Source organism: Arvicola amphibius, chromosome 8 (assembly GCF_903992535.2).
Source record: "Arvicola amphibius chromosome 8, mArvAmp1.2, whole genome shotgun sequence".
Classification (NCBI taxonomy): domain Eukaryota; kingdom Metazoa; phylum Chordata; class Mammalia; order Rodentia; family Cricetidae; genus Arvicola; species Arvicola amphibius.
This window is the reverse complement of record NC_052054.1, coordinates 111,369,646-111,513,824: the sequence shown is the minus strand read 5'-3', so window position 1 is coordinate 111,513,824 and position 144,179 is coordinate 111,369,646. Positions and strand designations below refer to the sequence as shown.

The 144,179-nt window shown below is 38.2% G+C and overlaps 1 protein-coding gene across 2 annotated transcripts; it reads right to left on the bottom strand.

Moving 5' to 3' along the window:
* Nucleotides 1-24,879: 24,879 nt before the first annotated feature.
* Nucleotides 24,880-108,600, bottom strand: Cul3 (cullin 3). 2 transcript variants are annotated; one of them, XM_038339166.2, is made up of 16 exons: nucleotides 108,446-108,600; nucleotides 85,541-85,738; nucleotides 62,788-62,901; nucleotides 51,303-51,463; nucleotides 49,726-49,840; nucleotides 48,267-48,495; nucleotides 44,844-44,989; nucleotides 43,137-43,313; nucleotides 41,975-42,145; nucleotides 41,338-41,445; nucleotides 40,153-40,277; nucleotides 39,535-39,631; nucleotides 38,185-38,319; nucleotides 31,830-32,016; nucleotides 29,585-29,730; nucleotides 24,880-26,606 (listed from the first exon to the last, which is right to left on the bottom strand). In XM_038339166.2, exons 1-16 carry the CDS (start codon nucleotides 108,509-108,511, stop codon nucleotides 26,475-26,477), a joined length of 2,307 nt encoding a protein of 768 aa, XP_038195094.1. In that variant the 5' UTR covers nucleotides 108,512-108,600; the 3' UTR covers nucleotides 24,880-26,474. The 2 variants fall into 2 exon arrangements, with proteins under 2 accessions (XP_038195094.1, XP_038195095.1); XM_038339167.2 differs by lacking the exons at nucleotides 85,541-85,738; nucleotides 108,446-108,600 and adding an exon at nucleotides 84,383-84,528.
* Between the last annotated feature and the right edge of the window lie 35,579 nt (nucleotides 108,601-144,179).

Genomic DNA, 144,179 nt, shown 5'->3' with positions numbered 1-144,179 from the left:
TTTCATGATCCTAGAGAAGCTAGATAGGAAGGTGAACCCAAAGAAAAACATGTAGTTATCCTCCTGGGTATTGGAAGTAGACAAGATTGCCAGTCAAAAATTGAGAGCTTTGGGGTGGGGGCAGGATGGGGGTAAGGGGAGATGGGGAGAGAGAAGTGAGAAGGGGAGGATGGGGAGAGCTTGGGGGAATGGGACAGTTGGGATGGAGGAAGGGTGGATATGGAATCAGGGAAGTATATATCTTAATTAAGGGAGCCATTTGAAGGTAGGCAAGAGATTGGACTCTAGAGGGCTTCCCAGGTGTCCAAGGAGATGTTCCTAGCTTGCTCCTTGAGCAGCTGAGGAGAGAGGGCCTGAACTGGCCCTTTACTATAGCCACACTGATGATTATCTTGCGTATCACCATAGAACCTTCATCTGACGTTGGATGGAGATAGAGACAAAGACCCACATTGAAGCACTGGACTAAGCTCCCAAGGTCCAAATGAGGAGCAGAAGGAGGGAGAACATGAGCAAGGATGTCAGGACCGTGAGGGGTGCGTCCATTCACCAAGACAATGGGACTGATCTAATGGGAGATCACCAAGGCCAACTGGACTGGGACTGATGGAGCATGTGATCAAACCGGACTCTCTGAACGTGGCTGATGAGGAGGGCTGATTGAGAAGCCAATGACCATGGCACTGGGTGTTGATTCTACTGTATGTACTGGCTTTGTGGGAACCTAGTCTGTTTGGATCCTCACCTTCCTAGACCTGGATGGATGGGGAGGAACTTGGACTTCCCACAGGGCAGGGAACCCTGACTGCTCCTTGGACTGGAGAGGGCGGGGGAGGGGGTTGGGAGAAGGGGAAGGGAAATGGGAGGAGGGGAGGAGGTGAAAATTTGTAAAATTATATAATTTAATAATAAAAAAAGAAAGTTGAATGCCTTGATAATCACACTTTTCTACTTTTTGCTGTGCCTGTGGTTGGTTGTTCATTTTGGTTGTTGTTATTTTGTTTTATTTTGAAACAGGGTCTCACTAGGTAGCGCCAGCCTTGTGGCTGTCCTTCTCTCCTGATCGCCCAAGTGATAGCATTTGAAGTGTGAGACACAATACCCAAATTTTCCTCTAATACTCATTTATCATTATACAGCACATAGAGCATACTCTCTGACATACATACATATACTATGTATATACATTAACTATAGTTGAGTAAAATTAAAACCCAATCCTGATATGATATTTTTATTTGAATAATAGAATAAGAGTAGACCACATTAAAAAATAACAAAAGCAGAGGTATTATGGATGAAAGGTGTATACTTCACTGATGTTTAACAAAAAATCCGCTACACTTATTAATTGTAATTGTTAAAGAACACTTTCTTAACCTCTGAGAAGCAGAAATGACTTATACTTACTTCTCCAGTTCTTTTTCTATGACATGCATGATGTCTAACTGCTATCTACTTTCGTGACTCTTTGTAAGCAGCATGCACGGAAAGAATGAGGATATTCCAGGGACACTTTGCCTCTCCCGTTGACTACCAGACTATTGAAACAAAGCAACTGAAGAAATCGGAATGTCCCAAAATTCTCATGCTAGGAAAACAAAAAAGCTGATGACTGGACCAGTAAGAGGTGAAATTTGTCTCCTTGAAAGAGATGTACAACTTGTCAGACCGTCTTGTAGAAAACACTGGATTCCAGTGGGCCCCTACCCTGACTAAGACCACTCAGCTATGTATAGCTATGCTCTCTGCTTCAACATAAATCCTGTGGGTGGTGGGTGAATTGAAGAGATAATACTCACTGGATCTCTTTGCTCCTTTTCCCAGTGTGGCAGGCCACATGAGCGAATCTTTTTTTGCTTTTTGTTACTGTTTGTTTGACTGGCCTAGTGGATACAAGTGAAGGAAGCTGGCTTATCAGGGATCCCGTGGTTCATCTTGTTAAGTCCCAGGATTCCCCCCACCCCAGTCCTGCGTCCACTCTGCACATTTAAGCATCACATGTCTATCCTATTCTGTGGTCTGAGATTCTTCTGAGCGGTTTGAAATTTTGTCTCATTATTATTGTGCTGTACTAGACCTGTTCTGAGCAAAGTAGGTTCATCCTATCTGAAAACCCACATCATCCCATCCTAACCAGAAGGAGGAGGAGAAGAACAAAGAAGAAAAAGTTCTTTGATGTTAGTTTTCCCCTTATTTTATCCCTTTTCCTGTTTTCTCTGGAATTAATGTAGGCATCCAATATCTTAGACCAACGCTCAATATTTGCTACTTTTTTTTCTCGCTTTCTAGTATGCTTTCTTGACTTTATTCTCCAGTTCTTTTGCTGACTCTTTTATTTCTGTGATGGTCTTTTTTATTCTAAAAGTGCATCTTTACTCTCTAATACTTTGGGGAAGGGGCTGTTGGGCTGTGGTTTTTTTTAATTTTTATCATGTCTTCTTGTTGGTTCATTTATACTATATATTTTTCTAAAAATTTTTAACTAGAAGCCAGAATGTAGTGGCGTACACCTTTCATCCTGGCACTCAGAAAGCAGGAGGGTATCTGTGAGTTTGAGGTCAGCCTGGTCTTTAAAGTGAGTTCCAGGACAGCCAGAACTGTTACACAAAGAAACCCTGTCTTGGGGAAAAAACAAACAAACAAACAACAAAAAAACCAAATTTATTTACTTGTGTATATACTTTGGCTCCATGTGAAAATCAGAGGACAACTTAAGGAGGTTTTTATTTATAAATAAAGCTATTTATTTATGTATTTTTTTAGAGCAAGCCGTCAAAAGTTTACATTAGAGTAATCAACTGTTCTTTGTTTTGGTTTCTCATATGAAGCTGTCAGGATCAAAATGGAGTCACTTTGTGCCAACTCTAACTGAAAGAAGTAGTAATGCCAGAAAGCTACAAAGGAAGAGAAGTTACATACGGCTACCTAAGAGCAGCAGCTATCCGGAAGACTTTTCTAGAACTACAACCTTGCACAGAAGCAACCACAACCTTACATAAAAATAATGCTGGCCGGGTGGTGGCATATGCCTGTGACATCAGCTTCTGAGGAGACTGAGGCAGGGGAAGTGGCAGTTTGAAGCCAGAATGACCAGCTTAGTAAGATTCTGCCTCAAAATTTAAAAAGGCTAGGGGCACAGCTCAATAGTAGAGCACTTGGTGAGCACCTGCAAGGCGCTGTTTGCCCAGCACTGCAAACACAAAGCAACAAGAAACTAGCTCTGAAAGGGCATGCTCCCCAACATCTACTGTTCAAAAGTGGACCAAAGAGCCAGGTGGTGGTGGCACACACCTTTAATCCGAGCACTCGGGAGGTAGAGGCAGGTGGATCTCTGTGAGTTCAAGACCAGCCTGGTCTACAGAGTAAGTTGCAAGACTACACAGAGAAACCCTGTCTTGAAAAACAAACAAATGAAAAATATGACCTTGTAATTGATCCCGGGAGCCAGAAAATACTGTGTGCATATGTAATCACCATTTTATCCTTCAAACTTTCCTCTTGCTTCATCCTCCTTGAGGATGAACATGGTTCTACCACACACGTGCCACAATTGCAGTGCTATGCTGTTCCCTGATAATACTTTAAAAATCCTTTTTCTTTACCTTATTTTTAGGTTGGTATGCATATTTACCTGTAAAAATAGAGCTCCAAACAGCAGATTGGAAGCTCTAAATGTGACATTTGCTGATCGTGACCTTAATTTTCCAAGGCTCTGGTTGGGCTATGGCTTTAGGATGTTCCTGGTGTTAAAGTTGTGTCTCTCATCTTCGGGGAAACCCATTCTTCTCACCCTGCTAGAGGGTGTCCACTGGGTGCCTGGATTCTGGGGGTGGGGGGAAGGCGGGGAGATCTGTTGGGGAACATGTTGCAAGCTTCATAGTGTGTTAACTTCTATTTATACCTTCTCCCAGCACAATAATCTGTTCTCAACTTGTTCTGGACCATTTCCCTCAGTCCAGGGTTGAAAGTAAGTCTGGGAGCCCTGGAGATGGAAGAGAATCATTTAAAAGGTCCCAAAACGTTTTCAGAGTGAGTATCAAACCATTCCCTGGCTCATGGCTTAAACTTGCCAGGAGACGATTCGCCAGGAAGCACTGACTCCAAGGGGCAGTGGGGATTAAGCAGAACCAGTATATAAAACGTCTGCCTGCCCTTTCTGGCCCTGTGAGGATCGAGGCGAGGGACTAGGGCATGAGACTTAGAAGATCAAAAGGGTGCTGCAGTTACTCCTCTTCGAGCCACGCCTAGCTGGGGAAACTAGTGTTGAAATGTTGGCGAGGACTCTGTTCCGACATAGGTCTATAAGGAGTGGGAGGTGCAGACCAACTTGGTTTAACAAAGGCGGCGCTACTGAAGCCAAGACCGGTAGTGTAGAGACACAACTAAGACTGTGGTCTCCACCCGGTTCAAATCCTAGAGGACACTGGGGCCATTGAGCTGCACTGGACTGACAAGAAGCAGGTAAAGTCAAGAGTGTAGCGTGAAAAGTGTGTCCTCCAGGCAGCTTCAGTGAAAACTGAGGAGCAGAGAGGGGCAACAAGGACCAGAGAGAGTCTGGAAAAACCAACTGTGGGTTTCTCTCTTCCAGAAGTCAGAAGCAGATATCTGCAGTATGCCCAGAGGACACACGGGACTGCCACTGTTTACCAGTTTCTGGCCAGTGGCACCCAAGGTCCAACTTGAGGCCAAGATAATTCTTTGAGAACCAAATGAGTCTCTGAGGATCTTCTGCTTTCTAGATCCGTTCTGGATAGCACGGTGGGCAGTGGAGAGCACGGTGGGCAGTGGGTAGCACGGTGGGCGGTGGAGAGCACGGTGGGCAGTGGGTAGCACGGTGGGCAGTGGGTAGCACGGTGGACGGTGGGTAGCACGGTGGACGGTGGGGAGCACGGTGGGCGGTGGAGAGCACGGTGGGCGGTGGGTAGCACGGTGGACGGTGGGTAGCACGGTGGGCGGTGGAGAGCACGGTGGGCGGTGGGTAGCACGGTGGGCGGTGGAGAGCACGGTGGGCGGTGGGTAGCACGGTGGGCAGTGGGTAGCACGGTGGGCAGTGGAGAGCATAGTAGGCAGAACAAGGAGATTATGTGACTCCTGTAGACTCATGCCCCCAACAGCAAATTAAGTCGAGCTATTGCATAAAAGATAGTTCCTAGCCAAATTGACATAAAAATCAGTTGAACTAAAATTTAAAAGTGCTTCTAGGCTTTATTATTAGAAAGCCTCACACATCTGAACCTGTCAAGTCCCACACTCTGATTCAGTCCTTCTGGCTGGGACATGGGCTTCATTTTTCTCTGTACTCGAGAGTTCTTGTTCAGGTTTTTCAAACTGAAATTAAGATCCACACTTACTTTAGGGTGGAGGACATCGAAGGAATTTATTTCGGAACATTGTATGCTCTTTTGTCTTCGGCGAGGACCCTTACATTTTCTGGTCTGAAGCTCCGGGATGTCTTGAATTCCTCGGCACTGGATGGACCACAGTGCACTCTGAATTGGGATGGCCACACTCATTCCTGTGTCAGCCCGCGTCTCCTCCCCGTGTCAGCAGCTCTTTTCACGGTGCTGCTTAGCTTGCAGAACGTGCCTTCTGTTGAGAGCGGTAAAGAGAGTGATTTCTAATTCGTTTCAACTTTTGAAACCACCCCACTGAGCATGTATGAGATGCTCTTAAACTTGGGGAGGCCTTTCAGCGTCTGCTGCTTGTTGCCTGATGTTCCTATTTCAGGAACATGGAGTTATTTTCTAAATTCTTTCTCCTCTCCAGTGTCCACCTCTCTCTCTCTCTCTCTCTCTCTCTCTCTCTCTCTCTCTCTCTCTCTCTCTCTCTCTCTCTCTCTCTCTCTCTTTCTCTCTCTCTCATTTTGGACTCTTGGAGTTCTTTAGTCTCCAAGACATTATTTCATTAAGGGGAATATACATTCCTGTTGGTATCTTTATTGAACTGAGACTATTTTGACAACTTTTTACTTTTCAAAGAATCTTTATTTCTGTAGCCAGAGCCTTTTCCCTGACAATATTGGCTTATTGTTCCAATATCCCTGAATCAGTGAGTCTGAAAGACAGTTTTTAAATACTGTGGCATTGTTCTCTGGTTTCTGTGTTAATTCTGTCCTGGAGCCATTTGCTGACTATTGAGTTTGCCATTGTTTTCTGGCTAATCCTGCTCAGGGGATTCGTATCTGTCCCCATCCCCACCTAGGATGGTAGAACATACTGTATTGTAGGAGACACAGGCTTTGGAATGTCTGTGGTGGTCAGACTGCAGCAGCCCTTGCTTTCGTTTTATGCCAGGCAAGGAAATGTGCCTTCTGCCTTTTGAGCTGAGCTGGCAGTAGTGTTTTGTTTTGTTTTGTTTTGTTTTGTTTTGTTTTGTTCTCCAGACTCTGGCTATCCTGGAATTAGCTCTGTAGACTAGGCTGGCCTTGAACTCAGAGATCTGCCTGCCTCTGCCTCCCAAATTCTGACTGCCTTATCCTTTTGTAGGCTTAGGAAGGTGGTTTTTTTTTTTTTTTTTTTTTTTATTTTCCCATGATGGCTGGAGGGAAATCACTTAGTAAGGGATCTGTCCTCTACAAAATGAGTGATAGGAACTATGTCAGCCCTATTTGTCCCATTCAAGTAGATGCTTATGACCACTGCTTGGAAGTGGAACCTAGTTCTCATTTTTCAAAATTGAAAGAAAGCTTTCTTTCCACACTGGCTGATATACAGGGCTGAAGGGCCAGGAGAGGGAGAAGCCCACATAGTAAGTCCTTAGGCTGATATATATGATATGTCATACACACACACACACACACACACACACACACACACACACACACACATATATATATATTATACACACATACATAATAAGACCACGTGAGTCCTAGGGTTGTAGCTAAGGTCATCAATCCAGTTGGCTATTATCTCTAGAACCATCTCACTGGACTTGTTAGCGCTTAGACAGGGTCTCACTTCGTAGACCAGTTTGGTCTTGAACTGACATAAATCTGCCTACCTTTTCCTCCCAAGTGTTGGGATTAAAGGCATGTGCCACCATGTCTGGCCCCTTTGTTTAATTAAATTTTTCCTTTGCTTTTATTGTAACCTCTTTTGTGGTTTTAGTTCAGAGTTAATGTATTCCTTAACATGGTTGGATAAGCCTCTTCATGTATGTAGGGGATTTTTGACAGCTATTGCTAAACCAACCTAGATATACTTCAATTCTTCTTATTGCTTTTGTCTTTTCAAATGCAAAGATAAGTTGTCATATACATTTCATGAGCACAAAAATGATAAGACATAAAAATTATACTCTAGACCTTAACATTTATTTTCTAGTGGTCAATACTTTTAGGTGGCCTTCTTTAAGTGACTTGGACAGCTACAGTAAATGGTAGCCTTCATTTTTTAATACTATAGTGTGTGTGTGTGTGTGTGTGTGTGTGTGTGTGTGCATAACTGTGAACAAGTGCCATGGCGCATGTGTAAAGGCACAAGGACTTACGGGACATAACGGAAGGGGAGCACAGACTCCTATAAGTTGTCTTCCACCTTACACACAGACAAATAGATAAAGCAAAGAACATTCCATTTGTGCACAGAATAGATTTGCAAACTGAGAGCTACAAGTCCTGTGAGAAACCAGTGGTTCCTCCTTAGATGAGTGAGGAGTCAGGACTTCTTAAGAAAAGGGGAGCAGAGTATGCTCAGCTTAGCTGATTTACTGGACAGCTGGTAAATTCCTGCTATTGGAAAGTTCGTACTAATCAGGACAGTGATAAAATTTGAAAGTGTAGATCCTGGTGACTGAACTCAGATCATTAGACGTGGTAGTAAGCATCATTATCCTCTGAAGCATCTTTCTAGTCCAAGGATGGTCTTTTAATAGGTCTTAGATAATATTCCCTGTTATACAGCAATTGGTGCATAGAAACTAATCAATGTGAAGGGAAAGAATGGAATCTACATCTCTCTTGATGTTATGCTAATCAACACATGACACATTATTAAGCAGAAGCTGTTAAATCCCTCAAGGTTCCCATTTGAAACAATGCCAAAAAAGCTTGACCTTATTTTAATGTTTATTTTCATAAGTATAAGTCACTACATAATGGCTTCCCCAGAATGCTTATATATGTCAATCCCCAGAGCATGTGGCTACTCAGCAGCTGTGACTAATTTAAATAATCCTGAGCAGGGAGAGTATCCCAAGTTACCTAGTTGGGGCTGACATACTATCCTGGGTCTCTTCAAAGAGGACACGTAGGAGTCAGAGAGAAAGGTACAACAGAAGGAGAAGGAGATGGAGGTGAAGATGTCACATGGCTGCAGGAGGAGTCTGAGGCAAGAGAGGCTGGAGACTATAGAAAAGCCAGTGGAGAAAAAGGCAAGAATCCTCTCCCTTGTGTCTCCAAATGTACAACAAAGCAAAGACAATCGATGGGGTAGTAACTTTCACGTGGGACACACTGAAAATTAGAAAAAACAATAACAAGAGGGGTTTGTGTAAGTCTAGTCCATCCAGGGACTCAGGACACTACCAAGGAGACTTGGGTTTTTATGTAGGAAGTAACTGATACTTAACTGTAGGAATAAATAAATAAATCAAATAAATTAATTATAAGTCCATATATACATATCTTTATAACTGATGTCATAAAAACGTATTTCTGCTAAAATCAAGACATGCAAATATTTATGGCTCCTTATATGTCAGAGTTTCAGCAAGAACCACTAATCAGTGAGGGAACCGGAGTGCTAAGGTGCCTGGGGGGGCTATGTTTGGAGTGGTACCCTTTAGACTTCCAAGTTCTCTTCTTTATGATGAGGATGTTTTAGCTTGTTCCTGTTGTTATGACAAAATGTCATAAACTGGCAAACTTACAAATAACAGAAATGTATTTGTTGAGGTTCTTGACGGCAGGGAGAATGAGGTGATGATGGTACAGGTGGGTGTGGCATCTGGAGAGAACTTACAGGAGGCTTCATACGGGACATTTTCTTGCCGTGTGTTTACGGATTCTGCCCTCATAATTTAATCCATTTTTCAACTGCTTCAGCAATTCAAACATCGTGGGGATCAGGCTTCCATAGGAATTTCTAGAGAAGACAAACATGGTAGGATGGCTATATCCTGTGGGCACATATTTCCTGTAAAGGAGCTATCTCTGCTAGGATGCTTCAGCTTAGCTGGAAACTAGAGACACTCATAGGACTGGAAGTAAAACAGGAAGAATAAGGGGGACAAACGCTGAGAAAATCTTCAAGTATGAAAGGAAATTCTCATGGGAGAGTTAAAGCCAAAAGTGATGGAAGTGGGAGGCTATGAAGGTCACAAAACATGAGCCACATAAGATCCAGCTTTCTAAGACAATAGAGCTCACCCTCTGCATCCCTATTATTCCACCTTCTGTCTTGTATGTCTCCCAGCCACTACTGTTTGAGTTGTCTTCTCTCTTTGTCAATTGACTCTACAAAACCTCTCCTCTTGTTTGCTATACAGTCTAGCAAAGATGCTCTTTGCCCAGAGTTTGTCCACATTTAGCTTTCAGCCTATATACCACCTCTTCCAAAAGGACTTTCTAACCATAGATGCCATTCTAATCTACTCCTGCTGCTTTTCCATGTCCTTTGCACTACTCCTTCAGAAAACATACTCTTAGGTACTTCTTGCCATGTTTGCTCTGTGTTCGCTGTGTGCTTCTCTCCATAATGGGAGTTCTTTAATGCTAAGCTCTTTCCTGTTCTACTCACTGAACTTCCAAGTTCTTAGAACAACAGTAGCATCCTAAAGACATACGAAGAAACATCAGGAGACATGTCGATATCTTAAGCTTTCTCTACTGACAATAACTGATGCTTCTAGTGAGAACTATACAAAACCCTAAAGTTTATACAACTTAATTAATGATGTTCCCAAGTTATCTATTTCTCCACATAGTAGATTTGTCCCTGGAGACCCGGAAAGCAGCATTGCTTTGGGTTGAAGGTTGGCTGACTGTCCCAACTTCCTACCAGTTAAGTGCCTCAGAGGCCTTCCCCTCGCCCTTCTCTCTTAACTCCTTGGTCAGTCTGGGTCTAATAGGAGACAGATTCCAAACAGTAAAACTATCCATGCCTAGTTGAACATGGAGAATTACTATTTAAATGATTTAACACAGGAACCTTTCAGAGACTATGGGAGAATAACCATGAAACGAGAGATCTCTGCTGGGCACTCTAGGACTTGGGCAGAGTACGTAAGGACAAACTCTCAAATACATTGGGGTTCAGCCCTCTCTGTGAAGAGGGGGTGGAAGGGGCACCTGCTTATTCCTGCTCACAGACAGGTAGGAACAGTCCTCTGGGCAGCTGGTGAGCCCAGGGTTGTGGGGAGCTGTCGAGGGGTTACATGCTAAAATGGGATCAAAGCCTCGACAGACACTGTCTGTGCTCAGAAGATCTGAACAAAGTTCCCAGCTTTGGGCCAGTGGAGGCAAGTGGTAAGTTGACAGAAGGAACTGGGCCTGAAGAAAGGGTTTGGGTATCACTGCAGATATTGCTGGAATCAGGTACTAGAGGCAGCATCCTGCTAACTTAGCGAGCTTCCACACGTGGCCTCACCCAGGTAGCTCCAAAAGTTATACTAGAGCTGCTTAAAATGCCCCCCTCTCTCTATGTCTCTCTGTCTATCTCTCTCTGTCTCTCTCTGTCTGTCTCTTTCTGTCTCTCTCTCTGTCTCTCTGTCTCTGTCTCTGTCTCTCTCTCTCTGTGTAGTATGCCAAGAAAGGGGTGGGGCAGCAGCAATTTTGTCTGGGTTGCAGCTCTACACTGGCAGTATCTGATAAGCTTCTGAACCAACATTAAGGGCTTAATACCAGAGCTAGGGCTGGAGAGATGGCTCGGCCGTTAAGAGGATGTTAAGAGGATTAGCTGCTCTTCCAGAGGACCTGGCTTCAGCCTCCAGCAACTACACAGTATAGCTAACAACCACCTGCAACTCTAGTTCCCGGGGATCTGATACAGAAATAAATATTTTCCCCTTTTATTTTTTTAAAAAGAAAAACTATCTTTTTCATTATACATACCAATCTAAGTTCCCACTTCCTCCCTTCTTCCCATTCCCTCCACATCAAACACCATCCACTCCTTAGAGAGGGTAAGGTGCATTGCTTTGGAGAAGGTCCAAGGCCCTCCCTACTATATCTAGCCTGAGCAAGGTGTACATCCAAAGAGAATGGGATCCCAAAAAGCCAGTGCTTACAGTAAGGATAAATTCTGGTGCCACTACCAGTCGCCCCTCAGTCTGCCCCAGTCATGCAACTGCCAACCACATTCAGAGGGACTAGTTTGGTCCTATGTTTGTTCCTTCCCAGTCTGGTTGGTTTTGGTAAGCTCCTTTTTAGCTCAGGTAGACTGTTTCCTTGGGTGTACCCATCATGGTCTTGACCTCTTTGCTCATATTCTCCCTCCTTCCACTCTTCAACTGGACTTTGGGAGCTCAGTCTAGTGCTCTGATGTGGGTCTCTGCTTCTGTTTCCATCATTTGCTGGATAAAGGTTCTTTGGTAATATTTAAGATATTCAGTAGTCTGACTACAGGATAAGGCAAGTTCAGGCCCCCCTCCTCTATTGCTTAGGGTCTTAGCTGGTGTCATCCTTGTGAATTCCTGGGAATTTTTCTAGATCCAGGTTTCTTGATAACCCCATAATGGCTGCCTCAACAAAGATATCTCTTTGCTCTCATCTCTGTCCTTCCTCCATCTCAACTATCCCATTCCCTCAAGTTCTCTTCACACCTTTCCTTCTCCCCTCCTCTTCCCCTTTCACCTTCCCTCCTTCCCCCAACCCCCATGCTTCCAATTTTGTCAGGCAATCTTGTCTATTTTGACTTTTCAAGTGGATCTATATGTTTTTCTTAAGGTTCACCTAATCACTTAGCTTCTCCAGGATCATGAACTATAGGTTCAATATCCTTTATTTATAGCTAGCTCACTTATGAGTGAGTACATTCCATATTCACCATTTTGGGTCTGGGTTACCTCACTCAGGATAGTGTTTTCTATCCATTTGCATGCAAAATTCAAGATGTCATTTTTTTTTTTTTACCACTGAGTAGTACTCTAATGTGTAAATGTGCCATATATTTTTCTTAATCCATTCTTTGGTTGAGGGGCTCTAGGTTGTTTCCAGGTTCTGGATATCACAAATAATGCTGCTATGAACATAGTTGAACAAATGATTTTGTAGTATGATTGAGCATTTTTGGGTATATGCCCAAGACTGGTATTGCTGGATCCTGAGGTAGATTCATACCCAATTTTCTGAGAAATTGCCATACTGATTTCTAAAGTAGTTGTACAAGTTTGCATTCCCACCAGCAATTGATGAGTGTTCCCCTTACTCCACATCCTCTCCAGCATAAGCTATCATTGGTGTTTTTGATCTTAGCCATTCTGACAAGTGTAAGATGGTATCTCAAAGTTGTTTTGATTTGCATTTCCCTGATGGCTAAGGATTTTGAACATTTCCTTAAGTATTTTTTGGCCATTTGAGATTCTTCTATTGAGAATTCTGTTTAGTTCAGTACCAGTTTTTAATTGGGTTATTAGAATTTTGATGTCGAATTCGAGTTCTTTATATATTTGGAGATCAGTTCTTTGTCTGATGTGGGGTTGTGAAGATCTTTCCCCATTCAGTAGGCTGCCTTTTTGTCTTTTTGACTGTATCCTTTGCTTTACAGAAGCTTCTCAGTTTCAGGAGTTCCATTTATTTATTGTTGCTCTTAATGTCTGTGCTACTGTGCTATTTAGGATGTTGTCTCCTGTGCCCATGCATTGAAGACTACTTCCCACTTACTCTTCTATCAGGTTCAGTGTGGTCAGATTTATATTGAGGTATTTAATCCATTTCAACGTGAGTTTTGTGCATGGTGATAGATATGAATCTATTTTCATTCTTTTACATGTTGACATCCAGTTATGCAAGCACCATTTGTTGAAGATGCTTTCTTTTTTTCTTTGTATAATTTTAGCTCCCTTGTCAAAAATCAAGTGTTCATAGATGTGTGGATAAATATCTGGGTCTTTGATTCAATTCCATTGGTCAACCTCTCTGTTTTTATGCCAGTACCAAGCTGTTTTCATTATTGTAGCTCTGTAATAGAGCTTGATGTCAGGGATGGTGATGCCTCTGGAAGTTTCTTTATTGTAAAGGATTGTTTTGCATATGCCAGTTTTTTGTTTTTCCATATGAAGTTGATTATTGTTCTTTCAAGGTCTGTGAAGAATTGTGTTGGGATTTTTATGGGGATTGCATTGAATCTATAGATTGCTTTTGGTAGGACTGCCATTTTTATTATGCTGATCCTACCTATCCAAGAGCATGGGAGATCTTTCCATATTCTGGTATCTTCTTCTATTTCTTTCTTCAAAGACTTAAAGTTCTTGTCTAATAGGTCTTTCACTTCTTTGGCTAGTGTTATTCAAGATACTTTATGCTATTTGTGGCTATTGTGAAAGGTGATGTTTCTCTGATTTCCCTCTCAGTTTCTTTAGCATTTGTGTATAGGAGGGCTACTGATTTTTTTTAGTTGATCTTGTATCCTGCCACATTACTGAAGGTATTTATCATCTATAGGAGTTCTCTGGTGGAGTTTTTGGGGTCACTTATATATACTATCATATCATCTGCAAATAATGAAAGTTTGACTTCTTCCTTTCCAATTTGAAGACCCTTGATTTTCTCTTGTTGTCTTATTGTTATAGCCAGAACTTCAAGAACTATGTTGAAGAGATATGGAGAGAGTGGGCAGCCTTGTCTTGTTCCTGATTTTAGTGATTCACTTTGAATTTCTCTCCATTTAATTTGATGTTGGCTGTCAGCTTGCTGTATATTGCTCTTATTATATTTAGATATGTTCTTGTATCCCTGATCTCTCCAAGACCTTTATCATGAAGAGGTGTTGGATTTTGTTAAATGCTTTTTCGGCATCTAATGAAATGATCATATGGTTTTTTTCTTTCAGTTTATTTATATGATGTATTAATTGACAGATTTTTGTATGTTGAACCATCCCTCCATTTCTGGGATGAAGCCAACTTGATCTTGGTGGATGATTTTTTTTTGATATGTTCTTGGAATTTGTCTGCCAGTATTTTATTATTTTTGCATCCATGTTCATGAGTGAAATTGATCTGTAATTCTCTTTCTTGGTTGAGTCTGTGTGGTTTTGGTATCAGGTAACTATAGCTTCATACAAAGAGATTGGCAATGTTCCTTCTGTTTTTATTATGTGGAACACTTTGAGGAATATCACTCTTCTTGGAAGTTCTGGTAGAATTCTGCACTAAAACCATCCAGCCCTGGGCTGATGATTTTGGGGTTTTTTTTTTCTTTGTTGTTGTTGTCTCATTGATTCTTTGTATTGTTTTCTTTGTTTCTATTTTGTTAATTTCATTATTTCCTATCTTTATTCCTCCTGGGCAAGTCTGCTTCTTTTTGTTCTAGAGCTTTCAGGTGTGCTGTTAAGTCATTAGTGTGAGATTTCTCCACTTTCTTTATGCAGGGACTCAGTGCTATGAACTTTCCTTTTGGCACTGCTTTCATAGTGTCCCATAGGTTTGGGTATGTTGTGCCTTCATTTTTGTTGAATTCTAGGAAGTCTGCAATTTCTTTATTTCTTCCTTGACCCAGGGGTGGTTTAATAGTTCACTGTTCAATTTCCATGAGGTTGTAGGCTTTCTGCAATAAGTATTGTTATTGAATTCTAACTTTCGACCATGGTGATCTGATAAGACACAGAGGGTTACTTCAATTTTTTTTTTTTGTATCTGTGGAGGCTTGCTTTGTTACCAAGTATGTGGTCAATTTTAGAGACGGTTCCATGAGGTGCTGAGGTTTTTTGTGTTTGGATGAAATGTTCTGCAGATGTCTGCTAAGTCCATTTGAGTCATGGCATCTGTTAGCTCTCTTATTAAGTTTCTGTCTGGTTGACTTGTCTATTGGCAAGAGTGGAGTGTTGAAGTCTCCTACTATAGTGTATGGGGTTTTATATGTGATTTAAGTTTATTAGTATTCTTTTAAATATGTGGCTGCTCTTGTATTAGGGCATAGATGGTCAGGATTGAGACTTCATCTTAGATGGATTGTTCCCTATGAGTATAGGTGTCCTTCTCCATGTCTTCTGATTGATTTTAGTTTGAAATCTATTTTGTTAGATATTAGGATAGCTATACCTGCATTGTTTCTAGGTCCATTTGATTGGAAAACCTTTCCCAACCCTTTACTCTGAGGTAATGTCTGTCTTTGAGGTTGAGGTGTGTATCTTATATACAGCAGAAGGGTGGATCCTGTTTTCATATCCAGTCTCTTAGCCTGTGTCTTTATAGGTGAATTGAGCCCATTGATATTAAAATATATTAATGACCAGTGGTTGTTAATTCCTGTTATTTTTTGGTAGTAGTGTTTGTGTGTTTTCCTTGAGTTTTGCTGGTGGAGGTTATCAGTTGTCTGTTTTTGTGGGTGCAGTTAGCGTCTTTGGGTCGGGGTTTTCCTTCTAGTAATTTCTGTAGGGCTGGGTTTGTGGATACATATTGTTTAAATTTGGCATTGCCATGGAATATCTTGTTTTCTCCATTGATGGTGATTCAAAGCTTTGCTGGGTATAGTAGTCTGGGCTTGCATCTGTGGTCTTTTAGTGTCTACAGCACATCTGCCCAGGACCTCCTGACTTTTATAGTTTCCATTAAGAAGTCAGGTGTAATTCTGATAGGTTTACCATTATATGTTACTTGACCTTTTTCCTTTGCAGCTCTCAATATTCTTTATTTTATTCATATATTCTGTATGTTTAGTGTTTTGATTATTATGTGGCAAGAGGACTTTTTTTGGTGGGGATCCAGTCTGTTTGGTGTTGTGTTTCTTGTATCTTTATAGGCATATACTTCTTTAGGCTGAGAAAGTTTTCTATGATTTTGTTGAATATATTTTCTGTGCCTTTTAGCTGGAGCTCTTCTCCTTCTCTGTCCCCATTATTCTATAGGTTTTGTTCTTTTCATGTGTCCTGTTCCAGATTTCCTGGAGTTTTGTCTAAGAATTTCTTAGGATTTAATGTTTTCTTGACTGATGAATCATTTCCTCTATAGTATCTTCAACCACCTGAGATAATCTGTTGGTTATGTTTGCCTCTGTAGTCCCTTTTTACCAAATTTTCCATGTCCTGAATTCCCTCGGTTTGTGTTTTCTTATTGCCTCTATTTCAGTCTTAAGTTTTTGAACGTTTGCTCACCTGTTGTTTTTTTTTTCTTGGCTTCTCTTGAGGGTTTTATTAATTTTCTTTCCCCAATTTTTATTGGTCTTTTCCTCCATTTAAGGGAGTTTTTCATTTCTTCTTTAATAGGTCTCCACATTTTCATAAAGTTACATTTAAAGTCAATTTCTTCTGGGTTAGTATGATCAAGTCTTCCTGTTGTGACCATGTTGCTTTTTAGGTTGTTGGATGAATTCTTGCACTGGTGCATACCATCTCTTCTTTAAAATGAGACTGGCAGTGTCTTTGCATCTTGGTCCAAGTCCTTGCAGTGACTGTCTGAGTCTTGGGAAATTGTCCTTGGTCTGCTCTGTACTTGTCCAATGTCTGTGTCTCGGAGAGCCACTGAAGTCTCTCTAAGCTCTGCTCTCCTGGTTTTTCTCTCTGTTCGCTCTCTTGGTTCCCTCAGTGTTGTAGCAAGCTGTGTTCAGAGTTTCACTGAGGTGTGCAGAAGGATAGGCGAGTATTGGGGGCAGGATGGGGCTAGTAGCTTGCAGGGTCTGGAAGATGGTGGTGGGTATTGGAGCAGCCTAATTTCAAGAAACTCTCCTGCTGGCTGGCTGGAGAAGCCAAGAGATTTGGGGGAGAAGCCCGGGGTTTTGTCCCACTGTAGAGGTCCTAGAGAGTGAGGTATTGGGCCGCATGGCTGTTCACTTACCTCTTAGTCCCCTCAGTATTTTAGCAGGCTGTGTTTCAGAGTTCCACTGAGGTTGGAGAAGAATAGAGTTTAGGGGTGTGATGGGGCTAGCTTTCAGGGTCCCATTGCTGGATATTCTATACAGTTTATTACCACAGGTCTGCAGTGCTCATGATGAAGGCCCCAAGTGGAGCCATGTGCCTGCTACTGTGGTTTGAATGAGGAACATCCTCCACAGGCTCAGGTGTTTGAACATGCAGCTTGGTGAAAGTGGTGCTGTTTGTGGTTTATGGACACTTACAGTGTTTCTCAATCCTCTGTAACTTTAAGCCCTTAATTCTTTTTTTTCTGCACATCACTTTCAGTCATGGTGTTTTATCACAGCAACAAAAAGTAATAGAGACAGCTAATAAAGTTAGATCTTCTTTGTTCTGTCAATGGAATGAATGGCTCCTCACAGCCAACAGACAGATGGACCACTGTAGTCAGTAACTCTAATCTAGAAATAAATCTTTAAAGGAGAAAACCCATAGCTAGAGAAAGCTACACTCTGCTGGCACCTAGTGCTGGAGGAACTGCCTGACTGAAAGGCAATGTGTGAGTCAGCAGAGCTGGAACCTGACCAGTTCTCCTTGCTTCCCTGTATGGCTTCTGTGTGCCTTCCACTAACAAAGTTGGATGTCAGGTTAGCAGGCGACAGACTGTCCTCAAGAACGCAGGTGACCAATACACTCAGAGGAAGGTAATGCATCATGGGTGTGCAATGCCTTCGTAGGTTTTTCCAGCACTTGGACTTTAAATGACACCCACACAGTGATGATTCCTATAACTGCACTTCCAGGCCATTCCCCTTTCCCAGGCCCCAGGAGCATAGTAGTCAGTGGGCTCTGACCACAGACATGGCAAGGCTCCACACTGACCTCTTGATTCCCCTCTCTCAAAATGATCAATTTTCCCATGTATTTAAAACTACTCCAAAAGAAAGTCTACTAAAAGTAAACAAGTGGGGGCTGGAGAGACGGCTCCAGTGTTTAAGAGTACTGACCTGCTCTTCCAGACACACAGGCAGCTCACAACTGTCTGTAACTCCAGTTCCAGGGGACCTGGACATAGGCATTCATGCATGCAGAAACACCAGTGCACATGGAATAAAAAAATATATTTAAAAATCAATAATACACACAAAGAGAAATAAAATCAATTAAAACCTACTAAAAAAGAACATGGCAAACTTGATTACAGCCTCTAACACCAAAAGTCTTTAAGTGACATCTTTCTTTCCCACATTCCAGGTACGGTTGGGCAAAGCCCATGGTCTCACAATAGGCACTTCTTAACCGGATCCCAGCATCGACCTGCCTTCAGCTAGAGACTGTGGAAATAGCTATGCCCCGGCAATGGTCTGTGGCACTCTGCATACAACCCCTGCCGTGGAGTAAAAGCTGCAGTCCTCCTTGTGGACTTCACAGCCTTGTACTTTGGAGTCCCTCCCTGTTGTCTGCTCATCCAGCCTCCTCCTTGTATTCTGCACCTGGGATGCCGACCTCCCCTAGTTGTCTCCAGATGAGGCATTGGCCCATCTTCTTTCACTGCCACAACTTTCTTATATCTGACCTGACTTCAAGGCTCCCCAAAGCATCACTTTTCCATTAAGACTTACTCTTGCCACCTTGTTGGAAGTGACAGCTTACCCTTTCCACCATGCAGTTCCTCCTCATTTCCTTGAGCTCTTCATTTGCCACCATAGCATGTCCACAAAACTCTACCCATGTCACTCATTCTTCTCAGCATGCTCTTCTTGTTCAATTTTTTTTTGGTCTATTTTGTTCCCTGTTGAGTTCCAGTTCCTAAATTCTATCTAATACAGAGAGTGCCAAAGTGCCAAATTGGGTAAAATGAATTCTATGGAAAACAAAATGTCAGTGATTTATATTCCATTACACTCACATCCTTTAAAATTAGGCTATGTAAAACACACATATCAAATAACAGATTGGAGATATTTGTTTTACAGCATCCCAGTTACACCACACTATCATACCACCACAGAGGCAACTTCCAAAAAAGTTTTTGTATGCACTTTTGTCTTGAACAAGTAAAGCATGAACTAGAACTTGATGAGAATCACCTGCACTGTGTCTTCTTTTGACTTCACTCCTTTTTACAGTCCCTTTTAAATCTAGACTGAACTTTAAAAGTTAGATTCAACCCTAGTGCGACTATTTAGTTACATAGTTGTCTAAAAGTGGGATATCAGAAATTATGACAGGACTATAAGTCATATCAACCTCTGCTTGCAATGGATAAATAGAACACTTTTTGTAAAGATGAAGATATCTTATATTCATGCATTTGTAGTACACTTTTAAAGCAAAGGGAGGCATACAAATAACGAGGGAAATTAACTTACATAATTCCTTAGTAAGTTTACTGTAGATTTCCAGGTATGTGGATTTGTATGTTTGTACACATTTGGGGGAGGGGAGACTAGTAGAATTCATTGGTATTTCATAATGGTTTCTTAGGAAGTAAAGAAAAAAACTAGGGTTTAAGGTCATTTTATTAGTCTGATATCCAATCAACTGTATATATGTAATACGACATAGCAAAAAAAAAAATCCTTTGCCCATCAGTTATCTATACCTTTTAAGATCTGTCCTCTAATCAAGCATATATAAATACACCCAGACCCATTTACCCCAGTACATAGACATGCATGTTCAAAAGCACTGACACAAAACTGGTATAGTTTTATAACTATTTTAATACCTCATAATTTGGTGATTGTACAAAGCAGGGAAAAAGGAAGTTACACTAGCTTAAAAATAAAGGGCACTTTAATCTTTAGTTAATAATTTCTAAGTGAATAGGTCAGTTGATCAGAGTATTATATAGTGATGTTAATGAGTTTAGGCTCAGACGCAGGGTTACTAGCTTTACAGAAGTGGGGGCACCCAACCTATTTCATCATCATCATTATCATCATCATCACTTATGCCTGGCAATGCTTAGGCATGCATGGGCAGCCTGTTTATGGTAGTTCTCCAGCTGGAGAAAGTAGGATGGGTAGGAAGTGAGCAGTTACTGCAAACTTATAGGGGGGTACCATACTAAGAACTGTTTCAGTGAGAGCATGCCACCTGCTCCTCAGGAAATGAAAGCTTCAATCTTCTAACCAAGGTCACAGATGAAAAATAACCTCCCATGAGAATTGCAATGTACTTGCCCTCAACTGCCACTGGATCCTGAGGCTAGAGAATGGAGTCTTGAGTAAATCAATAACAGGCTGTTTCCATGTAGACTGAAAACATCACCGTCTACTGAGTAGTCTATAAAGGACAGGCACATCTTGACAACAGTAGGGGCTGGAAGGTGGTGTTAGAGCTAGGGGAGTCTCTGATTCTTTAACCTTGAAAACTGATTTTAAAAACTTGTAGGTTTTAAATACTTAAATTATGCAATATATGGTGCCAACTTGATGAGGGAGCTAATACCTATTTAACTTTTTACTGCATAATTCTATGAATGCTCATTACTGAAAAATAACCCAAAACTTACACTGGGGAATTAGGGAATCAAGAGTATGACATTCTTCTGGAAGTTATGTTAGATTATGTAGACACTCTTCAAACCAAAGGCTAAAAATAGAATCCTTTCAAGTCATCTTGATTGTTAATGGCCAGGTCAATGGTTTATACTTATGATCATAATTCACAAAATCGACTATACACATTTCAATTTCTGCTACCCAGACTAGGTCAACTATATAACCCATGGTTCTAGTAGAACAAATTCCAAGCCCATTCAGTAAGCACTTTTTACTTAGCCATCTAACACTGCTACCTAAATTTGGACTAGTTGAAGTCACTAAGCTGAGTTTCTAAGCTCACTCTTAGCAACAGTCCTTAATTCAGACACCATAGTTCTCTCTCTACTGTAGAGGTGCCATGACTGACACTACTCTCCCAATGAGGACTAGGCTGTGACAAATGTGACGTGACGACCCTATTTTGTTATGAAATTCCTTGAGAAACACGCTGTTTTAACCAATTGAAGTCTAGTAAATACAAGGATATGAAAGGGTCTTGGAACTTTGCTCATCACATGGATATTATTACCCGATTAGTGAAACTGGTAGTTTAACACAAGTAACCTAAACAATGGTTCCCAAACAGCTGTCCCAGGGCCTCACCTTGCACCTAGAAGTGCATTGTCTTCAGATGGGCAACTCCCCCACCCCAAGCTTCCTTTGGATGCCGGTGAGCAATTTGGGTAAAATTTTAGGCCTGGCTACTCTTCTTGAGTTTTTAGTTCTTGGAAGTCTTCTCCAACCTTGGTAACAACCAATAAACCTTCACTCCCTTGAAATGGACTGTTCCTTTAATGGGCTCAATTCAGCTGAATATGGACACCTTCTAACAAACAATACTTTTTTTTTTTTTGCTTAAAAATTGCTTTTCTTAGGAATATTGCAAAAACATTTCGTGGGCAACATCTGAAACTGGACCAAGATCTTCACCAGGCTCTCCAGCACCCCTTTCATTTAAACATCACAGTTGCAATGTCTTCTTGTTTTATTACACACATGCTGTGCCGTTTGCTGCATCAGAACACACTGAAATTGTCTTTACCTCACTCCATACAATGCTTTTTAGCTAAACTCACTCTTGTTTCATTTCAATCTTTAAAACATCAGGTCAGTAGTTACTTCACAAATCTAGGCTAATGTATAGAAAATTAACTCCATAGGTATTGAGATCTGACATTGAGCTTTTTTTTTGCAAACAATAGTAAAGAGTATACGCCAAGATGCACATTACAATTTTATATGCATGCTGTTTCAGTATCAAAGCACTATGTCAACACAAACTTTTACCACAATATATGACAAGAAAAATCTGTGAAATCCAAATTCAACTTGTACATATCACGGATTCCTGGAGATGGAAGATGAACAATTATTAAAAACACAGGCTTTAGAATGAACACAGGCTTTAGAGCGAGACTTGTGTCCAAATTCTAGCAGCACACTTAGTGGGATTTTGCACACATCTCTTTTTTTCCAGATTCTCTCGTTTTTCTGGTTTTAAAATCAGCAAAAGAAACTGGGTCCTAGAAGTTGCAGTGATGTTAAGCATCAACAAATTTGTGCATTCATCTTTTAACATGTAAATCCCCACATGGTTGGCACACTTCTGCACCATACACGCTAATTGTAGTAAGATTATTTACCCTATTCCCAGGAAGGGGGACTACTTCAGAAGAAATTTTCACTGAAACTAAAACAAACTTCATTAAGTAGATTATGACAAGACTATCCATGATATGAAAATAACATTTAGCATCAATTTACAGCCATGCATTTCGATTTTTTTAAAAAGTATTATATTCTACCTTCAGATGGTCATCAGAATTAAAACACAATGAAGATGAAAGAAGAATGAGGGTCTGAGCTAGGAAGTAATGAAAATGGTATACTGAATAGAATCTTAGAGCCAACAAGGTCTCTATACTGTTCACTTACACAAGAGCAGACTGGGTAATTACCAGTTGTATTAAATGTACCAAATAAAGCTCCTAAATTGGTACTTGAAGGCGCAACCTTAAGTTTTCCAGGTAAACTGTCTACATGCTTTTGTTGATGCCGGAGCGAATTTTGCTGCACAAATTTTAATTTAGGAAGCTCAATGCTTCTACGACCTGCCACATTTGGGGCTTAGAGTGCCATATCCCCCACACCAGATCCTCCTAAAGCACTCATTCAGAAATCACAACAGGGAAAAAAAATTGGAGAATCACAATCTTGGCACTGCAAGAACTATGCATATTAAAGTTTTATGCTATGTGAGTTGTAAACTTTATTAGAATGTTGAAACTTGATTTCATTAACTAGAAACACCGCACACAATACTAGGAGCTTCTGGTGTACTTTAAGTCTAACACCTCAAGGCATTTCAGCATGGCACACTCAGGAACAAGTTAGATGCAACTATCAAGAATGAAATTACTTACGTCAAGTTACAAATGTGCCATTTAAATATTTTGTTCAAGTTCTCCCAAGAGCTAGCTTCATAACCAGTTATTACATTGTCATTTTGTGTCCTATACCTTCTGGATTTGGTATTAAAAAAACCATGCAATAAGGAGCTTGTAAAATATACTTACCTTGTAACCCCACACACTAATTCTTGTAACTAAGAATTTTAGAGTTTATTTTCCTTTAAATGGACATTTTCCAAAATAGTAGCCATCTTATCCTTGCTTCTGGTCTGATGTTGGCATCAGCAAATATTGGCCAACAAAAACATGCAGAATTCTGAGATACATTTCCATGTTACATTCATTGCTTCATGCAAATGAAGTACACAGTGACAGATTTAAAATGGAAATCTACATCTATTTCATGGGACATAAACAAGCTCCAGTCTTAGCTTAGAATTAAACTAAGGTCCAAATTTTGGCTTAGGTATTTTTTAGCAGTTACCTTGAACAACACTGGTATAATGGTTAGGTCAAATGCTATGATAACTAAATGAACAACAAACTGTTCCCACAAGTCACCTGCTCTTGTGACTAGAAATGATTTATAATTTCATTTACACTGCCCCCTTTCTTACATTTTCCATTATCAATAGGACACAAAAATAGTTACCTAATAAAGTGCCACCACACGGTGTAACATTTTACAAATGTTACAAATAATACACAGAGGATTTCCTTCCAAGATTGCAAGAACCTTATGTTGTGTAAAACATAACAAATCATTTTTAGGCTTTCAAAGGATAGTAGAGAGACAAGGGCAAAATCTTGTATTATTTGTTTAAAGTGAATACTCAAAATTAAACCCAAAGAAGTACCGTATAGACTTAACAAAAACCATTAATATCCAAGTAGCAGAATTAGGTATTCAGAAGCCTAAGATGTCAGTCAGGATACTAGTATTGGGAAACATACACATTATTTATAAGAGCACTGGTTCTTAGCTAAGCCTCCCCATCCATCCAGCATATTGAGAAAACAGAAATCAACAATGCTTCACTGTTCAAGATTTCCAGGTTTTGAAATGGTGCCTCCCTGCCCAGTACTTACAATGCCCCATAAATACATCCGTTCAATTCCCTGGTTAAATTCACTGACATAAAGAATCCTTGCAATCATAACCATTTTCTTTTTATTTTGTGAGGCTGTATCCTAATTGTAATAAATTTTCAATTTTTTAAATTGACAATTTAAAAATAAATTGCTGTCCTCATGAAAAACGACAGCAAAGAATTACAACACAACATTTAATGAACAGAGGTGACATCATTTTTGTAGCTGGAAAAATTATCCATGTTCCCTAAAATTCGAGTCACAAAAAAATTTAGTCACATTATTTTTTCAAAACATTAAAAGTAGATAAAAATGTCAATGACCTATTGCTGAGGAAAAACATCAAAATGCATCACAAGAATTTGGTAAGGTAGCAGAAGCAGCATTCCCCAGCAAATCTACATTCCCCAGAAGCAAGCATCTAGAAGCACAAGTATCAAATCTTTATGTCCCTACACATATGCTAGACCTGATCTGTACAGCCATACTGAAGATGACATCAATGAAATTTTAATGGTTTGAGCTAGTACTTTTTAATGTCTGACTTAGGAGACTTCATAATGGAAGCTTTCATAGCTTCTTCAATTGCTGACAATCAGAACTGTCCTCACTTCCAAAGTGTTAAAGAGCAGCTTCCTTAGTGAAAATTCCAACTATAACAGAAAGCAACTCTTCACCGTCCTGTGGTACCTGTGCAAGCACAGCAATGTCCATATTGATAACATCTTCACTGTCTCATGTAAAGGTGGGAAGGAAACATGTAGAAACCAAGATCATAAGGCTTAAATTGTACAGCAGAGATAAAAGCAATTTAAATGAAATAAAAACATATTTGCAGGCCTAAAAGGGAAATTATAATACAAGACGCATGGGGAAAATATTTATGTGGAGTTTTTAATCCATATTAGAATTCAGTTACTGTAACTTCACCATCAACGTAAACAGAAATTATCTTCTGAGACATACATTCTAATAAGCATAGCAACAGTATTGATGTTCAATGGGGAGTTGTCATTTTTCTGACAGAACTCTACAGTGGTTTCCCCCAATTACATATCTAAAACATTACCTTGTAAGAGAAGAAAAAGAACAAAATTAAATAAAATGCAGGATAAAAATGCTCTGACGTTAAAGCAAACTATAATCCTTGGCAGATCATTTGGGTAGGAAACAAATTCAGTGATGGTTGGAAGCACAGAGCAATGGACACAAATCTCCAGCACAAAGCACATCTTAGAAAACATGAAAATGACTCTTTAGAGGACAACGGAGAGCTAAATACCCAAGAATCATCACATTTGAAAAATATTGCTCAATCACTTTCCAAAACACAGCTGCAAGAACTGAAGACTTCCTTCAAACTACCAAGTTAATCTATTTATTGCATATTTAGATAGCATTTTGAAATAATTAATGGTGTACCAGTTTCACCAAAATATATATTTGAACTGTGTGTGTGTGTGTGTGTGTGTGTGTGTGTGTGTGAGCAAGAGAGAGAGAGCGAGCGAGCGAGATATGGGGGCTAAGTTATTTATAAACAAAGGGTAGAATGCATGTGCTTTTCAAAGGGACTGAATTAAATATAACCAGCTGCCACCTTTGTGCTCTGACATACTTGAGTTAGTGTGTACGTGAATACTAAATTCGTTTATTTTTTTGTCTACAATAAATGAAATAAAACACCACCCTATACAATCCACTATTAGCAGTAAGTACAACAGCAAAAAATTATTGTACAATTTATACATACTAAAATATTTTCTTTCTCTAGAAATAACTCAGAGCAAAACCTAGTCATCTTAGAACTTAATTTGGAAAACCTCAAATTACAATAGGGACGAAACAACTCAAGGTGTATACTCATGTCCAAACAAAGGTTCTTGGTCATAAGGCTGGACGATTAATAAGTGCAAGTGGTAGGATAAAGCATGCGCCAATTGTATGCCTGGGTCTTTGTATATTTATCAAACCTTTAAACAATACCAGCTAAGGAAATGTCACAAGCAGAGCAAGAAAACTGGGAACTTTGTATGTCTTTTGCCATTTTTGCTACCCAACTTACACAATGCGCAAAGTACTAATAAGCAACACTACAGAAACACATTTACATCAACACTGAAGACCTGGGGAAATGAAATCCAACAATTTTATTTTAATGAGCTGTGTTTTCTAAATTTGTTTTATTTTTTTTCCTGTTTTCATACAATATTGAAAACAAAACGCGGCACATTCACATTTTCCCGAGGAACTGTAAAGATAATCTCTACAGGGATAACGTTGGAAAGCCTGAAGCTCAATCAACTGATGTTGAAAACTCTCAGAGGGAGGAGAGGCTTGATCTGAGTGGTCTATAACATGTACTGCAATTTAACAGAAGAGATGGTCGTCTTAATAGTAATGATTTAAAAGAACTTCCCAGTCCATGCGAAGAGTACAGTCCAAGAATAAATCAAATTTCTGAATGCATTTTATGCTACGTATGTGTATACTTTGCGATCCTCAGGGGTTCGTGCCAAATATTCTCTCTCAATAAGTCCTTCAATACGTTTCTTAATAACAACTGGACTTGGTAAGAATCGAGCCTTCAACTGTTGAGTTACCTAAAAAGAGAAGGTACAAATCTAATTTTGAACTAAAACACTTCTACATAAACACATAAAACCCCTCTTTTACTAGAGCTGACATGCCACTTTAAAGCTAAGATCAAGATTTAGTGACTGTACAACTAAATCAGAAAACATAGATGCACCAGGCATGGTGACTAACATCTAGAATCACAGCAGTAGGGAACATAAGGTAAGAGTACTCTTCTGCATCAACTTAACAGACAGATACAATGACTGAAACAGAAAAAGAGCACAAGGAAAAACTGTAAGGCCTTTACTTGAAAATGTCATAGATGGTTAGAACACACTGCCATGTGTCAAAATGTGAACGATAAAGATTAGTTGGATTTCACTAATCTGACAATATACCAGCACAAAGTGTAATCATTTTGATGATGGTATTACTAACTTCTGGGTTATTTTCCCAGCTTATAGAACCTGGGTAGCACAGTATGTGGTTTACAAGCACAAGCTCCGGATCCAAGTTGCCTGGGTTCAAATTCCTGATTCATATTCATCCAGCTCTGGGATCTCAGAGATGAGTTAACGGATAAAATAACTTACAGCAATGGCTGCCAATACTACGAACAACTGTCGTCATTTGCTCCAGCTGCAGTCAGATCCTAAGCATGGTGCTTCCAGTAATAAATTAACTGTAGCAGCCGGTGTATTGCTATCAGTCATTGTGTGTGTGTATTTGTGTGCAAAGTAAATAAATATACTTGTCTAATGCTTTTAACTACAATGTAGGCTGTTTCATTTTATAAAGGAAAATAAGAAGTTGGTATTAACAATTAGTACCAAAACCAGAGAGAATCTAAACCTCTTTGTCCTCAAAGCTTATGAACATTTCAATAATAAACCCTGATTCATCCAGCCAGTCGTAATCCAGGTTTTCTTTAACTCTTGTTGATTAAGGTTATTTTCCCACAAGAATCAGTTATTAGAAATTCTGGGATGTGAAATTTCAGCACTCCACTATGCAGCTACTATCTATCCTCCTTCCACAATTACCATTGTAGCATTAGAAGCCTTGCACTTGGCAGATAGTTCTCCTTTTCCAACCTTAGCCTCTCTGCATCCTCACAGTGCATTTAATACACCTGCTAATTAAAAAAAAGTAAGTAACAAAAACAAAAATCTTGCTACCATCCACTTGAAATTGTCTATCCTTAAATATCTTTCAAACTGTGACTAGCTACTCTGGACACAGCCTCCTTCCTTACAGGGCCTAGACTGTATTCAAGACTACTTCAACTCTCAAAAGCATTTTTGACTCTGTTTTCTTTGGTCCTATTTTATAAGCATTGTATGATGAAATTGTTATCAGTATAAACTAGGAGTCATCAGTTGCATTCACAGGTCAAATACCACCTAATACTTGTTTTTATGATATAAATCACTTATATCTAGTCACACTTGTATGTGCTGCTTCTAGCTGCCCTCAGGCTAAAACTGGCTTTTTAGAAAGGTTTGGAAATCCTACTACAATTTATAATGAAAATCACCGCTCTGCTGTAGACAGAACTGCTAATTTCAATGTGTTCCTTCTTTTCCAACCTTGGTGCTACAATAACGCAGAACCACTATCCTGTTTTACACAGGGACAAGAAAGAAGCCATCTCATTTTAGTTTAATTTGATACTCATCTTCCTGCCTTACAGTGTTTATCTACTTCATCACTGCTTGGTCAGCACAGGCTGTGTGCCCTACTGTGTTCTCAGGAAAAGGCATATTTTGTTACTGCCCACTATTCCTACTACCATCCACCAATATTCACCCTTCCTTTCCCAGATTTTACTACCTCCTTGTCCTACCCAACCACAATATACGCACCATCAACAATCTCCATTTAGAAGTAAAGGGCAAATTATAGAACTCCTAATCCTACCACTTAAGTCTTCTAGAGTTCTTTCTGCCTATTACCAGGATCCATGGTCTCAAAGTACAAACTCTTGGTGGTTTCCACCCCCACTTACTTCCCCGGTGTGGCATCAACTATCTGCTCTTACTAGACCAGTGAAAATATATGGCAAAATTAATTAATCACGTTTGCCGATACAGTCATTCATCTAAGCTTTATGGTTTCTACAATTATTGACCACCCACCTGTGGTCATTCCTCTGCTGTGTAAAACCATATAATTAGTTTGTTGTTCTCTTTGGAAGGGCATGATATTTGAACACACGTCATAATCACCTACGTAGAGCCTGTTAAAGGCCAGATAACTGACCCAAGAATTTCTGATTCAGTAGGTCTGGGTAGACTGGGAATCTCTATTTCTAAGACTGGTTCAGAAGGAAAAAAAAAAAAACCTTTAAAACCAGTGCTCACGGGCTTCTTCTCAGTGTCATTAGGCACTCTCATTGCTCCTGAATGTGGTACTGTAGAACTCTTTCTTCCAGTGTTTTTCTTCTGTTATTTTCCATGTTAAGCCTGAGCAATTTATAATATAAATCCAGTTTTGACTATATGCCTACATAATGTGAATTCATAATTTAACGTCTAGCCTTCACGTTTAACTGACTTTCAATGCTCTAATGGACTCCCAGCCCCACAAACTCCAACAAAGACAAATGTGCAAACCATTACAACTAAGATACAGATCACAGAAGTACACCACTCTTTCTCACTATAGTGTTAAGGGGCTCAACCTCTGTTTATTCACTCAAGCCAGAAAACCAGGAAGCCAAACTCTTCCTTCTCATTTCTCGGTTAATAAACTGTCGGACCTACTTGTCTAAATCCTTAAACAAAGCTTTTATTATCCGACTATGTTAATGACCCCTCATGGGTCTTAGTTTCCTAATTTGTGAAGAGGTTCTCAAAAAATGCTAACATTACTAATGTTCAAATATACAGGTGATTTGTTTAAAAAGGTACACTGGTGTGCAGGTATTTCATTATGCAGTGTCTTGCTCGTAGTAAGCAGTGTTGTGTGAAAATGCCAATCTGGCTCCAAGCATCCTTACCTCTGCTACTAAAACATTGTGCTGCATCTTCTTCCTAGACTTCATTATTCGCACTATAGCAGCTTCTATCTCATGCTTTCTGTCATCATCTACTTTCTGTCTTGTTTCTTTCCTCTCTGGGTCGGATTCACCTTGTTTGGCTGCAACTAAAATAAAAAATAAAGGTATTTGTCAGAAGAAATATATTAAGAATTTGGCTTATAAGAAAATGTAATATAATTTACTATTATTCAGAGAAAAATCCATCTAATTTAGAGTACGCATACAAGTTAACACACAATAAAAGCATTCACACTCACCTCAATTATAAACTTTTTTTGTATAATTAGAAGATAGTTTTAAATAGGAAAATAAAGCCAAAAAATATTTTTTAAGAGGGTCTCACTATATAGCCCTGCTTGGCTAGAACTCATTATTTAGACCAGGATGTCCTCAAACTCACAGACATTCATCTGCTTTGGCCTCCTGACTTCTGCTATTAAATTTGTATTCCACTCATGCCTGGCTGAAAGTCAATTATTCATAGACCAGAATAATTTCTATCCTGGAAGAAAAAAGGTAGTAAATATCTCCAGTGGCAAAATTAACAGTACACAATTTGTAAATTGTTCATGGCTTTCAGACCTCAACTCTTTCTTTTCCATCATGGCTTCAAGTATTATTTCAACAAAAACCTTTCAGATAGATAGTCAAGTATTTGCTCTACGTCATAAGACATCACAGGAGAGGGAAGAGGAGGTGTTGTCAAGATTCCAACAGTTAAAACAATTAAAATGCACTACTGAGGTATCAGCAAAAAAAATTCTATAGCAATGAAATACTTTTTTCCCCAATTCCTTGGATTCTATTACCTAATAAAATTCTTTTCATGATTCTCATCATACATTTACTCTGTATTCCAACCTTTGGGATAGTCTCACTCTGCCCTTCTTATAGTATTCAAAATAACCAGCGAGGGGCAAAATAAAGACCTAATATATAACTATGCCATAATTGATGTAGCAAAAACAAGACCCATCTGTTGTGTTATCAAGCCCTTAAAAGGAGGTAAGCATGAAACTTTGAACTCAAACTAGAAAACCTCACAGAGGCAAATGGCTGTCTTATGCACAAACATTATATAGCATATTTATAATTTATGTTATTCTGGTAAACATAAACATTTAGATACTTGTAGGAAAAGTTCCTTGATAAGAATACTGCTTTCTGCAGGGGACATGGCTCAGTGTTAAAAAGCATGTAGCCTAGTGTATGTGAGGTCCTGTATTACATACAGCCTGGTATCTTATCTAATCTAATCTCAACTATCCCTCTATCCTATCTAATATAATCAAACCATGTATCTATTTTCACCCAAACACACATAAGAAGACACGGAAAAGAGAAAACTGCATTCAATAGCATTTAGTAAAAAAAAAAAGTAAAGCAATTAAAAATAATCTACACAAAGAATTACCCCCTTATGAGGTCAATGGGAGGGGGGTATGGGTTTAGATTATTTAGATTAAGAGAAATAAAAGAAATATAGTAAGTAGTAATATGGATATCCTGAAAGAATCCTAGTTCCAAAAAGAACCTTTGAGACAAAAGAGAATACACAATAGACATGTATAGAATGATGGAGGAAAATATTTTGCTTCAAGTAGATATGTGTGCTGAGGTATGTCTGTGTACTAATATTAACCTTGAAACCAGGAAGCAGGATGCTTTAATTCTAAACATTGGAAAGGAAGGATTGGCTTTTTGCCATTTACAAACAGAAAATAAAAACCTAACACAGATTATATATACTGAAGAGTATTTTCAGTATCAGCATAGAAGGCAGTACTAAAAATTGTTCACAATGGTGTTATTTATGCTTTTAGATTAAAGGTAATACTGGCTTTACAATTCTAAAACCTAGAGAAAGTACCTAAAGAACAATCCTTTAGGTAACAACCAATTTTAAAAATCTGTAAAACAGCCTTAAAAGACTTCTGACTACCAGTCAGAAACTATTGCCCCATCAATGCTAAGCAGTCTGTAGGGCTGTGTCTCATTTGCATTTGGGTTCAGCATTTTGCTATGCTCGGGTATCCACACACCCTACTTCCCTTCTCAGAACCAAGCACAATTGTACCACAGGCATTATTTTTGTTAACAATGAAACTATTACTCTTTAAAAGGAAGAAACCCAATAGATGAGGAATATTTTTTCTATGTAATAACACATGATTTTTAAGAGGAAAACTTGAATTCCAGGTACCTGTTTGAATCTTGACTCTGTGTAGTTTGGATGTGAACTGATCATTAACTGTAAATATGTGGCCACTTTCTATCTCCTTTGACTTGGGTTCTTTTGTGAGGACCCGCTGTGTTGGTTTACCACAGGCGAGGGACTGGAGGGCTCTAACAAGTTCTCTTTCAGGGATATCTGTCTCTTGTTGAATTTCCTGAAATTTCATTAGATTTGACATAATTAGATTCCCCCCCAAAGATTAAAAGTACATTAATCAGCAAATAAATAGACCAAGCAGTGGCAAGTGAAAGGTAATTCCATTAAAGAATTAATTTACAATAAAAAAAATCTCCTGAATATTATGGCTTGCTACTAAAATCTCATTATTTGAACAAACTATATAAACTGTTAAAGGCAAGGGCATTTCTACTTCAGAAGTACAATGTGTTCTCTAAAAATGCCATCTGCAGGCACCACCAGGAACTTGACAGCATTCAGGTAATACTGCTACAATAGTCAGTCTCAGGAATATTTACTATATTCCTTCCAAAATCACTTTGTTCAAGCTTTCATTATGAAAACAAACATTAGAACCTGAAGTAAACCATATTTACTGCCTCTGGAATCAAAGTAAGATTTGACAGCTGGAAATTAACAAACACAAAAATCATAAGACAACTATTCTGAGGTCTAGGCAATTACTAAAATACAATTTTATAATGAGAAAAATAAAAACGCTTGGGGAAAGAGTTGTGAGTAATTTTTAACCCACCGTGCTCTGTCAGTAGGATAACTGAGAGAACTGCACACTCACATGACTTACTACATATACATCTATGGAACATGAAGTATGTAAGGTCAAGATTCTGTGAAATGTTATCTCACACATACATATCTCTGTTTCAAATAATGTTTATTACTATTGTAGACATTACAAACAATATATGAATTAACAGAAAGCTAAATAGGTCTTATTATTAGACTATAGATGGCTAGTTCTAACAAAAGTGATACTGAAAGATTTGAAAATACTATATTAGGTGATATCTTTATGTTCACATATCAACTTTCAAATATATGCATTTACCTAGAATCTATCTTCATATAAGATGTGATATAAAGGTAGTAAAGTCCCTTGACTATCCTCTAATACCTCCAAAAATATTCAGACTGACTTAAAATGATAAATTTACCGTATCTGAAGTATTAAAAAATATAAACCAATTTGTTTCTGGGTTCTTATTTTTTTCAAACAAGTTCTTCATCTATGACTTTTATCATAATACCAGCACTTGGGAGACACAGGCAGGAGGTCATGAATTTAGACACCTGTCTGGGCTATATGATAACTCATCTTGAAGGAATATATTTAAAACAGAAAATAATTTTATGCTTTGTTATTAAGACTCCCCAGCACCAATCCAAGATCCATTTCCTTCCAGTAATGTTTTGTTTATAGGCTGGGCAGTAGTGGTGCACACCTTTAATTCCAGCACTTGGGAGCCAAATGTAGGAGAATCCCTAAGTTTGAGGCCAGCCTGCTCTAAAGAGTGAGTTCTAAGACAGCCAGAGTCACACAAGAAACTCTGTCTTGAAAAATCAAGAAAGAAAAAAAAAGAAAAACAAAAGTTTTGTTTAGTCTTGTGCACTTTCTTATTCACATAAATCCTGGGATCGGTTTATCAAGTTCATAAAAAAGAAATGTTTTAAATTTCTTTGAACTTATAGGTGACTTAAAAAAATTGACTATATAATATGTAGCCCTCCGATTTTAAAACCTTCCATAATTTTTCCTTTTAAAAGCAAAATTGATATAAATCCTGGTATAAATCCTCTATTTCTTGCTGCAATGACTATATTATGGTTATGATTCTTGATAATTCTTTTCTTCATGTCATAAGCTATGAAAAGCTTGCTTACAGAAACTGCCATTTTTCCACACCACTATTCTGAGAACGTTTTCTTGTGATCGTCACATACTATTAAGCTCACAATCAAATAATATCCATAAATGTAAATGTTTATTATTTCACATTTATCACTTTCACTTTTTTCTTTTGTTAGTAATTCAAGAACCTGCAGAGGAATTGTGGTAGCAAAGGTAGGCATAGCACCAATCCTCAATGGTGCTGTCCTGTTGTGATGTTTAGAACTCTCTTTATGACAACAAGAAAACTTTCATCCTATTTAGATGGCTAAGAGGCCTACATTTCAGCAGTGAATATGAAGACTGACTTTAAGCAAATATTTTCAATATATCTGTTGAAAGCACCAATTGCTTTTTGCCTTAAAATGGTGTGTGGCAACTAAACATTTGTGTAATATCCTATGATTACAATTTAACTGTCTTAACACATTATTCTCATGCAGATCCTTCTCTGTATTCCAAGAAGAGTACAACATAGACACATACATCATTTTTCAACATGCATCTGTAACAGAGCTCACATCTTTTTCCTTTTTCAGCTTTGGTAACACAGTTGTGTCATGTAGAGATTTATTTCAAGAATTCAATGTCTACTCTGCTGTGTCTAAATTCTTTATACAGTTTCAACTGTACCTTGTTATATTATATAATCTTCTATATCCCCTTTAATTATTTTACTAGTTGATAAATATTTAGGGACTAAGATTACGCACATCTATTTTTCTATCAATATGTTAAAATATTTCCTTCTAGCTTGTGGCATTACACTTACCACCACTGATGACTGCTATCCATTTCAGATGAACTACACCCTTTCCCATGGAGCTTCTCTGTGTAGCCCTGGCTCCCCTTGAACTCAAGAGATCTGCCTGTCTCTGCCTTTCTTGTGCTGTAAAGGTGTGTCATCACCACACCCAGCACTGGATGTTTATTGCCTTTCCACTTCAATTATATTTGACATTAGGGTTCAAATTAGCTCTTATAATTGAGAATCAGAAAAAAATTTTAAAAAGCATACTATAGAGCCTTAATATGAGAATTACTACTCATGTTGCTTTCAAACCAAATATTAGTTACTAAAACTAAGGATATAAGCTACTATTCTATGATCCTAGTAACTATTTTAGATTACAATGATCTTTATTAAAAAACACATAAGAAACCTCAACAACTTTATTACTATGGATTAAATGTGACACTATAAAATTATCTCTCTTGTAAGTCAGTTCTCAAGACAGCTTATAATAATCTTGGTAGTGCTGTTTTTAAACATTTTTGTTACATTATGCATTTGCTGGGTTTGTTGTGTGTGTGCGTGCTACAACTCATTTGTAGAAGGTTAAGTTAGTTCTTAACTTATACTATGTGGGTCCCAAGGATCAAATTCAGGTCAGCAGGCTTGGTGGCAAGCACATTTATCTGCAAGCACGTTAGCCCTCTGTGACATTTCATCAGACCAAACTGACTTGAGTGACCAAACAAGAAAGGGAGGGCCAAAATGTTTGAGTTCCAAGGCTCTATCAACAAAGACAGTGAGGCTTCTTCTTAGGGCTCTAGGAATGCAACTAAGGCACTATACTATGTTAAAAAGACCAAAAGATCACAAACAAAGGCCTACATGGAAAGAAACTACAAACTATAGACTTTTACCAATAGCCAAAACAAATCTGCCACCATGAAAAAAACACCTTGGAAGTGTAAAATCCCAGTCAAATAACTGGATTTCTAAGTTCAATCTGACCATTAAATACAATCTTGCCAAGGACCTTAAGCTAAAAGGGCATAAGCCACATTTACAACAAGTGACCTCCAGCTACACCTTAACTCAAGGAAACCAAGAGCTAGCAGACTATTAGTGGGTGTTCTAAGGCACGTCGATTGGGATTTCTTATGTGGCTAACCACCTTTCTGAATTCAAAGACGTATAAAGTATAAATTTTAAAAGCTTCCTTTTTAAAATTATGAAGTACTTAGATCTCCTCTAATTTCTGTGAAAGGATTGGCTCATAGAATTGAAGGGACAGATGTAACACACAGTGTACAACCCGAGTTAAGTGTCATATATCTTCTCACAATGCCTTAGTTAGACCCAAAGGCTTTTGAGGCCCATTATACTCATGGAATTCTACACAGAAAATTCAGTGTGTATGAAATTAGATCAATGGCAATGTTAGAGCAATTTTTCTCTCTACTTAACTTCTACCTAAAACAAGCTTGTTAGCATCAATGGATCCCAAGTTGGTTGAAAAAGAAAAGCTACCTTCAATCATTACAGTTAATACAGCAATTCCATAATAGTTCTAGAAAATAAATTTGGAATGTTCTTATTTTACCATATTTCTTAGTTCTTTAATAAATTAGAGCTCTCAAAATCAACCTTAGTATTTATCAGGTACAACATACTCTTCATAAAATATTCATGAAAAACTTCAATTAAAGAACATCTACTAGAGCTAGGCAGCAGTGAGTGGGGTACACCTTTAACCTAGGAGGCAGAAGTCTACAGAGCAAGTTCCAGGACAGCAAGAGTTAGCCAGAGCTACAATAAGAGAGCAACCCTGTCTCAATTATGCCCTGCCAAACAAACAAAAACCTAATCACCTTTTGGAACCAGGAATATAGTTCAGTTGGCAGAACACTTGCCTAGCATACAGGATGCCCCAGGTTTGATCCCCAGCACCACATAAAGCTTGATGTGGTAACTCACACCTACAATCCCAGCATATCTAAAAATTAACTTGAAAATTACCATATTTAAATATAAAAACTAAAATTATAAACTACTTCTGAGAGCTAGAAGTAAATCTCTACAAATGTCATGATAGGAAATCATTTCTTTAGACCTCAAAGTAATAAACTATAATGAGCCAGGCACAGTGGCACATGCCTTCAATCTCAGCAGAGGCATGTAGATCTCTGAGTTCTTGGCCAGGCTGGTCTACAGAGTGAATTCTAGGAGCAACACAGGTGGTACATACACAGAGAAACCCTGTCTCAAAAAGCCAAAAAAGAAAAAATAAAGCCATTTTAACTGAACTTTAAATATTAGTAAGTTCTCTTCTCAGAAAAAGCAGCAATAGATTAAAAAATATTGTGTATAAACAAATGTGGTTTTTTAAATGACAACGACCCCACAGCTCCTATGTCTGAATACTTTGTTCTCAGTTCATGAACTGTTTGGAAAGGATTAGGAAGTATGGTATTGTGGAGGAAGGCTTTTCCAAGGGATGTATCTTTGGGGTTTCAAGAAACTAGTACTTTCTGTCTACTTGTGGATCTGGAGTTCAGCTATTCCTGACACAAACACCTTTGCTCTCCCTTTACTGACTCTTAATTTGCTGATGAACTTAAGTCCAATTAAATGTTTTCTTTTACAAGTTTCCTTGGTCCTGGTGTTTTGTCACAAAAATAAAAAAGTTAAGACAATGTGATAAAGCATTTGTATCTGCAATTGTGTGTGTGTGTGTGTATAGATATACCTATGTAGCTTACAAACACATAAAACATGTGCAACATCATTAAAGAAAGATTAAGTTCATGATACAAATGAACATAAACTAAACTGACTAAAACTACAGACTGCAGAATATATGGAACAATTTAGGGCAGCTGCTTAAAAGTTAAACATTCTCTCTCTCTCTCTCTCTCTCTCTCTCTCTCTCTCTCTCTCTCTCTCTCTCTCTCTCTCTCTCTCACACACACACACACACACACAAGACAATCTTAGATGTAGTTTCTGAGGAGGCAGTCACCTTTCTCTCTCTACCTCCCTCTCAAAGGTCTCTCACAGGCCTGGGGCCCATCTCCCCAGTTCTGGAATTATATTTAAGTGCCACCATGCCTAGCTTTTTTTTTTTTTAAACATGGTACTGGTTCAGGTGATGAAACGTAGACAACTCAACAAGTGAACTGATTAAAAAAATGTAGCAAATACACAGGCAGTAAAAAGAACCAACTACTGATACTATATAACAGAGATGAATTTAAAAACAATGAACCATGAAATCTCAACAGAAACAACACATACCATATAATATTTACATAGAGTTCTATAAAAGGCAAACAACCCACAGAAATAAAATATTAGTTATTAGTTATTTGGCACCAAGAGTGATTGGAGGGAATTGGCTGTAAGTAGATACAAAGAAATATAGGAGGTAGCACTCATGACTGTGATAATGGATACAACACCTACTTTTAAAACTTAGCAAGCTATGTATGTATGTATTCATATAATATAAAAACTATATCTAAATACTGTCAATTTAAAATAACAAAAACAAAACACACCCCAGTAATAAATGATGATCACAAAGTTTAATGGATGAATTTTATGCAGTCTCTCCTAATTGTATTCAAAGAGTGTCTCTTAAGTTAACTCCACTAAGAAAGGCTCAAGTAACAATAGTTAGAAACAATACCACTGGTCAAAATGTTTATTACTATAAGCCATACCTCAAATGTGTATTTCTCTCTATTATTAAACAGCATTAATATGGTCATCTGGAAAGTGGAGACTTGCAGTATGTGCTTCCGAGTATTAGAACCAGTTACTTGTGCACCACCAACACCAACTTCAGATCCATCTTCCTGTTGTATTTTTTCAAAAAACAAAGAAGACATTATCTCCTATCAACTTTAATCATAATTTCAGAAATAAATTCCATATTCTCCTCCCATTCAATAAATATTATAACCCGTTTCTATATAATAGAAAGCCTGCTTAACATTCATGTACATGTACTGTGTGTGCATGTACACACACACACACACACACACACACACACACACACACACACACACACACGTTTAGTAAGGGACTGTCCCCATTTTCTAGCAAATGAACACTTCAATGTAGTCAAGAAGTGTTTATATACTTGAAGAGATAACAGTGCCAAATATTTTTTTAATTACAGAAATTATAGAGTACTGCATCTATGTTAATTACATATAAAAACAACAATATTTAAACATGCATTTAACAAAACTAAAAATGCTTTGGTGTCATACTGACTCAATACATGAACAAGTCTAGGTTACAATCTAGATTAAAACTTCTTGATGCCTAAATTGACTAATTTTCAACTTTAAGGCTTGATTCAAACCAAGTAGTAAGAATAAATTATCAGTCTAGACCTCAAAATTTTTAAAGATTACTTTTTGAAAAGAAACAAATTACTTGTACTTTCTTTCTTTCTTTCTTGCATGCATGCATGTTATTTATTTATTTATTTATTTGGTTTTTTCGGGACAGGGTTTCCCTGTAGTTTCTAGAGCCTGTCCTGGAACTAGCTCTTGTAGACCAGGCTGGCCTCGAACTCAGAGATCTGTCTGCCTCTGCCTCCCGAGTGCTGGGATTAAAGGCGGGTGCCACCACCGCCCGGCTTTGTACTTGATTTAAAAAATGACTCTACAAATATTTGCATGTCTTGTAAGTATCAAATGCCAATCTCCTGGTACTAATTTACTGGAAGAACTAAAAGACAGTATTTTAAAAAGGGGTACTTTGCTTTGTATGCTCTTAAAAATCAACTTACATATTTGGCCACAGGGTCTCTGTCTTAATCTTATAAAATCTGCAATTTTCCTATTATTTTATTTTTTAAATTGAGAAGACATAATCTTCACATTTTCAAATGCAGTTAGCAAACAAAAAGAATACAAATAATAAACAGAAACAGAGATTTTAAGTTTTCCAACTTACGAGATGGAAGTGACAGCTATCCTCACATCAACCTAAATCACACAGAAGCTCTGTCCACAAATTTTTAAGTTACTCTGAATACTCCAAGAGTCAACACTTACCTTTTTAACTGGACCATAAAAGGTGGCATTGAGATCTGCAGAACCCATGTGATGCTGGAGTGTGAGCTGTCGACCACTGTGTTTGGCTAAGTAGAACCTGTGACAAAGCAAACTCAGTTTTAAAAAATTATACAATTTACACATCTGAAATTACAAACTGTGAGACAACAACCGTTTGCAAACATATAGATAAGAGACATTAAAAGATGGAGGAGGCCTTTGGGTTCTGTTCCCGTTTTTTTACCAGAAGAGGAAAGTGAAAACAGAGTAGACTGTTGTAAGATCAATGCAACTTAATTAGGTACCAACACACTCAATCATTCCTCTTGCACACTTTGACAAGGCCAGCTGTTCAGAGGACTTTCTCCAGTCTATCCTAAGCCAGTGACCAACATAAACAGTGCAAAACATAACAATTAACATATACTAATGCCAAAGGAAGGACACTGACACTCTTGTGAAGTTCTTTTTAAGCTGTTCTTACAGGCTAAAAGTTACTAATATAAATTCTTCTGAATATGAAGTTTAAAGTAGAATATATTTACCATTGATAAGAAATATGACTAATGTGAAAGCAAAATTCAAATTTAGTTATTTATAGAGATTTTTAGGTGTTACCTTCTAAATATCTCAAAAGCATGTCTTGGTGCTGGTGGGATGTTGCACTTTGGTGTGGCTGACTGAGTGGGCCAATATCCCGTTGTGAGAACCCGGACTGTGAGATCAACGCCACCTAAAGATACCTATACAAATAGAAAGAGATGAACTACAACAGACTAGATTCATTACCTACCCATACAGTCTCTACTGTAATTAGCAAAGTAGTTTCAAAGTAGATATCTTCACGTCTAGAATCTAATAAAGAAAAGAGATCTTAATAATTGATCTGTTTAATTAGTTTTCCAAGTAATTATAATCATTGTCTAAGCTGTTAACTTAAAATAATAAAGACGATTCTTAGATGTGAGTAGAATCATTTTAGACCGAACTTTATTTTCATCTATGCTTTGAACATTTTTACCTCATTAGATAACTAACATTAGCTGTAGATCCAGTGTTATGTATCTGTTTTCAATAAACACCTATCTATATGATAGATGCCAACTTCAATGAAATACATACTAGCATTACTCTTACCGTTAGGCTTTCTGCCCTCTTAAAAAGAAACAGGAAAAAATGAACAAACACTTGTGATTTCCTATAATACTACAAGTAATCACATGTATTCTATTTTTATTTTAGAGCAAAATATTTGTTGTATGACTCCTGAAAGTAAATAAAAGGACCACTGTGTTGAATAGATTTCAACAAGCCCAAACCCTCAGAAGAGTTGTATTCAGCTTGAAGATCCACAACATTCTAATAGAATTCAAAGACTTCGGGATGCTCACAGTTGCTTTGCTGATTCTGATGCTGTCCATCAAATGCTTCCAACACAGGGAAAAGCTTAGGAGATTTAAAGTAAACTTTAAAGGTCTGCAGCATAAACAATTACATTTAAAGATTTCCTAAGTTAATAGTTTTAATTATGTTTATATGTATGTCTGTATGAGTTTGTGCACATGAGTGCAGTTGTCCTCATGATACAGGAGGGTGTCAGAGCCCTTGGAGGTAGTAGTTAGTTGCGAGGTGCCTAACAGGCTGGGACCCAATAAAAGCTCTTAATCTCTTTGTTATCTGTCCAGCCCCAATATTATTTTTAATTGTATGTCTAGAGTAGCTTCAAAGTATATGGACTATATATAGACTTTCTATATACAAAAGAAAAGATTCAACATTTGAGAAACTAATGCAGTCTCTTACCCCTGTTGCCTGTAGATGTTGCCTGAACTCATCCATAGTTGTGTTTGAGATGCTCATATCCCTAAACATTCCTTCCAGTTTTGATGTGAACTGACACCCACACTCAGTCTATGGAGAAAGAACACAAATACATACAAATAAATAGTGGACTTTTCTAAGAAAAGATATAGAAACAAAGACTTTCATGTTATTGCATCCCTGATTATCTCCCCTCAAAGTCTTTCCACTTCACTCTATGTGTGTGGCTATTAAACTTTAAGGTGTTTAAGAATAACTTCAGGATTTAGTTTTAAGTATCATTATCAGGCTCTTTCAGAAATTCGAATATACTCCATGGAAAGTAGGGCCTGAACTCTGACATTTTCTACAAACATCTCAAATGATTCTGGTACAGGTTAGTTCAGAAACCGCTCTATGCGACAGAACTTGAGAACTTTGATGTTCTATACTTTGAGCAAGTGAAAGCAAAGCACCCTCCGCCCCCACCCCACATTCAAACCAGCCTACCCTGAATAAGTCTGGAAGTAAACATTCAAAATCAAACAATTTCTAACTATATGTTGATGTTGCTGTGTTCAACCAACCACACAATTAACATTAGATAGGCATACTACATTCATTTTAAAATAAAGCTTACCTTTAATTTAGAAATCATATTTTTTTCAGAATCATCAGAAACACTTTTATTCGTGAGCAGTCTCCTTGCCAGGTGCTGTTTATAATAACGTTCAAATACATCTTTTTCTTGCATAAACCTAAAAAGGACCATAGCCTTATCCAATATCGTTTCTACTTCTTGTTCTGTTAGCTGCAAAAGTAATCAAAAGACAATTTAGTTTAAAAACTACCAAAATAGTTAAGAGAAAGGACATGATTTGAGAATGTGCTCTACTTCATTCATTCCTGTACTCTCTAATGTATTTAAAGAGTGGAGACTACTCAGATGGGACATTAATTATTAAAAGGCTGGACTAAGAACAGATGAAATTTCATTAACAAAGGATACATTAAAACTTCCTGCAGAAATTTACATGGCCATATGAGATTTTTTTTTAAGACTTCATTAAAAACCTCAAAATTGGTAGACATATGGGTAAATAAGTAGTGGGTTGTATTATGCTTGTGATTTTAGAAAAGAGATTAGAATGAATGTGAATTCTTTGCAGACTGTTAAGTTTGTTTTCTAATTTAGCAGTAGCCCCCCTCAATCTTTAGCCATTTGCTGCCTTTTTCCTTTGTCTCAGAATTTCAAAGATGAGGTTTAAAAAGACCACATGTGATCAAAATAGCTTAATTTGATTTTTTATGGTTCCAAGTGAGTTCCCAAGGTCCCAGAGATGAAACTTAAAATTATGCTTCAGTATGTGGAACTTTCAATATATTTCAGTCTTCCAAGTACACCTTCAAATTCCTCAAAAACCAAGCCCTGCTTGATATCCTACACCCAGAACCAGATAAAAGCAAGCAACAATCTACAACTGCTGTCAAGTTTTCCAGTTTTGTCATCCCTCACGCAACTAGTTTCTTAGCTACAAAGGCAATTATTTTAAAATTACTGTGATATTTGTGATTTTACTTTTAGGGGAATTTTTAACAAGAAAAACTATATGAGATGTGTATGTGAAATGGCAAGCAACTTTTAATATGTGTAAGACTTTAAACAGAACTGTCTAGTAGACCACAGCATATAAGCACAGTAAAGAGCCATGCTTCATTTTTATCTGTAAAACTTCTTAATTTTATTTCTGAACTTTAGATTAGGAAGTAAAACCTGCATTTTCCAATATATTACTACTTACCCCTTTGACTCCCTTTTTCAGCTTATCATCAATAAATAATGAGAGGTATTCAGGAGACCTGGAGTTGAGGTTTAGGAAATACTCAAAGTCCCCAGCAATAGTCTGTTTAAAGAGCCGGTCATTATTGAAGGATTCTTGGAGGAAGCGATCAAACCTACTCTTCAGATCCAATAAGCCCTTACAAATAAAAACAAATTTATGAAATATTATAAAAATGTTCTAAGTAAAATAACTTTGTTGGTAATTATGAGTTCAATGTTAATTTTATAGATTATTATTTTCCAGTTAGTTTCTAAGTTCTAATGTTAGTGATGATAAGCATTCTACCTTTCATATACGTGTAATATTTCAAAATCAAACAGGGTCCAAAGATGGCTCAGCAGGTAAATGTACTTGTTGGACAAAGAGGATAGGAGAGAAACGACTCTGTCCTCTGACTTCTACAAGGCACACACATGTATATGCATCTCCTGCCCCCTCCACACAAAAATAAATGAAATATAAACATTTTACAACCAACAAAAAACCACTACTACTGTTTCTCCTCACCCTCTTATCTGAACTAAATGGGGTAGCCGAAGAGTATTAGTTTTAAAAAACACTGATTATTCATATTAAAACAACTTAGAGTACAATTTAGTCAAAGTACTGTTTAAAAACATTTTGGAGATTTAAGCATTTAAAACACAACTTGTTATTGCTGGGTCTTGAGGAAAATTGATTATAATTTTCTGAGAAACCGCTATACTGATTTCCGAAGTGGCTATACAAGTTTGCACTCCCACCAGCAATGGAGGAGTGTTCCTCTTCCTCTGCATCCTCTCCAACATAAGCTATCGTTGGTGTTTTTGATCTTGGCCATTCTGACCAGTGTAAGATAGTTATCTCAGAGTAGTTTTGATTTGCACTTCCCTAATGACTAAGGATGGTGAGCAATTCTTTAAAGCACAAGGACATTTGCTCAACTATGCTCATAGCAGCATTATTTGTCATAGCCAGAACCTGGAAACAACCTAGATGCCCCTCAACCAAAGAATGGATAAGGAAAATGTGCTACATTTACACAATAGAGTACTACTTAGCAGTAAAAAATAATGACATCTTGAAATTTGCAGGCAAATGGACAGAACTAGAAAAAAAAACATACTGAGTGAGGTAACCCAGACCCAGAAAGACAAATATAATATGTACTCACTCATAAGCAGATATTAGACATAAAGCAAAGGATAACCAGCCTACAGTCCACAACCCCAGAGAACCTAGACAACAAAAAGGACCCTAAGAGAGACATACATGGATCCATTTAGGAAGGAGAAAAAGACAAGATCTCCTGAGTAAATTGGGAGCGTGGGGGGCAGGGGTGAGGGTGGAAGGGGAGAGGGGAGGAAGGAAAGAAGGGGAGTGGGGAAAACGTGTACCTTAATAAAAACAGTTAGAAAAGAAATAGAAAAAAAAACATAACGTCTTTTCTTGTATTTCAACACTAACACACAAAAATAGTATACTTTCTGTTATTCAGATTAAACAAATCTTGACTAGGTTACTAAAAAACAAAAAACAGTAGCTGAGTCCAGTTCCCTTAAATATGTAATGAACACCTTGAAATATTTAAAAATACTGAGTTCGGTATATAATACATACACTTAGCAAAAGTGATCCATAAAGTACTTGCTAAATGCTTATCATGAATGCAAAACTTTTATCTACCTGGATATAGTCAACAGGATTCTTCCCTTCGCCTTCCTCGGAAACAAGGGCTTTTCCTTGTTCCCTCAAATAAGAACTCATACATTCACACATTGTCTTCAAACCATTTGGCACACGACTAAATAATTTGTACATGCAAGCAAGATCTAGAATTAGAAAATAAACAGACTGGTCACATTAAAGATTAAGGTAAAAACGTGGATCTGTTCAAAAAAGTTATCAATTATCATTTGCTGCCCACACAACTAATAAAAGATGCTGGTTAGTTGAAAGCTACAATTTTGTGAGCTACAGTGCTTGACTAGATATGATGAAAGCACCAATAAAAGTATCTTGGCATATTTACTCTAATACAGAAGGAACTCAAACAACAGATATTTGAACTTGTACATAATTCATCCTGTTACTCTACTGTAGAAAAACAGATGCCGCAAATGTCTGCTAAAAGCTGTAACTAGAAGTCACTAGGAAGAAATCTAAAACCAATTAATGAACTGACAACCATTACGTAAATAAAATGTTATTAAAATAAGACTTAGTAGTGCACTGTATCTCATAGTAAATTTTTCATAAAACTTAAAATCTACATATTCATTTTTTAAAAATATTCTTACCCCGAGTAATTCTGGGCAATTATTAGTTATTTTCCAATGACACTGTCTATATTTCTATTTTAAATAATGGGTATACCACACTGCACTGTTTAATTTTAGACTCTGGTCTTCACCCACTTTTTTAATAGCATTTTTAACACCACCAAATGCAGATCTTAAATAAGTTTCTTCCATATGCCCTGTGTTGCTCCAAAGAGCCGCTTATGGGGAGACTGTAATGTCAGAAATTTATGATAATAGACATTTACTGTCAGAAACTTTTGGAAATTGTGTCAGAATGGCAATTTTTAGGTCAATGCTGGCCTACCATCTTCTATTGAGCACTAGACAATACATATTTTAGGCTAAGAGGTCATAAGATACTAGACACAAAATCAGTTTTGTCATCACAGTAAGCAAGCATTCAGAGAAAAACATGAATGATTGTTCAAATAAAGCTTCATAAATATTGAAAATTTGTATGAATCCTAGCATATTATTCTCATTCTGCTATTTAATTTTAAAAACCTGTTAAGAGGTCAGACTTGACAAACCTTAATTGTCTACCTTGGGCCTTATTTATAAACCAATTAGCACCTAAAATTAAAGTTGGTGTCTCTTACATAGGTCACTAATATTTGACTCACTGACTTAATCTCAACATATATTAACACATGTTCTTATTTGTAATACATTCCCAGGGTAACCTATATATGGCAAATCATGTTTGTTTAATAGATTATAACCAAAGTTTTCCATAGTCATTATAATGTATAATAATTTACAAACTACATCAAGCTCTGCATGCCAAATACCTGTAACAAACTCTTTCTAAAGTCTATTTTGTTCCTATGTTTTAAACTTTACTTATTTGTACATTTAAGCTGTATATTAATCAATATAATCTTACTACATTGCTTGATTCAGTGTAATTAAATATATGGGCTATTAGACAATGTGAACAAGTAATTGAAAGTTTGACATTCAAAAATTATGTGTCATTTCTCTACACTTAATTAAAAATAAGTAAATAATACCATTTGAATTTTCATACTGCCGTATGTATCTAATCATTAATGATCATTTATTTTCCACTCACAATAAGCGAACTATTCTTTCACTCTTTGATTTATGAGAATAATGAAATTGTGTCTGACAACAACTGCTGATGAGCAAGGCCCACCACAATTAAAATTCTGATTAAGCTTCTAGTGGTAGAGCAGGGAAGTTAAAGACAAATTTAAAATCACAGGTTAGCTACCTGCTAACAACACTAAGAACTAAACAGAGACAAACCAAAATAGCTATTCCACTATTTAGAGTGCTTGCCAGAATTCACAACATGTCTCCATGAAGCTTAAAGAAATACCGTCATTCAAGCATGTCCAGAAATATAAAACACTTCCCAGGCCCTAAACTCAATTTCCATAAATGTAGCTTATACAAACAGCCAGGATTTTTTCTTTGGTTTCATTGTCAGTGGTTACCTTTTCAAAGTAGCAGCACATCGACTTCCGCACATGTATATATACACACAACAAATAAATTCAGTAGAACTGTTTTTGAAAAAATGTTATCATCTGACTTAGACAAGTATCTAAGAGTGCTATATTTTAGAATCTAGACACAGCAAATAAACTAGACAACTGGTTTTCTCAAAAAAGATTTATGAGAAAAAAAGAAAGCACCCTTGTTAATAAAAGTAACTTTGGGGTCTGGAGAGATGGCTCAGAGGTTAAGCGCATTTCCTGCTCTTCCAAAGGTCCTGAGTTCAATTCCCAGCAACCACATGGTGGCTCACAACCATCTGTAATGGGGTTTGGTGCCCTCTTCTGGCCTCCAGGCATACACACAGACAGAATACTGTATACATAATAAATAAATAAAGATAAAAATAAATAAAAACAACTTTGTATGTAGGTTTTTCTTTTAATCTACCACATATTTAACACTATAAATGAAAACATAAGCCAAGGATTCCATTAGAGATTAAGAGGATAAATCCTCTTTTTCTGCCAGTATTTCTCTAACCCCATCCCTTCTAGGTCTTATCTTTTGATAATTGTTTTTAAAAAGCAAAACAATAAACTTTTCCCTTTCCTTATTTAGTTCATACAAACAGGTAGTATGACTTCTTTTATTAATAGTAAGCAGCTAAAATGCTGTGATTTTTTTTTTTAATCACAGAAGCAGGAAAACATTGACGGCTATTAAAAAATCACCACTCTCATGTAAAATACAAGCTTCAAAGCAAAGCACCAGAACCAAAAACTTCTTGCACAACATCATTTTCATAACCTTTCAAGGCAAATACGGCATATTAAAATTAACAATGACTGGTATAGTTAATGTATTACGTCAGAAAATGCTAACATTTTTTACTTGCCTACTAGGGTTTTCTAAATATTCTAATGCAGAACCACAAGGACACACAAACACAGATGAAGGCAGGCAGATGGACAAAAACAGACACAACCACCTTGTATGAACGTCTGCGAGACTAGAAAGCACTCACATTAACTGGCATTTAGGAAAATACATATATGAAGAAGGAAGCCACTGGCCTGTAGTTAAATATTACACTTCTTAATCTTTTGTACTAGAGAAAAGGAAATGAGGAAACAAACTACAAAAAGCATAGGAAAATGCCACTGAATTCAGGAAATTCATGTATAACACAATGTAAAGCTCTATCATTAACCCCACCCTAGTGCTAAATGGGGTAAATTATTACTATAAAACATAGCTTTTTTGAAAACTGACATTCATAAGTTAGAATTAAAAGACTGATGGGAAAGAATAAAGATTTATTTTAACTGATGACACTTACCTTCTGTCTTTCCGTTTTTCAACATATGTACTAGCCCAGAATTCTCCATTTCTACAATAGTCTTCATGTGCTTGGAAATGAGTTCCCTCTCAACCACCTTGACAATGGGCTCTTCGGTAGATTTGTCAAGGCAGTGCATCACCCGCTCTATTTCCTCATTGATCCTAGCTTCTACTTTCTTTATATACACCGAAGCACTATTTTCGGCTAAAAATTTCTGGCTTTCCATCTGCAATTAAGAATTTTAAAAAGCATAACAGAAAAAAGTTGTTTTATTTGAACAGGGTTTCTATAGTATTTATAGTAGATCATACCAAGTAGTGTAACAGCTGAAGACATTTCATTCAGTTTCTTACTAAATTAGGCTTTAAAGCATTTATTTACATAAAATTAAATTAACACATTATCTGTAAACATTGTTTTAAAGATCTGCTCATGTACTCCATACAAATTGAAGCATCTGACCCAAGTCAGCAGCTGAACTTCTTCCATTATTACTGTAAGCTGTAACTACAAAGATTTGTGTCATAGGCTTTGCTGACACACCACTGTAACTGAAGTCCTCCTGCCACCCCACTCCCAAGCTTAAAGTACATATATATGCGATTTGAAGACAAGAACAGTTAAATAACTAAATTCTGTCTATCAAACACTAATCTTACTGATTTCAGAGTCAGTAGTGTCATCCCAAGATTTTAATGTACCTGATAATAACACTGACTGATACATCTAAGAATTACATAGTAAGACATGCTGATATATGCTATACAAAGAATTTCTAACATTCTCTACCTAGCAAAAATAGTTTTAGTCTTTAATATCAAGTTCCTAAGAACAGACTTTAATATACTTAACAAAAACCTTGGTGAGACCATCTTCAATCATAATAAACAGTGCACGTGTGCTTTTAAGCAAGCTTGTAATACACACATATGCATGGCACTTCAGCATATTTTGGAGATGATATGGTGTATGTGGATTTACAGTACTTAAATAAATACAATAAAATCTTAAGGGTATTTCTAAGCTCAGTTTTGATTTTTGTATTTTTTAAAATTTATTTCTTTACCATGTATATAATATTCTGTCTACATGTATGCCTGCAGGCCAGAAGAGGGCACCAGATCTCGTTACAGATGGCTGTGAGCCATCATGTGGTTGCTGGGAATTCAACTCTGGACCTCTGAAAGAGTAGCCAGTGCTCTTAACCTTGGAGTCATCTCTCCAGCCCTTACATTTAGGGTTTTTTTAACCATACAATGTTAAAGTGGAAATTTTTTTATTATTATTAATAAGCAGTTCGCTGATGCACAGAAACATGAAGTAGGGGTTCTAAAGAGGTTTCTAGTTTTGTATCATTCCCCACAATGGATTCTAGCAACACAAATCAAAATGTTCAGACTAATTAACTTCATTGAACAATGTTATGATCATCATAAGAGATCTAGCTATTGATTACCTGAAAAAATTCTGCAGACATTTCCAAAAAAGGAGCTTCAAAATCTTCCTCATAGACTGATCTTCCTTCAAGACCTAAAATCATTAACATCTGGCAAGCATTTCTTATTGCTCCTCTGTCAAAAGAAGTTTAATTAATTGATAATCAAATATATTAAAGACATGTAAAATACATAAAAGTTGAGAAATACCTTTATACACAGTTTATAGTTTTTTATCCAAAGGGGAAACAGTTTTGTCCAGAGGAGAGAAAACTCATTTATGAAGAAATAGGTATGGAAGCCCTCGGATGGTGGTGTGGCCCACACCTTTATATATCCCAGCACTCAGGACGGCCCAGATGGAAGGCGGGATCTCTCTGAGTTCGAGGCCAGGGCCCTCAGGCCCGGGCTACAAGAATGAGTTCCCGGACAGGCACGGCTCTCTACTAAAGGCTATAGGAAACTCTGGCCTAGAAAAAAACAAACAACAAACAACACACAAAAAAGGAGGAATAGATATGTTGAAATAACTTTAGTCACAAAGTCCCATCTTGATATGAAGCTTTTTATCAAATTTATTCTCCCCCCACCAAAATGTTTTAGCAAAATATGCTTAATGACAAAAATTCTAATTTACTAAAAATACAGGGGTAGTTTAATGGGATACAACTGGAAAGGAAAAGGTAAACAGGTTAAGTTATTAAGCCAGATAGCCGGACAACCTACACCTAAAATCATGACAACACATTTTTTTTTTAATAAATTGCTTTTAGGCAATCCTGATTAAACACCAAGTTCAATCAGTAAGAACTTTACTAGCTCACTCCTCCTCTGAAACCAAAGAGAGAAGGAATCCCAGATGTTTCAAACTCCAGCAGCACTGTCACAAAAATGGTAATATCAAGAAAAGTGATAGTGGAAGACATGGAAATGGTTCTGGGATGTTTTAGGCTACACGCAGTATTTTTCTTTAAAAAAAAAAAAAAGAAAGAAAAGAGTCAAAAGCCTATCAACGCACAATGCATGTGCTTACAGGTTAGGCTTCTGGGGAGCCTGGAGAGGAAACACCTGTGTTGAAAAGTTCACTACTGATCTGTGTCCACAATAAGACCACACTACTGACGGGTTAGGCTACAGATGCAGCATTGGCATGAGTGAGGTCCTGGGATCAATTCCCAGGAATGCAAAGAAAACGAAGTGTGTGTGTGTGTGTGTGTGTGTGTGTGTGTGTGTCTGTACACATATATAAATAAAGAGGAAGGAGAAAAAAATTTAAAGAGTCCTTAAAGAATAAAAACCAATCTAAGAGACTAAAAGTGTATTACATAGCAAAGAAAAAAACAAAACAGCCCCCCCCCCCATCCACAAATGATGGTTTGTTTCTTCCAATATGGGAAATCAACTTATTTAAAAAAAATAAAAATTAAAAAAAGCTTAAGATGGTAGCCTTAGATTCTAGGTAACTTAAAACAGTGAAAGTCTTTGAAGCTTTTAATAAGTACTGAAAATTGAAGTTTTTAATTGTTTCAGTGAAATTATGACAATCAGCTTTAAGATATAAACACTAAAAAACCAAAAGTAAAGATATATGGTATACCTGTCTACAACTTCTCCTTTCCGTTCTCTGGCAATCATATCCAATAAAGTTTGCCGAAGATGATCCCTAATACACCCATAACGTACAACTTGATCTCGAAAAATTATTAATCCCAAATTGTAGACATTTTCTACATTATTTTGTTGTACATACACACGGTCCTGTAGTAAAAATAAAAACAAAATAATGTTAAGCAAAATTGGTGCGAATAATCATAAGAACCTACAACAAAAATTATTTCAAGTACTTTTTAATTTCTAGTATCTCAAGTTACGTAACAGTAAATCTTTACAATTCATGATTATTAAAACAAATTTAAAATAACTTTTTTCTACTATACAGCTAAAATGGGCAAAATGGAAAGTCCTTTTAATTACAACAAATCTTTTGTTTCAGCTAAATTATAAGCCTGTGGAGTATTAAACAATTATAAGGAGACATGCCAGAGAGCCAATGAAACTATAAAGAATACCCCAGAAGCTTAAGCATAGATATGTAAAATTAATATTCATTTATAGCAAAAGGTTGATGTGTTAAATAATTATTGTTAAGACAAAAGTTGCAATTTGTAACATGTATCAAAGATATACATGTGTTAAACTAGTTTACTAGATCTTCAAGTAAAAGAGAAGACAATAAGATAAGACACACTGAAATCTTTGCTGAGTGGCAATACCAAGTGTTTTCTTTACTGCTTTATTCCTGAGAAGGAATTCAGCCCGGGGGTGGGCAAGAACGTTTTCACAACTTATTCCAAGAAGAATCTCCCTTTGTTACTACACTGTTGATTTTATGTAATACAGTAATAATGTAGTTCTAATCATTTAAATCCCTCCAAGAGTTCTTTGTTTTTGCAGATGTTTCCATGTAATTTCAAAAAACTGGTTATAATTAAAAGGGGCCAGGACTTAAAAAAAAAAAAAAAACATTTCCAAAAGACATATAATACATTAAGGACTAATTTTAAATGCTGTAAACTGAGGATTAGACAGTTATGTTTAAGCCCAACATTGGTAAATATAGACTGCAAAAAATGTAAACAAAATTAACAAAATTGCTGCTTTTAACTGGTCTTTCAAAATCCAAAACCCAGACATTTTAAATAAAAAATATTCTGAAAGGTATCTTAAAAAGTTCCATAAGTAAAGCATTTCATTAGCACAGGGATAAACGGCATTTTAAATCTATTTGTAGTTCTCCTCTAGAAGTTACTCCTAGCCTAAGCAGTCTATAGTAGACATGAACCTTCCCAGTCTTGGGAGGCAGACCATAGGGGCAAAAGGGAGAATAAAACAATGGGTACCATCCCATGTCTGTTCTTTCACAGAGCTGGGTAGGAAGTCAGATCCTGTTACTGATTTTACTCATAGTTCACTTTATAAACCAAACTGTAAACACACCACCTATAATACAATATCTTAGAATAGTTTTTCAGACCTTGCTAAGAACAACTATAAAGACTGGCTAACAGTTTTTAAGAAAGCACTACTTGTTTAAAAATACCAATTATGATAGGCAGATCTGTAGGAGTTAGGTAGAGAGATGCAGTCTATCTATATCTTTAGCCAGGTGATCTTCATGCTAAATTCCTCCCTCCAATAACTAATTAAGGTTGAGGGGTCCCTATTATTTCCAACAGGAGATACTTAGCTCTATCCACAGATATTAAAGCTTCTACCATTTTAGCAAAATTCATCCTTTTCCTCCTGATGCCTCAAATGCACCAAAGACACCTGTTCTACTAGGATATGAAAGATCAAACTCAGAATACAAAAGCATGTCTAGAGGTGCCAAAACACACTATGCTAAAGTAGTTTTTAAGATAGCGACCCTGTTACAGAGTCAAGGAATACCTCTGGTACATGGTCCAAATAGTTTTATTATTCAAGAAATGGTATTAAAAGCCATGCTACAGAAAAGCAAGTTAGAGTAAGTGGCTACAGGTTCATGAAGTAATAATCACTGTGCAAAAGGAGGGAATTTTCAGTTCTAATATTCCCATCTAGTGTTCATTTTAAACAATGTTTGCTTTTAAAGATTAAACAGGTCATGGGGGTGGTGGCATACACCCATAAACCGAGGCTAAGGAAGAATTTAATGTTCTAGGTCAGTCTGGCCTATACAAAGAGAAGCTAGCCATCTTAAAACAAAAGGTGGGGTCCTGGAGTTAGCTCAGTCTGTAAACTTGCTTGCTGCCAAGACTAATGCCCAGAGTTCCACTCCCAGGACAACACGCGTAAGGAGGAAAAAGAGACCCCAGCCCTCCAAGTTTTCCTCTGACCTCTGTATATACATAAAATAAGTACATGTTTAAAAATTTTTTTAAAGTGCCAAATAAAAGAATTCAGTAGAATATTTAGGACACAAATTCTAACGAACTTTGGGTTATATGCATATGGGAAAACTCAGTTTTGTACATGGTTAAGTCTTTATGAAACATCTGACTTCTTAAAGAGCAATAGTTCCACACCTTTCACAACTTAACAACACGCTAAAGAGCCAGAGTAGTCATGTGTTACTCACCTATACCTTCCTGGCTGACCTCATTTATGGCCAAAGTTACAAACGCTCTAAATATCTGTGAAAGTTGATGTGGTCAAGCAGGTTAATTAAACTCAGTTTCTCACATGAGCATCTCTAACACTGTTTTCATTCATTTCTTACAAGAGAAAAAAACTTTACAAATACTAAATATTTATTCTGCTAGTAAACAAACACTTCAAATCACACTTTCAAAATACCCCCAAACTAAGTACTCAATAACCAGTCTGTCAGAACATGTTTGAAGAAGCCTCATAGCTTAATCAGAAGGAAATCTGACAAAAAGTAATAGAAGTTATTTTCTAACAAGGGTCCTTTCAAGCCATGAAATAGAGAGGTTAAAAAGGCCTAACACAATGAAGACAGAAACAACAGTAAAAAAGCAGAACACAGAAAAGTTTCTTCTACAGGATCAGAGAAAGGGGTCTAATTAGCTAATAGATTACAAAATGAACCAAGTATTTCATTTTGTACAAAGGTGAAGTGTAAAATAGTAAGCCGTACACTTCCGTGTGAACACTAATAAACTTAGTAGAAAAGCACAAGATGTTTCATTAAACCACTGAGGATAGGCTCAAAATCTTTCACAAGAATGTGAAAAAATTTAAATAAATAACATTCTAGTTGTTAAGAGAAAAAAATCTTGTAATTTTCATTCAGGAATTGTCTACCAAAATATAAAATAAATGAAAACCATGTTTGTGTAAAGCTGTAAAATTGTGCCAAATCATAGTAAAATGCATTATTCTCTACTGTAAAATTTTATAATCCATGAGTAGGAGGAAAAAAAGTAAAACACTAGGAAATAATCTCCATGTGAGTTCAGAAGACAAGAGACATAATTCGGTGTTAAGAACCAGGGAGATGGTTCAGTGGTTAACAGCACTGGCTGCTTTCCAGAGAATCCAGTTCAATCCCAACCACCCACATGGTGGCTCACAATGGTCTGTAACTCTACTCCTGGGGATCTGATACCCTCTTCTGACCTTGGCAGACACTATATAAATGTAAGGCACAGACATCCTTGAAGGCAAAAAGGAGCATGGATTCAAGGAGCACAAAGCACTTCCTTCAATCAGTCCTGTTTCTGCCACTTAATAAATTATGACCTTTACAATCTGTTTTATCCATAGATTTACCCTCAAATGGCAACCATTTGCAATACTGACAATAGAAAGAACTGGTAAAGCTACCATTTTTGCCTTCAAATTTAAAATAAAAAACCTCTAATAAAATAAAACTAAGCCGGGTTTTGGTGGCACACACCTTGAATCCCAACGCTCAGGAGGCAGAGGCAGGCAGATCTCTTGAGTTTAAGGTCAGCTTTTAAATTCTAGGACAGCCAGGGCTATAGAGAGAAATTCTATTCCCAAAAACCAAATGAATGGATGAATGAATGGATGGATGGGTGACTGAATGAATGAGAACTCAGCAGAACAAACAAGAGCAACAAGTAAATAACAAAACATTAAGTGGTGGTCAGGATGCAGTAGAAAATAGTATCAGTATCTGTCAAAAGATTAAAACCAGAGTTAGCTGATGATGAGCAATTGTGTTTTGTACACACTTTGTACACACCCAAAATACAGAAAGCAGGGTCCTAGAGGGGTGTGTGCATTCCAATGTTCACAGCAGCAATTTCCAATTCATAATTTAAATGACCATTGATGACTGGATGGGACAAACAAAATGTGGTGCATATATAAAATAAAGTATTATTCATACTTTTGGGGTGGGGGATCCCACAGCATGTAGGAGCAGGTACTGAGTCGGAAAAAAAAAAAAGCCCACAAAACCAAATACTGTATTGCTCCACTTACACATGGTACACACAGCAATCAAATTCACTAATGCAAAGATCAGAATGGGGATTGGAAAGGTTATTAACAGGTAAAGAGTTCTAGTTTTGCAAGAATTTGACAAGATGGTGTTTGCCAGGTATATAAAGTAAAGGCTGAGGAGCTGTGTAGTAAGAGATGTTTACCGTCATATACCCAGGCAAGTATTTTATTTTTATTGTTTAACTACTTTTAATGCTATGACTACTTAAAAACAATAATAAAACATACATTGTGAAGGCTAAATCATAGTGCTTAAAATGGTGCCTGGCCCACACTATGGACTATGAAAGTGTTGTCAGCTATCATTAAATAGATTACTTATCTACTTATCACTGAGTAATGTTGTTACACAAGGCTGCTATCTCCTTTAGAATCCCTAAAGAAATGTGATCCACTTAATACAAATCTATCCATGCTCCTGTTTTCTTCCCTTTTCCCCATTTCCCAGATATAAATCTTGCTGTTCACCTTTCGATATTAAAATAGTTCCAAGTTTACAGTTAAAAAAAAACCCTGAATTTTAATGATCTAACCAACACATTCTTAAATAGATTCTACAGATGGCTTCGCGCCCCCTACCATAAAAAAAAAAAAGTCTTGTGTGGTAGGTACATAAACACACATATGTCTATTTTAGGAGGAAGGATCCAGGAATTCCAGCCATTTGCACTAAGAACTCTCTGGTTCCCAAAAAGCACCAGGGGTCTTATACAATAAATCTGGTTCATAGATGTGGAAAAACAGCTCACCAGAGGGTTAAATAAATAAATTAATGACCAAAGCAGAAACCAAAGCCAAGACTCTCTTAATTCATCATTAAGCACTCACTGTTTCAAACTTCTCGCATAATTGGCAACACTCCACTCCAAGAACGCTCTATTCCACATGCTTCATCAAGGAAATTGTGCTATAAGGACAAAACCCCTCACAGAGCTTCAAACCAGACAAAATCCCAGTACTGAACTGAGAAGGGTACACACAAAGTGCCACCTCTAGCCAAAGCTATTTCCCAATTGATATCTGCTAGGAAAAGGGGAAAATCAGTTTTTTCCAATGGAGGTTACTGGGTACATCAACCACACTCCAGGGGAAAGGCCCATGCCCAGGAGTAGTTGGCCATTCCAGTCATTAGTTTTCCAGGTAATTCAAACTGAAAATGAAATGCCCCCAATAGCCCCCGGTATCTTGTATCTTCTAAGGTACACATAAGGAAACAATGACTGTGGAGCTGGAGTGTAAGTTCAGCATGAAAGTGTGCCTGCTCATAGCAACTCTAACTCCGCTACAGGTTACCTGATACTTTCTTTGATCTCCAAGAGCAGCAGGTACAAATATATATATGCAAGCGAATGCACACAGAAAAAAAAATAAATCTAAAACAAGCAAAAAAAAAAAAAACCCCAACAAACAAGAAGCAAATTTAAACTAAAGCAGTTACAAACTCTAATGTCTTCACCTGCTAAATAGGCAGTACAAATCTCACTTCTCCCTGTAAAGGCTGAAGGACCTATGTGAAAGAGGAGGTGGAAAGATTTTAACAGTCAAAGGTGGCAGATGACTTCAAGGAAACTGGTTTCCAGAGACAACAAAGATGGATGTCAAATGTGACAATATGCACAAGACTTGAAAAAGCTAAAACCAGAAGAGAGGAAGGAAGGAAGGAAGGAAGGAAGGAAGGAAGGAAGGAAGGAAGGAAGGAAGGAAGGAAAAAAGGAAGAAAGGAAGAAAAAGAAAATTCTCAGCTCAGAGAAGAGGATCAAATCCCATCCTAACTGGGGAGCTCTGGTATTTGATGTCTGCTAGGAGAGGAAAACTCAAGTCATCCTTAGTACTATCTATGGACTCACAAACAACTATCTATGGACTCACAAACACCTGGTATATTCACAACTACTCACACCCAGGAGTACTTGGCCAACACAGAACAAACTTGATACATAACGAGAACATGAAGTTGGGAGGGTAGGGAAGTGGGGGAGAATCTAATATGATCAAAATATATTGTACAAAATTCTCAAAAATAAAAATATAAAATAATACATGTTAAAATTACTTCATTTCAACACAAATACATTTTTTTTTTTTTTAGTCTAAAAATGTCATTTCAGAGCCAGGCAGTAGTGGCACACAAACAAACAAAACTCGGTATATTTTAGCTAAAACCAGAACAGTGCATATATTTAAAAAAACATGAAACAGGAAAATGAAGGACATAAAGATAAAACGAAAATCTGGCTATGGAATGAAGCTAATTGTTTCTGAATCTAAAGTAAAACTTTAATAAACATTTTGAAAAGGCAGTCAGTTGGAAAAGAGCATACAGTATACACTGCTGGTGCGTGTCCAGTCTGCACAAGGAGCTTGCACTAGGTTATGACACAAGGCTACACAGGCATCCACGTCCCTGACCTCAGTGCAGCCTCGTAGATAAGCCATACAACACTGTTAGGACAATAGTCCGCCTTTTCTGAAGATTTGCTTTCAGTGGCTTCCAATAAATGTAAAATTTTAGAAATAAATAATTCCTAAGTTTAAAATAATACAGCGTTTCCGTACATGAAACCTCACTGTCTAACTCTGACCTACCAGACCCAATCAATGCTGTCTATAATTTCAATACTGCATTAGTCAGTATCCACAACCTCCACTTATGAACTCAGTTTTCAGGTCAACAAGTAATTCTTTTATTCAAATAGTTCTTATACTAAATAACAGCTCCAAATTTCAGTAAGTGATGGGATGGGGTATACACCATGACTACTATGAATGTTGCTAAACAACAGTTCTGAGTACAAAGAGAACATACTTTCAACCAACAGGCATAACCTATCAGAGACCACTAAGAGAACTGGCCATTTTGCTTGAGACAGGGTCTCATATAGCTTAGGTTGGCTTCTAACAAATTTTGTAGGATAAGATAACCTTTAACTTCTGATCCTCTTGACTTTGCCTTCCAAAGGCAAGTATTATAGGTGGGTCACCACTAATTCCACACCAGCTTTGACAAGAAATTTCAAAACTTTAAGTCAGAACAAAGACAAGGTCAGACTTTTTCAAAACAGAGGATTATGAGAATTCTCAGAGAACTTAAGTGATATGATTTTTGTGCTATGGAGAAAACAACAAAAACAAAACAAACTGAGCAAACATACAACAAAAGAACATCTGTGGGTTCCTTTATACATATAATAGTGCCTAGTGGATGCTTTAAGACTAGTACGTACGTATGTACGTATGTGCGCGCGCACACACACACACACACACACACACACACACACGTACTTCTAAGACTAGTTACACCAATTTTAAGAAAGAAATGAAGACGATTGTTTGCCAATAGATAGGAGCCCTAAGAAGAAATCAGATTCTAGCAATGGGAGACATAGGGAGAAGAGATTAAAGAAGTGTCAGGTTTCTATATGGGCAACTAGAATGACAAATATGAGTTCATTTGGAGATGCCAAGTTTGAATGTCTTGTAGACGATGAAGGGTGCCATCAACTAAACAGACAACATAAGCCAAACCTCTGAGAGTAGTGTTATACATACAATTTGGGAATCATGTATATTACAAAAAGCTGTAAGAGTGACTAGTGCAGCATGAGAAGAAAAACCAAAAGCCCAAAGATCCCTTGATTTAGAGAGGAAAAGGAGGATGTGCAGGAGGGGCAGTAGCCGAGAAGGACAAGGCAGAAGGTAGGAGACACACAGTGCTATGTCACAGATCCAGGGCCTAATATAGTAAAAGAAAAGTGCAGTTAGCTGTGCCAAGTGTTGCTAAAAAGTAACAAAGGAGAATGTGCAGTGCTCTCTGTATTCAGAGATGTATAGCTCCTCCCTCCATGATGATCCCAGCAAAGACAAAATAGAACAAAAACTGAGGTAGATTCTTAACTGGGATGTGTTTAGAGTGGGCATTAAAAAAAAAAGAGCAAATTTCCACATTTGCTAATGAGACATCTACCTGAGAGATGGGTAAAAGCTGGGGAGATGATGTTCCATCAGAAAAATCTAGTTGAATCTTATCTTGAGCATGAATGGTTTGAACATGCCCAGTGCTGATAAGACCAATTAAAAACAAAAATATTAAAACTCCCAAACACTTAAGGGTACAGACCAATTAGTAAGGAATATGGTCCGTAACACGGGTTAAAAACAAACAAACAAAAAACAAACAAAAAACCTGACCTATGATGAAAGTAAATGTCTTTCTGCATTAACGCAGGTTGGGGGGGGGGGGGAAGAAGCACACACAAGTCCTACTGCTACTTCTGCTTTTCTTAGATGGAGATAGTTAAATCCTTTACTAGGAGGGAAGTCAGGGGGCTGAGCAAGAAAAAAGAAGGGCTATAGCCAGGAGAGCACTTTCACCAGACAAGAGTCTAAAACCCAGACAGTGAAAAGGGCTACCAGAAGGTCTGTGACAGTGAACAAATCCTGACACTGACCCACCCAGTATGAAGTTTCCTCCAGCAGAACACAGGGAAGGGTAAGGTATGTTACTAGATCTATCCCGTCACTGTGCTACCTACCATATGGGTTAACAAAAACATTAAGGTATTGGAAATACTAATACTAGCTAATTTTTACTGCACTTATATTACTATGGCCATGCTTTACATAAATGGTTCATATAAGCTCTATCACTACCTAGTCGAAGATTTTTCATTTTAGACATGAATGTGACAAGAAGTAATAAACTGTTTGACATGGTCATGTGGAAACAGAAATGAAACTGTTTTAAAATGAGTACACATATATTTTCAAATAGTAACAAAATGTCAATTCCAAGTGACTTTATAATGATTAGCAGCTGGTATAGAATTTAAAGGCTCAGCCCTGTTAAAACTGCAAAGAGAACAAGAGTAGCAAGCTTCCTTTATACTTGTACATGAGATATTTGTTTTACGTGTTATCTCATTTATTCTAAAACTGTTAATACAAGGTAGATCCATAACCTGACAAAGAAACAATGCGCAGAAAGCGGATACTTTGGTAGACCTCTTATTCCATCCCAGGAAAATTAGGTGGCCTCTCCCTCATACTTTTGCCACTAGACACTCAAAAAACCAGGGGTAAAGGCTTGTTTGAATTCACTCAGCAGAAAAGGCTCTAGTTGCTTGTTCTCATTGTACTTTCCGAACGTCGTTTTATTCCATTAAGTAAAGGAAACTACAACAAGCTTTTGTTACCATACTGCAACTAAGGAACTGAAAACTGAAGAGTTAAGTAAAAGGTTGAACTAAAATCACTATGTCCAGTTCTCCAACATAAACACTGATACAGGGCTGGAAAGATAACTCAGTAGTTAAGAGCACTGGCTGCTCTTCAAAGGACCTAATTTAATTCCCAGCACTCACACTGTGGTTAACAACTGTAATTCCTGTTCCACAGGATTCAATGCTCTTTTCTGGTTTCCACAGACACTGCATGTACATGGTGTACAGACATGCACGCAGGCAAAATACTCATGCACGTAAGCAAAGAACAAAAGAAACAGATAACAAGTCATTAAGACTTAATAACTTTGCAGTGATGCAACAAATTAAACTGAAATAATTTAGATTCATCCAAGCTTACATGTTTTGTTTTGTGTTTTTTAGTTTTTTGAGACGGTTTCTCTGTAGCTTTAGAGCCTGTCCTGGAACTAGCTCTTGTAGACCAGGCTGACCTCAAACTCACAGAGATCCGCCTGCCTCTGCCTCCTGAGTGTTGGGATTAAAGGTGTGTGCCGCCACCACTTGGCTACAAGTATTTTTTTTTTTTTAATTGAGAGTAAAATCAGAAGCCAGATGCATGGCTTTAATGTAAGTACTTGGGAGGCTAAGTTTGATGTCAACCTGGTCTACACAGTGAGTTCCAGGACAGCCAGTGCTACAAAGAAAAACCCTATCTCAAAAACCAAACTAAAACATTATCAAACCAAATCAAAAACTGAATGGAAGAGGCGGGAGAGAGCAAGAGAATAAAATTCAAGTTAAAGCCATCTCACTAAACATCTTGTTCTTGACTGGTAAAAATTGAAAAACAGCAATATCAAGTGAAACAGTTTATATATCCAATGAAGCTCATATCCTAAAACAAGACCGACTGCAGTAATACAATGGCAAGAATTTACAGAAGAGATGAATGGCAGTTATGAAGAATATAACTATGAGAAACTGTATTAATAAAACATTTTCGTTGCTGAAAATATTTACAGTTAGGTTTCATAAGCTTAGAAATTCAGCTTTTAACTCATGCTGTAACTACCTTTACCTCGGAAAGACATATTAAATAAGGGGTTTTAATATTTTTTTTTTTATTTTGAAGCATAAGCACTAAATGCTTGGTTTAATTTTTCTTCTTTTCTTATGCATGCTACTACTTGTGAATGCAGGGGCATATGACTTCCTCCTCATTCTTCTGGAGGCAGAGTCTTTCAACCAAACCCAGAATTTGCCAATACAGATAGCACAGCTAGTCTAGCGAGTCAGATTACTCTGGGGACTCTTAACTCCACCTTTCAAGGCTGAAAATACAGATGAGCACTAGGTATAGGTTCTGGAGATCCTAACCCCAGCTCTTTTGCTTGCTTGGCAAGTTGTTTTACCACTGAGCTGTTTCATCTCTCTAGCCCATTAAAATAATTTTTAAAATCATGTCTTTTCAGCCTTTTATTCTAGTATTAAATGAATGTGAATGATCTACACACACTTCATTTACATAGGTTGAGGGTGACTTTTACAAAGAAAGTATTTTTACTTAAGAAACTAAACCTGGGTCTGGAGAGATGACTTAATGTAAAGACCACTTGCTGTTCTTGCAGATGAACTGAGTTCAGTTCATATTATCCACACGGTGGTTCACAGCTACCTGTGACTCTAGTTACTGGGGATACAATGTCCTTCCTCCTCTGACCTCTAAAAGGCACTGCGGCAAGTGGTGCTCATACAAGCATGCAGGCAAGACACTCATCCATAAAATAATCTTTTTAAAAAACAAAAGAAACAGAACAAAAACAATCTACAAAGATGTAGCCAGTATCCAACTAAAATTGACAGAAAGTCGTTTTTTGAAATGTTGATTTCTTTTTAAAGGAAACACAAAAAAACTGTACTTACCATATACATTAGTATATCTCTAATCATCACCATGGCTGTTTGATGATCATTCCAAGCTTGATTTAATGTTTGAAGAAAGTTGTTATTCAATGAATTTAGTACATCTTCTCGCACCTATTAATAGAACAATTCATTAGTTTATGCACATAAATACTCATACATATACATGCATGTATTATTTGTTCAATAAAGTAATCAAGTAGAATCCTTAGCTTTAAAATCAAAAAAATAAGTTACAGGCCAGGCAGAAGTTAATCTATAACAAACAGCAGACTACCAAATATGCTCATAAAATCCAGATTTCTCTCTTGAATTCTAGAATCAAAAGCAACCTCCTAGGTATTTCAAAGTACCCAGTGGCTTAACAATGTAAAATAAAATCCCAAATCCTTACAGTGAATAAGGCTTTGTTCTTGGCTCCAGGCTACCAGGCCCAATGTCCTTGTACATATTCCCCAGGGATAAAGCTGAAGACCACGGATATGGAGGATAGCTGCCTGAGTGCACGCCTTTGGAAAAGTTATTTCACCTACAATACTTGATTTCCTGACATATAAAATAGTATCTCTTGCAGGCCTGAAAGGACATCTCAAGTACAGAGAACAGTGCCATAATTCTCTAAACACAACAAATGCAAACCTCCAGCAGCAACCATGTCTGGCTATTGTGCTGCTCACTCAAATCCCACTCAAATCACTTCAATTTCTTCTACTTAAATTTCACCCCCAGTCTTCCTTGACCTCTTCTTCTCTCTCTCTCCCCACCTACACTATTTCAAATCTCTCTATAGATACATACTCTATTTCTATCTCTGTATATATACATTCTATTTCCAGCTCTCTACTTCTTTACCTTCTGCTTACATTTTTCTTCCTACTATTCATTGCTATCTGACTATATTACATATATTTATTTATTGTTTCTTCCACTAAAATCTAAATGCCTCCACAGTGGAGAATGTCTCTTTTTAGCTGTTCCTCCATCAAAATAGTACAGTGCCTGGTATAGAAAAGATCCTATCAACTGTGAGTCACTTTCAACAAGTTAAACATTTTCATGACGTTTCCTCATGTCTGATATGCCTTCTTAATCCAATCCCAAAAGACCACTTAACCTTACAAAGTCTTTCCTATCTACAAGCTTGTTACCACCTACCCTAAGTTTCCTGTTGTGCTCTCAGCCCAATGGAAAGATTATTTGCCTAGAAGACAGACTTTTTTTTCATGTAATTCTTTGAAATTACAATTGGACTTTCATATCTATGTGTTCCACATCCACATATTCAATCAACAATCAATCAAAATTTTTGGGAGAAAAAGCCTGTTTCCTACTGAAAATAAATACACCTTTTGCTCTTGTCATCATCTCCAAGCAAACAGCATAAAACCCTTTTTAGAACATTTGTACTATATTTGCTATATGTAATTCAGAGATGAGTGATGGAGGACTCTCATTGGTTAATAAAGAAACTGCCTTGGCTTTCTGATAGGGCAGGATTTAGATAGGTGTAGTAGACAGAACAGAATGCTAGGAAGAAAGGAAGTTAGTCAGATGCCTCAAGCAGTCGCCATGACTCTCCTCTCCAAGATGGATGCAGGGTAGAATCTTCCCGGTAAGCCACCCCTCGAGGTGCTACATAGATTATTAGATATGTGAGAATTAGTCATTAAGAGGCTAGAACTAATGGGCCAGGCAGTGTTTAAATGAATAGAGTTTGTGTGTTTATTTCGGGGCATAAGCTAGCCAGGCGGCTGGGAGCTGGGCGGGAAAGCAGGCCTGCTGCCCCTCACTACATATGAGTTCAAGTACAGGCCTATGAGCTGGACAGAAGTACATGCAGATTTTACACACAAGAACTAACTGAACACTTATGGAGTCTGGTTGCTACGGGTACCTGGAACCAATCCTAGAGGACAAGAAATGAGTATTATGTTGCACACCTCTACAAATATTCAGACTTGGGGACTGAAGAGATGGCTCAGAGGTTAAGAGCGTTGCCTGCTCTTACAAAGGTCCTGAGTTCAATTGCTGGCAACCACATGGTGGTATACAATGTTCTGTCTGTGTGTACATCTGCAGGCCAGAAGAGGGCACCAAACCCCATTACAGATGGTTGTGAGCCACCATGTGGTTGCCAGGAATTGAACTCAGGACCTTTGGAAGAGTAGGCAATGCTCTTAACCTCTGAGCCATCTCTCCAGCCCATAAATAAATATTTTTTTTTTTAAAAAAAAAACAAATATTCAGACTCAAAAGTCTTCCACGGTCCAACTCAATTCTCATTAATTCCAACCTAACCAAGTCTATAACAACAAACACACGTCAAGCCTTGTTAAGTTAGGGAGAATCTTAGCCCTGGTACACTTTTGAAACACACTAATTAATGAATCAAGATATACATATCTATAAAACTGATTTGTGAATGTATGTAAATAAAATGTCATTCTATGGGAAATCAATTATTAAGTCAGTCAAAGTAAAGATAAAAAAATAGAATGCCTTTAACATACAACACACTAGTTAAAACCAAGAGAACTGTGCCTGATTTTTTTTTACTTTTGAAGTAACATTTATTTATTTTGTGTATGTTTACATGCATGCACATGCATGCATGCATAGATGTGTCTATATGTATGGGAGTGTGAATTACACCCTGTCCATGTAAAAGCCACAGAATATTCTGTGAAAATTGGCTCTATATAAGTAGGTCCTGGATACTGAACTCAGACTGGCTTGACAGAAAGTACTATGCCATTTTCTTAAATGCTGGAGAAATGTAAGTTATTAAGATTTTAATTGTGAGATCATACATATAACCTACCCTATGAGTAGTATGAAAACTAATTGCCTATATCATAAACACAGAATATGATATATTTTGGCTTTTAAGATTGAGCACCTTAATTTTAAGGTAAAGCCTCTGGAGTTGTTTCATTAAGTACATTGACTATACCAAAAGATACACACACACATACACACACACACACACACACACACACACACACACACACTAGCTGATAGAGCTGTTAATCAAATACTCTTACATAAAGTTGATATAACTGTAAAATTATACTAATGGGTAGATATTTAATTTCAATCTACATATTGAAGTATTAAGTGTAAGACTTGCCAGTTGCAAATATTAAGGTACAGAACACACATGCAGAGGTTGAAACATTCCCATTTACAAATGCTTTCTGTAAGCTCCATATACTTCACTGGACCACTAAGTTTTGAGAATTAAATGAGAACATGACAATGCAGGGCAGGTGTGGTAGTAAACAACTGGGACCCAAGCACTGGGAGGAGACAGAGACATAGAATCCTAAATTCCAAAGACAGCTTTGGGTTATACCCCAAGACTCTATCAAAAATAAAGTGCTTAGATAATCTACACATGAAAGTCTTGTATTCCAAATACTAAAACATCTAGCCAATTATATTAAGAACTGAACTTTCATGACTACTACAAAACTGAGTTAATGTGAACTATATGAAATCACTCCAGTTTGAGAATACATTTCAAATCAGAAAATTATTTCTAAATATACTCAATACATTTGTTGAATGAATGACAAAACTGACCAATCAAATAAGTTAATATTACAAACAAAATGTTCTCTAAAATGTACTAATTTATATACTTTAATATATCAACAAATATTTCACATAATATAATGTTTACAATTTATATCAGTGTGTTGGTGATGTCCTCCATACTTCTTGGGCATTTGAATACTTGGTCCTTAGTTGGTGGCTGTAAAAGGAGGAGGTGTGTCCTTGCTGAGGAAGAGTATGCTGCAGGGAACACCTGTGAGAATTCAAAAGCCATGTGTAGTTTCTTGTGAGTTCTTTCAAAGCTTCCTGTTTTGGGTCTGAGATATAAGCTCTCAGTTATCCCTGCCTCTGTGTCTGCTGCCTGCTGCCATACCGTCCCATCTTTATAGACTCTAAACCTCTGGAACTGTAAGTCACAAATAAACCCTTCCTTCTATGTGTTGTTTGGGTCATGATGTTTTATTACAGTTAACAGAAAACTATGACAACCAGCCTCTGTGCAAAACTAAAAACACATTAACCAGCACACATTGCAAATGATGCTATTTGCATCATTTTTCAAAGAACTATGCTATCAGTTAATAGTGAACTTTTGTGAGGTAACCCACACCCAGTAAGACAGACACCGTACACACTCACTCATAAGTGCATATTAGACATAAAGAAAAAGATAAACAGGCTATACAATCCACAACTCCTGAGAAGCTAGGTAACAAGAACCCTAAGACAGACATGCACGGATGCCCCTGGGAGGCGAAATAGATAAGATCTCCTGGGGGAGGGGGAGATAAAACATGAGGAAACAGAATGGTTGAGTTGAGGGAGAGACAAACAGGGGAAGCAATGAAAGAGATATCTTGATAGAAGGAGCCATTATGGGATTAGGGAGAAACCTGGTGCTAGGGAATACCCAGGAATCCACAAGGATGACCCCAGCCAAGACTCTAAGCAACAGTTAAAAGAGTGCCCGAACTAGCCTTCCCCTGTAATCAGATTGATGACCACCCTAATTGTCATCATAGAACCTTCAGTCAGTAAGTAAGTAGGTACACAGCTAAGCACTGGATGGCGCTCCCAGAGTCCAGTTGAAAAGAGGGAGGAGAGGTTCTATGAGCAAAGGGGTCAAGATCACAGACTCTGGGAAAATCCAGAGAGACAGTTGACCTGAGCTAGTGGAAGCTGACTCTAAACTGATAGCTGGGAAACTAACACAGGACCAAACTAGGCCCTCTGAATGTGGGTTCTGTGGCTTGAACAGTTTGTGGGGCCACTGGGCAGTGGAACCAGGATTTATCCCTAGTGCATCAACTGGTTTTTTGGAGCCCATTCCCTATGGAGGGATTCCTTGCTCTGGTGGGGAGTGACTTGGTCCTGCCTCTACTTGGTATGCCAGACTTTGTTGACTCCCCATGGGAGGTCTTATTCTTTCTGAGGAGTGTATGAGGGGTTGAGTGGGAGAGAAGGAGGGGAATCTGTTGTTGGTTATGCAAAATAAAAATTAATTTTTTAAAATAAAAAATAGCTAGCTTTAACCAGGTACAAAAAAAATAAGACTAAAAGTTGTTTTGATTGTTTTATTTGTTAAAGACTTATTTATATGTATGAATAGTTGTGTGCATGTATATATGTGCTTTATGCACATGCAGTTCCCATGGGGTCAAAAGAGGGAGTTCGAACCCGAGAATCCTAGAACTTCATTGTGAGTCTCCTGTTGTGCGTTACGGGAAACAAACCAAGCCCTCTGCAGGAGCAGCAAGTGCTATTAACTCCTGATCTTTCTCCCAAGGCCTATGATTTTTAAAAAGCTGGGCACACACACAAAACCTAACCAAAATAAAGTATCTTAGAACTGTTATACTATTCTTTTTTATCTCTATACTATGAGAAAATTCTTTTAACAATTTCCTACAGAAATCTTTCTACCCTTAATAAAAGACATTTATTCAGACATGCAATAAAAAGTAAAAACAAGATGAAAATTCCACCTTTATAAAAAATTAACAATTTCTTATAAAAGGATAAGTTGGCACAGAAACTAAAATGTACGTTAATAATAACTGACCTATTTTTTTAAATTAACACAAAAATTGAGACTAGTATAGCAATGTGTGTATCTGTGCAGTAACATTGTTAATCATTACTTATTTTATTTTTCCACCAGCAGGGCAATGGCCAGAGTCTGTTGTAGGGGCAGTACTAGAATAAAGGACTGCACACAGCAAGCACTGAAAGAAAACTCACTAAGTTCATGCCATGAAGAAGAGTAACATGGTACCACCTGTGATGAGAAGGGTATACAGTAGAGGACTAATGTGTGTGTTGTACCTGGACTTGCAAAACTGAGAAAGTCTGACACAACAGTCTGCAGATATACTGACAGCAAATAACTGTTCAAAAAATGTTCAACACAAGCCACTATGGATCTGAAAACTGAAACAATGTGCCTATTAGGATGGCTAAAACACAGACAAAACCCAATGTTGATAAATATGTGTAACAGAGAACCTCTTAGTCACTGCTGAAAGGAATGCAAACAAGCAGTTATTATTTAAAAAAAAAAGGAAAAAGAAAACTCTTTCCCTTCACTACAAAAATCAACAAATTGGCAAGTGAAAACAGTGAGATACTACTAAGCACTAAAAGGAAATATGAAACCAGGCTGTGAAGTAGAGAAAACTTAAATGCATCACTCAAGCATAGTCAATGAGAGCAGGCTACATGCTGTACTATTCCAATTGCATGATACTCTAGGAAAGGCAAAACTAAGAAATCAGTGAAATACTGGGTTGTCAGTTGGGGGAAGGATGAATAGGCAGAACACAGAAGGACTTTTAAGGACAGTCAAAGTATTCAGCAGATGATAATGGTTACATACATGCCCAAAATTATACCTTTAATGCCACAGAATCAACTCACACTAAAGGCTTATGTAAGCTATGGGCTCTGGTTGGTAATGAGGTATCAACCGTATGGGTTAACAAACAAATGTTCAACTCCTTGTTGGTCAAAAGGGAGGCAGTGGGAGAGCCAGTACATGGGAAATTGTAGTACTATTCCATTTTGCTAGAAATCTAAAATTTTCTCTGAAAAACAAAGGATATTTAAACAAATTTTAGGGTCACCCAAAATCCAAAGGCAGACAATTGGTATAAAAGTAAAATAAAATGCTACATGGGCATTTCTGCTATAAGGAGACCACTGGCTTAAAGAGCCAGCTATGCCAGCCAGCCTTTCTAGCTTTTACACCACTTCAACTGCTATAAAAGTATTTACACAATTTTGACTCCTGATATTTAAGACACTGATTAATATTTCACATTAACCTTTACTAAAAAAAAAAAAATCCATGGTTGTATCTGCAAAGCATCAAAGAAAGGGGTTTTATTATAATAAAAATGTATCGTTCGAGAATTTAAAGTAACTGTCACCCTTATATGTCTTAAAAAAGAAAAAAAACTGGACTCCATAAGAAAAATTTGAACTTTTGTTATTTAGATGCTGTTAAAATGAGAAAAAGCTAAAGATTGCAGGAAAAAAAATCAAAGAAAGCAAAATACAAACAAAAAAATTCACACAAGTCAGTAAAGAAAGCATAGAATTTTTTAAATTCTTGAACATCACTTCACAAAAGAAAAGCAAAAGCCAAATTTTCAAGAATGTAAACTAAAACAATGATGAGAAATTACTAACCATGTAGAATTGCTAAAGGAAACTGACAGGATCAAGCGCTGACAAAGATTTGTAGCAAATGGAAGTAAATTCGTACAGCCATATAGGAAGTTAAGCATTTTTATAAAGTTATTTAAATATATACCTATAATATGCCCCAGCAATCTCACTTCTAAATATTTTTAAATGTTTGTTTGTTTATTATGCAGTATTGTGTCTGCTTGTATGCCTGCAGGCCAGAAGAGGGCACCAGACCTCATTACAGATGGTTGCTGGGAATTGAACTCAGGACCTTTGGATGAGCAGGCAATGCTCTTAACCACTGAGCCATCTCTCCAGCCCTCACTTCTAAATATTTATACCAGAAAAATTAAAATTTATTCATGCAAAGCTTGAATACGTATATTTATAAACTTTATTCACAATCTCAAAAAGCTGTATACAATAATCATCTTTCATTAAGCACACAGGTAATCGATGAGCAAATGGTGATACTCTTGGCACAACAAAGCAAAAGGAACCAACTGCTGTTACTTTCAACTTGAGTCAGTAGAAACAATTATGCTCAAAGAAGCCAGTCACCAAAGTTAAGTTACAGAACATTGTTGAAAATACAAAACTATAGTGAAAAGAGAACTGACCTGTAGTGGTATGTTTGTATTTTAATAAATAACTAAAGCTTGCCTGAAGATCAGAGTGTAAATCTATGCCACTAGAGGCCAGGGAGTGATGGCATACACCTTGAAACCCAGGACTTGGGAGACAGAGGCAGACTGAATTAAAGTCTACCCTGGGCTACACAAGTCGGATCCAGAAAGAGATCCAGGTGGTAGGTGCTCACACCCTTAATCCAAATATCACACACCATTAATCCTAGCACTAGGGAGGTGTAGACAGGAGTAATATGGCTGGGCAAAGAAAGGAATATACAGTATGGAGTGTGGAGTCTGAGGTTTGGTGGAGACACAAGTTCTAGGCAGTCTAAGAATCATCACTTCAGTCTGAGCACTGAGAAGTAGAAAGGTCTCTCTTGTGGCTTATTGGTTGTTTCTCTGATGTTCAGCATTAACCCTTATATCTATCTGTCTCTGGGTTTTTAGTATTTGTGCTACACGGATCAGTAGCTGCTACAGATGAGAGGACAAGAAGGGCATAACTATGAAGGGGGTATCACAGACTTTTCGAGAGTAAAAAGAACCATTCCACATTGAAGGTATTAGTGGTTGCATCAATATGTATATATCCTAAGAATCAAAGAACTTTGCATGGGAATAAAGGCCAATTTTAATATAATCATTAAAAATTGGCAATAAAATTCTCAAGTCGGACCTGTTTATCATAAACTACAATTCCACAAACATTGTTAAAATAACTTAAATGTGCTGGAGTTAAATAATGTCAATATAGTAAACTAATACCATAAAAAACCAAGTTGAGTGCTATTTATTTCTGTGAATACAATATTTTACACCTTAAAAATGTCAACTTTAGCTAAGATTAAAGTAAAAAGATATAAATACTTATATATTGTATATACACACATGTATTATATATGATATACACATATATGCTTGGCATTAAATTATACTGGAAAATAAAAGCTTGAGCCACGAATTATGTGGAATACATGCTAACTATACCAAGAACATTGAAAAATACAATAGAGGCATAACTCTGGGCATCTTGTCCTTCTAGAAATCTGTGGTATTTAAATCTTCACCAAGAAACCCAAATAACCAAAACCATCATTTTCAGACAACTAGGCAGGGTCTCTGACCAAGTCACTTAACTGGTCTGATTTGCAGCCTCATTCTTACACCAAGTTGACTGTGACTGACCACACCTATGACTTCACATGCCTTACTAATCAGATTTCCCCTTACCAGATAGGAGGCTTTTTTTTATTGTTTAAAGGGGGTTGCCTAGAATTTTTGAATAACAGACAGTAGATGCCTGCTGAAAACTTTTCTGATTCTAAACCCTAAGACATGTTGATCATTTCATCTGATGATACCAGTGTAATAAATATAAGTCTAAAATTTACATGACCTATAAACATTTGTTTCTACCTAGCACACTTAAAATGAGTCTTGAACCACATACAACCATATGTGGTAGGTAGATTTAAATATAGATTCCTTGTTCATTTCCCAGTCACCCAGATCCAAAAAAAAAAAAAAAAATACAGAAACTATATTAATTACAACACTGCTTGGTGAATAGCTTAGGCATATTTCTAGCTAGCTCTTAATCTTGAATTACTCCATTTCGATTAATCTGTGTATCGCCACGAGGCTGTGACTTATCGGGTAAGGTTCTGGTGTCTTTCTCTTTTGGCAGCTACATGGCGTTCTTCTCTTTGGGCAGCTACATGGCGTTTCCCTGACTCTGCCTTCTCTCTCTCTCTCTGTTCAGATTTCCCACCTAGCTTTACTCTGCTAAGCCATTGGTCAAAACAGCTTTATTCATCAAACAATAAAAACAACACATACAGAAGGACATCCCACATCAGGTAGGGTCCTTGTAAGATTACACATTTCTCCAAATATGTAGATCTTATTTTTCCAAGGAATGCTATTAAGCATACAGCTGTATACCGTATTTTTACATATTGAAAAATGTCAGGTGCTGCTACCCTTCCCTCTAAGGAACAGAAATGTTAACATTAGTTTTCATGTGGAGTTAATAAACAACGCCAAACTCCAATTGCTTGCATCGTCAACATAAATTTGGTGAATAGATGTTGCTATTGTTCACTTACCTTCTTCAGAGTTCTTATTTCAAACCAAACAGCTATCTCTTAGCCTTGACTAAGAGAATAAATGTACATTATGGAGGTATTTTAAGCCTTTCAAAACTCCATGAGTGAGCTTCCTAACCATCTATCATAAAACTCACTGATTATTAGCTAGGTCACAATATTATTCTAATTACTTTTAATTAACTGTTAAGAATAAACGTAGAAATCAAAGACACCACAATAACTTAAAAAAAAAAACTGTATTAACTACAGAAATTTTCTTCCTCCAGATTGATGCCAGATTTCTCTAGAAAATTTTATTTTTAGAGAATTTTACACAGCTAATGATACAGCTTTAAGGACTTCAAAGACCACACAAACTTTGAATTTCAAATCAAATATTCCAAACCCCAGTTGTCTGAAAGTTTCCAAAGAAATAAAGTCATGGCTATGGCCATACCACCCTGAACGCACCCGGATCTCATCTGATCTCGGAAGTTAAGCGGGGTCGGGCCTGGTTAGTACTTGGATGGGAGAAGTAAAGTCATAATATCAGATATCAAGTATGGTTCAAAAGACTATACCAAAAAACCCCTCCTTTTACTGATAGACTTATGATGGCTGCCATTAGGCAAACCAAGATGTTACAACACTATAATGGAATACAAAATGCATCCAATCACTTTATAATCCCTACAGAGGAAAAAAAAAGTTTAATATTAGGATCAATTTGAGATTCAAAATAGATACAGAAAGGTTTGATAGTATAGTTTAATAATTTCACACATTAAGATAATTTGTTGTATGTTAGGGCAAAGAGAAAACCATGTAAACTTGGTAATTCTTTAGAAGCATTTTTATTTTTTTATTTTTTATTTTTTTTGGTTTTTCGAGACAGGGTTTCTCTGTGGCTTTGGAGACTGTCCTGGAACTAGCTCTTGTAGACCAGGCTGGTCTCGAACTCACAGAGATCCGCCTGCCTCTGCCTCCCGAGTGCTGGGATTAAAGGCGTGCGCCACCACCGCCCGGCTAGAAGCATTTTTAAAAAAATTAAATTTATTGTGTGCATGGGACAGTCAGAGAACAACTTGCTGGAGCTAGTTTTCCTTCCACCCTACGGTCTCAGGGACTGTATTTAGGCTATCAGGCTTGGCAGCTGTATACCTTTACTGGAAAAGCCAGCCTGTCCAGTCTAAAGTCTTCTTTTTTAATTTTTCATTTCTTCACTTTTTGTTTCGCTTGTATGTATGTTTGTGCATCACATGTGTGCAGTGTATGCAGAAGCCAGAAGATGGTGTGAGATGCCTTGGGATTGGAGTTAGAGTTTTCAGCCACCATATGCGTGCTCTTAATGTGGAGCAAATCTCTCTAACCCTCTAAAAAGCATTCTTATTTTCAAATATTCTTTCAACTCTGGGGATACAAGTCAGTGTGGAGCATTTGCCTAGCATGTATGAGAGAGATTTCAATACCCAGTACTGCAAATACTTCTTTAAACCTGTGCTAACCCACATTAGAGAATCACAAGTTCAAAGTATATTACAGTACCATGAAAGAAAAGGAAGCTCTGGGGGTGGGGTGGTGGTTAAAAAAAATACAGAAGGCCTATAAGATGGTTCCAGTGGATAAAGACACCTAATGCCAAGGTGATGTGAGTTCAATCCCAGGGACCAATATGAAAGGAAGAGAACTGATTCAATGACTTCCATATGCATGCCTTCATACAAATGGACCCCATATACATACCTACACACACACACACACACACACACACACACACACACACGCAGAAACAACTTATTTTCAAAAGGATGCAGAGCAAAAAATCTCCCCCAGAGGGACGCCACTAAAATCTAACATTTTAAAAGCAATCATTTCCAATGGCTAAGGTGTCAAGAGAATTTAAAAGCTATCACATCACAAATATTCAACTAAACTATGAACACTGTAATTGTCAGGTAATAATATGGTTCCTAGAAGATACATTCAAATCTCAGAACAAAAAAAATAACTGAAAAGCTGAGGGAGGAAATGCCCCCAAATCATATGATGCACTTAAATGGTTATTTAGTAATAATCTGAGATTATTATTATTTAGTAATAATCTGAGATAGAGATGTAAGCCCAATCACATAAGGAATTTGTGGCTATAAAAACATGGTTGTTTCCACTTTGCCGATTCCTTTCAACAGACCACTGAATGCAAACTACATACACAGAGCAAGAGTCAGAAATGATCAAAAGGTTTTTAACATATCTACCATTATTTATTCATTCAAAAGGTTACTCATTCATATACCTATTATTGAAAGACCACCACCACAAACTGTAACAGAAACGAGAGAAAGGCTGTGCTGCAGTTTACTTAAGTTATGCAACAGCTGATGGGTACTACAGAGGAAATGTTAAGTATCATTCTAAACCTGGCTCTCTGACAGCTCTTTTCCGAATCCTTCAAGGCAATAGCTATTCAGCTTCTTATGTGTCTCATATCTTACAGTTACTCTATACTCAATTCCCTAATAATCCCTTTTCCTTACCCTAGCTCCAATCACCACTTTAAGGTTTCCTTTTTGTGTTCAGGTTACTATCACCATGCAATTGATCAAGAGATTTTACTTCCTAGCAGACAGCCTTTTTTTCTCTTTCTCTCTGACTCCTATTATTGCCTTATGCAACTTCCGTATCAAACAAAGTAGGTTCTCGTTTCTCCCAAAAACTTTAAGTTAGAGAAAAGTATTAAGAATTTAAGGTAAATGTCAATGAAAAAGCACTAAAATAGGCTTGACACTAAGCATTTACTACTGTCAGTTCCATCTGAAGTCAACTTCTTTTAAAAACTTAATAAATGGCTCCTTCCGGGAAAACTTAAGACCCAATGTTCTTACAGTACTTTTCAGAGTCCAATCCACATCCTCATCGCTACAGATGTCTCTGAAGACCTTTCCTACTCCAGTCGCCTATGCGTTAAGCAAAAATGCCTACCTGATTTCTTTCACATGGAGTATTTTCCTACTTAGAATCTGAACTAAAACTAATGAAAATGAGATAATAAATTTAGAGATCAGCTAGTGGAAATCTTTCCCCCATTGTTCCTACCAGTGGTCCTCTTAAGAGTTGCTTCCACTGTATTTTAATCACAAATGCAATTAAATTTTTATCCACATTGCTTTACATTTGCCTAAAAACGAGGACTTAAAACATTTTAATATAAAAGTCTTTTCAACGAACTGATCACCAAAACAGTTCAAAGCTTAAAAGTGATCAACTTAATTTCTACTAGTACTCTTACATAAAAATACCCTAAATCATCTATAGATGACATTTAATTCAGTACTTCTCTGGTGTAGGAGGTTCTTCGGTTCTTCTGTTTGTGTGTTGCTTTCATTGGCTGAATAGACTGCCTTTGACTTTTGATAGGGCAGCCCTTAGGTGGGCGGAGCAGACAGAACAGAACACTGGGAAGAAGGGAAGTGTGGCAGAAGCCATGATTCCACTTCCCGAGACTGACGCTGGTTAGACTCATGCCAGTAAGCCACCATCTCGTGGTGACATACAGATTAATAGAAATGGGTTAGATCGGTGGTGGCGCACGCCTTTAATCCCAGCACTCCGGAGGCAGAGGCAGAGGCAGGCGGATCTCTGAGTTCGAGGCCAGCCTGGTCTACAAGAGCTAGTTCCAGGACAGGCTCTAGAAACTACAGGGAAACCCTGTCTCCAAAAAAAAAAAAAAAAAAAAAAAGAAATGGGTTAGATCAAGATGTGAGAGTTATCCAGTAAGAGGCTAGAGTCAATAGGCCAGGGAGTAATTTAATTAACACAATTTCTGTGTAATTATTTTGGGGCTAAACTAGCTGGGCGGCGGGACACAGCCTGCTTCTTTTTACTACAGAGTGGCGCTCCAATGTGCTCTACTAACTCCACATAAAACCTGAGGGGGTTTTAGAAGGAATTCTAGACACAAATATAGAGTTTAACAGCCCTTTTGCCATGTGCTGGCGGGGTGCCGCATAGAAATTTTCCCCGACTCAGCAATAGCTGCAGGGGAAAAAAGCTGCGCCATTTTAAAACAAGGTTTCCTGGGCCCTGCCGCTGGTGCAAACTCCGGTTATGGAGCATTTGTGGGCCCAGATGTTTGTGTGCCTACTCGGGGCCGGGAACAAAGTACTCTGAGACCATGCCAATGGCTTGGCACTCCCCGCCTGGGCAGGAGGCAGGATCAGATCTACTAGGAATGCACAGGCAGGAGAGCATGGCGGATTCCTGCAGCCATACACAGACATATTTCCAGATTGTGCAGTGCTCTGCGTGGCAGATTTGGCTGTAACTCAGAAAGAAAGAGTTTATGTGCTGCACGTTCAATCTCAGAGTTAAAGAGCTGAGTGCGGCTCCTACCTGGCGGCCCCAGAGCTAGCAGAAATGGTATGCCCACGATTTTGAAATTGGAGAGTGATGGAGCCAACATCCAGAGCAGCTGCAACCAAGCTGCTTAACATTTTAAGAGCTCTTCAAGACAGTAGAGAATTAAAGACAATGCAATAGGACAGATTCAGACACAAAAGACCTCTAAATGCGTCATAGTGTTATAGACATATGTAGGCTTGGGAGAGAGAAAGAAAAAAAGAAAAAGAGTATTAAAAAGTCATAAAATAAAGTAAATGCTTTTAAAAAAAAGAGGGTAAGATCTTTAAAAAGACAGAATAAAGTAATAGAGTAAAAATAAGCCACGTAAAAGTAAAAACTTCACAGAGATCTGGATTGTATGTATTATTGTGTTTTCTTTGAATTTTTTGACTGCGAAGGAGCTAAATACAGAGATATTTCATTATGTGGTCTGCTAAGCTAATCCAACATGTATATTATAAAGCTATTTTGACTTCAGAATTTGGGTCTAAGGATATGATGCTTTGGAAAAGAGGTTCTTCTTTTGTTTTTACAGAAGATGAGACCCTGTGGATTGCTTCTAGACCAATATGGTATGATAGACCACGCCCTCCTGAAAGGTTGCTGTGAACACCCTCAAAAAACTTACTTTGCTCAACTGCTGACTGAGATGAGCCTAACACATAGGCTACACCATGAAAGACCCGATTAACAGTGCCCCCATACAGCAGGAAGAAGATTGGAGAGAAATAACTACACCCAAATTCCCAAATATTGTTTATAAATGCTCTTTTACATTTAAAGGGGGATATAATATAGATATGAATAATTTACACTGGTATAAATTTTGCTTTGTTGATATAAATTTAAGGTCAATTTTGTTATATGTATATGTATTTCTGATCTTAAGGTATTGTGATCATGTAGCTCATTTAAAAATGATTAGGAAATATAGGTTGTTAATGGATAATCAACAGTCAAGCTTGTAGTCCTGTTCGATTTTCTAGATATATAGAGAGATATTTTGGTTAGATAGGCATTCTTCATATCTTTCAATGACTACAGAATATGGCATTTAATGTTTTAATAACTTAGGGTTTTTTTATGGCAATGAGACACATCTGCTCCTGGCAGCACCAATCTACTTCAAGAGAAAGATGGGCATCGAAGAGGCTCCTAATGGAGTTGGTTAGCCATCTGGGCAAGAAACTGCTTTTGCCTGGACTGTTTCACTGGACGCAAAGAAACAATCCTTCCAGGTTCCTTATTCATGAAAGAGTCTGCGAGACATTCTGCAGGACACAGAAGAAAGTGACTAAACTGTCTTTGAAACTTCCTGGATACTATGGGCCTGTAGGCTGAAGATGGATGCCCCAACGGTACAAAAGAACTTTGGGTGACTGTCCAGGCAGTGAGATGTTTCTGACATTTCTAGAGTTTTGGAAGTTGCTTACTTCTTGTTTACTTAGGTAATATTATATCCTTCTGGAGTCTTTGATGGAGTTGAAGGATGGATAGTTATAATTATAGTTTTCCTTTGTTATGATAAAAGATAAAATAGATAAATATTGTAAGTGTAATTCTTGCTTGATAACTGTTTTGTTATATGTAATTTTACTATGTTAAAGTGAAAGCCTTTCTTTTTTGTTTAAACAGAAAAAGGGGAAATGGTGTAGGAGGTTCTTCTGTTTGTGTGTTGCTTTCATTGGTTGAATAAAGAGACTGCCTTGGCCTTGGCCTGCTCCTTCTTACTATAAAATTAGTTTACATAAATACAATACTTTACCATACAGAATAACAAATTTTAAAAAATGGAAATAAGCTATTTGTCCTACAAGTAAGACTTTGCATTTACAAAGCAATTCAAAAAAGAAAGCCACCTAAAATTTTAAACTATGCCCTCTTCATGGTACCAATTTTCCTATCTGTAAGCTACAGCATCATGAAGTTCAGATTTACGACCCACCAATTCAAGTATGTGAATCTAGAACCTCTATTGCACACAAAGGCAGTGAGCTTTGCATGACAGACTACAACTGCCTGAACCAAGACTTAGAAGACATGAGGTCCTCAATAAGCAGTTCTCTGAATGATGAAAAGTGAGCAGGATGAATCTCCTCATTCTCCCTTCTTCCCATTCAATCAAAGTAAAATAGTATTCAAAGAACAAGATGCTTGAACAAAGACTTTGAAACCCCACTAAAGTATGTGCTCTATATAACAGTAAAAATCTTCTACATTTTAAAAGTTAACACCTTTTTCTTCAGCTATACCCAATCCAAAGCTTCCATACGTTCATTCATAAAATATTACATCATTTAATTAATACTATAGGGTATTAATGAAAATATTAGTACCAATAAAAAAAATCAAACCTAAGAAACATGTTGATTATTAAAAACAGACAATAATAAAGTCACATCAAACTAGTCTCTTCTTGGACTTACTGGAAAAAATTTTATTCCAAACACATGGTTTAGATATGAGTAGTAAGCATCACAAATTGTGTTTCCAAGCCTTAATAACCTAAATGTGCCAAATATGGTGGCTCATGTCTACTGTCCTAATATGGGAGGCTTAGGATAGCCAGTCTGAGGCCAACCTGAGTTATATAGGTCAACTCTATGTCAAGCAAAGAATCAGCCAGGCATGTCGATGCAGAACCTTTAATCCCAGAATTAAAAATCCCAGGCAAGGAAGAGGAAGAAATGGAGCTAGAGGCAGGTAGATCTCTATGGGTTTAAGGGCAATCTGTTCTACACAGCGAGTTCTCAAGCCAGCCAGGGTTATACAGTCAAACCCTGTCTCAAATAAATTATTAAAATGGTAAAGCTTTTAAAGAAAAATTTAAACTAGACAAAGAAACAAACCCTAGATTTATCATATATCCTTATTTAACTGAACAATTAAGAAAGTATGAATTCTAACCTCAGCTTCATTTGTTCAAGATGACTAGCAGAAGAATTAGGTTGTAAGTGCAGTTGTCATTTCTACTTAGTACTTTCCCAATGCAGCTACATCTAAGTACTTTTTCAACAGACGCTCAGAAGGCAGAAGGATAATTTCCTTATTGCAGGATAACCCTAGAGACTTGTCAGTTACATTTAACATCCCAAATAGGAAGCATCAAAGGAAACTGGCTTCATCCTTACCCTATCTACAACCAGAGAAACTAATGATCACTATTTCTAAACACAAAGCAAAGCTGACTTTCAACATTTCTAAGGTCCTTATACACCAACCATCAGCAAGTAATAATCCCTCTACATGTGAGATACTGTGTGTCTGACAACTGTGTTCTGTAACACTTACTGTGTTACTGTATATTATTACATTCACTGGTATAAATCATCAACTTCTGGATTACTTTGTTCTAGTCCTCTACATTTCAACTCTTAAGCCCTCTTAATTCTTCAAACAACACAAGTAGGATAATAACTTATACAACAGCATTTCACCATTTGCTTAAACCACAATTGGCTCTAACATACAATTATAAACCAAGCATTCTGCCACAGCTTCAAGGCCTGGCATGGTGGCTTCTGACTCTTCTTTCCAACTTCATCTTGTCCTGTTCCCAGCAACTACGATCTCTTAGACTTCTCCATTCACAGCAGATTGTCAGTATCTTTACTTTAGGAATTGATAAAGGATGTCTTGCTGCCTATTAGAACGAAGTCTCATTGGAATTTTGCCATAAGCATTTGCTACTTATGGTTATCTGTTGCTTTGTGCTTTATGAGTTTGCTAAGGAGTATGACAGAGACTGACTCAGAAAAACAAGACATTTGGCATTCTCTTTGCTCAGAATCCTCTCTTCTTTTGAGGGCATGCTCATTCTTTAAGTCCCAATTTAAACATCACCACTTCCTCAAATAAGCCTAACTTGACTCATACAGCTACTCTCATTATTCTTCCTCTATCATGCTTTTATTGTATTTTTTTTTTTAACTAAGCATGCTTATTCCATGAGTGGAGATCAGACATGTTCTCTTTACCAACATATTTTCCTTACAACCAACTCAGAGTCTGGCAAATAAATACCTGGTTTGTTGAATTCTGTCATGTCAAACTATAAGAAAACTTCTGAGGCACTCACAAACTGGTTTATAAAACTTCTTAACTACAGAAAGCATCAATACTTTTTCAGCCACGCTTTCAAAATTATTTTCTTTAAAAAAGACAGGCAAGAACAAACCTGTGAGAAACTAAAGTTTTCACACTTACTAAAATAGGACAGTATTTTTCTTATGGGAAGGCACATATGTTCTGCTATGTTCTCAAACATTTCACTAATATTTTTGGGTCTCAGTTTCCTACCAGGAAATATTCTAGACACAATACACTATCAGCACTAGATGAGAGATAGCACCTGGATTATTTGGACTTTCTTCAATTTTGAAAACTTGTTTCTTAAATTAATAATCAGCTACTTTCATCCTGTACCTTCCCTACAACATCTTGTTATCTACAATAAGTTTAAACAAATGTCCAAGGCTCATTATTTTCATCTCCAAATCAAGGTACTAAAAACTACATCAAAAAACAATACTGACTCCATATAAAGATTTAATTTTCTTTATATTCTTCAATCTGAAAAGATAGGCCTTCGTTACTTATACAACGATACTAAAAGTTTATCTATCTTACTGATATGCTATGCAGATAGTTCAGGTAACTATAGGCAACAAAAAAATGAAATGCAATGCAATAATAGGTAAGGGTTTCTATGCAGAATATAATGGTATACTATACCATGTTTAGCATTGCTGAAAAACATATTTACTGAACTAGCTAATACTTCCTAAACTCAGAGACAAACATTTTGAGCTACTCTATATACTGACTCCTAGTAGTGGCTCATTTGTATAGTAACACTATTTGCAGCTATTATTTTTTTTTTACCTAAGAATAAAAATGAGTATGAATAGAAAAACAAAAATGAAAAGAGAGCAAAGATACTAGCTAGCAGAGGCTCAAAACCTAATTCATTTGACATACAGAACAACAGATGTGCACAGTCAGTGTACTTCCTCATTAGAAACAGCTGGTGGAGGAACCTGTAACATTTCAGATTCTGTAGACATTAAAGATGATGTATAAAAAGAAAATCAGAAGAGTGTATATGCCTTAAAGTTTTAAATTTACAATTTAGAATAACCAACATGAATGCAGGCCCTTAAGAACATACTGAGGGTAGAGCGCTCATGAACATGATTCATAGTGTCTCTGCCACGTGAAGATACATCAAGGAAGAAGTTATGTGCAAACCAGGCAAACAGTCCTCTCCAGGAAACAAATCTATGGGTATCTTAGTCTTGGACTATATGACATCCAGAGCTGTGAAAAGTTGTTGTTTAAGCCATCTGGGCCATGATATTTGTGGTGGCAGTCCAAGCTGAGACAAGTTATGGGACTACAGTAAGCCGAAAATGTCTTAACATTTCTCATGGCAGGAATATTCTAATCGCTTCATTATGTACTTAATCATGGTTCAGATTCCAAAAATTATTCACTTAACAGCGACTTCATACTCTCACGTTTCTCCTTACTTTTTCCAAGAACTGATTTTCATCAACACATGATTGCAGTTTTTCTGAGTCTGTGCCCATGTTACAAATAATAGTAAAGCTTACAATAACAGTAATGCTACAAATTACACTTTTTAACAAACTCCTACTAATAAATAAAACCCATTGTCAATTCTTTAGTATTGTCTTTACAAGGACCATGTCAAGTATCTTTTCTCATTTAGCCCTGCCCACTAGGGCTGGGCCTAACGTACAGTAAATGGGGGGAAACAAAGGTTATGATCATTATTGTCATTACTCCCTAACAAATGTGAACAAAACTTTAATTTATTTCTCCATCATTCTTGATCCCACATCTAAGAACTCAAGTATTCCAATCCTTCATCCTTCAGTAACTTTAAGCAAACACTCATCTTTCCTCTTTTTGATGTCTAACTCTTGAATTAATCTTCCTTATTTCTGACAACTATCAGTTTCCTCCTCAACATTCATCCCTTGACTCTTGTCACTTCATTCTCTGAAACCCAATGCTTATTCCTCAATACACACTACCACATACCCAATCTCCAGGACTAGTTCTAAATTTTCAAGTGTATCTAAAAACATGTATTTTTATTTGAGGAAATTATGTTTCACATGTAAAATGACCTCTAAGGTATTTTCCAACAATAAAAACTGCCAACATAACCTAATAAAACTTACCCCCTCCTTTATCCGCTGCTACTCATTTCTAGACTGCATCGCTGTACTCCTGTTAGATGCACCACAATTTGAGAAAACTAATTTTGCCTGCCATATTTCCGAAACTCTGACATCATTCACTCTTTTCTAGTCTACCCTTTTACTCAGTTTTCAAGACTTTTTGACTGTAATAAACACCCGCCCAATTCTACATTTCATCTCCTTCTCCTATTAGTAATCTCCAAATATTGTTATACTGTCACCCACTTGTACCTTTTAAACCCTTCCACTATTTAATTTAAATTCTTTAGTGAGGCAATCAAACTTTCTTAATCTTTTCCTATGCTCTGATACATAATAATTCAATAATCCCATAATTATTATGCTCATCCATTAACATCCCTTTCGCTGTAAGGGTAACCAGTTGTTCTTTTTTTTAATACCATATACTATTTGCTATACTGGAGTGTCTCCCACAGTGTTTGGATACATCCCTCAATCTTTGTTTTAAAACCGATTTAATATCCTCCTTTCTCATGAAATCTTATAGCTCAAGTTAACTTTTCCTTCACATAGTCCTTAAGCTATTATCACCTACACAACTCATTTGCTACTTAATGTATGGGGTTCCATTCTATTACTAAAAGTGCACCATCTCTCATTCAAAGTAAAAACAACCCAGAAAAGGGACAATACACACTATCTGTGTATCTACTGCAGTTTTTCATTAAAAAGAAAGCACAGGTATTTAACAAAAATCTGACTGCATGATGAATACAATGCTTTTAATGACCTGAAATACTAAACTACCTAGCTCATGTAATCTCTCCACCCCACCTTCAAGAAAAAGAAAGTCTAGAAGACTGATAGGAAGGGAAAGCCTTTTTTGCAAACCTACAATGATGACTCATCAAAGAACCATCAATGAACACTGAAACCACCACACAGAAGTTTCTACAAGAATAGGACATTCATATAGTATCAAAATATCACTGAACAGATTACTTAGGAATTACAAAGGGAAAAATGGTACCTTTACAATGAAGAAATCTGGCGGACACCAAGTGATCAAAGTTAACATCACCAATAATGGGATAAACTGACAGCATGTGCCTCCTGATGTGATGCACTGAGGACACAACATCACTTATGTAATATTCCTGCCAAAAATGCACAACCTGAAACTAGTCATGAGGAAACAATCAGACAAACCAAAAACTGAGGGACAATCTATAAAACAACTGACCTATAACCTTCAAAATTGCCAAAGGGCAGGCAGACAAAAGTCTGAGGAACTCAGTAAGTGATCCTGGATCAGATCACGGATCAGAAAAAGATTACTATAGACGACATCGCTGCTACATAGGACAACCAGTAAAATCTGGATATGGATGGTAGCATGTGACTACACTAATGTTAAACAGTAAGGTCTTCTTCATACCTCTTTGGTAAAAGTAAGAGAACTTCCTTATTTACAGGAGAAATGTTACCAAATAATTTAAACAAAATGTAAACCTTATTCTCTAATAGTTCAGTAACAATTACAATAAATAAAAAGTAGTAATAGAACGACTTGCAAAAAATGTGGCAAAACATAGGTTAGAAATATGAGTTCATTTTACTACTCAAAACATTTCTGGCTTGCTCCCCAAAAATATTTAAATGTATCATATAAAAATCTGTGATACGTCACATTGTATTTGACAATCTTAAAGCAAGACACTGTAGTAAGGATATCTCATAAATGAAATTAGTTCTTTTGCACTCTGTTCAATGAAAACATTTTACATTAACCACTAATTTATCTTTAAAGATTTCACATTTACCATAAAACTTTGCTAAGATGAGTAAATGTCTTAGAGACTATTTTTAAGTAATATAGTTTTCTTATTTTCAAATATACAGAAGAGAAAGCTGAAAAGGCTAGTTGAAATACCCATAATTAACATTTAATAAGCATTTGTAATTCATTCATGTTTTTTCAATAATTATGATTATATATTCATCACAGACCACAAACTTCCTCTCTATCATAAATTGTGATTTAGCCATTATAGGTTTTCAGTAAGGTTTTACAATAGTGACATGTTAAACATAGGCTTCCTGTAGCCGTGAAAAGAATGTTCTGGTCAAAATAAAAGAGGGTATAAGTATTCTCTATAGTTTAGCAACAGTCCTTTAAATCGGGTACCTTATTTATGAGATGTTCAGTAACAACTTCTCTTAGTCCAGTGTAGAGCTTTTCTCCATGTTTATGCAAAACCATTGTATATGCATTTCTATAGAGCTCCTCAAAACTAAGACCACTGTTATTCTTACGCTGGATTTCTTGAATAGCATTTTTCAGAAGGTCCCAAATGCTGTTTACATATTTTTCATCCATGGTCATCTGCAATATTGAAAAGAGAGAAGAAAAAAAAAGTTGAGAATATTTCTAGATTTGTTCGTACTTAAATATTTTGACTATGACTACCTATATGATTTATAGACATTAACAACTATTTTATTTTAGCAAAATAAGAGATATAGCTGAAATTGCTTGAGCTAATAGAAACATTCTTATTCACTCCTTTATAATCTCCTCTATTTCTAAGTATACCAGAACACTATTTTAAAAAATCACGATTTCTGTACCCACAAGTCACGTAACCCTTTTTTGTTCACTGATATTTGCCATGTTAAATTCAAACAGCCCCTTAGAAAATGTTCAACATCCTTAGTCAGAGAAATGCAAATCAAAACAACTCAAGATTCCATCTTACACCTGTAAGAATGGTCAAGATCAAAAGCACTGATGACAACTTATGCTGGAGAGGTTGTGGGGAAAAGGGAACACTTCTGCATTGCTGGTGGGCATGCAAGCTGCTACAGACCCTTTGAATGTCAGTGTGGTGATTTCTCAGAAAATTAGGAAACAACCTTCCTCAAGACCCAGTAATAACACTTTTGGGTATATATCTAAAGAATGCTCAATCGTGACACAAGGACATGTGCTCAACTATGTTCATAGCAGCTTTGTCATAGACAGAACCTGGAAACAACCTAAATGCCCCTCGATCGAAGAATGGATAAAGAAAATGTGGTACATTTACACAATGGAGTACTTACACAGCAGAAAAAAATAACGACATCTTGAATTTTACAGGAAAATGGATGGAGCTAGAAAACATTATTTTGAGTGAGGTAATCCAGACACAGAAAGACAACTATCACATGTTCTCACTCATAGGTGGTTTTTAAACATAAAGCAAAGAAAGCCAGCCTACAAACCACATTCGCAGAGAACTTAGACAACAATGAGGACACTAAGAGAGACTTACATAGATCTAATCTACATGAGAAGTAGAAAGTAGAAAAAGACAAAATCTCCTGAGTAAATTGGGAGCACGGGAACCTTGGGGGAGGTTTGAAGGGGAGAGTGGAGAGGCAGGGAGGGGAGCAGAGAAAAATGTAAAGCTCAGTAAATATCAATAAAAAAATGAAAATAAAAAATTCCAACAGCCAAGCCATTCCTTCACATGAACTCATGTAGTTAAAACCAGTAACGCATTATTTACATATGACCTGTTTAAATTCTTATCAACTAACTCGAAGTGTCATTTTCCTGCAACCCTATAAATCCAATTTTCTAGTCTACTGATTATACTTTTCTCGATAATTTTTCCGCCATATCCTCACTCAAATGCTTCCTGTTACACTGAAAACAGAAACAACTGGGAGGCATTATACAAACTGACCATACCCAATAACATTTTTGGTTCTATACCAATATAATCCATTAATTCTTAAAAGTACAGGCAGAAATCAGAAGTAAACACCACAAATGCAGAATATCAGACCCCAATCCAGGTCTATTGAAGCAACCTACATTTTAACAGGAAGTCTAAGCAAAATGTATCCAGAATGACGTTTTTTATGCCAGTCACATCCTAAACTATCTCTTTTTTGATAAACACCTTTCTCACCATCATTGATTTTTTCCCTCTCTACTAAATCATTCCTGTTTACATCCAAAATTATCAGTTTTCTACCTTAAAAACAAAACCTTGTAACCCTTTCTTAACTTCTTTCCATTTTTAATAAAATAAATACAGTGGTCCTTTACATTCAGTATCTCCAAGTACCATTTACCCATTATTTAATTTACAACAATTTAACTTTCAGCCCTACCATTTCACTAAAACTGTCAAAGTCACCAGTGACTTCTACATTCATAAATCTAAAGATCAAAGTTCAGATCTCATTTTACTAGACTTATCCAGCAGTATTTTGAAAGAGCTCACCAATTCTACTATTTAAAACAAAATTTCACTTACCTTCCAAGCACTACAGCTACTTACTTTTCTTCCCATTTCACCAGTTTCTACTTGTTTACTTCTGGTTCTTACCACCATCTCCAATCCAAGACTCATGTTCTAGAGATCTCACCTATTTCTAGGTCACTCTCAAATTTCCTATATCCTATCTGGCCCTGTCTCTCTTGCATATTAATGGTTTCCGCTGCCCACTCAATGTTCCTACTGAGCATCTGAACTCCTCAAGATTCAAAGACAAGTCCTAATCTTTTCCCCCACATTCCACTTGCCCTGCAGTCTTTTCCAACTGAACAAATGTCTACTTCTTTCTTCCTGGTGCTAAGGGCAAAATCATCATCTTTAGCTATTCCCTCACTTCAATTCCAAACTAAAATACAAATCTTGTTTATCTTCAAAACACACAACCCCTTCATAATATTTCCATTAATATAATCATAGTCGTATAGTTCTAACAGCTTCTTCATAATTCTTGGCCTGCCTCCAGAAAGTAATCTCCTGAAAACAGAAATCAAATCATGTCACTTATCTGTTTACAACCCTCAAATGACTTTTCATTTCCCCTGGAGTTAAAGTCAAAAGCTTGTAAGGTTCTCCCACAAAGCCTCATTTGATCTCATTCATCTCTCAACTTCATCTTTTCTCCCTTGTTCACTCTGCTCTGTGCACACCTACTTCCCAACTGTTCTTTAGAATTCATAAAATTTGTTTTAGCTTTTGTGTTTCTTACCCTCTCTGTCTGGAATGTTTTTCCCTCAGACATATCTGAATGTCTCAAACCTGCTAGCTACCAATGAACAGTTAAGTGCCCATCCTATTTACAATAGCAGCCTCCATTCATTACTGACCCCCTCCCATCTACTCCTATTATTTTTATTTTTCATGTTAGCTTCATGAAGGCAGAAAAATTTTAATAGCCCCTAAATAAACTTGGTACATAACAGGTATTTGTAGTTGCTGACTAAGTGATCCTTCTGCTAACCCCTGACCAAGGAACCTCTTTTGTATTACTTTGTATTACTTAGGTCTACTCAGCTCAGTATTTACCATCTGGAAAACACTAGTCAGTCAACTACCCTAACTGGTTTAGAATTACTGAGTTAGTAGAATTTTTTCCAATCCATTATTTATATATAAAAGTGTGAAGAAAAAGGAGCCTAGAAACTAATTATTTCACTTAACCTAACTGTAAAATGATGGTTCAACCGAATCAAAAGGATCCTTAAACGATGACTCAAGCTCAGTCTAACAATTTGGGATAAGCTTCAAAATGTAAAATGCTAATATAATACTTCCATCCATCCACCAAATCCTCCTCACATCTGAGGTCTACTAGTGACTTTAAGAGAATCTACTTCTATGCCTAAACTGCTAATTTTTATCAGACATCCTGACAGTCAAAATGGCATGTCTGGAAAATGTAAAGGTGTGGTTATATGTAACTTTTCACATCCAAAATAATAATAATAATAATAATAATAATAATAATAATAATGGTACATACAAATCAACACAGAAAATAACAGCCTCAAATATTTCACTCACTTGCAATTAGGTTTTAGTCTATTAATACCTATCAATACTGTAGTAAACCAAAAGCATCTCACAGCATTAAAAAACAAATATACAAAGCAGAATATAAAGAAAAATTTCAGTGAAAGGGAAAAATGAACTTATTAACTCTAGAAATACTTCTATCACAAAATATTTGTAAAGGATCTCCTCAGGCTCCTTATTATCTAATATAAGCTAGAGAAAGCACAAGGACAGATCTACACAGCACAACTTACTAAAGAAGCTTCTAAGATTACCTAAACACTCACATGCTATTATAATAAACTACTTTTAAAATTTATGTATTTGGCTAGGCGGTAGTGGTGCATGCCTTGAATCCCAGCACTCAGAAGCCAGAGGCAGGAAGATCTCTGTGAGCTCAAGGCCAGCCTTGCCTACAGAACAAGTTTCAGGACAGGCTTCAAAGCTACAACAGAGAAATCTTGTCTCGAAACACAACCCCAAAGTTAAATATATATGTATATTTTATAATACAATAAGTATATATTTATTATATTTTAAATAATAAATATTATATTTATAATTAATTTATATATTCTAATATTTATGTTATTTATAGTTTATATTTACGGTTAAAATAATAAATTATATATATGGTGTTTCTCAATATTCTAAGTAGAATTTTGTCATGCCTTGTAAGTAGAGCAATGGTTAGGTTCAGAGGACAAACATGTTACTTCTGGTAAGCAATACTAAGCACAAAGAAATTACATAGTGTACCACAAAGCACCAAATACTACAATATTCAAACCACTGGACTCACTTCACATTTCACATGTAGAGTGTATCAGACTGATTATCTTGAGAAACACAATATGCTACACTAGTAAAGAACATACGTTTTGATGGGAAGGGCTTGATTTCTACCACGGCTTTCTCACTGTCAAACCACAGGACATTAAACAAATCATTTAACTCTTGATTTTCTCATTTCAAAAACAGGTCTAATAACATGACTTATCTCAAAGACTGTCACAAAGAGTAAATGAGAATGTCAGTAAATTTAGCATGATTCATCCTTGGGCACAGTATAAGCCCACAGTATATAAGTATAAACACAGAAGAGTGTTTGCAGATAGAATCTCTTCAAAGTCTCATGTGTTCTGCAAACAAAATTCAGAAAGTTTTCAAACTGCATATAAACAGGTAAGAGCTAAGACTTAGGGGCATAACTATGAAAAATAGCTATCACTGTTAAGCAAATTTACTTCAAAGCATTATTTCTCTGTATGTTTGTCTCTCAATAATATCAGCCATGTAAATAATTTCCATCCCCATCACTCTCTTTGGCTCTCATCACTCTCCATCATGGGTCCCTTATGCATCTTTACTCATTATTAAGGTTACAATTACTATCCACTGTTTGCAAGAAGTCCAAAGTTTCCCAAACTGTATAGAGTATTTTGCAAATATAGCTTGTATGTACTTCTTTTCTAAAGGGCAAGTACCTAGTTTTTAATCAGAATTCTCAACCTGGGCTTATTTTTGTCTCACATGATTGTTAATATTTTTAACTTAATAAAATCACAAGAAGGATACATGATAGGCTTTTGTGGCTCCCTAGCCCATATTGCTAGCTCAAATTTTACCCAAAAGCCTAAAGCTCCTATACTCATATTCCCAACCAATTCCAGAAACAGATCTAACCATGTGTACATTCCAAGTAAATTCACCACTACACACATGCCCAAATCTTCTCTGTATTCTTCTTTTGTTTAGTCATAGCATTGTAAGTCACTTAATTTTACAAACCAGAAGCATAATCTTACAATCCTTCCTATCAAAACCCTTCTCTGGGGTAAGATGGAGAAGGAATGAATACCTTTTCAAGGGAAAAACACATCCTTCAAGGTGCAGTTAAGGGTTCTTAAGTGTGTTTCTAGTTACAGAACCCCACTCCGTCCACCTTTTAGCCAGTGGTTTTGGTTTGTTTATATTTTGCTTATTTTGTTTATGTGTGCATGTCTGGAGAGTAGGGATGAACGTATGTGTAATCAGTGGAGAACTTGCAGGAATCAGTATCTCCTACCATGTGGGTCCTAGGGACTGAACTCGGGTCATGATGGTTGGTAGCAGGAGCCTTTTAACCACTGAGCCATCTCACCAGCCCTACTCCCCCTTTCTTAATCTGATTCTTACATGATTCTGAACCCAGTTCAGGTACCATATTCTCCTGGATTTTTTTCCCTGGCCACACCAAAGTCAACATTCTTCTTCAGATCTTCCCATTCAGGAGTCTTTTGCAACCAGGGCTTTAGGGTGACAATGTATAGGTTTACACACACACACACACACACACACACACACACACACACACACACAGAGAGAGAGAGCAAAATTTCACTTAATGTCTGCTATGTAATTATAAATATATCATGTCCTTCCCCAAGAAGTTCAAGCTACAAAAAATAAATTCCTTCAACAAGAAAAGCTTCTTTTTAAAGGAAAAATATTAATTATTCTTAAATACTTTGTAAATCCCTCATTAGGCAATAGCAATAAAAATTTCTGTTTTTAAAAAACTATAATGCTCATCTATACTATTTTAAATGGCATATCTCCCAAAAACCTGAATTTGAAAAGATGTCTATTACATATTTATACAACTTGAAGGTGCTGTAATTATTAAAACCTTGGGTAGAATACACCATATTTTTGCATCCACTATGTATAAAGTACAAGAAGTTTTCAGTCTCTTGCGAATACCAGAAGTATGCAACAGGGCAGAGGGTTGTGTGTGTGTGTGTGCGCGCGCGCGCGCTAATGTATATATAAATAAACAAGGAAAATTGTTTAAGCTTAGTTGAAGCTTCAGCCTCAACAAAGTTTCCTTGGTATACTTTTCTGAGGAGAAATCACAGTATTCTTAACATTTACGACAGAAGCACTAATTACTAAGAAATCTCCCACTTAGACTACACTTCTGCCCAGTAGTCTCTCCTTTGTTAATGCATGCCCCATTATTTATAAATGTGTTATGCATATATACATTCATACACACACACACACACACACACACACACACATATATACATGGCATGATGACTAGTGACATTAGCTAATGATGATAAAGGATCTTATTTGATGACAGGGTTCAATGGCATACAATATCATCAATAACCTCATTTTTCTAGCACTAATCTCTTAAATAATGTCAACCATCAGAAACAAAGTCAAAGATCCAAGCTTTGAGGCAGAGCATAGGGTAAAGACATTGAGTAAACAAGTTATTAAAATTTCCAAACTTGGCTTTCCTCATCTGTTTGTGGTGAAGAAAAGAGAGATGGTATACTGAATGGCAATTAAGAACATTTATGAAAGCACATAGAATATAGCATTTGCTTAATAAACACAAATTTGCTTCTTCCTTTACTGAACAAGAAAGCATTGCCTAGTGACTTTGAGTATAAAATCATTTATGCTTGCTTAAATGCTTTCTTTTTAAAATAGGGACCATTTGGGAATAAAAGTCTGCCAAGTCAAAAATAACAAAACAACAAAGGAAAATCACCTCAATAATTTATGTCATGAGGGGGAAAAGCTATCAATTAGAGCACAGCAGCCTGGGACAATTTCACAAAAGCACTAAATAAGAGTATCTACACCAAATTGGCCTCACTTATAAGACAGCTACTTTTAGGAGGTTCAATTATGCTCAGATTTCAATCTTCAACACATGAATAGGATGCTCAGGTATCATGCCAAACATCTGGAAAATTTGGAACTTACTTTTCAAAAACAAGATTAAGTTTCTAGATTGGTCTATCAAAGCCCATTTGTTTATAGATCTTACTAGTATTAACAATTCTACTTCAATTATTTTTGAATGATTTTTATAGATGAGAAACATTTCATAATCCAACATGCAATCATTTAAGTACATCTGTCCCTAGCATCTGTGGAAAGCTGATTCAGGAAACCTTAGATATACCAAATTTTGAGAATGTTCAAGCCTCTTATCTAAAATTGGGTACATAAATCCTCCCAGTACTGTTAAGTCACTTCTAGACTACTTGTAATACTAATGCAATATAAATGGTAGGTGAATAGACTGCCTCCCACTGAAGCACAAAGCTGGACAGTATCTCACCAACAGTCTTGTTTTCATAGTTTCAGAAAAGACAGAATCTTAAAGTAGTTGTTTGAAAAGAAAATACATGAATGCATGACTTAAATTTATACTTCTATAATCTAAAGTTAGTTGTTTTAATAACTATAACATTATCATTTTCCCCTTTAGCTGAAATCACTAGCTTTTTAAATAATTAAGAGTTTTTCCTAAATAAAACTTCTACCAAACGTAAGACAACACCGAATAGTAGCTACACTGGAGAATCAATTACATGTAAGCAAAGGGAGAAACAAATGAAAGTGTAATTTGCCACTACTATTAACTGGGTTTTTGAATGGACCTAATTGTAATCAGTTATGACAGAAGACCCACCACATACATACATTTCTTACAAAGATATGCTGTGGAATCCGCTTAACCTTACTAAAACGGTCAGGTCACAAAAGGACACATGCAGGAAATTAGCTAATTTCTCACTGCTTCATATGAGAACTTAACCACCACCAGTGGAATACAGCATTCCCACTTGAGAAAAATCCTCTGAAAGGCTAAATAATACCTGTCACATGAGACAAAATGTTTTACACAAATTCCAAGATTAGACAAGCATTATTTTCTAGATTTACATAGAAAAAGAAGTAGAATGTGCCTAAGGTTAACCCCAAATTAAAACCTCTGCATTTTATAAAATACAAAACAGAATATGTGGCATATCAAAGACCACAAAACTACTAAGAGCAATGAAGGTGCCCAAGGGTCCCTCTATTGTATCACGTCAACTCAAATGATTAAGCCTCTCCATACTGAGAAATTCAAAATGAAGGCCTGTATTAACAACAAATCATTATGGCTACATACTTACTTCAGTCTGGTCCACAGAAACAAGTGTTTAATTTAAAAAAAAAAATCAGGTGTTAGTAGTTCTTCCACAAATCAAGGTGCAAATTCCTACGTGAAATCTCCTTGTCTGGTCTCCAAATTCCCCATCTGTTAAATTAATAACCAATTTTCTCTAAAGTCCCTGTTATGGTTTGAGTATTTGTGTCTGCTCCAAAGCTCTTAAGTCGATGAATAAACCAATACTAAGAACTGAGTCCTACATGATAAAGATTATAGGGGTGGATCCTTCATGGGTAAAATTGGGTAACCTTATAAAAGTGCTTGATGGAGGGAGTTAACCCATCTTGGCCCTTTGCTTTTGGTCAAAAGAGGAAATAGCATTCCTTTCCTCTGGAGTATGTGGCATCCAAGTGTCATCTTGGGAAAAATGAACAGCCTGTCAGAAAACTCAATTTGGGAATATCATGATCACGGACTTTCCAGCCTCTAGAAATATGAGAAAATAAGTATTTGTTCTTTTTAAAGTTGTTCATGTATGGACTGCTGTTACAGTTACTAAGACAGTCCTCCCAAGCTTTTTAAAATCAGGAGCTAAGGAGATGGCGCAGACCACAAAATGCATGAGGACCAAGTCTGGATTCCCACCACCCATGTAAAAGGCTGGGTGTGGTGATGCATACCTGTAACCCCCAGTGCTAAGAAGGTAGAGACAAAAGTATCTCTGGAGCTCTCTAGCCAGTCAACACAGCTTTATCGGTGAGCTCCAGGTTCAGTGAGAGTGCCTGTATATTGGCTATTTTTTTAAAGTCAATTTGACATAAGCTAGAGTCAGAGAGGAGGGAGCCTCAGTTGAGAAAATGCCTCCATAAAGTTGGGCTGTATGTAGGTGGGTCTGTAGAGGATTTCATTAATTAGTGATTAATAATTGTTGGGGGAGCGCCCAGCCCACTATGGGTGCCATCCCTAGGCTGGTGGTTCTGGGTTCTGTAAGAAACAGGCTGAGCAAATCATGATGAGCAAAACCTCTGGCTTCCAAGCTCAAGCTCTGCCCTGTTTGAGTTCCTACCCTGACTTCTTCTGATGATGAAAAGTGATAAGAAAGTGTAGGTAAATAAACTCTTTCCTCCCCCAATTGCTAGGGCTATGCTGTCTCATCACAGCAATAGCAACCCTAACTAAAACAACCTATCTCAAAAAATAAAGTAGAAGCCAGGCGGCAGTGGGAGATGCCTTTAATCAGGAGGATCTCTGTGAGTTCCAGGACAGCCAGAGCTGTAACATAGAGAAACCTTGTCTTGAAAAACCAAAAATAAATAAATAAACAAATAAACAAACAAATAAATAAATAAAGTGGAAAAGAGACTAAAGGCACCAAACTTGTATCTTGGCATTACACAAGAATGCACACACACATGCACATGTTCATAACAAACACCACAAAATACTTTAGGAGAAAATAGTTAAATCTGGCCAATTTAATTCATTTAAAAACTATACTTCGTGTCTAGGCTGAGCAAGGTATCTCTCCATAGAGAGTGGGCTCCATAAAGTAAGTTCATGCATTAGGGTCAGATCACAGTCCGGCTGCCAGTGGCTCCGCATACTTCCCAAGTCACATCACTGTCACAAGTATTCAGAGGGCCTATGCCTAGGAAGGGCAGGGAGCGGGGTTGGTCTTGCCTCAATGAGGTGAGATGATGGGACAGACTTAGTTGACTTCCCAGGAGAGGTCTTACCCTCTCTGAGGAGCAGATGGGGGGTGGGCTGGAGGAAGGTGGGGGTAATGGGAGGAGAGGTGGTAGTAGGAACTGGGATTAGTATGGTAAAAAAACAATCATCTGAGAAGATGTAACTTCTCAGCCATGCTGCAGGGAAAAAAAAAAAACAAAACAACAAAAAACTATACTTCACGTTTCATTCACAAATACTAAGAGAAGTACTAACTGAATTCTCTAATCCTTGTGCTTTAAACTCATTTCACTGTTTACTACTTATACTCTAAATTTTTTCAAAGTATTTTATCAATGCAAGTAATAGTATTTCTAAGTACACACTTAAGATAAACTGCACTGTGCTGTATACACTGGATAAGCCCCAGGACTCCTAGACATGTCACCAGTCAATATTTTTTTTCAAGATAGGGTTTCTCTGTGTACCCCTTGCTGTCCTGGAACTTGTTTTGTAGATTAGGCTAGACTGGAATTTACAGAGATCCACATGCCTTTGCCTCCCGGGTGCTGGGATTAAAGGCATGCACCACCACCACCACCCAGCTATCAGTCAATAATTTAAACCAACTTGGAATTATTTTTCCAGTATATTTCTTTTGAGAAAGCATATTATTCCAGAATCTAGAAAACACTTAACATAAATATGTAGTAAAGAATGAAAAAATCAACCCGTGTCCCATGGGCTGCATGCATGCATGCTACGACAGCTATGAATATGACCCAATACTTCTACAGATGAGAATGTCATGTAGTGATGTCCAAAGGTTGGACAGCCCTGGTAGTCTAAAGGAAAACGACATTCTTTTTGAGTCAGACACTTGGATATGAATTCTGCCTCTATCCTTTCTGCGTATATATAATATTACATACGTTTGTGGTTCTCTCAGAATTCCCAACTGGATTTAAAACAAGAGGAAAAATGTCAACTAAAGCTTGTCTTTAGGATTTGAGATCAGCCAAAAATAATTAAAACAAAATCCAGAATCAAGTAGGTGTTCAACACTTAGCAGTTTACTAATCGTATGAAATGACTTCTCTCTGTTGGAGATGGAGAGTACCTGGACATAAAGAGGAAAACAATGTTCATTACTTGGAGAGGATATATCAATAGAGCTACTTTAGAGAATAAACTGCAAGCAGTGTATTAAGGATCCCTCTTAGTGTGCTGCCTTGCTGTTTTAGAGTATCTCCAAGAAGTCTTATATTTTCCAAAGAAGGCAGACTCTCCTTTGACGATTTTGTTCTCTTGCTCAGCACTTCTCACTTAAAAAAAAAAAAAAAATTCTTTTTTCCTCTAGACTCTCTTAAATATATAAAAGTTAAATCAACAAATTTTACTTAATCACTTCAGAATTTCAGTTGGCATTAAAACATTAAAAGGAATGCTTTCCAATAGCAAAAGCTTTGGGCTAGTCAGACAAGTAGAAGACTAGTTATCCATTTCCTATCACTACCTAGCTGGGCAAGCAGGGATCAGTTAGGCAGGCTGGTGATTAGTGATGTTAAGGCAATGACTAAGCTTTTTTAGTGCACTCTTTTACAGAATCCACTACTAATGACAATAAGAAGCAGCTCTAAATGACCATGAAGGACAACTCTGAGGATACCTTCTACTATAAACCCTCTGCAATCTGTGTCCGACTGTGACAACCCTATAGGAAAGACTAGACATATTAAAATGGAAATTCTGACTTTAAAATTAGCAACTCTTTCTTTAAAATCTCCCAGTTACACTGTTATTAGAAAGTAATTTTTATACTATCTCATTTACTCCTCATAATTAGAATCTGTGAAAAGCTGTCCTGTGGTGTGCCATTTTATGTTAAGAAATGAGTGCATTATTTCATTTACTGAATACTATCTACTCTATGTTGTGTATTATTATAACTAGACTGAGGAAAATCAATACAAAAAGACTTGATACTTCCTCTAAACGAAAATCATACTGCTAAATATACAGACCATTCTATCAGGACTTTGGCTATAAAAACAAATGAAATTGGTAATGAGGACAAGAAAAAGCGTTTCTTTCTACTCAGACAAAAGGGAAATAGTTGAGTAATGATACATGTTCAAAAATATTAAATATAAAGATTGCTGAAGAACTTTCATCTCCTGACACAGGTTTTCCTAGTGTGTGTGTGGGGAGGGGGGGGATAGTTGTTAGATTTTTTTTGAAGCGGGGTAAGAGAATTCTGTGGGGAGGGGGGTTCGGGACAGGGTTTCGCTGAGTATTTTTTCCTTGGGTTTTTGAGAGAGAGGATTTCTTTATATAACAGCCCTGGCTGTTCTGGAACTCATTCTGTACACCAGGCCTGCCTCTCTCCTAAGTGTTGGGACTAAAGGCATGTGCCACCATCGCCTGGCAGAATTCTTAATAAGCAGTTTTAAGTACAGTGATTAAAATTTTGAAGCTGTAGAGATGGCTCAGTGTAGGTGATATTTGCATTTTAATAAATAAAGCTTGCCTGAAGTTCAGAGAGTAAAAGCAGCTGCAGTGATCAGTCTTACAGACCATGCAGTGCAGTGGTGACACACACCTTTAATCAGTAGCCACACTAGTTTGTCATAGAAATCAGGTGGTAGTGGTATACATCTTTAATCCCAGCAGTAGAGAGGAATATAAGATGGGAGGGCACAGCTCTCAGTCACAGTCTCATTCTGAGATTCCTGGAGGCAGGATCGTCATTTCAGACTGAGACAGAGGTAATAACCAGTAGTTGGCTGTTTTGCTTTTCTGACCTTCAGGCTGAATCCCAATGTCTGTCTCTGGGTTTTTATTAATTGTGCTACAGCTCGGGAGTTAAGAAGACTGGCTGCTCTTTCAGAAAGAGGACCTGGGTTCAATTCCCAGCACCAACATGTCAGCTCACAACTGTCTGTACTCCAGTTCCAGGGGATTCAACACTCTCATATATGCAGGCAAAACACCAATGCATATAACATAAAAAGTAACAGCTGAGCAGGAAAGGTGAAAGAGGACGTACTAGCTAGGTACACACACAAAATGCTTCAAGTCACTGAGCGCCTGTCTACATTAGTGACTACTGTCTTTCAATTTTCTTCTGTTCATCACAGCCTAGAAAACATGAGCAATGAAGGCAAATAGGTGGTATCATCCAAGATGGGTTTTGCTAATCCTTTTGTCTTTGTTCTGCAGAAGAAGGGAATAATGGGACAACTGGTAGCAGAGGAGATAATGACAATGCCATAGTTTGGTCTCCTTGAGGTCATGAATACAATGTGAGAAGCAACCAACCAAAAAATAGAACAAAATAATGAAATAGCAACCGCTTATATCTGTTTATAATGTTTATTTATCCTCCAGTACAATTCTAAAAATTCTGTGTATGAACTTGGTATGAAGGATAGAAAAAAGGCCCAACAGTTTATAGTACTTGCTGTTCAACACTCAGGACTGGAATTTGCATCCCAGCACCCATGCCAAGTAGGTCACAAACACCTAAAATTCTAGTTCCAGGGGATCTAACATCCTCTTCTGATCTCCATGGTTTTACACATGTGCACAGAAAATAAAATCTGTATAAAAATATCTTATGATATGTTATTATTTTCTAAAAGTCCTGTATCTAATAAGTGGCAGTCATGACACGTTAGGTGTTTTAAGATTTCTAATAGCCAATATTGCCCAAGAGAGTATGAAGTTTACTGTAATGCACAAGCGGCCAAGATCAGAGTTATTACCGTAGATCCATTATCTGATTCATATCAGTACACATAAGCATTTTAATTTAAACAAATAAACATTCTGACATGTAATGGATAAAATTAAGACTTGAACTAGCTGGGTGGTGGTGGCGCATGTCTTTAAAGTGGTGCCAGCACTTGGGAGGCAGAGGAGTGCAGATCTCTGATGAGTTCGAGGCCAGCCTGGTTTACCAGAGCTAGCTACAAGACAGGCTCCAAACCTTGTCTCAAAAAAAAAAAAAAAAAAAAAAAAAAAAAGAGAGAGAGAGAGAGAGAGAGAGAGAGAGAGAGAGAGAGAGAGAGAGAGAGACTTGAACTAGAAATAATTTATGTCTATGAAGGAGACACTAAGTTACTCAAAGTCTGAGTGAGCATTAATAAAAAGATGGTCAGAAAGGAAAGTAATAGTTCTCAAGAATCTGAGCCTAAAAAGATGATAGCTGTGGCGCAGTAACTGCATTCTGGGCCCAGAACGAGCATAAGTTCAAGGTAAATCTATCCCCTCAGAGCAAAGCTATGCTTCTGCTTCAGACAATAAGAAAACAAGAAAATCCTGAGGAAGTACAGAGGTTAGTTCATCTACTGTCGCTCAGACTGTACAATGAAGTGAGCTGAGATGGAGAGGACATGCAAGCGTGTCCTGACAGAGGTACTCTGGTGTAGTGTGGAGTTCAGCTAGGATATAGGAAATACTGTACCTAGACAGGCGGTGGTGGAGCTCACCTTTAATCCCAAGACTCAGGAGGCAGAGGCAGGCAGATTTCTGTGAGTTCGAGGCCAGCCTGCTCTACAAGAGCTTGTTGCAGGACAGGCTTCAAAGCTACAGAGAAACCCTGTCTCGAAAAACCAACCAACCAACCAACCAAACAAACAAACACCTGTACCAAAGACTAGGACTTCTAGAATCTAAAAACCTTGGTAACCCATCACACCACTTACTTTCAAGTAATTTCTGTTCTAAACACTAAGGAGATTGATTACCCTTCTAAGAAAAATGATACAGGATCATTAATGATCTATGACTTCACTTACACACCCAAACATTTCAAATCACCACTTGTACTAAATTAATCAATAACAATTGTTTGGCTTAAAGAACCAGTTTCTCATTTATCAATCACCCACTACCCATGCACATTTTGTGGTTCAAAAAGCTGTCTAGTATAAGCACTGTGCAAACCCATAATCTAATTAGGGAGCAATACCAAAAAAGGGAGTAGAAAGAAGTAACACTTAAAAAACGGTGGTGTTTTAAACCTGTGGTTCTCAACCTTACTAAGGCTAATTAATACAGCTGCTCATGTTGTGGTGACCCACAACCAGAAAATTATTTTCACTGCTACTTCATAACTGTAATTTTGCTACTGTTATGAATGATAATGTAAATCTGATATGCAGATAGCCTTAGACAAACCCCTGTAAAAGGTTGCTTGACCTTCAAAGGGGTCAAGACCCACAGGTTGAGAACTGCTGGTAATTCTCCAAGAACCAGTAGCATTCTGTGCAGAACCCCAGAGGTACCAACCCTATATCCTTTAGATTGCATTCTTGGGTGGTTTGCAAATTGGTTTTACAGACTTTCAGAAATGCTAAGCTAGAGTTTGTATAAAATACGGAGGGAGGATACATCACTAATTAAGTATGCAGAATTTCAATCTACCTACAAAAACATTATAATTTTAATATTCAGATTATGGCAAAATCATGACTCAATAGTGACATAATTATAGTTAACTGTGCACTAGTTAAATTCTAAGCTTTACTTTATCACACAAGAAGATGGTAAGGCACGTCCTTTCAGTATTCTCATTTTATAGAGAAAACTGAGGCTAATTTAGAAGCCAGCACAACTATAAAGAAGTGGACCTGTTGTTCAAATCACAGCATAACAGAGCCCACATTCGTAACTGTTGTTTTCTCAGCCTCTTTTGAGACAGGGTTTCTCTGTAGCTTTGGAGCCTGTCCTGGTACTAGCTCTTGTAGACCAGGCTAGCCTCAAGCTCACAGAGATCCGCCTGCCTCTGCCTCCTGAGTGCTGGGATTAAAGATATGCGCTACCACCGCCCTGGCAGCCTCTTTACTCTTTAGCCATACAACTAACACATATATCAAATGCTTCAAAACTAAAAGTTCCCCAGGGTTTACCCATAGTTTTCACCCTTACTAATAATAGTGAAAAGCAAGAGACGTACACATACATACAAAAAGGCTCAAGTAGTTTTTTTTAACCTATTAAATAAAAAAGGATGTATCTGGCCAAGATTCAAAGATGTCAAACAATCTTGAAGTGTATGCTTCCTAGTAACATTAAACAGAACCAGTTATAACCTGGTTCTCATATTTACAGACTAACCTCAAGCACACTAAATTCTCAAGCCCTCGCACGTAAAACAGATAAAATTAAGATAGCATAGAACATTGGTTCTCAACCTTCCTAATGCTGTGACTCCTTAAAACAGTTCCTTGTGTTGTGGTGACTCCAATCATAAAATTATTTTCTATACTACTTCCTAACTGTAATTTTGCTACTATTATGAATACTGTTATGAGAACCTTTTTTTGTTTTGCATTGTTTTTTGGTTTGGGTTTTGGTTTTTCAAGACAAGGTTTTGCTGCAGGCTGGCCTCAAACTCAAGAGATCCACCTGCCTCTGCCTCCTAAGTGCTGGGATTAAAGGCGAGCACCACCAACACCCAGCCTGTTATAAATCTTAATGTAAATATCTGATATGCATATGGTCTTAGGCAAACCTCAGTGAAAGGGTTGTTTGATCCCTAAAGAGGTCACAACCACCACAGGTTGAAAACCAATGGTATAGAGCTTCAAGAATCAAGTTTAGACTGCCCAGTACATGGGAAAGCTTTCAACTAAGTTTTAGCATTCTACCTTTCTGGATACTCATTATGTAATATACTTAAACTCTATTCAGCTCAGTAATTCTAGAATCATAAATAGATTATGCAGAGTTCAAGCTGCATTCTGTACAGAGAAAATAGGAACTTCCTAGAGTCAATCAAATACCTTACAGAAGGTGAATGATTAAAATTAAAACCAATGACTAAAAATGTTTCAAAAATATAATCATATGTACTGAAGGATTCATTATTAAAAAAGGAATACAGGGAGTTCAAGACTTAGTGGTTATGAGTACTGGTGAAAGACCTGTGTTCAATTCCCACCTCCTTAGGCACCAAGAACACATGTGGTGCACAGCTGCACATGCAGGCAAAGCACTAATACACACAAAATAAAAAAATAAAAATAATTTTAAAAAAGAAATACACAGAGGGGGATATAAAAGCTCAGTGTTAAGAGCGCTTATTTAGCGTATCTGTGGCCCTGGGTTCAAACTCCACCACACAGAAAGAAACAAAACCACAAAAATGTAATATACAAAATAAAACTGAATTCGACTAAGTAATCACACAGTGGTATGAAGCATTAAAAAGAGAAACATCAAAATGCTAATATTCTTTATTTCCAAGTGGTAGGACCATTGGAACTGTCATATTTTCTATCATTAGCTTCTTATCATTTTCATGATTAGAAAGTCTACTAAATTGTCAACCATAATAACTCTATTAATTACATATATTTTATCTCAATGACTCTTACTATTAATATATTTTACAACAGGCAAACAAGAATTTATTATTTTATTAACATATTTTAAAATAAATTATCCAGTAACATATTAAGTCTATCTACTAAAGACCCTTCTGAGAACCCTGAATGAAAGTTAACAAAAAAATCTATTCTAAGTTCTCCACATTTATAATACGAAGAAAAGTGTAGTATTTCTAGTCATAATTGTGTACTCTTTCTGAACTGGACAAATGTTATTACTAACACCACTAAGTTACATTTAATGAAAGAATGATCTTCAAACAAATGACTATTTTATGTGAATGATTTAACTTCCTAATTAATGTATTATATACACAACAGGTAAATTTTCTCATTTCTAGACTATGCTACTACTGTGCAAATAGGCTTTAAAATTCACGGGTTGGAGAGATAAGATGGCTCAGGGGGCAAGAGTGTTTGCTATGTAAGGATCTGAACTCAGAATCTAGTACCCATGTAAAAAGCTCAGCACAGGATGTATGAGAATCTGTAACCTCAGCTCTATGGAAGGGTGGGGACAGGAGGATCACTGAGACTTACTTGTGGGCTACCAGCCCATCTTGAGGTTCAGCGAGAGAACATATCATAAGGGAGTAAGGTAATATAGACAAGTACATCCAAAGTCCTCTGGCCTCAAACATACCCACAGACACATGTGCCCACACCACAGACACATTACACACACAATAACAGGTACCAATTCTCTCTCTTACACACAAACAAAATTCAGCCTGCACACTGATTTTCCCAACTCTTCTGAATGCCTCAGGAGTTACAGAGTATACATGCTTTTTCAGAAGATCCCAGCTTGGTTCCCAACACCCAAGCCCCTTGGTTCTCAACTTCCCCTAACTCCAATTCCAGGGGTCCAACACCTTCTTTTGCCTCCATGGGAACCTGCACTCATGGGCACAAGTATACACATAATTAAAAACCAAAGTAAGAGGCCCAGAGAGATGACTCAATGGTTAAAAGCACTTGCTACTACTGCAGAGGATGCAAGGTTCAGTTTCCAGAATCCATATGGTGCTCTGCCACCATCTACAACTTCAGTTCCAGAGGATGATGTCTTCTTCTGACCTCTGAGAGCAACAGGCACAAAAGTGGTACAGACATACAAGCACAACAAAAATTAAAACAAAAAGGAAAACATTACGCTTTTTATCTTCTCTTATTTTAAGCAAAGCTGCACTAACTCCAAACTATAAATGTTATACATAAGCTACTAAGTCCGTAAGCATAAATGTAAGCAATACGTTTCCCCATAATTTCAAGGGTCTGGAGAGATGGCTCTGGGGTTAAGAGCACTTACAGGTCTTCCAGAGGAACCGGGTTCAATGGTGACTTAAAACTGTTACCAGTTGTAACTCCAGCTGTAAGGGGACCTGGAACTCTCACACAGACAAAAGTACAGGCAAAAATGCCAATGCACATAAAATAAATATAAGGAAAAATAAAAGAAAAAAAAACACAGAATGAAAACAGTTTACTCCTGGGTTTGTGTTAAGACTGTTATTTAGCTTTCTTACAGATACAGTACAAACAGTTCTAACAAGTACCTCCTCTAGGAAACAAACCTATTGTAAAGTTCAAAGATGTTCTTTAATTCTGACAAATATTACTGTAACTAGAAATAGAAAAAAAAAAAGACATTATCTATCCCCAAGTTCTTATCTTATTTCTCCATGCTCTAACATTTGTCATGAATGATCTTTCTGTCAATCACTTTGTGGACATCATCCGCTGCCCATGCTGCAAAGGTAAAACTCATCTACAATCACAGAACAGATTACATCCAGAGTTGTCCCTGTTATGATTTATGATTATGTTATGATTTCATAAACTATTAACTGAAGTTACTTTCAGGACCCATGGAAGCTTTCTAAACAGACAGGTCACATCACAGGAGTGACTTTCACTGTCTCCTAATCTTCTAAGTGATGCCAAGAATGGTAAATGACAGAGGACAGTATTTTCATTCAAGAATCACACCTCCAATTCCAGCCATGCCTGTTAAAGCCCATGTGAACAAACTTCTGGACCATACAGAGAGGAACAGTTTTTCACAGAAAAGTTACCCCAGGAAGAATATGCAGGAGACAGAACAGGAATGAAAACACATGCTAACAGCAAGGAAAGAATCTCTTCCATAGGAATTACTTGGCCTGAACCCATATGTAATGGCCCTTCTTAATAATAATCAAGTTCTGTAGCCCCAATTGATATTTTGTGTACACTTTTTACAAAATATTATCAACAGGAGCCAGATCAGTGGCTCAGTGGTTCAAAGTGCCCACTGCTCTTTCAGAGGACCAGAACCCAGCACTGGAATAGGTCAGGATGACTCCAAGGTGGTATCTGACTCCTCTGCCTTCTTCAGGAACCTACACTTATATGTACAAACCCATCCCCCACACACACAATTGGTTTTTTTTTTTTAATTACCAACAAAAGATTTAAAATAATCTATATTCTATATAATGAAGAAAGTCTACAAATTAGGTCAACATTTTTTCTGTCAACTGTCAAGAGTTCACAGAAATTTGTAATCTTAAATTTCGTATGTTTAAAGCCGGGCGGTGGTGGCGCATGCCTTTAATCCCAGCACTCGGGAGGCAGAGGCAGGTGGATCTCTGTGAGTTCAAGGCCAGCCTGGTCTACAAGAGCTAGTTTCAGGACAGGCTCCAAAGCCACAGAGAAACCCTGTCTCAAAAAAAAAAAAAAATTTCGTATGTTTACTTATAAATGTAAATGGAGGGGAGCAGAAAAAAATTTAAACTGTGCATTAAGCTGGTGTGGTGTAACTTTCACTATGCTGAATAATGTGAAGGCAAATTTAAAATACACACTAAAAATACTAGCATACCTGTCTGATCTGGTAAAATTGTATCTGAAGTCCTCTCATGTATATACGAACTATTTCATAAAGTAACTGACCACTACTGCACAGTGAAAACCAATCAAATCCAAACTTACTCATTCCTTTTATACATCAATTTTTTTTTGGAAAAAAAAAAAAAACCAACCAACTTGAAATGAGCAACTGAAACTTTTTAACCTACAGTCTGCCCTAAGTTATAGCTAACATATATCTCCACATGGTGTTAACATACACCAGTGGTAGGAATATACACATATACATAAGCATAAATGGTATTTATTTACGTATGTATGAAATACTATTTACAACTTCTGACTAGCAGTTCATGTGGGCTGTTGTTATACACAAGAGCACTAATCTCTATGAAAGGAACTCTGACAGTCTAAGGACTCGATTCCCAGAAGTCAATGAAATATCACTGGACCATTATCTGTCCCCAACAACAGCCGATTATTTTCAATGGGAACTACCTGTGACTGTTATTTGCTTATTAACTAGGAAAAAAAACCAAACCAAAATAAAAATCTCAGTTCCAGTACTATGTATTATCACACACTATTACCTTCAGCTAATGGAATAAAATTCTCTCCTGCTTTTACTCCCTAACACTAGCTCCAGAAAACAAAGATCTTTGCCTTTCCACATCTACTGATGAATTCTCAAGCCCTACTGACAAACAGTGCCTGCATAGCACTCAGCATATCTCTGACCAATGAAGGAATGGGAGAGGAAAACAGGTTCCAGCAGGGAAATAGAGAGGTCAGAGAGGTGCGAACACTGATAAAGATAGAACTGGTTATTCTGAAAAATATTAACTTGTCAGATAAAAGCCTCAACATTTTACTAAACAACAAAGCCTTCAAAACCGAACAGCACCAAGAGCAAACATTTCCTAGAAAACCCGTGTCACTGTTGATTTAAAAAAAAACAAAACAAAAACCTAAAAAAGAAGCAGGGGGAAGGGAGATAAAAAAGATTTGACAGTCACTTGGATGGTTGATTCAGTAAGAAAACTATTATTACTCAAATTCATAAACCCGGTTCACAGCCCAACTACAAAGGAAAACACACTAGTGAACTTTTTATTAGTGCTGTGGTCCCAGTATTTCTCACTTTCTGGTGTAATCTTTTATTTAAAAAAAGTCATTCATAATCCAATTATTATGAAGATAATTCATTCTCCTGATTGTACCCTCCCTGTTCACAAAGACCCCATTTATTTACAGAAATTCTACGCACTGACAATGCGTTCCTTGCAAATTCGCAATTCTGGATCAGATATGTACTTTTCTTTTTGATATTAAGAATTCAGAGGCCCTAAAGTTCTCCAGGACATACTTACTCAACTCGGACAACACTGTCATCTTTCCCTTCCTCACTGCAAAGGGTACTTCAAGAAAAGCCTGCTTAAAAAATGATGACAAAGTCCCCCTTCCCTCCCACAGGACAGAATGCTATGACCCTTAGGAAAGAAAAGCACATACAACTTCCCTTGGTTTTACTTTAAAAAATCTGCTCGCCTGCCGGTGTGTCTACTTGACTTTTACCTGTTACTGTGGCGACATGAGCAAGTACGTCCAGTTTCCCTGTTACAACAGGACGTTTTAATTGCCTGCCACAGGCTGTCTGATCAAGGCATGGCATCCAAAGTTACACTCCATCTACTAAACACCGCAAGCCTATGACTCAACGTAACGCCAAGAGAAAAAAAGTTTCTGAGAAAACGTCTGCTGTCGCTAAGATCCTACAAGGTAAAACAAGCCTGCGTGGCGACTGTTGAGGACTTCCTTGGCTAAGACATGGAAAACCAAGAGCCCAGTTCGTTCCGTGCCTCCCCTCCCAGAAGCGGAGGGAGGATACTGAACAGGAGTGGGTGAAGTGCTCAGGAGGTTTTGCAGAACCAGAGATGCTCTATATAAACACTACTATGCTCGGTGCTGGTGGTGGCATTTGTCACCGAGCGGGGCAGGCGGATAGCGAGACGGCTCCCGACTGAGGAAGAGGCAGAGGCGGACAATCTCCCCTCACCACCGTCCAAGTCAAGCCGGGTCCTTCGGGAAACCACAAGCCAAAAGTTACACACACGCCCCACGCGAGAGCGGCGGGGGCAACGCGCGTCCCTTCTGGGCCGCGGCACCGAGACAGAGGCCGTCGCGAAGGAGGCCCCGGGGCGGCCCGGGAGGCGAGCGCGCCGGCCCGCGCCGCCCCGTTGCCGGGAAGGCTCGCGCCCCGCCACCGGCGGCCGTGGGGGAGGGGAGGCGGGCTGCGGCCTGTTGGCGGAGTTCAGCCCCGGCCTCGCGTGCGGCTCCCGGCCGCGGCTCCGGGTCCCGGGCGCCGAGGACCGACTCACCGGAAAGGCCCGGATCCGCATCTTGGTGTCCTTCCGGCTGCCCGTGCCTTTGCTCAGATTCGACATGGTGCTCGGCCCCTCCCCGGTGGCGGCGGCGGCGGCGGCTGCTGCGGCTCGCACTCCGAGGCGCCGGTGTCACATTGAAGGCGGGGAGGGCGGCCGCGGGGCTCGGCGGGGGGCGGCGGCGCGGCCCCCGGGCTGGGCTGGGCGGCGGGCCGGCCCCTGGGCGGCCGCGGCAGCGGGGGCGGCGGCTCGGGCTCGGGCGGCTCGGGCTCGGGCTGCGTTGGCGCAGCGGCTCCGCGGGCTTCCCCTCGCGCCGGGCTCGGCTGCCTTTATCGCGCTTCTCCGCGATGGCGGCGGCGGCGGCGACGGACAAACATCTCACTGCGCAGGCCGAACGTCCTCCTCCTCCTTCTCCTCCTCCGCCTCAGCGAGACGAGATCCGGCCCAGAGGGTGGAGGGGGGAGGAGGGAGGGAGGAGAGCGGAGAGTGGAGAGATGGGGGAGGGAGCAGGAGGACGGGAGGGGAGGCGGGAGGCCGCGGCGCGCACGTCAGATCTCGCGAGATCAGGGCGGGCGCCGGCCCGGGCGGGGCGGGGCGAAGCCCGGGAAGGGTGGGCGCCCGGAGAAGGGCTGAGGGAGGGGGTGGGCGTGGTCAGCGGCCTGGAGGCGGGGAAAGGGGCGGGGACTGTGATCGGAGGCGTAGGCTGCGTTTTCAAAAGAGAAGCGACGGAGACCCCGGTAGGCGGAGGTGGCCGCTGATTGGTGGAGAGCGAGGATGATGCGTCACGTGGGCAGGAGGAGGGGGAAGTTCCGGGAGCAAAGCTGAGAGGGTTCTGCCGTAGGCTGGCCCGGCCGAGCTTGGCTGGCGAGTGTTGCTGGTAGTCTTGGGAAAGGGCGTGGGTTGCGAGTGGGCTGGGTCTGCGTCCTAGTCTGTTCTGTGTTTTTCTAGGGCACGTGGCCTAGGGATGGGTACTTGAGCCCCAGCCAGAAACTCGAAAGGAGGGTTCGTGCCTGAGTTACCTGCGGAGTAAGAAGCTGCTGGGTGTTTCGCTGGGTGTTGTAACGCCTCAGAACTAAGGCCACCAGGCTTGCTTACACGGTGCAAGCTCCTGCGTTTGTTGGTTAATCGATATTTTCTGGAGGATCAAAAGCTAACTAATATCAAAATCCGGTTTTTATTTATATTGAAATAAAACAAGTGCCTAATGTAGTACCGTATTTTAATTATTTGTTAAACATAATGATAGACACCTGCCAAACAAATCTTTTGTACAAGATTACAAGAGCAGTATAAATCATTAAAACAAAAATCTACATGAAATTAAGTTTGCTGGAGGTTTTGAAGCATTTTTTCTTTGTTTGTTCGAGGACTCATCATCCTACAGTTGAAATGTCCAGTTCGACTACCTCTTGCTTTTAAATTAGTATGAATCCTACTTCCTAATTTCCCTACTCGGTCAATTGCTGTTTCCAGCTCTTCAGGAAAATATGAGTTTCTCCCGAAGTTTTTGATCTTCACATTTTAAGTGAACTGTTATCCGGGTGTACATCTACATTTGAAATCTGAGCTCTAAATACTTTTTTGTCGTTTTTTTGTTTGTTTGTTTGTTTTAAAATAGAAAATTCAACAAAGCTTGTTTATGGTCAGATTAGCCCTAAATTGTTTGTAATATCTAAACTTACAGTGCTATGCCCTCCTTGGTTGAAAATTGCTCATTGAAAAAATATTAAATAAATTTATCGCCTGTCGTGGTGGCGCACGCCTTTAATCCCAGCACTCGGGAAGCAGAGGCAGGCGGATCTCTGTGAGTTCGAGACCAGCCTGGTCTACAGAGTGAGTTCCAGGACAGGCTCCAAAAGCCACAGAGAAACCCTGTTTCGAAAAAAACCAAAAAAAAAAAAAAAAGAATGGATTAAGTAAAACCAGGAAGGGCTCTGACAAATATAATAAGTGTTGCATAGGAGTTTATAATTTATGTGCTAATTGATCTATATTTCCATAATTATCAGAATATAAAACTTTTCTGTTGGCTGTCCTGTCACATAACTCCATTTGTTAGTAAAATTTAATAGATGTTCTGGAGCCATTGGTTTGAATCCAAGCTCTGCTGCTTTATTAACTGTCTAAAAAATGTCTTTGTGGGCAAAGACTTGACTTTTTTGCCTGGAGGGCTTCATCTGCGAAATGGAGACACAGCATTTCCTCCCAAACTGCAATCAAATTTGAATGGATGAATACATTTAAAAGCCATCAAAGGGTCTATGAGGTGGTAGAAGCAGATGTGCTTGCCCTACTCAAGTCTGATGAATTTAAAGTGTCCCTGGTGCCTACCTAGAGGTTAAAAAAGGAACTACCCTCGAAAGTTTTTTTTCTGACCACACACACAAACACAGAGAAGATATATCAACATCTACATAGTCACATATGCAACAATAATAAAATTTTAAAAATTTGAAAGCAATCACAGCAGTCATGCAATACCTGCTGGCTATCATTATGTTATTCATTAAAGCCTAAGTTATACTACTTCCTAAAAAATAGGTAAATACTGGTATGCTTTTATAAAATGGATCATATCTGAAGGCCAGTCTGCAGCTCAGATGCCACAAATCGGGAAAACACTTTGCAGAAAGCTGGAGAGCCCTTATAAGGTTATCAGTTTTATTTTATCAAATAAAAAGGAACAACCAGATGAGCGAGATGGCTAGACAGATACCCACTGAGGACTTGAGTGGTCTCTAGTGCCTATAGATGGAAAGGGGGAACCTACTCAGAAGTTGTTCTCTGACTTACACACACATAATTGATTAATTAAAGTTTTATTATTTTACTACCCCGCTTGAAAAGTGAAGTTAAATTTGTAGAAAATTAGATGGGCTTAGAATGTATAAGTGGGGTCACACAACCTCAGAAAGAAACTGCATGTTCCCTCTCATAAGGAGAACCTAACCACTAATATATGTACAATGTAGACAAATGTACTCATGGGTATGAAGAAAGAGAACAAGAAGGCTGAATATCGGGGCTGGAGAGATGGCTCAGAGGTTAAGAGCCCAGGCTGCTCTTCCAGAGGTCCTGAGTTCAATTCCCAGCACCCACATGGTGACTCATAACCATCTGTTATGAGATCAGGTGCCCTCTTCTGGCCCACTGGAAATGCAATATACATACTATATACTTTAAATAAATAAACATTTTTAAAAAGGCTGAATATCTCAGGTCTGCTCTACTTGGTAGAGGCAAGCAAGTGCTCTCATCTAAGAGAGGCTTCCTGACTCAGCCTTAGCTGCAAAAGCCTGCAACTCTTTTAAGAGGTCCTGCCACAAAACTCTTAAATGGTGTTGATGAAAAGCTGAATGCATGCTTTTCAGTTTTCAGCCATAGCAGGAAAAAAATCTGCGTCTTTTTAAAATGCCGGCTTTCTGGGCCATCCTGCCAGGGCAAACTCTTGACTCTTTCAAGCAGGCAGTCCTGACTATGGAGCTTTTTGAGTGCTGTTTAATACTGTCACAGCTTGCTTGCTGGCAAGGACCTTGAAATGCCATAGAGTTGTGGCAATAAAAATGACCTCTGCCATGAGACTGGGAAGTTAAGGAATGGGCTGGATCCAGCCATCAAAGCCACAGCTTTAATCTTCTCCATAAAGACTCATGTGGTCAGAAAAAGAGAGATACACAGTAAAGAAAGATTCAAAGACAAAGAAAACTTCTAAATGGTTTACTGTGTGTTAAAAATATATGCAGGCTTACTGTGTGTTAAAAAGATATGCAGGCTAAAGGTTAAAGTTCTTAAAAGTAAAAAAGAAAAAAGGGAGTCAGAGGTAGATTGACCTCTGTGTCTTCAAGGGGTAGAGGAAGATTAACCTCTGTGACTTCAAGGTGTGGGAGGACACACTTTTAATCCCAATGCCTGGGAAGCAAAGACAGACGGATCTCTAAAAGTTCAAGGACAGCCTGGTCTACAGAGTTATTCCAGGACAAAGATATACAGAGAACCTGTCTCAAAAATAAGAGTAAAAATAAACGAAATAGAGGTTAAAATAAAGCCACACAAAGATGGCAAATACACAGAGAATCTTGATACTGTAAGCTATTATGCTCTCTTTGAATTGTTTGAATGCTGAGGAAGGACCAACAGCTGCTAAAAGATATTTGTTTATAAATGCTGCTGAACTAATCCAAGATGGATATTTTGAAAATACCTTCACTTCAAAATTTGGATCTAAGGTTATGATGCTTTGGAAAAGTTCTTTTGTTTTTACAGAGGATGAGACCCTGTGGATTGCTTCTATCCCAATATGGTATGATAGACCACACCCTCCTGAAAGGTTGCTGTGAACACCCTCAAAAACTTACTTTGCTCAACTGCCGACTGAGATGAACCTAGCAGACAGGTTATACCATGAAAAACCTAAATAACAGCACCCCCATTCAGCACGAAGCAGTTTGGAGAGAAATAACTGCACCCATATTCCCAAATATTGTTTATAAACATTCTTTTACATGTAAAGGGGGATATGATATAAATATGAATAATTTGCATTGGTATGGATTTTAAGGTCAATTTTGTTATATGTATTTCTGATCTTGATTAAAGTATTGTGATTGTGTAGTTCATTTAAAAATGTAATGTATAATTAAGAAATATAGGCTAATAGATAATCATTTATAATAGTCAAGTTTGTAGTCTTGTTAGATTTTCTGGATATATAGAGATCTATTTCAGTTAGATAGACATTTTTCATATCTTTCAAAGACTACAGAATATGGCATTTAATGTTTTAATAACTTAGGGTTTTTTATGACAATGAGACACATCTGCTCTTGGCAGCACCAATCTACTTCAAGAGGAAGATGGGCATCGAAGAGGCTCCTTATGGAGTTGGTTAGCCATTTGGGCAAGAAACTGCTCTTGCCTGGACTGTTGCATAAACTGGACATAAGGAACCTGCAGAGAGAGGACTGCTAAACTTGCATAAAGGTGAGATGATCCTTTGGGGTTCCTGATTCATGAAAGAGTCTGCGAGACGTTCTGCAGGACACAGCAGAAAGTGACTGAACTGTCTTCAAAATTTCCTGCTTCGTGGAAGAGTCTGCTGGATACTATGGGCCTGAAGGCTGAAGACAGATGCCCCAACGGTTCAGAGGAACTTGGGTGACTGTCCAGGCAGTGAGATGTCTCTGTCATTTCTAGAGTTTTAGAAGTTGCTTACTTGTTGTTTAATTAGGTAATATTATATCCTTCTGGAGTCTTTGATGGAGTTGAAGAATGGATAGTCATAGCTTTAGTTTTCCTTAGTTATGATAAAAGATAAAATAGATATAAATAGTGTAACTGTAATTCTTGCTTGACAACTTTTGTTATATGTAATTTTACTATATTAAAATTAAAGCCTTTTTTTGTTTAAACAGAAAAAGGGGAAGTGATGGAGGAGGGTCATCTGCCTATGTGTTACTTTCATTGGTTAATAAAGAAACTGCCTTGGCCCTTTGATAAGACAGAAAATTAGGTATGTGAAGTAAACAGAACAGGATGATGGGAAGAAGGCAATGAGGCAGACGCCATGATTCTTCAACCCGAGATGGATGTAGGCTAGAATCTTTCCCGGTAAGCCACCACCTTGTGGTATTACACACATTATTAGAAATGGGTTAATCAAGATGTGAGAATTATCCAATAATAAGAAGAAACTAATGGGCCAAGCAGTGTTTAAAAGAATACAATTTGTGTGTTGTTATTTCGGGGCATAAGCTAGTCAGGCAGCCGGGAGCCAGGCGGCAGGAACGCAACCCACTGCTCCTTCTACAACAAACTCAGGCGGGCAGTGGTGGCACATGTTTTTAATCCTAGCACTCGGGAGGCAGAGGCAGGTGGATCTCTGTGAGTTCGAGGCCAGCCTGGTCTACAGAGTGAGTTCCAGGACAGGCACCAAAGCTACACAGAGAAACTCTGTCTGAAAAACAAACAAACAAAACAAACAAAAAGAATTTTGCCAGGTGGTGGTGGCACACACCTTTAATCCCAGCACTTGGGACGCAGAAGCAGGTGGATCTCTGTGAGTTTGAGGCCAGCCTGGTCTACAAGAGCTAGTTCCAGGGCAGGCTCCAAAGCTAAGAGAAACCCTGTCTCGAAAAACCAAAAATAGAAAGGAAGGAAGGAAGGAAGGAAGGAAGGAAGGAAGGAAAGAACCACAAACTCAAGTTGAAATGAGCAATAGCTTCCTGTATATTCCAGTCCAGAAATTAGAGATTTTTTTTTCTTTTTAGGGAAGCACCATCCTCAAAGTGTATATGAAAAACCTTCTAAGCCTCAGTAGACTATTCTATGCCTCCTGGTGGTCCCTGACTTGCAAATAAAAGATGACCTTTCAGGATATTATCTTTTGTGCAAGCAGCCACCTTACCAACAGAGCAAGCACACTGCAAAGTAGAACACACTAGATCTTGTGTGCCTGACAGTTATTATTCCTATGCCTGCTGACAGTGTCCTGACACAGGGAAACAGTGGCCCCGTTTCCATTATCCACATGGAGGATGTGCAATCTGACAGGTCAGGCCAGGCAGCTGGGTGGGCCAGCCCCTCTTCTAAGTCCCAGACTGTAAAAAGCACCACAAGGTGTGAAGAGCCTGTAAAAGAGAATAATATAGCCTCTTCTTGGCCATGAGTTGCTAGGTATCCAGGACACCTAGCCACTGTAATCACCACCGCAGACACACATGTTTGATTGTAAAGATACTGGTTATTAAATCAGCTCACAGCCCACCAATTCAATTAGAATGGAATGGTTTTGAACAGACCAAGACCACGGTAAGGGAAGTTGTATGCTTTCCAGATTAGAAGACAGATATATATATATAGAGAGAGTCCCAGCTCCTTGCATGAAAGGGCTAGGTCTTCTTTCTTCTTTGTCTCTCTAACAAGTATTACAGCTCATAAGACATTATTAGCAGCATCTGTACCTGCACTGTACGATGCCATGTGACTAAAGGGAAATGACAGTAGGCTGACCATCGTCAAACTAACCACTTAAACTTGAATGTGTAAGAACCATACATCTTTGTCCTGTGCTTTTTCTCCTTATGTCCTGAGACAAGAAGTGTCTGGGACCTACAAGTATGCGAGACACAGTTACAGCTTGAACAAAAGAAAACTTCTCCATGCCGGATTATTTCATAAAAACACATCTCCATTTTCATCCACAGTCATGATAAATATCATCTTGCAGACAGTTCTAGAAACTTTGCCACTGACTTAGACAGTGTTGTTTATTTTTATCCAGTGAGTATTTTATAAATTATATATACACATATTATACATTATATATACGTTATATAATATATTATATATTATATATACATATCATATATGATATATGTTATATATTATATATTATATATGTTATATGATATGTATTATATAACTTATATATTATATATGTGTTATATAATATATATTATATATATAATCTTTGCAGAATATAAATTTGCAATTAAAAATCACAGGCATTGCAGCCATATGGTTTTTAAAAACTTAATTATTAGCATATGGGGAGGGGGAAGGAAATGTACCATAGTGTATGTGTGGAGTCAGTTCTCTCCTACACCTTTCTGTGGATTCGGGGGTTCGAACTCAGGTCACCAGGCATGTGTAGCAGGTGTTCTTTTATCTGTTGAACCGTTGTGCTAGCTTCCACATGATTTCGAAGGAAAATAATTTCCTCGTACCGAGAGCATTTGAACAGTAACCATCCCAAGAAGCCTCCAGGGGACAATTACATTGTGCACTGCTTTCATTCGTGACAGCTAAAGTATATGTTGAAATTTATAATTCATCAGCTCATTCTTCATAAGGTAATTTTGGAGTTGAGGTATAGCATGGTGCCAGAGAGCAATAAAAAACAAATCATATAAATTTTATTCCACGTTTAGTCATTGTATAAACTAGCCCACCAATAAGTGTAATAAAACAGCATTATCTTTAAACCTCTTCAATAAGCTCTTGTCTGTATTGTTCAGAGTGGAACCGTATGCTTAATTCTTCTACCTAGACCTGGTAGAAATCCTAAAGTGAGTGAATTAAAGCATCCCTGGCAGGACAGAGTTAACAATAACTGACGAACAGACATCAACAGAGCCACGTCTAGGCCTGGTTAGTATAATGAAACAATTTCTAGAGAAAAGTTGATTCATGACACCACACTCTGGACCCTCTCATTCTTTCATGATGGTTTGTTTTTGTTTTGTGTTTTTCCTTTGAGTAAAGGGTCCACCAAATGGGATATTCAGAGATGATGGCAACATAGACATCTTTTTAAGATGAATCAGACTTTATGTTTCACTGAGTTAAAAAAAATACAAGAATTTTTATGTATAAGCCTATTCGGGGTGGCTGAAATTCTCGTTGAAAGGTATCTATCGCTGCATGAACTTCCAGGCTCTTAGAACAACACTTCAGATGCTTGGATTGTTAAGGTGGCTACACATTTGGCTAAGTTAGTTAATTATGACAGTGATGATGGTGTTTTCCTTGAGGGGAGGGCATGCTTCTTATGAGCTTCCCGATCTTGTTCTAAGGAAGATTTCTGACTCGGATGGTCTTAGTGGAGAGCGGTTATCGCTTCCAACCATGTTAGCCCTTGTGGCTTGACTGGTTCTTTGCATTGGGATGTGTACAGATGGTTCAGGTAATGAGATCCATTCACAAAAACACAAGTAGATGACTGAGGACCCAGGCAGTCCAACCCTCAGGGGCAGTGACTGTGAATAAGCTAGGCTCTGCCACGAGGGTGACTTTCATTGACACCTACTCCTCAGCTTCGTGAGTTTTCATGCTTGCCCTGCAAGTGCTCTTACCCACTGAGCCATCTCTCTGGCGCCCTGAGTACTTTTCATCTCTATCGTGTAGAAGACAGCTCATCTTATAATTGTGTCCAGACCAACCCAACCTGTCTTCCTCCCTCCCTCTCTTCCTTCCACCCTTCCTCCCTCTCTTTCTCCCTTCCTTTCTTTCCTTCCTTCTTTTTGTTTGAGCAACTTATTCACCGCTGTTTTAGATGAATTTCCACGGCTGCCACTTCATGTTAAGTCACCATGGATAGCTATAGAAAAGTTTCAAAAATAAAACAAGCCCACCAACGCTTTTGTATATCAATAACTGATGTTTCTGTGAACACAAAGAAAATTAGCTATTATTATATGGTTATATGACAGCTATAGAGTAGATGAGTACCCATAGAAAATATATGAAATTAGATGATTGTTAATTACTAATATTGTCTGTGAAAAGCATGATATGTCTGAATCAGCTAAACTGCTTTCCATAGCAAGATAGAAAACCCATCTCTGTCTCATAGAAAAATATCAGATCATTTTCTTGCATAACAAGAACAAGAAGCCCAGAGTCAACCTGCAAAGCAGATTTAGTACATTTAGTTTCTAGGCCAAGTTTGTGGCAGTTTTGGGAGCCCTAGCCTCCTTCCTTGGTTAGTGGCAGCTATAATCACAACATGTATTATTTATAGGCTAGAGTATAATATGTTTCATTTAAGGCTAGAACAGTGGTTCTCAACCTGTGGGTCACAACCCCTTTGGGTATCACATATGACATATCCTGCATATCAGATATTTACATTACTATTCATAATAGTAGCAAAATAACAGTGATGACATAGCAACAAAATAATGTTATGGTAGGGGATGACCATAACATGAGGAATGGTATTAAAAGGTTGCAGCTTTAGGAAGATTGAAAACCACTGGGCTAAAAGGGATAATAAAGACAAACTCTTAGAGGTGCTCTGAGCAGGGAATGGTTCTCAGAGGCAGACCTTGGAGATACTGCCCTGGCTCATTGGCCAAGAATAGGTACACACCTAATCTATCTCGTTAGGTGGCAGGGGGAATAAGCATGGCTAATTCTAGTCATTGGGGAAGAATAGGTCTTAAAAGTAGATGTACAGCACACATTTATATTTATCTGTTTATGAAGAGATTTCACATGGCAACCAATACACTGAAGGGTTATGGAGAAGAGGGGTGTGTGTGTGTGTGTGTGTGTGTGTGTGTGTGTGTAAGTGGTTAGCTAGTGAAAATGCATGATCTCAGGCCCAATTACACTGGAAGGAGAACTGTCATACAGAAATGATAAGACCAAAAGGAAACACAGGACAGCCACAGACCCACAGAAAGGTGAAACACAGCATAGAGGTGATGTAGGTATCCATGTTTTTACAGACACCTTTGATCTCTGGGCTTCTCTTTTAGAGGCACTTAGCAAAATCTTATTCCCTGTTTCCTTTTGCCACATGGCCTATAGACTAGACTAGCCAGAGGCAAAAGGAAATAGAGTAGTTGCCCACACACAGGACTTGGAAGATGATGAAGAGGCCCCTTTGCCTTCTTCTTCTTTTTAAAAAATCAGTTTGTTTTAAATAAGTTGAAAGTTAAAAATCAAGCAACCATGCAGTTAGGTTAATGAAGCCACTCAAGCCCAGAGACGGAAAGTCTATACATCTCAATGAACTTGTCTACAGTTACAGTAGCTATTTTGAAATATTTAGACTTGACTATCCAAAAATGTGTGCCATTTACTCCAAAAACCATTCAGATTCTTGAAGGGGTCCTACTTTTATGCTTTCCAAAGATGTGAAGAATTGGCTATACTCAACCAACTGTCCTTTGGACATATGTTAATATTACAGATCAGTTATAATCTCCATTTGTTGCTTCTTGGAGGAGATTAACTTGCTTCCCAAAGGTAAACCAACACCTAACACAGTCTCTGGTGCTCTTGTTTGGGTAGATTTTTATGAGGAAAGGCGGGGCTGTCGTTGGATGAACATGTAATTCATGCCATTTTCTTGCTCACAACCACTGCAGTTGAGAATTCTTATCCTGGTAGGGAAGAGTGCGGGGTTCAGTTGGTTGAATGATTCTGAGTGCTCTGGAATAAAGAGGGACAATAACAGCACATGAGAGTAACAGCCACGAGAATTAATTGGTATAAAGAAATGTGATGTGCTCTCATTCAGCACCCTGAAGATAATAAGCGCTTGGCCAAGTTGGCGTCCTGCTTCATAGTGAACCTCATTTTATAGGAAAGAAAGTCATCTCAGAGAGGCAACATAACTTGCCATATCTGATGGAAGTTAAGTATCTTACTTAAGGACTCCACATAAGTAAGTCACAGCAGAAGGATTCAATTCCTTTTAACTAAATTTCAGGTCTGCACAATTCTAGAGTCTGTTTCTCATTGTGTTGGTTTTCTGTAAGGTCCTCTATTTGGACCTATGGTCCAATGCCATAGGGTTGATGGAATAAAATGCTTAACATTTAAATGGGGATCGAAAAAAATGAGGGGTTACCTCAAGCTCTCTGTGCCTACCAGCCACACTCTAGATGTTGCTTCATAAACAGAAGAGGAGGATGAGGCGGCACTGGCAGAAGCAGCGGCAGTAGCGCTGTGGCAGCTGCTATATCTCAGACACTGGCGGAGTGAATCCTTTCTTACACTTTTGAGCGGTGGGTTCAAAATGTCACAATAGACATAGCTCACCAAAGTAAAGGAGTTTACCCAGGCTTACACAACAAGCAGGTGGTTTGGACCCCAGCAGGAAGCGTGCAAGGCCTGCACCAAGCTCTTGGCCTCACTAATAGATCATCCCCTTGCTCTGAAGAATATACTTTGTGATCCAGAGTAAACTTAGCATTGATACATGATATGGCTGAATCTCAAATGTCTGGAACCTCAGAAACAGGATAAGCTTATCTGGTGAGATAAATGTCATGATTGTGAATGGCTAAAGTCAATGAGATAACACTGCAGATGAAATCAACATGCTATCAGTTAAAGGAAGCACTCCTGTGGCCCTGGTTTGGGTCTGGGGTGTGTTTTCTGCAGCCAGTCCGTTTTCATGCTATTTGCATCCTTGTGTATTTCCATTCATACATTGGGATCTTGATTCACAAAGACCATCTCTGTGTTCTGAAAAGTATGAATGAAGGGGTGACAACGTAGTTTTGTTGAATATATTCTTCTCAGCATATTAGAGAGAAGTAAGTTTTCAAGTTTTGGAGTAAGATGAATTTAATTTGTCAGAAAAAGTAGGTACATCTGAATAAGCTATATATGTTTAATTGATGTTTTTCTCACTAGCTACAGTGGTGCTTCTTTTTACTGAAGAGTGTGCATTTTATGGATTCGGATAAACTGCATATGCCCCAATGGGTAAAGTACAAAAGATAATCTTTTGTTTGGTTGGTTGGTTTTGGTTTTGGTTTTTTGAGAAGGGTTTCTCTGTGTTATCCTGGAATTCGCTCGGTAGACCAAGCTCTGACTTCTAACTCACTGAGATCCGCCTTCCTCTGCCTCCCAAGTGCTGGGATTAAAGGTGTGCGCCACCACTCAGCACAAAGGAGAATCTTGATGTGGGTCAACTAACCTGTGAGAGTGAGCTTCAGTATCAGAATTCTCTCTCTCTCTCTCTCTCTCTCTCTCTCTCTCTCTCCTCCCTCCCTCCCTCCCTCCCTCCCTCCTTCCCCCCCTCTGCTGTGTGTGTGTGTGTGTGTGTGTGTGTGTGTGTGTGTACGCACATACACATTTGTGTGAGTGCGGGGATATACATGTCACAGTAAGTGTATTGAGGACAGAGGACAACCTGAAGTTAGCAGTCCTCACTTTACAGTTTGTTTGAGTCATGGTCTTGTTGGCTGCTGTATATGCCAGACTACATGGTACATGGTCTGTAGGCTTCTGTTGCCTTCAGTTACTATATCCAGTAGGATCCTTGGGTTACAGATGTACATTACCCAGTCTGGGTTTATGTGGGTTTCAGGAATCTGAACTCAGGTCCTCGTGCTTTGTAGCAGTCACAATGTCCGCTGAACCGTCTCTCCAGTTCAACACTGACATTTTAAGCATATTCTGATATATAGTGTAGTCAATATATTTTGGAATTATTAAATAACTAACTTCAAAATACAAAAATAAATACATAATTTTTATGTTAAATTTATCTTTAAAGGAATAAAAGGAACCACAATAAATTATAAAATCTTTTTAACAAATGCAAGCCAAAAAACATCCTTAATGTCCAATGCTGTTAAGCACTGTGTTCTGGAAGGGGGACATTTCTTCATGCTTTATTGCAAATGTCACACATAATCCATTATCACTAAAATCCCAGAGTTTCTAGAAAGTCTCTGATCAGGACTTTCCCCACTCATGGGCATTTATTTAAGTGCAGCTTTGTTGTTTCTCCCCAAGTGGGTTTCCTTTAGGGTTTCTTAACACAAATTTACAATGTACTTTCACTATAATTTCCTGTAGTAGAACCCAGTCTATATCTTTTCTCAGGGATAAACTACGCCATAAACAGAGCCATCCTGATGCTATTCACAGTATGTCTGAAAGTATAACATTAGCTCAAGCTTTCAAATGTGCTCAAAGTATGCATATTTCTCTACTGGAAAATGTATGACATTCTGAAATAAATATATATTGCCCCATGTGAGTGAAAATGCTATAACCCTATAATTCTCAGAGGCACACTTGAAATCTGAATTCTTAGACCATGGCTTTCCTTTGTTTTCAGCTTCAACAGTGACTGATTTACATCATGCATCTACCCTGAGAAGACAGGAAAGGGGAAATTGAACATTAAAAAAAAATGAGTGGTGTATTTCCAAGGTATTCTCCTGAATTAGAAAGGCCTAACCTTTATTGAAGTTAGTAACAGGTTTATTGTGAGCATTAAAGAAAAGAAAATTCTGTTTTTTTAAAAAATGAAAATCATAAAACCTAAGCACCATAAACGTTCTTAAAGGGTTTCAATTGGTTTCCCATTTCCATCAAGCACGGTATATGACTTTACTTTGTAAGAAAATCCTGAACTTACTTCTTGATTTTGGTGTTGATGGACAAATTTCTACAAGTCTGGATATTGCCTTGCACTCCTTTCTTTCTTCTTTCCGTCCCTCCCTCCTCCCTTCTGCCTTCCTTTCCCCTCCTCTTCTTCCTTCCTTTCTTTGTGACAGTGTTTCATGTACCCAAGGCTTTCTTTGTTTTCTTTTGTTGCCAAAGATATTTTTGTTTTTGGAGACAGGGTTTCTTTGTGTATCCCTGGCTGTCCTGGAAATAGCTTTGTAGACCAGGCTGGCCTTGAACTCACAATGCACAGAGACCTGCCTACCTCTGCCTCCAGTGTGCCTGGATTAAAGGCATGTGTGTCACTCTGTGAACTGAGTTATATCACCAGCTCATGCCCATCTGTCAAGTAAAATTACTGACTGCTTTTATTACAGACGGTCTTTGTAAGGATTTTTGAATAAGAGCCTTGAAAAACAATGTCTCTCTAGAGCTAAGAACAGATACACCTGTTGTCCATATGGGGTGGTTGGAATGAGAAAGGCTCTCATAGGCACATATGTTTGAATGTTTGGTACCCAGTTAGTAGATTAGTGGAACTATTTGGGAAGGATTAGGAGCTGTGGCCTTCTTAGATACGAACTGTCACTAGGAGTGGGCTTTGAGATCTGGTTTCAAAAGCCCAGTCTCCCTCTGCCTGTAGCTTGAAGATCAGTTCCAACCTCTCAGCTATTTTTCCAGTACCATGCCTGCCTGCCTGTTGCCATGCTACCAACCATGATGGTCATGTACTAACTCCCCGAAACTGTAAGCAAGGTCCTAATAAATGCTTTCTCTTATAAATTGTCTCGACCATCATATCTCTTCCCAGCCATAGAACAGTCACCGATATGCTATATCAAAAAGTTAGGTTCCTTAGCTTAGGATTTCTTCTCTATTTCACAACACGACATATTCAGCTGTCTACACTCATTTGCAATACCCCACATTACCCTCTTGGAAGTAGGTGTTAGTGTGCCAATGCAAACACTCACCCTACCTATAGAGTAAGATAAACCCCTCTACCCCTTACCAGGGAGCCTCCTGTTGTCTAACAGCCTTCACTGAATTGTGGCATGCTAATTCATTAGCCAGTGTTTATATTCACATTAAACTGACCGGATTTAGAGTCCTTTGTGAAACAAACCTCTAGGCATATCTGTAAGCTTCTAGTCAATGAAGTTTAATAGAGGAGGAAGGGCTCACCCTGAATGTGAGTGGCACCGCGGCACAGGCTGAGATTCCAGGATGAATGACAAGTTAAGGCCGAGACATAGTGACATGGCTCAGAGGGTAAAGGCACTCCCCCCAAGTCTGACAACATTACTTAGATCCTTGGGACCCACAGATGGAAGAGAATGGACTCTCACAAATTGCCCTCTGACCTCCACTTATATGCCCGTAGGTATATGTACACACACACACGAATAAATAAATATTTAAGGAAGGAAAAAGATAGGGGTAGAGAGATTGCTCACAGGTTAAGAGCACCAGAATTCAAGTTCATTTTCCAATACCCATGATGGGTAGCTCATAGCAGCCCATAACTCTAGCTCTAGGAATATGAAACCGTCTTCTGGCCTCACACATGTGCCACACACACAAACACACAAATAGGAAATGATAGAAATAAATCTAAAAAAATAATAAAAAAGAGAAAATGTAAGTGGCGCGCCAGTGTTCATCACTCTCTGTTTCCTGACTGCAGATCCAATGTGATCTGCCCCCAACACTCCCGATGCTGTGCCTCCCCCGCCAAGATGGACTGTACCCTTGAACTGCAAGTTCAAATAAACCCATTCTTCCTCGGGTTATCTTTGTAGGGCATTTTGTCCAGCATGAAGAAAAATAATCAATATAGACAATGAGGAGCCAAAGTTCATATAGTTCATGGGTTTTCACAAGAAGTTGCATGTCATGTTTGAACAAAGATTCTTCTTCCTATCATTTCTTGAGAGATTTTTTGCAACATAGATACTAGACATTGGGAAATAGCATATCACAATGATAAAGAACACAGACTCTGCAGTTGGACTGTCTTAGTTTAATCCTGGTGAGGGCTCTTTTTATATTTCTGTTCTTCCAGAAATTGAGACAATGACTGGCAATCTCAGAAATCACTGCTACATACTGAGAAAGTAAGAAGGAGAATAGAGATCGGACAGATGGCCCAGTGGCTAGGAACACTGTCTGCTCTTACAGAGAACCCTGGTTCGGTCCCCAGTACCCACACATAGTAGCTCACAACCTCCTGTAATTCCAATTCCAGGGCTTCTGATGCCCTCTTCTAGCCTCCACGGGCACTAGCTCCACACATATGGTACACACACATGCAAAAACTCCCATACTGATAAATAAATAAATCTGTAAGAAAAAAAAGTTGAATAGATGGAAGTGAACAAATGATGAATTACCAAGGAAGTTATGATGATGGATAGTCAGCTTAATTCTGCTCAAGAACTCTTGGTGGTCAGTATAGTTTGAGAACTTCAATGCTATCCTACCAGAGGGGTGAAGAAACTGGGAAATGGAAAAGTTCCCCACTTGACCTTTGTGCAGGGCTCCAGAGATGGATAGGTTTTGATTCTAGTCCTGACCAGTCTTGCATATCACAAAGATGGTTGCAACAGGTCTTGGCAGTTAGGAGTGAAAACTGGGAGTTTATCACATGGATAAAGCATGAAGAAATATAGAAGGCACACTTGTGGACTTGGATACGTATTTCCGCTAGTGGTTTATGCCTAGGATTTTCTTCAAGGCTGTTTAATGTTTCTACTTCCTCATGAATGGAAATAATAGAATCATTACATGAGGTTGGTAAAAGAATGAAACATTGTAATAATGGAAAGCACTTAAAACAGGTCACAGAGTTTAATAAGAACTTAGTAAATGTTGGCCATTATTACAGAAGAGCACAGCATTTATTCCTACTTGATATTTCTGTGTACTATTCTCTGACAGGAGCGTTTGCCTTTTTTTTTCCTTAACATCATGACATTTTATTTTGCTAAATGTCTGTGATGAACTCTTGGAAACTCAAGGTGTATTTATGTTTGACATGTGTCAAGGGGCAACTTTGTCTGCCACCAGGGAAGCTCCAGGAATGATGTATTTAAAGCTTATTCCTATTTAAATTTCCTCAGAGAATTTATGGGGCTAAGCACTCCTGAACTCTCTAATTTAAAGATTTACTGCTCTGTCAGAGAAACTAATTAAAACTTATTTGAAGTGTTAGTAACACAGTAGCATTGAGCTCCATTTTTTTCTTCTAAAATGTGAACAAGAATATAAAAGGGAAGTGTGTTTATTTACTTATTAAAATTGTATGTTTATGGGTGCCTTGCCAATATGTATGTCTGTGCACCAAGTGTCTACAGAGGCCAGAAACAAGTGTCTGATCCACTGGGACTGGAGTCAGAGGTGGTTGCAAGACACCCTGTGGGTGAAATTGAACCTAGATCCTCTGAAGGAGCAATCAGTGCTCTTAATTCCTGAGCCATCTCTCCAGCCCTTGAGAAACATGTTTTGTTTTGTTTTTGTTGTTTTTTGAGAAGCAATTTTCTAGCATTATATATTATCTTTGTCAGAGTCCTGTGAATCTACATGATATTAACTACGGAATTCGCCAGAATGCTCAGGACTTTAAAGAAGGCTACTTAACTGTAGATTAGAATAAATTTGTACTATTAGCCAGACAGCACTGGTAGGAAATCACCAAACTTTTGTAAATTATGCATAATTTACACATTTTTTATCACATTTAAATATTTCAAATGTCCTTTTAATGTATATGTGTGATTATTAAAATAATATAATAGCAACAACAGATGTTTTAAAATAGTCTTTTAGAGAACATAAGTGATTATTAAAAATAATGTAACAGAGGTAAGGGGTTTGAGTTCTGTGTCTTCGTCCCTTCTCAGTTCCCCCTGGAGAGACTAGCCTGAGCAATCTCAGGAACCAGGAGTCTCCAGTAACTTTGAAGACCACTGCCTCAAATCAGGCTAGGAAACCGGTACAGCCAGGGACAGTGGCACATCTCAGTGTCCATCAGCAGAATCGAGCAGGCATATCCCTTCCCTCCTACATACCCAGGGTTGGTGCTCACACCCTAACTACACCATGTCCCATGAAATCTCATCTCTTCTGGACCCACTCCAAAACAAAACAAATCCTATCTTTCAACAAAAATCACTCTTCTTTTATTCCATTCTCAAAGGTCCTCTTGTTTCTTCTCGGTGAAATATAACTTTGAAAGCATCAATTTCTGCCAAATGATTAATGGTGATAATGAATCCAGCACAGTATCTGTTGCACAAATGTTTTGGAGAATATAAAGCATCTGGTGATCTTGGTGGGACATACACACACACACACGCACACACACACACACACACATATTCTAGCAAGGATAACTTGGATATGCTTCTTAAAGCAGAGAGTGACACTAGACTTTAAAGATGCCACCCTAGGATAGAGACGTGTTTGGGAGCGTGTTACCCATTTATAATTAATTTTCAATCAATGACTTTAAAGAGGTAGGTATTATTTTACATATGTATGAGTGTTGTATATGTATGTATGTTTATGTATTACATGTGTGTCGGGTGCCAGCAGATACCAAAAGAGAGCACTGAATGCCCTAGAATTGCAGTTATAAACAGTTAAAAGCTGTGGTGTGGATGCTGGGGATTGAACCCAGTTCTCCCGGAAGAGCAGCCAATACTCTTAGCTACTGTCAACTCTCTCGCCCCCTTCTTTGCACCCTCTTATCTTCATGTGATAAGATGCCTGTGGATTAGTGGACGCAGTCTCATGGGGCAAATCTGATGTTCTATGAGTTTCCTGGAGTCCAAGCCACCGGTAATTCAAGGCTTGTCAAAGATCTTGACTGTTTCTGGGCATCAGTACAAGCCCTAAGAAGAAAGATCAGTTACATGTTTTCTTTAGTAACAACATGCGTTGAATAATGTACCCTCAGATTAAATGTGTCACCTATTCAACAGTTCTTCCTTTGATGCTTTTATGGGAAGTATGAAAACTGGGGAATGTTAACAGCTGCCAAGCTGCCGAATGTTATGTTTGCCCATTTTACATGCTGAGCAAGCATGGCACTCCATTTGTCTGACCTAACTGTACTCCCTTCTTGAGAACTCGCTTCCATTGTTTCCAGTAAGTGGGCAGCAAACCGCATGACGATACACCGCTGGCAAGAGCGAACTGGCGGAGACACGATAGACAGACAAAGGCAGGAGAAAATAGGCCAAATAGAACCAGGCAAGGGGGTGAGGGGATGGAGCTTCAAAGAGGGAGAGTTCAGTCTGTGAAAAGTTTGCTATACAAGCATGAGAACCCAACATCTGTCTCCAGGATCCTTGTAGAAAGCCAAGTATAATGGTACCTTCCTGTAATCTCAGCACTGGAAAGGCAAAGACGGAAAATGGGCCCGCACAGCCTAAGCAACAAGCCCCAGGCCAGGAGACCCTTACTCAAAAAGCAAGGTGAATGGTAGATGAGGAAGAGTGATTTCTGAACTTGCCTGCGGTCCTCCCTAATAGTCCCAGTCCCGTGGACACGCTCACCAGGCCACGCCCCCGTGCTCACCCACAAAAATAGGTAGCCAGACAGTGATCTTGTATGTGGCTCCGGTGAGTGGAGAAGGAATAACACACAACGTGTTTTGTTTGGGAAAGCTTTGTGTAGAACAGATTGCCCTGGAGCTTGCCGCCCCCATATAGAGCGCTAGGATTACAGACGTAGACTGTCTCGCTATACAGCTTGACTCTAGAGAGCGTTACAATTCCTTCTAGTTTGAGAGAGGCCCAAATGTGTTTCCTGCCTGTACAATAGATAAATAGGTAATCTCTCTAACATAGAAAGCTGATTCCCACAAGAGCATGGTCCAAAAAAAAGATAACGTGTGAACCACTTAGGTAATTGTTCTTTTTTCCGAGACTGAGGTTTCTCTGTAGCTTTGGAGCCTGGAACTCTTTTAGACCAGGCTAGCCTCAAACTCACAAAGATCCGCCCATCTCTGCTTCCTGAATGCTGGGATTAAAGGTGTGCAACATCACTGCCTGGAGTAAATTGTATTTTTAAACAAGATCTAGTCAGGTGGTGGTGGCACACGCCTTTAATTTCAACACTAGGGAGGCAGAGGCAAGCTGATCTCTGTAAGTTCAATGCCAGCCTGGTCACATAGACTAATTCCAGGACAGGCTCCAAAACTAAGAGAAACCCTGTCTCGAAAAACCAAACCAAACCAAACCAACCAAACAAGCAAACAAAAAAGATAAGATCTAACTATGTAGTTTGGCTGCTTAGGAAGTCACAGAAATCAGCCTCCTGAGTGTTGGGATTAAAGCCACAATATCTAGTTTTCCTATATAGCATAACGTTTTCTAGAAGCCATATTAAAAAAGAAAAAGATGAAAAAATTTAAATAATATAATTTATCTCAGTATATCAACAATGTTATCCCAATATGCAACTTAAAATTGTATTTGCATTTTCATTTCTAACATAATCCTCAAGTTTGATATGTATTTTACAGTACAGCATATCTCAATTTTAAACCACATTTCACATGCTCAATTGCTCCCTGTAGTTGGTAACCACCTTACTGTAAGAAATCAGGTATGCTAGCCGGAAGTACATTTCCTGGTTGTCTTGTATCTAACATGGCCATGCGTGTTAATCAGATTTTCACCGCTATAACAAATACTTGAGAAAACTTACAAAGAGGAAAGAGACTTACTTTGATTCATGGTTCCAGTCCATTACTTCATGCCTGAGGGGGCACATGAAGATGCAGTCACATGGCACAACAGAGTTGCTCACTTTATGACAGTCAGGTAACACAGAAGGAGACAGAGAAGGGCCTAGGGTAACATATACCCACAACTGCTGTGGATGATCCTTCTGTATGCTGTGAATATGTATTTCTCCAGTTGGTTAATAATAGAAGATGTTTGGTGTGTGGCAAGGCAAGATAAGGTTAGGTGGAACAAGCAAACTGAGGGCTCAGATGAAGAGGGTCAGAGTCGAGGGAGATGCAAACCAGCTGCCTAAAAAGCAAGATGCCAGAGGACCAGTAAAGCCATGACCATGTGGCAATAATAGAAATGGGTTAATTTTCTCTTGACTATAACAAATTAAAAAAAGGAAATGGGTTAATTTAAATATAAGAGCTAGTTAGTAATAAGCCTGAACAATCAGGCAAACATTCTGTAATTAATATAAATGTTTGTGTCTTTATTTGGGACTCGGCAGTTGTGACAAAGAAAAGCTCCATCTCCATTTGCATGCAACAGTGTGCCCCTTGTGACCCCCATGCTCCAAATAGGCCCTTACCTCTGAAAGGTTCATAACTTCCCAATATCACCATCAAATCATGAATCCATCAGTGAGTTAGTCTATTGATTAAATCAGAGCCCTCATGTCCCATCATCTCTCAATGAATGGAATTCATCAGCTGAGGACCGGAGTTTTTAGATGGACATTTCATAGTCAGCTCCTAATACCGGGTGGCTAGTGTTATGCCAAAACCATGAGAGACCAAGCTATTTGTGTCACTTCCAAAATAGCCTGTTAAGAATCAGCTTGGCTTCTCTACTCTCTTTGTTCCTTTCTACCAGCTTGACAGGAAGGACACACCAGTCTTCAAAGCCATGTGTGACAGATGGCACAAAAGAGAAGGAGAACATATCCTCTGAGTCATCATTTGGAGGATAGCCTACTATTCATTTTGTATATTAAGCCAGAAATAATTCTCCTTTCTTTAAAAAAATAGTATTTTTTCATTGTCCAGATGTTACCCTCCCTAATTAAAATACCTATCTTTTACTATATTGTTACCAAAGTCTTTTTCTGTTTCTAGCACTGATACCCTGGTCATTGTGCACAAGCAGGTACGTGCACAAGGATGCACACACAACATATAGGCATTCTCAATGCAGGTACATGCACAAAGATGCACACACAACATATAGGCATTCTTAATGCAGGTACATACACAAGGTTGCACACACAACATATAGGCATTCTCAATGCTGTCTGCCATTTTGTGATTCATCACCTAATAATGTATCCATGCATATTTTAGGACAGGCATATTTAGGCTACAGATTTTATCTAGAAAAATAAGACTCTTTAAAGCAAACCAAGTTAAAAAATATGAATAAACTATTATATAAAATGCTGGTAAGGGGGTTGGCGGTACAACTCAGCGGTTGAATATTTGCCTAGCATGTACAAGGTTCTAGGTTCAGTCCCCAGCTCTGACTAAAAATGAAACAAAGCAACACAGCAGTAAAAACTCTTTAAAAACTGAAGTCAGGACTGGTGAGCTGTATCAGTGGGTAAAGGGGTTTGCCATTAAGCCTGATAACTTGTGCTTGATCTCCAGAACCTGGCAGGAGGAGAGAAACAACTCTCACCACCACATGCACACACACACACACACACACACACACACACACACACACACACACACATAAATAAATTATGAGCAACTCTTTTAAAAAACAAAGATTTACAGCATTGACTTGTTTGGCAATCAATTCTTGTCTATTACCTCAAAGACCCAGGTAACAAAGAACAAAAAAAAATTAGATAAAATGAAGTTATATATTTTCTTTGTTACTGTTGTTCATCAAAAGACACATTCCACAGAGCAACAGGCAACCCCCAGAATGTAAGAAAATAGGTGATAAGAAATGTCCAGAATGTATCGAGGATTCCTATCCCTCAAAATAACTATGCAAAGCAATATGACAATGGAGAGAGTATTTAAATAGACATTTCTCTGATGTGGGCCACCCTTCTGTATGCTGTGAATATGTTTTCTTACCATTAGTTAATAAAAAAGCTGCATTGGCCTATGGTAGGAAGAACATAGCTAGTCAGGAAATCCAAACAAATACAGGGAGAAAGAAGGCAGAGTCAGGGAGACACCACCAGCTTCTGGAAAAACAAGATGTGAGGTAATAAGCCACGAGTCTTGTGGTGAAATACAGAATAATAGAAATAGGTTAGTTAAGTTGTAAGAGCTAGTTAACAATAAACCTGAGCCACTGGCCAAACATTTATCATTAATATTAAGCCTCAGAGTGGTTATTTGGGAACTGGTGGGTAGGAGAGAAACCTCCAGTTACATTTCTCTACAAAAGAGATACACATGGCCCATAAGCACATAAAAAGATGTTCATGTCATTAATCTGTGAGGAAATTCAAACCACAACCGTATACAGAAGCCACCTCACGCCTGCTAGGATGGCTACACAAACAGGCATCACAGAAAACAGCCACCGTTGGAAAGGATATGAAGGAATTGAACCCTTTCTGCACTGTTGGTAGGTGTGTAAAACTTTGTAGCTGCTCTAGCAAGTGGTTTGGCGGTTACTCAAATGTGTGAAGTAGAATTACCATGTGGCCCAGCCGTTCTATCTCTAGCTTAAACACCTGAAAACAAGATCTTGGAAGACATAATGTGTTTCCTTTACTGTGTTCCTAGGACCATTAGTGTCAACGATAAAGCATGGGTGTAGCCCAGTGTCCACTGCCGAAGAATGGTAGAGCAAACGTGGCCAATATGAAATTTGGAATGTGACTCAGCTGTAAAAAGAACAACAAAAGACAGAAATTCTGAGCTGCTGTGCAGTATGAATAAACCTCAAGGACATTTTCCTAATGAAATAAGCCAGCTGCAAAAGTACCACCCCTGTGGCTCCACTTCTATGGGGTATTTGGCACAGTGAAATTCATAGAGACAGAAGGCGAAATTTTGTTTGTACCAAGGGCCTGGGAGGAAGAAACGGAATTATGGTTTAATGAGTCCAGGCTTTCAAATTTACAAAATGAGAAGATTTCTGGAGATGGATGGTGGCAATAGTTACTCAGCAATATGGATGCTTTTAATACCACCGAACCACACATTTAGAAATGATCAAGAAGGTAGATTTTATTCTCTCTGTGTGTTCTAATCAGAGCCTTCAGAATCCTAAAACATTCGATTGGTAAACATGTAATCCATAATTGCTGAGACATTTTCAACCTCAGCATAGCTAAAACAGAGAAAAAATAGTCCTACAGTGGCATAATGATGAAATGTGGTTTTTTTTTTTTTTTTTTTTTTTTTTGGTTTTTTCGAGACAGGGTTTCTCTGTGGCTTTGGAGCCTGTCCTGGAACTAGCTCTGTAGACCAGGCTGGTCTCGAACTCACAGAGATCCACCTGCCTCTGCCTCCCGAGTGCTGGGATTAAAGGCGTGCGCCACCATCGCCCGGCTTGGTTTTGTTTTTCATGTGTTAATATAACCATGGCAGATTAGCGAGGCTCCAGGACATTATATTAACTCCTGTGAGATTCCTGTAGGAGATATATCTATTTTCATGGAAGGAGGTCTAGAAGCATAAAGTTAAATAGCTTCCACAGGCCGTTTGCCCAGTCCTCTGTAATAAAGTTTCCCATCCTCTGCATGGACACAGAGACTATACTGCTGCTATCCAGGGCAGGATGGTTCCCAGTGTCCTCTGGTCTCTATCCAATAGCACCTTTCCCCCATCAGGTTATGTAAACAGAAGGCACCTAACATGCCCCAAGGGTGAAGTCACTCCAAATTGAGAACCCTGCCCTAATGTAAACAGATTACTAGTCCAGGCCTCTGTCTGTGGAGGTGGCGATCGGAAGACAGGGAGGACAGGAAAGCAGGCAGGTCACTATCAACAGAGCATAGCAAGGCCAGGATCTACTGAGCTCACATAGGTTTCTAAACATACCATGAACAAGTTGTCAGCTGAGTGGTTGTCCTGGCTGGTCTTATGTCAGCTTGACACACAAACTAGAGTTAATCTGAAAGGAGGGAAACTCAGTCGAGAGAATACCTCCATAAGAGCTGACTATATGGCATTTTCTTAAGTATTTATTGATGGAGAAGGGCCCATGCCGTATTGTATGGTTCCACCCCTGAATTGCTGATTCTGGATTCTATAAGAAAGCAGGCTGAGGAACCACGAGAAGCAAACCTGTAAGCAGCTTCCTTCCATGGCCTCTGCATCGGCTCCTGCCTCCAGGTTCCTGTCCTGGTTGAGTTCCTGTCCTGACTTAGATGGTGAACAGTGAAGTGGAAGTGTAAGCCAGAGAATCCCTTTCCACCCCAACTTGCTCTTTGGTCATGCATGGTGTTGCAGCAATAGCAACCCTGACTAAGACAGTGGGGGTAACTTTTTTTAAGGCAAAGTTGGATGGTGATAAGAGATAGAATCCTTGTCCAATTGATTCTACTTGAAAGGGAGTTTACTTTTAGGGTGCAGCTCTCTCTTGTAAATGAGACACAGTTAGGAAAGGAGAGCAAACTGGCAAAGCTGCTGCAGATAGCCTTTCAGTGGCTGCTGGACCCTTCATGCAAGGTTTTGCAAATACACTCTTTCTGTTCCATGGACTAAGCTTCTTTGCTATCTCTTGGCATCTGATCTGCCCATACTTAAGTTTCCTATCTGACTTATACTGAGCTTGCTGTAGTGTTCACTCAAGAACACACCTAGGTGAGCTTTTACATGCCTTCCTACACTGAACGGACTGTGAATTCCAGAGTCTCAGGGAAGAATCAGATTGGCCAGCTACACATTCCAAATATCTCATCCCATGAGACCAAGAGTGAGTACATATGATAAAATGCTTTTTTTTGTCATCCCTGATGGTGTGGAGTGAGTGATGATAGTTCTCAGGGAGCAGAAGTTGGGGGGATCTAGTTCCCCAAACACAGTTAATATGCAGCCTTTGGATAGGGCTATGGCATGGGAGAAATTAACTATTAGAAAAATAAGTGGTGCAAATAAGTGTGTTTTGTGTTCATTGAGTAAATTCCTCAAATTAATTAGACCCCCCAAGCTAACATTATGTAAGCTTGATTTATAGAAGGTAAGTTACATGAAGATAAGTAGGTATTGAGACTAGAAAAATGAGCTGGTAGGTAATTGTCAAGGGCATTAAATGCAAGTTGAAACATTTAGATTTTTATAACCAAAATAAGAGCTTTCTTAGTGAGACACTGAAGAAATGAGACCTCCTGCTATCTTAATTCTCAAAAAAATGAAGTCAGCAGACCATTTTTAATTGAACATTTAAAAAAAATTCAGTTATAATTACACCACGCTCCTCTTCCCCATCCTCCCTCTAAACCCTCCCCTCACTCTCTCTCAAATTGGTGGCTCCTTCTTGATTGTTGCTATGCACACATATACATACACAAATATATACTTGTAAATACAGCTTTCCAGCTTCCCGAGTCTGCCCCAGCATGAATATGACATCAGGGCTGACAACATTGTATTGGATAACCAGTTCAGAGACTCATCCTTGGAAGAGGCTAATTTCTTCTTCTTTCAGTAGATCGCTTTTTAGAAACTAAATTATCAAGCTAAGACACCCGTAGTCCTTTCATTATAGCTACAATCATTCACATTGATCAGGATTTTTTTTTTATGGGCCCACAACCGTTTGAAGCCATAACCATCTGCGTGAGTGTCTAGAGTAAGGGAACAAGCATTTTGTTCACCATTAAAAAATTCCTCAGCTGTGAGGAAAAACAGAATCATGAAAAGTTCAGGAAATTGGATGGATCTGAAAAGTATAATATTAAGCTAGATAAGCCAAGTTCCTAAAAACAGAAACTGTATGCTCTCCCTCATCTACTGATCTTAACCTGTGTGTGCATATGTGTGTGTGTGTGGAGAGAGAGAGAGAGAGAGAGAGAGAGAGAGAGAGAGAGAGAGAGAGAGAGAGAGAGAGAGATTAAAGTCTAAACAGGAAGACCAAGAGAGCATATGAGGTGATGAGGAGGCATGAGGGGTGGGGAGGACAGATGGAGGTGGCAGAGGAAAGGAGTCTGCAGGGGAGGCTGCTAGGCAGGAACAGAGGAAGCAGAGGGTGAGAATGGGGACAGGGAATCATAAAGACACACTTCGGTAGAATACGTCACCAAAGCATCTAATGCATTAAATGTTGGCTAAAGAAAATAAAGACAATTTGGGAAAAGAGAAAGATCTATGCTGCAAATTTACCTGTGAGACTCTTCTAACAGATTCAAGAGCTTCCTAGCGACTGGCCAAATACCTGCATCTAAGAGATTCCAGTACTCACCTCTTAGTATGAAAGCTGGCTCCTCAGAGCTACCCATAGAGACCCCGATGGTTGGGATGCTGCAGTTTTTGACTGTAGCATCCACCTAGGGATATCAAAGTGTTTTGTAAAAAACAGATCTCTATGGAGAATAAAAGCATAGCATAGAATTTAATAAGCCTGTTTCATGTTTCAGATACATTGCTAATTATAAACTGAAAAAAATTCCTGCCAGAGATAATTAGTGATAATGGTGATTACTGACCTTATGCAGTCTTTCACCTAAACAGATGGCAGAGAGCTTTAGAAAAAAAAATGAATGCTTTAAGGAATGATTTCTCTCTCTTAAATAAAAGTTCCTCTAGGGTCAACAATAGTTTGCATTTAACACAGTGTATTATGCTACACATAACTAAATAACAGTTCTGGGCAATTCTGTTAGCCTGTTAATTTGCTAAGCAATTAGCTTTGAATGGATTCCCACCCTGAACATATTATAAGTGTACGGACACATGCCATCTCTATTTTCCTTATTTTTTTATTTAAATGAAATAGGTGCTATCATATGGAAGGCTTTCAGAGCACAGGGGCATGAAGTCGTAAGTCACAAACAATCCCACACCAGTTTGGAATTATGATTAATAGAATGATTATTTATTTGAAGGGGAAAAACTTACAGATCACTGTCCCAGACAATAGCCCTCTGTGCAATCAGGAAGGGAGCCTAGTTGCCGGAAGCAGAGCCAGAAGCCAGAGCACGAATGGAGGGAAGTGGCCACATTTTTTTTAAAGAGAGAGACCACGCCCCAATGGGCTGGTATCTCAGTGGCTATTGGCTGAAGGAGCGGAAGGAGCTCCCACAACACCTCCCCCTTTTGTTTAAGTAAGAGAGTTCTAAACCTACTACGAAGTTAAATACAATAAGTACAAATACCCTATTCCAACTAGTTTAAGTCTTGTATAATAAATAACTTGGCCAAGTCATGAGAGGAAAGTAACTACATTTATATAGTCTTCAACCCCATCGAAGATCTGAGAAGGGAAATAATGTTACCTGAGTAATTAGGAAGTACATTCAAACAACTTACAAAACATGCAACAAATCACAGAGACAACTAGCTACCTGGATAATCACCCAAAGTCACGTTTGCAGCATTGAAGCAACCAACTTTGGCTAAGGCCTAACGTAACTGATACACCATTTTCAAAGGCAAGAAACTTTTCAAAACTATCTTACCCTGTCTTGGCAGGATATGACAGTCCTGTTTTATCCATTTATGGATACTCTACATCTATCAGTGGTTGAGGTATGGGCATTTCTTTGCCCAAAGGCCAGTTCTGCCAAGAAGAAAGGCTCTAGGTGGAGTGTCTTTGGTGCTCAACATTCTCTCGGGAATAGATAGGTGTTGCCAGGAGCAATTGTGTCTCACTACCACGGAACTCTGAGTTAAATTAAAGGCCATTTTCTACAGATCTTTGAAGAGGTTGAAGATTATCTATCTATACTGAGTATAATCTCTATGTATCTAACGAACCTGATTAGTCTAATTACAAATGACAAACATAGATGACTATTGATCTATATAATTCTCAATACCTATCTAACTTAAAGACTAAGACAATAAACAACTGTGCAATAAATGAGGACAATATGACCTCCAAATATAAACAATGTACAAATATACAATGCAATATGGTAAATATATATCAATACATAAACAATATATAAGTATCTTAATCAGAGGTAGAAATGTACACTGCAATATGGTAAATATATACAATATATATATATATCAATACATAAAAATGTTTTAAACAGAGGTAGAAACATGCATGCATACAATAGTCAATATAATTTAACTTTGTATCAATATACAAGAATCAATACCAATATATTTGTCTTAAAACAGGAACTCACAATTACAAATCTATTATCCCATCATCCAATTATCCCTCTTTTTTTTTCGAAAAGATCCCTGAGCTTATAAAATTCCTCCCCTAACCCCCCCAACCTTCAAAAGTATACTAATTATAATCAACTCTTAAATAATGTCCCTAAACCCAAGGACAAACTTTACTGTGAGAGGGGACGTCGTCCTTTAGAATTACTTCCAGCTGTCATGGGGGCAACGTTCTTTCTGGGGGATCCTGTGAAAGTAAAATGATGGTTAAATTTCAAGATCAATGTCTTTTAAAATTGCAAATAGTCTCTGAGTATTTTGTGCGGGTCTGGCCAGAATGTTGTACAAGATGTGCATCATTTCAGCTAACCAAGTTGGAACCATCTTGGTACCCAAAACAGGTCTTGTAGTAGCGCTATCAGTATCATGACATCATATCAATCAGGTGGAGTTGTTGTTATGGGGCCCCATCTTCTTCCTGGAAACTTCAAATGTCATTGCAGGAAAAACTCATTGTTCATTGTGAAAAACTTAAACATCAATCATGTAGACATTTATAGACATACATATATTCAATGAAAGGTATGATAGATATGAAGAAAAGCAAAGATGTTTTCTATACTCATATTTCTTTCTGTCCCATATCATGGCTCTTGACATGAGACAGAAACTCCAGAAACTCTGAGTTTTCTCTTAACAACAGGCTTGGAATTAGAGAGGGACTGAGCCAGAATCCAACTCCAAAACCAGCTCTATAAATTTAGAAATATGATTTAGTATATTTTACTTACGGAACCTATTCAGTTTTCTTGATAATCGCTATTGGGCAATTATTTTTCCATCTGTCAGTGTTCAAACATCCAGGGTCCCTTGACTTTTTCAAAGATGAGTGTTTAGCTGTGGAGATAAGAACAGAATCCTGCCCCCATTCTATATGTTTTTCTTACCACCTGTATGAATATCATCATTGTGGATGAGCTGTCATTTCACCTTTCCAAGAGATTTCTCCTCTTCAAATCGAACCTTTATTAATTTTGATGGTACCCATAATTTTTCTTCTCTTGTGGAAACAAGAGCAAAACCACTTCCCCAACGTAGCACATCTCCTGGCTTCCATTGAGAGGTCAGCACATCTTTGAAATAAATCGGTTGATTTAGTTCAGCAGACTTTTCCATTATCCAATGTCTTTCTGCTGCTGTTGTTCCTTTCTCATTAGCGTTAAGAAAATTCAAGGTTAATAAAGCATTATGCAATCTATTTCTTGGGGTGTTTTCCATCCCTTTCTGTTTGTTCAGCATATCCTTTATAGTACGATTTGATCTTTCTATAACTGCCTGACCTGTAGAATTATTTGGTATACCTGTAATATGCTTTATATTATAATAATCAAAAAGGAGTTTCATTTTCTTAGATACATATGCTGGACCATTGTCTGTTTTTATTTGTGCAGGTATACCCATGATGGCCATAACTTCCAATAAATTTGTAATTACTGAATCAGCCTTTTCTGAGCTCAGGGCAGTAGCCCATTGAAAACCTGAATACGTGTCTATGGTGTGGTGTACATATTTTAATTTACCAAATTCCATAAAGTGAAACACATCCATCTGCCAGATTTTATTCCTTTGAGTACCCTTTGGGTTACTCCCTGCAGGCAACGGTGTTTGATTGTGGAAAGAACAAGTAGGACATCTCTTTATAATGTCCTTAGCTTATTGCCATGTAATGAAAAACTCTCTTTAAGCCTTTACTATTGACGTGATGTTTTTATGAGGCTTGCAACATGCTTCCAATCAATAATTGATCAATTTCAGTGTTACCTTGTGCTAGAGGACCAGGCAGACCCATATGGGACCGGATGTGTGTTATGTACATTGGACAAAGCCTATTCCTAATTACATCTTGTACCTGGATAAACAATGAAGACAACTCTGTGTCATCTGGAATAAATTCAGCAGTTTCAATATGCAAGATAACTCTTTCTGCATATTGTGAATCTGTAACTATATTAAGAGGTTCTTTAAAATCCCTTAGCACCATAAGAATGGCATATAATTCTGCCTTCTGGACAGAATTATAAGGGCTATGTTCCACCTTACTCAATTCATCTGACTTGTAACCAGCTTTCCCTGATTTATTTGTATCAGTAAAAATGTATGGGCTCCAGTTATTGGAGCATCTCATACAATTCTAGGAAGAATCCAAGAAGTTCTGTTTATGAGGTTAATTCTATCACTTTTGGGATAGTTGCTATTAATTTCTCCCAAAAAATTAGCACAAGCTCTTTGCCATGGTTCATTGTCTTCCCATAACTTTTTTTATTTCCTCAGTAGTAAAAGGCACTATAATTTCTGCTGGGTCTATACCTGCTAGTTGACAAAGTCTCAGCTTACCTTTTATAATTAATTCAGAGACTTTTTCCACATAAGTTTTTAATTTTTTACTTGGTTTATTATGTATAAATATCCACTCTAAAATAATATCTTCCCTCTGCATTAAAATCCCTGTAGGAGAAATTCTGGAAGGCAATATGACTAGGATGCAGCTAAGATTTGGGTTCACCCTATCCACATGTGCCTCCTGTAATTTTTCCTCAATCATTGTCAGTTCCTTTTCTGCTTCAGGTGTCAGTTTTTGGGGACTATTCAAATCTTTATCACCATCTAAGGTTTTGTTTAAATGAACTATTAGATCAGGTGTTATCCCAACAGCTGGTCATAGACTGGAAATGTCTCCTAACAATCTTTGGAAGTCATTAAGAGTTTGTAACCAGTCTCTCCTAATTTGTGCCTTTTGCGTTTTAATTTTCTCTAACCCTATTCTTTAACCTAGGTAATTAATAGAATTTCCTCTTTGAATCTTTTCAGGGGCAATTTGTAATCCCCATTTAGGCAAGACTTTCTTTACTTCTTCAAACATCCTTTCTAAAGTATCCTTATTTGAATCAGATAACAAAATGTCATCCATGTAATGATAAATTATGGATTTGGGAAATTGCTTACGAATTATTTCCAATGGCTTACTTACAAAATATTAGCACAATGTAGGAGTATTGAGCATACCCTGTTGGAGGACAGTTCATTGATATCTCCTAGTAGTCTGAGAATTATTACAAGTAGGTACCATGAAAGCAAATTTTTCTCTATCCTTTTCCTGTAATGGTATAGTGAAAAAACAATCTTTCAAATCAATAACTATAAGAGGCCATCCTTTTGGTAATAGAGAAGGCAAAGGAATTCCAGATTGTAGTGGGCCCATAGGTTGAATTACCTTGTTGACAGCTCTTAGATTTGTCACCATTCTCCATTTACCAGATTTCTTTCTTTTTTTTTTTTTTTTTTTTTACAACAAATACAGGAGAATTCCAAGGGCTGGTTGATTCTTCAATATGGTGAGCATCTAGTTGCTCTTGTACCAGCTGTTCCAAAGCCTGTAATTTATCTTCATCTAGCGGCCACTGTTTGATCCATATTGGCTTTTCAGTTAGCCATTTTAAAGGTAGGGCTGTTGGTACCTCTAAAGGTTTGCTATTTGCTGTATGTTCTTGTACAACCTGAATGGCTGGTGACCTTTTCCCATAATACCTCATCATATCCTTCCCAGAATTATGAATTCCTGGAACTAAAGGAATGCTAATCTGGGTATTCCATTGCTGTAGCAGGTCACGGCCCCATAAACTTATTGCAATATTGGCTGTATATGGCCTTGGTCTTCCTATTTGTCCTTCAGTCCCTTTGCATTCAACCCATCTTGTGCTTTGTTTTACACGAGATAGAGTTCCAATTCCCAGGAACTGAACATCTACCTCTTGAAAAGACCAATTCGGATGCCAAGATTCTTGAGTAATGATACTTACATCCGCTCCTGTGTCTAATAAGCCTTCAATAAAAAATGCCATTTATACAGACTCTTAGCTTTGGTCTTTGATTGTTAATAGAAGTCTGCCAAAATATACTTTTATTCTGTCCTACTGGATTTTTTTGATTCATCCTCCACATGTAATTCATCCTTTAGACCAGTATTACTTTTTACAACAGAAATTGGAGCTTTTAATTTTCTTGGTGAGGCACGTTCTCCACTATGACTGGGAATGACTGGGCCATTGTTGGCTTGGGAGCCTGTGAGAGGCCCCTCAAGGGGTTTTCCAATGGTATCGGGTTGCCTTGTCTGTCTGTTGTTGACCTGCATTTGTTGGACCAATGTTGGCCTTTACCGCATCTCCTACATATACCTGAAGGCCAAGGTCTCCTATTTTTGTCATTTCTGGAGGAGATATTATTCCTAGAAGTTCTTTGTCTGCAATATCTTTGCAGATGTCCTAATTTACCACAATTAAAACACCTGGCAGTTTGATGTCTCCTCATTGCTTTGGAAATTGCTTCTCCTACCCAAGATTCATCATTAGATAAACGTCTCAACATTCATCGTATGCTGAATCCATTCATCCTTAGGTGCTGATCTAGACTTTAAAGGCCCAACATGTGACTGCTGGCATTTTGACTGAGGTCATGTGACATTACCACCATCTTAACTGAGGTTAAGTGACTTCACCACCATCTTAACTGAGTGACTTTTCCGTATAACATGTGACTGCTGCCATCTTGATTGGAGTCAGGTGACTTTGTTGCCACCTTGGCTGCTTCAATCGGTGAGTCTCTCCCTGTTCTGCTATGGTTGCTTTCCTTTACTGGAATCGTGTTTGGACTGATCCCAGGGGCCAATCCACCCACGCGTTAGCACTGCACACTCTATGTGCAGTGCATTCGACTGGGGACCCAGGGTCCTCAGTTTCTTTATCCTTTTCTCAACTGGAATTGTGTTTGGACTGATCCGGCCTGGGGGTCAGTCCGCCCACACATTAGCACTGCACACTCTATGTACAGTGCATTCGACTGGGAACCCGGGGTCCTCAGTTTCTTTTCTCTTGTAATTGCCTCTCGGAGCGGCCCCCCTCAGCCTCCCTGGTTTCTGGATCATCCGACCAGATCCAGCTAGGCCATACCACTCCACCCGTGGACAGAGGACACTCTTCCACGTGGTCTTGGGTGTTCGCACTGTTTTGCAGGTTTTCACAATTTTTGGCTCTGGATAGCAACCGGCTCCCCAGCTTTTAAAATTCCAGCCAGCTTTTTCAATTCCTGACTTGGCATGGTGCAGTTTTCTCAGTTCCAGCCTTTTGCCCCTCCCCTCTGCGGCTTGTGTTATGGCATGGAGGCTCACCAACAGAGCAGATCACGCCTTTAGGTCCCTCTCTTTAAGACAACACATGGCTGTCACCATCTTGGCTGAGGGCCAGGTGGGTCAGGTGACTTTGTCACCATTTTGGCTGAGAGCCAGGTCACGTGACTAAGCTCTCCCAGTTTTACTTCTGCATACCCTGCCTCTTCACCTGGTCTTCACTAAAATCCTCTTGTTAACTCTGTTACACGTGCTTTGCGCAGTGACTTGCCTTTGATAGGGCCCATCAAAGGCATCCACGTTGCTCAATTCCTGTTCACTCTTTCTATGTATAATAATTGTTCATTATATCTCATTTCAGACTACAAAATCATAAGTCTCATATTTTAAACTGCTATGTACTTTTATTTAATATTAAGCTGTTCTCTACCATTGTCAGTTTTGGCATTAACCTTCCATTGCCAGCAGTTTCTTCTTTCTGCCTTTTTACGAGTCTGGATTTTACCTGTTAAGAGCCAGTATACTGCAGCTATATTTAATCCAGCCCTCAACTGCTCAGAGATCTGGGGAATGTGATATTTAAATATTTAATTATTAAAAACTTTTCACAACAAAAAGAGACAGGTTGGCTCCTAGAAGCAGCTCTCTTCTCCCCCCAAAGAAGACAGAAGACAGATAGGCACAGAACAACGTCCTTCTACAGTTCACAGCGACTGCCGAGCACTGACCATTGGGTGAAACTCCCTTTTGTTAAACTAAAGACCTCTAGACGTGGACAGAATCGCTGGAATCGATAAGCCTATCTGCTCAGGTCAAGGTAGGCCTGTCTTCCTACAGATTTCTTAGCCCACAGGGTCTTCTGGAGCCTGGCAGGCCTGCACTAACCAACAAAGGTCAAGTGCAACCTTCAGTGACCATGGAAGAACCAAAAAGAGTAGCTCTGGGTGCCAACCAAGTAAGTTCTCTGTCATTTTTTAATCAGTAACTCAAGTAAAATCTTATCCTTCTCAAAGATCTCTGAAAGTTTGATAGCTGAGAGGTTTTCCCAGATTACCTCACCAAACAAATTTCAAATCAAATTTCTCTCTTATGCTGCCTTCCATAGTCTTAAAAAATACTTTTCATTATACAAAAATATGCCATAGTCATTATGTGTCTAAAACTTCTGTCTTCACAAATTCAAGGAGTTCTTGTGAGTTCCAGGGAGCCGAATTAAAGAATCCACCTTAAACAGGTCAGATACATTCCCCTCAATTCCCTAGTCCTATTTTTTTCCTTAATTTAACTTTGTTCTTTGTTCTGCCAATACCTTAAACAGGATAAGAGACACCAGACATTTCCATGCCACAAATACCTGTCAAAAGCAAAGAGACCAGCTATGCCAGGATGTGGCCAGCACCCAGCCTTCTCTCAGGTTCCCCCCCAAGACAACGCCCACAAATCAGCAGGAAGCAGTTTTGAGAATTCACTGCCCCAATTCCTTCAAACTGTGGTGTCTAATCTCCTGCTTTTTATTATAAGGAAGACCTGGGAATGTTATGGTTTTGGTCCCTGGTCCCTTTAAGAGACAAGCCACGCCCACTCCCTCCCCATCCGCTGAGGCAGGCTAATCTTCAGCTTCCAGCCTGAGC

What these genes read in the sequence shown, in the direction of transcription:
- Cul3 (XM_038339166.2), bottom strand. Translation starts at nt 108,511, where the DNA reads ATGTCGAATCTGAGCAAAGGCACGGGCAGCCGGAAGGACACCAAGATG. An exon ending in ATATGATTTCTAAATTAAAG is followed by an intron (nt 41,446 to 41,974) that starts GTAAGCTTTATT and finishes CTTTCTCCATAG; the next exon opens with ACTGAGTGTGGGTGTCAGTT. An exon ending in CAGAGTCAAGATTCAAACAG is followed by an intron (nt 29,731 to 31,829) that starts GTACCTGGAATT and finishes TTTTTATTTTAG; the next exon opens with TTGCAGCCAAACAAGGTGAA.